Source organism: Vanellus vanellus (assembly GCF_965231255.1).
Source record: "Vanellus vanellus genome assembly, chromosome: 13".
Lineage (NCBI taxonomy): Eukaryota > Metazoa > Chordata > Aves > Charadriiformes > Charadriidae > Vanellus > Vanellus vanellus.
The window spans coordinates 19,969,363-20,091,234 of NC_138918.1; the positions used below are offsets into that span (position 1 = coordinate 19,969,363).

General features: G+C 48.9%; 2 protein-coding genes across 4 annotated transcripts in view; one reads left to right on the plus strand and one right to left on the minus strand.

The window, feature by feature from the left end:
* The window catches only part of CTNNA1 (catenin alpha 1), a 121,089-nt gene extending 117,047 nt beyond the window's left edge, over positions 1–4,042 (plus strand). For both annotated transcript variants that reach the window (XM_082489781.1, XM_082489780.1), the window contains exons 17-18: positions 250–384; positions 2,755–4,042. In XM_082489781.1, the coding sequence (XP_082345907.1) occupies positions 250–384; positions 2,755–3,042 (423 nt within the window). In that variant the 3' untranslated portion in view covers positions 3,043–4,042. The remainder of the gene's footprint in view (positions 1–249; positions 385–2,754) is intronic.
* A 5,519-nt stretch (positions 4,043–9,561) lies between these two features.
* SIL1 (SIL1 nucleotide exchange factor) lies at positions 9,562–108,440 on the minus strand. Of its 2 annotated transcripts, none has more exons than XM_082489867.1 (11): positions 108,405–108,440; positions 103,949–104,110; positions 85,519–85,633; positions 81,895–82,030; positions 56,633–56,753; positions 54,325–54,421; positions 50,920–51,111; positions 45,926–46,047; positions 14,315–14,411; positions 11,907–12,071; positions 9,562–10,008 (listed from the first exon to the last, which is right to left on the minus strand). In XM_082489867.1, the coding sequence occupies exons 3-11, from the start codon at positions 85,630–85,632 to the stop codon at positions 9,658–9,660; spliced, it is 1,395 nt and encodes a 464-aa protein (XP_082345993.1). In that variant the 5' UTR covers position 85,633; positions 103,949–104,110; positions 108,405–108,440; the 3' UTR covers positions 9,562–9,657. The 2 variants fall into 2 exon arrangements, with proteins under 2 accessions (XP_082345993.1, XP_082345994.1); XM_082489868.1 differs by lacking the exon at positions 103,949–104,110 and adding an exon at positions 89,434–89,585 and having other exon boundaries at positions 108,405–108,416.
* Positions 108,441–121,872: the final 13,432 nt, after the last annotated feature.

Here is a 121,872-nt window from a genome sequence, read left to right on the forward strand (position 1 = left end):
GGTGATTGTGTCCAGCAGCTGCCCCTGTGCTCCAACAGCCTGTCTTTATTGTTTTGGATTTTTTTATATGTATTTAGTGATGCCCGTGTATTGTTCAGTTGTCTTTTGAAAACCAAAACTCAAAAGAACGGGGAACGATCTCTGGAGCACGTTCGCTAATTCAGAACAGAGTTGTCCTGTTTCTCCTTAAATGATTTCTGTTCCAGTTTTCCTGATTGCGAAGTAAAACTTCACCTTTGTTTTTTCCAGTGCCCCGATTCTGCATGCAAGCAGGACCTCCTGGCCTACCTGCAGCGCATCGCGCTCTATTGCCATCAGCTGAATATCTGTAGCAAAGTGAAGGCTGAAGTTCAAAACCTCGGAGGGGAGCTGGTTGTGTCTGGGGTATGTACGAACGTGTCCGGTTCCTGTGGTTTTTCTTCCAGGGGTAACAATTATCCCTAGCTAAGCTTTTATGCTAAACATTATAGACAGAATATAGGCGGCAGATTTTGGAACATTCAGTCAAAGTTTTAATGTATGCAAAGTTTGTGATGCTGCCTGCGCTGCTTCACAAGTTCTGGGAGGAAACACTTACTGTTTGAAAGGGGAAAAATAAAGACTTCGCTTTTCCCCACTCAACAGCGTTTGTAGACAGATTCGCTTTTACCTTTGTGGAATCTACTGTTTTTTCCAGACTGGTTTTCACTCTTAGCGTGGTTAAAATCACTTTAATCAGCGGAGCCAAACCTACCCCGTGTCTGCGCGCAGCCTCGGTACATGCTGGGGTGCTGCACTGCTCTGGAGATGTTAATATTTCAAACCAGCTGTGCCCTGGCGAGCGCGGGGACTTTTTGCTGCTCTGTTTTATGACATCTGAAAGCTGCCGTAGGCCAACCTGCTTCCTTATTCTAGCCATTACTGTGCCGATGATTTTTTTTTTCACTGTAGTTTATGAAATGCTTCCTCCAAAGAGGGATCAATATGATGGATATTTGTGGGGAGGGAAGTGGAGCTAAATTCTTAACTCCTTCTGGCATATTCTTCCTTGCCCCGGACGGGTATGTTTGATGGCCGGTGCTTTTGCCCCTCTGTGTCACAACTGAGGCGGGAGGTTTGCAGAAGGGACAGAAAGGGCCGATAGTTCAATATTGCTATCTGAACCCTGAAAAGCAAATGGGAAAAAGCTTAACCACCTTCTGCCATTTAGCTGTTTTGAGCGCTTAAACTTCTTAGCGTATCTTTTCCCCCCTGCAAACAAGCTAGAATTGTTGAAAGAGTGCTTGGGGACAGCAGTAGCTGAGGGAGGTCCGCGGCAGCCTGCTGCAGGAGCGCCAGTGGTGACGGAGCACGCTTGGCACAAGCTCAGCACCTCCGCAGGGCAGACGGGCTCCTCTGCAGCACCTCCCGCTGCTGCCGGTCCCGCGCGCTGGGGTCACGGCGGCATGACGGGATGCAACGCAACGCGTTGCTGTGTGTCTCTGTCGCAGGCCTGATGTCCTGTTAGCTGGAAGGCTGAAGGCATCGTGCGGTCAAAGTAGACGTGTCATTCCGCAATAATACGTACTCCGGGGTTTTACTGCAGTTACTCGGTGTCTTCAGAATTTACATACCCTTCTGCCAGGGATTCGTTACGGGAACAGCCTGGCGCCTGCACTCCCATCTCCTGGGTTTATCTGCTCTCCACGCGTCTGTCCGCTGGGGCTAAATATTGCCAGGAGTCGTGTTAAACTTCTGTCAGATTATCAGATGAAGACATCTGCCAGTCCGGGGACTTCACCTGTCTAAAACTAACATTCTTCTCGGTGTTAACATCCTGCCCCATCCGTATACGGCAGAAATTCCCTGCAAGCAGAGCTATAACCACGGCAGTAAGACCTTACACCCTTAGCGATCTACCAATGCCTTTAGAAAAGTACCGCCCTGTGTTCATTGCATTTAAGATGATTCTTCCCGCTGTGAAGATTCATGGAAATGGTCAAATGCAATGAAAGGGTTTTCCAGCCTGGGGTGAGGAAAGCAGCTGACACCGGTTTGCTGGAGGGTGCGGATCTGATCTGCCGTTGCGGTACTCAAAACTGGAAAGGAAGGTACCAGCACCAGCCAGTCCCCTGCTCAGCTCAGCGTGCCGCTAGACAAGCAACGGCTTCGCGGTTTCCCCCAAAACCTTCCTTAGATGGCTACAGCACCTGCAGAAGTGCGGTCCCAGCTGAGGTCACCTCGGTGGTCCCCCCTCTGTCTTCCACCCTGCCCTGTTTTTAGCTCTTTCTCTCTGCCCCACGCACTAAAGCTTTGGCAAATGCACTTTTTTTTTGTCATTTTAGTGCTTTTGTGAATCAGGAACCACCTGGGAAAGGGCTTCAGGCCCGGCTGAAGATGCGGTTGCGTTCCTTCCTTTCCAATACAACTTAATATTCTAGGGTGATTTACATATTTATTATTGGTGATTAAGCTATTACTACGGCTTTATTAATTTCATTAGAGGATAAGCTACTGTTAAGGCTTAGTCACAAAAGCAAACAGCAGAATACGAATCTGTTTGATTGCTGTTAATACGGAAAAGGCACAGATCACGGGCAAACGTTGCGCTTATTTTTTTGGTGGCACAAGTCGGGTTTTTACCACCTCGAATTTGGAACCTCAGATTTCAAAAAAAACCCTCAGAAAAATCAAAATTTTGAGTGCTTTTACACCCCCAGGGCTGGCATGTTTTCTGGAACACTGTGTTTGTGTGGGTTTTACGGCGTGTAACTCTTGCGTGTTACCGTTTGGCAGGTGGACAGTGCCATGTCTCTCATCCAAGCGGCCAAGAACCTGATGAACGCGGTGGTGCAAACCGTGAAGGCTTCCTACGTGGCGTCGACCAAGTACCAGAAGTCCCAGGGCATGGCTTCGCTCAATCTGCCCGCCGTCTCTTGGAAGATGAAGGCTCCGGAGAAGAAACCTCTGGTCAAGAGGGAGAAACAGGACGAAACCCAAACTAAAATCAAGAGAGCGTCCCAGAAGAAACACGTGAACCCAGTGCAGGCTCTCAGTGAATTCAAGGCGATGGAGAGTATTTAAAGAGAGGTCTCTCTCTGTCTTGGTTTGTTTTTTTGTTTTTTTTTCTTTAGCCCACTACTGCTACTTCCAGAACTCTACTTTTAATATTCTAAGGATTTTTCCAAAGTTTACTATTCCTCAAAATGTATTTACTTAATATAATTTTGATAACTTTGTTTAGATTACGTTGGGGAAACACTCAAAATTTCTAAGTCCTATCAATATAGCTTCAGCCTGCGGAAGTGTGTTTGTTTAGATTGCTTTTAGGAGACAGGGGTGTATTTCTAGCGGAAAATTATTTTGTATAATCTTGCTTTAAATAAAATATTCTATAACCAAAGAGGATTTTACAGTAACACTAACGGTTAACGCTAATAGTCGAATCATGCTACTCAGAGACTGCAGTTTGCCATTGTGATCAAGAGAGGAAAATTAGATCTTTTCACTCAAAAGAAAATTAATTGAAGTATTGTATGTATTAGTGTGTTCCCGTTGTTGGGATGGAGAGGGAACAAGCTCTGTACGCTCAAAGGAGTGCAAAAATACAGCAGGCGCCAGCTGCGCTGCTGCAACAGCGTGACCACAGCTGGAAAACATCTGGAAAGACTCTATACCCTTTGCCTGGGTTGGGTTTTGCTGGGGGTCGTGTTTGGAGACGTGCGTGGTGCTGCCTGGTTCTGCGATGCCGCTTTTCCCGGGCTGCGTTAGAGCTGTTCGCCTGACGGGTCATTTCCACATGCGCCCGGCGTACGAAACACCCGGCGTAAAGAACACCCGGTGTACGGGACGTGCGGTGTAATAGGGCGTACGGGGCACCCGCGGGTTACTTTGCTGCCGGCCTTTTCGGAGGGGGTTTCACGCACGGCTCTGGGGGAGCACCCAGAGCAAATCCAGTAAAACATACAATCATGGAGGCGGCTGATTACTCCTGTAAGACACCGGACGGGAATTTTAATGCCTGGTTACAAATTACTAATGTATTTTGCTGCGGGACACTAATAAAGTTGCTTTTACCAGCTGGTGCATTGTGGTGCTGTGAATGGAGCGGGCTCCCAGCCCGCCCCTGCTCCCCCTCCCCGGCATTCACATGCAAATCGGCTTTGTACTCATTTCTCATAATTGCTCTGCATCCCGCCTTGGGCTTCCAAAGGCACCCAGCAAATAATGTTTGCTCAGGCTGCAATTTAGACTATACATTATTTGTGATAACTATAGCTACAAGGTATAATTTCGCTGTCTTATTTAAATTTTATGAATTTCAGCGTGTTTTACACTTACCAATAAAGTCCGGTATTCCAGAAGAAGCGCTTGCGCGGGTCAAAGTCGTGTTTGCCGTTTCTGTAAAGCATCCATTAGCATGGAAAGCAGCCTGGTCTGTAGTTAATGCTTTAAACTGCATCTAAATTTTACAGCCGATCCTTGGCAGTGTTATGTTATAATTTTATTTATTTTGATCAGCTTATAATTTACTTATATCAAGGTTATTGCTGTCATGGTACCAAAATGCTGATCGGAATTAAGCTAAATAGCTCTCAGGATATTTTTTGCCAAATTTATTATGTTTTCAAGCATTTTAGCCTCTGGAGTACAGATAATAAGCTGCATTATATAGTGGGTTTTGTACACCTGTAACTGCTTGGGGGGGTCAGTGACTGTGCTCCTGCTGCTGGCAGTCAAGGGTTAATGAAGCAGATCAGCTGGACAGCTTGTTTTAGATACAATTATTAACTGCTTTTATGCAATTTGTTTTTTTTTTCTCTCCCAGTATTAATATAATTGTCTGAAAGGTGACATTCCCTGGGCTGGTTAGTGGCTCTTCAAAATACACCGATTTCTGCCCCCAAAATGCAATCTGCTATAAAAAACCAACCCATATATTAAGATGTACAGCCAAATTTATATGTATTTAGCTTTTAAGTAAATGTTAATTTTATGCTACAAACTTAGAGCATCAAATCAGCAACACATTGGAATATGGTTCCACCTGATGGAAGCCGGTTTGAAAACCCGGCTGGGAAGCGGATGGCGGGGGGAGGGCAGTGGGGGCCTGGGAAGCCCAAAGCCCTAACTCGCCCATCTCTTCCTTACCCAAGAATTGCTCCTCCTCAGAGAACTGCACGGGGGTTTCTGGAGGAGCGGTGCATCGAGGTAAATCAGTAATGGCTGTAACTTGTTTAATTGCTGTGGTTAGGAATTCATCGGCGGTGGCTGGGGGAAAGCAAAACCCCATCTCCCCAAAGCAGAGGTCGTATTAAATCCCATTTCCACTTTCTGTGCTGCAGCAGGAACCCCCAGGACATGGTTATAGATACTTGTGCTTCTCGCCAGGACGAGCCTTGTCTGTGTGCGGGTGTTACAGATGCTGCCCGAGCGGAGATCTGCTCTGAAACTCGGGGCGATTCCTGTGTCGCCTCTCGGTAACAGGGCTCCGTCGGTGACGCAGGGAGCTGGGTGAAATGGGCAGCGCAGCCTGCTACAAGGGAGTTTGTATTGTGCACATCAGGGGGGACGGTGCTTCTCAAACCTGTGCGAGTAGACTAAAGCCTGATCTTGGGGGCCTGGAGGAGGGCTGGTAAGTGGCAAGTTGTTATTTCGGAGCGAGCCCAGACACCCCGGTAGCTCAGGAGCAGCCCGGCACCAGAGCAGTACTGGCTCCTGCTCGCGCTGCCCCGAGCGAAGCAGCAGTGGGGCTTGTTCAGTGCCCGACCCGAGAGCCTGTGAGCGGGTGGGATAAAACAAATGTAAATACACTGATCCTGTGTCAGATAATTTCAGTCTTAAAACCTCCTGTGTGAAAGCAGCAACGATGCGTCAGGGCAGCGGTGCTGCGCTGCGCAGAGAGGGGGGGTCCGGACGCGAGCGAAGCTGTAACTTTATTAGAGAGCCAATTGAAAAGAATTACAGTAATTACTGCTTGATGTAATTAAGCGCTGGGGAAGGGCTCTTGCAGTCAGTCTCCGCTACGGCTGCTGGAGGGGAATGTGCTACCAGGCAGGAGCGAGCGCAACTGTGTCAGGTTGTGAGAGCTGTGCGGGTGCAAGGTGGGGAAGAGCTTTTCAGCCACATTCCCCGATGGTGGGCGACGAGCAGAGCCTCTCCCTGCCTTCTCCACCACTCGGCATTGCTCTCTGCTCACCCGGGAGAAGAAATCACCGGGCCCCAGGGGCTGGGGATGGAGGGGACCCACAGCAGCTTTGGGCAGGGAAGGGCAGCTCCCCACTTGAAACACACTGAAGTATCTGTGGAACAGGAAGGATTTGGGGTTTTTTTGCGCTGCTGTGGGATGGCAGTGCCCAGTGAGGCTGTGCCTGAGCTTACCAGCCCGGCAGCTCTCCTGCCCTGGCTGCGCGGGGATGCTCAGGAAGATGAACCCGCATTATCCTCTCAAGTGTGTTAGTGAAACCACATTAAATCCCCGGGCGATAGTCTTAGTCCAAATTTCAAGTGCTCTTAATTCAATTCAGTGGTGAATCAAACCACGTTGAATTTATGCTGCTTTAATTGCGTGTGAAGGCTCCACGCTGAGGTTTAATGAATGCCTTTTCCATTTGGTGCTCTCCCTTTGCCTGGACCAGCTCTGCTGCTGCTCGGTGCTAAGCCCGGCCCCTGGCAGGGACGGCCGTGGGCTGGGGGTTCTCCCGGCCAGAAGGAGGATGCTGGTGGGTGGGACAGGATGGGTGCGGAGAGGGGAGCAAAGCACTCAGACCTGCGTTTTCTAATAGCAGGACGGGCAGCAGCAAGCCCGGACACCTGGTTCAAAACAAGTGGAGGCGGCCAAACCTCAACTACGCAATTAGGCGGGAGGGGAGAGTGGGTGGTGGAGGGGCGTGTGGGGTCAAAACCCCCCAAAAAGGGGTGGAGAAGGAAAAAAAATCCATTAAAGGGCATCAGAAGCTCCAACACTGAACACTGAGGACTTCCCTGCACTGGGATTGCTGGAGGCTGGTGAGCATCCCAGTCCAAATGGCCTCTGCTCTGAGCCCCCTCACCATGTGCTGGGATTTGGGTTTGGGGGAGCCCAGAGGTGCGTGGTCTGGTGTGCCCTGACCAGGGTCTCCATCTGCCCTGGGAACCCTCCAGCCCCGTGACCAGGACCAGGTCCAGACTTGCTCCTGACCAGGACGTGGTCCTGGTGCCAAGGAGCGGGCAGAGGAGCTGTGCCACCCCGCAGGAAGCTGCAGGAATTCGGGTCAGCGGGATGTGAGTCACCACAGTGGGACTTGCCCACGACGCCTCCTGCCTCTGCTCCGGCATGTCCCTGTCCCCATCCCTGTCCTGCCCACAGCCAAGGGAAGGGCGTGCAGCAGCCCTGTCATTACCCCGGGCTGCAGACCAGCAACACTGTTTTGGGAACAAGCCTATTATTAGTGGGGACACCAGCCTGGGCAGGCGTTTATGGATGAGGACATAGCTAAGTGCTTTCCTGCACATTTCTGTCACCCTTTGGGGACACACAGGGCCATGAACACCGGGGCAGGTTGCCTCCGTTTCAGCCTGCAGCCCCTAAGGCTGAACCATGGTAGTAGCTGCCCTTGGGCACAGCCCCCAGTGTCCCTTGAGACCCCCAGAGCTGCCATCACCTCCCCCTGCCCCGGGACAGAGCCGGGCAGCCCAGACATGGCGGCCCTTGAGACCCGCACCAGCTCTGGCCTGGGGGGATCCCTGTGTCCATCCCCTGCATGGAGCAGGGCCACCTTTAGGGCCCGTCCCCCCCAGCTCTGTTGCTCCTGCCTACGTTGTGCCCATCCCCGTGACATCCAGGAGGTGGTGGGTGCCTTTCCCTGCAGTGGAGGACTTTGGGAAAGGGGAACTGCCGCAGGTGCCAGCCCCTGCGCTGGTGGGCAAGGGTGGCCATGGGATCACGCCAAGCACGCCCTGCATCCAGCGCAGCGAGGAGGTGATAATTTACAATTCCTATTTTCACTTTCAAAACTGCTTTCTGGCAATAACAGATTTCTCAATCACCGCTACTCCTGTCTCCGGCTTTATGGGACCCGGGGGCTGCAGCACCAACGTTAGCAACACAAGTGCAGAAAAATAAATTAAAAACCAAAAAAAGCCTGGCTGGTCCCACGCCATCCCTACAGCCCTGAGCCGGGGCCGGCGCAGCTTCACAGGGCTTTGCCACCAGCAGTGATGCGCCCACACAGCACACGCCACCGCCACCAGGGCTGCTAACCTGGACAGGCACCTCCCTGTGTCAGCGTGGCCGGCACCCACTCGATCGGGCTATTTCAATGCTATTAAGCCCTTCTTAATGCTAAAATATTTCTGGCTACCATTTACAGCGTGTCGGTTGTCACTGTTAAGTACCAGGGCTAATTATAAATATTGATTTTTTTTTTGTCCTTCTCTTTTTGGGTTTCGATTCAGGCTGTTTTGCTGGGATTAAAAATTATTTTCCTTTTCCTTTTTTTCCTTTCCTTTTTCCTCTCCTCTCCTTCTCCTCTCCTCTTCTATGAGTGCCACCACCCAGCCTTTAATGCCTCATCTGAGGAAGGACAACATGGGGACACAGAATCAGTCCAACGAGGAGAGGGCAGAACATCTTCCCCAATGGCCCATCCTGTGTGAGGAGGACCTCAAAGGGGGTTGATGGGGGAAGGGGGCCTGAGCCTAGAGAAAAAAGAGCAGAAGCTGCACCACCTGGAGGAGGTGTGTGAAGGGAGATGCCCGGTCCAGCACAGAAAGGAGAGTGTGCTGTACATCATGGATTCAAAATCCTTGGCTGCCCAGCCTCAGTCCCTAGAGATCATCATCTTGGAAGCCATCTCCAAGGACAAGAAGAATGCAAGCAAGCCTCAATAGTTTGTTGTAGGGCAAAGCATGGTTCACCAGCCGGTTAGCCCCTGTGATGGCAGCAGCAGTTCCATGGCTGTACCACACTGGGGCTTAGATAGCTGTTTTGACTCCCAGACCATTGGGAGGTGGCTGGTCTCCAAGCAGGGAAGTGCTGCAGGAGAGCTGCCGTGGCGAAGCTACATGACCTACATAGAGGGTGGAGGTGGGGTCCTTGGAGGTGTTCACGTCCCCACTGACTTGACCGAGCGATAGTCCTGCTCTGAGCGAAGGCTGGATTAGAGATCTCCAGAGAGCTCCTCCAACCAACATTTCAAGGAAGCAACACTCAACGTTGCAAGGAAGCAACGTTTCAAGCAGTCCTCCTGTACAAGCACAAAAAAATCCAAAGGCAAATGGTGCTGTCCGAGTGCCGAGGCACGTTATACAGAAGCAAATAAAAGATCACAGACACCGCGGGTCATCGCCAGGCAAGAACAAAGGTGGCAGAGCTGCCTAACAAGGGCAGTCCCACATCCCTCAGCCCTTCCCACCCCAAAGAATCCTACGGATGGACTGAGAACACTCATAAGGTACTACGGTTGGAGGCAACGTAAGCTGAGACTTTACCTCGTTCCCTCTGAGGTATACATGTCTATTTTTCCAGCGGTACCCCATGCAAAAGAAAGTGGGTCCCCCCACACGTATGGTTTAATAAGGAAGCTGGTGGCCCACTCACCCAGTGGTGGGATCTCATTTAGTCCAGCAGTTTATTCAAAAGTGCATTTACATTGGTGCCATCAAAACTCACGCTGCTGCCCTGAATTACCTGGAACTGAACTGAATCTACAGCTAGTTTCATCTTAATTCCTGAATGATGGTATTTACAGAGCCAAGGAGTTCCTTGAAATAGCCGTCTTTGTCACCTTCCCTCTGCTCCTCGGCTGCCAGCTCCTCGTACTCACTGCGCAGGAGGCTGAGGGTAGTGCTGAGAGCCTGGTCCCCCCGGTAGCGCTCCTTGCAGAAGGCCATCAGCACGCCAACTGTCTTGAGGACCTTCTCCCGAGTGTCATGCTCTGGCATGGCCAGCAGGTTGGAAACGACCACGCACCAGTCCTGCTCCACCACCGCCGGGACCAGCTTGACTTGCCGGTACTGCTGGATTTTCTCTTCCATTTGATCTCCGTGCTGCGAGTCCTCAAGCAGCATCTGTGGGGAGTGGTGGAACATGGATTAATATCCCTATCAGAGAGCAACCGCTCCCAGGAGGTGACACATCATGGGAGAGTAGGATGCACATCCCATAACACCTGCCTCGGAAGATGACTTGCAACAGAAAATGAATACAAGGTTGTGTCCTGATGCCCTGGTTGCCTGCGCATGACGTTGGTCACAGGGACTGGTTGCCCACCCTTGGAAAACTCTTGGTGACCAGGAGGTTCGGTACCACACAGTCCTGAAAGGGGACTCAAGGGGAAAGAAGTTCAGCAGAAGACCTGTAATGTCTCTAGGACTGTTGCTCTGGGCTGCCGGACAGGATCCTTCAGCACCTAACGAACATCACCACTTGGCTTCATGAAGAGGCAGATGAAGGCTTCTGCGAGGGTGGGGAACCACTCCAGCCCTGGGCAAGAGAGAGGGCAGTCCAGCTCCCACCAGAAGCGATGAGACAACCCTGTCCCCAGGGGCCGTGTGGGTCCTTGGGGGCTGCTTGAGTCCCCAAGGGTGCCCGTGATATTTTCTCCAACCCGTCCATCAGCTTGGCGATGGACACCCCCTGTCCCCTGGGCAGCTGCTGCGGGGAGTCTGGTCGTGCCGTTTTATCCCACGGATTTATGGGACGCGGCAGGGACAAGGAGGGACGATGCTGAGGAGACCTCCCCTCTCCTGGTGCCCCAGGAGAGCTGCCTGCTCAACCCCACGCAGGATTGGGGGTGAAAAGAAAAGGAGGCAGCAGAAAAAGCCCTTCAGAGCACCGACAATTTGTACGTCAGTGCAGAGAGCTGCTGATGGTAGTTTCCGATTTTCAAACCAACCCATTTGACTGTCACCCAGCCCACCCCAAACCTGCCACCCCTGCATCCCGCCAGGCACCGAGGGCTCTCCCATCTCCCCCATGAAGGCACTGGGATCGATACACGGCATTCCCAGCCCGAAGGACAGCGCAAAAATCATTGTTTTAACAGAAACCCAAGAAACTGCCAGGCCTGAGGACTGTCCCTGGCCACAGCGGAGCTGGGAACAGACAGGGCTGCCGGAGGGGCGGCCGTGAATCGTGCAGCAGGGGAACGGTTCGGGTAAAATGCCCGTGTACGCTCCCTTTCCGTGTAAGCAGACAGACAGACAGACAGACAGCAGTGTCGCACGCGAGAGCCAGCACCCGATAAAATTTCAGAGCCGCAAAAAATAATTTGTGCCTTTACAAAGTCCTCTGGAAAACAACTGTTTTGACAATGCAGACGTTGCTCTGCGGTGCCTGAAAACCAAATATTACAGCAGTAATAATCCGGAGGACAAATTGGCTGTAAACGGAGTGAAAGGGGATTTAATTTCCATTCTCTGTAGTAAGAGAAACACATGGACTAAGTAACACGCGATGGCAAGGAGAGACAGGTTTTCAACTGACATTTGCAGCAGTAATCCAAGGTATTTGAAAATAAAACACTTAGCTTTGTGGGCTTGGTTCCAGCTGGGCCCCTCCGGCAGGCGGGGGCACAGCAGCGGTGGCATGTCCCCCGGCACTTGGCTGGCGGCCAGTGGCTGGACACCGCAGCCGAGCTCACCGCAGCGCGGCACCTGTGTTCCCTACTCGTGTCCTTGCCGTTTTGTCATTTAAACACCCTCGGGTGGAAACGGTGGTGGCGGTTTAATGAAAAATAAAGGTTTAAGCTGGTTCTGAGCTCTCCCCCCGGGTGCTCGTTCCCCACAGCAGCGACCTGTGGGATGGAGGGAACTCATCCCAACAGCATGGACCAGTGCCGATGCTGAATCAGCCCCTCCTCACCCTCATCCTAATGAGGATGCTCAGTGGCCCTTTGGCTCGGCGAGGGGATGAAGGCGAGCCAGGGACCTGGCCAGGTCTTGCCCCCTCCCTCCTAGCTCCTCACCTTCTCCACAATGAGGTCGTAGAGGAGCGTCACCACACGGACGTAGAGGGTCTCCATCCCCTTCTGCCTGAAGAGGCTCCTGAGGACCTGGAGGCCGCCAAGCTTGAGGAACTGCTGCTGGGCGTAGGGGAAGTGTCTCAGCATGGAGGACAGTGCAAAGAGAGCCTGGTGGGGAGAGAGGTCAATCAGCATGGAGGCCATGGCCACCACCTCTCTTCGTGGCATCCCATGGGGACAAGAGAAATGCTCCAACCCATTTGCGTGGAGCTCCCCAGCATCTGCATTCAAGCCTCTCCTCACCAACGGGCATCTCCGACAAGCCCTCTTATCTCCTGATTCCAACCCTCCCTGGCGCTGCGAGGCTGCCTAAACTTGAGTGACTTCCACCCAAACTCCCATCTGGACTGTCACCGTGTTCCCTAGAACAATAACCCAGAGGACCCTGTGGCCAGCACCTTAACAGACCCAACACCACTGCTTCTCCTCACAGTTCATACCCACTGGTCCTCAGTACAGAGCCCAGCTATGGGCTAAGGACAGGGCAAAGTTGGGGTCCAGCACTGCTCAGCAGAGCCTGATCCCCTCGAGACGATCTGGACACATGGGGAACATCCTCTCCCTGGCACCCACACGGTTGGAGGACAAGACCATGCTGTTTCCCAGGACATGGCCCCAAAACAGCATCTGTCACGGTGCAGCATCATCCACCGCCAGCGAGAGACACTGACACGCCTGCACTTGCCTCCTGGGCCTCGAGCGGCACGGGGTTAACAACGAGGAGGCAATTAGGGGCCAACCGCTGAATTTTACACTTGTCTACTTTTGAGGACGGAGGTTTGCAGAGGGGACGGGCTGACGCTGCCTGGGGCAGGGCTGCTGCCTGAGCGGGGACCGGGATGCTCATCTGGGCACCCGCCAGTGAGCTGAGCCGGCTCCTCCGCACGCCGAGGTGGACCGCACATCCCCCGCTCTCCCTGGACAGATCCGAGCTGACAGCCATGTCTTCCCCAGTCCCATTTGTTTCTATTTTCCATCTTCCGAGTTGCCGCCAGTGAATTGGAGGATGTTTCCATCTCCGTTTTTAACCATAGGCCAAAGGATGAGGGAGGGAAGAAATGCACTTTTGGCCTCGCTGCCATGCACTGCTGGGAGCGCCGGGGCAGAAAACCCACCGGAGCGGGAGTCATGGGCTGCTGCCTTGCGTGGGAACAGGCCGGGGCACCAAGCTGTCTTAGGGATCCTGGACTGGAGAGAGATGGGAGACCATACACAGTGTGGGAACTGGAAATTAAAAGCTTCTGTCCTCCTGGAAAAGAGGGTTGAACCCTCAGAGGCTCTCATAAGGTGGTGTGTAAATGCAAACAATACTGAGCTCATCCCTCTCGCTCTTCTCCAGGGGCTGCCAGTGGGAATCGCTCAGGTTTGCTGGAAAGAAGCGTCCCGCGCCCACTGCCCAGGGGTTCAAGTGATGCTGGTGACGGCCTCTGCACACCCAGTCATACCTTCCCACCCCAAAACAAGCTCCGGATTGAGCCACAGGCACTCCCAGGAGGAATTTCTGAGCGGGGAACATCCTGTGCTGCACCTCTCTGGCCAGGACCTCCTCCCACCCATGGCCAAAAGCAAAGGGGGTCCCCAGTGTCTTTCACCCACTGGAAGACTCTTACCGTGGACTAAAGGGGAACGTGTTTGTGGGAGCTTGTTAAAACACTGGCAGCACACTGCTGTTTGCACAGCACAGTGCACTGAAGATGAATGAAAGAGCCAGTGGTTCCCTCACCCCGCTGAACCCTCTTCTTGCAGGAGGTCACCGTGTTAAACTGTGGGGCTGGGCTCTCAGGAGCAGCCAGGTAATTTCACGGCCCGTAAACAGAGGTGGCATCGCACGCTAAAGCGAGGGTAATGAGATCTCATGCTCCAGGGAGTACGGCAAGGAGGGAGGGAGGGAGGCAGTGAGGAAGCCCCTACCCCGACGGACAGTCCTGCACATTTGGCCGGGGGCTCTCGGTGCTGCTTGGCTTGCTCCAAAGCCACCGCCAAAGGCAGGACACGGGGTCGGCGCCAGCAATTAGCTCCTTCCAAACGTCAGCTCCCATGTTTGTTAGCCTCTGACAGTTATGCCTGCCACGGGGACCCCCACCTTTCCTCCCAGAGGAGCTGCGGCACTGAACCCTGTCACCCGCGGCGCTGGCAGAGCTGCTGTGCGTCCACTGCTGGCAGTGGGGGCCAGACCCACAGCGCCAGGGCTGCCAGGGGAGGTCCAGCACCCTGGGGTGCACTGGAGCCCACTCACAGTGGGAAGCAGCACAGGGTCCCACACTCACGATGTCAGTGATGCCCCAAAGAGCACTTGTATCGAGTCCAGCATGAAAACGGCTTTACCTAGAGGTGCATCCCTGCCCGCTCACCTTCTTCTTGACAGCCAGGGGTTGTTCCGTAGCCAGAATAACCAGGAGCTTCTGCAGCGCGCCCCCCTCGATTGCTTCTATCTGGACTTTGGGGTTGCTGCAGGGACAAAAGCAAACAGCAGGTCACCAACAGAGTGGGGCACGGCAGGGTGGGATGGACCCCGGGTCTGTCTGGCGCAGCACCCCGCAGCGGACAGGAAAGAGGGTCAACCCAGCCTGATCCCAGAGTGAACCACCCCTGCTCCCACCAACCATGGCTTGCCATTATGGAGAAGCTGTGAGCCCTACAGGCCGCCCCAAACACAGCACACGACCAATGCAACCTGAAGCGATGGCAGCACAGCTGGGGAAGGGCACACCAGACCGTCCACATCACCCCACCCCATACCCATCATCCCCTGGCAAGGAGCCCTCTCCTGTGTTTCCCTAGCAGCTATTAATCCTCACACTTTGTATCGCATCTATTCCTTAACAGCCTTTAATTTTGACTCTCGCTCCCCCCCCCCCCTCACCTGCTCCTCACTTTCTGTTAACGTGCGCTGATTTATTTAAACACTCCTGTGCTGCAGCTCACCTGGGGGAAGCTCCTGCTTGTCCCCGGAGCCTCTGAATTACAAACTACACCTGGTCTCACCACCCACACACCTCTCACTTTGAGCTGCTTTTCTCCAAGCACTACAAATGGCTAAATCCATCCCTCCATCTGCAAGAACCAGGCTAAAATTTCACATTTGGATGTGAACAGCTGCCCCAGGTGTGGGTAGATGCAGATGAGCCTCACACCCTGTCTGCATCGCCCCCGGGTACCAGCTGCCCAGGCAGGGGCACCTCGGCCACACGGACGCTTTCCAAACCCACTTCTAAGTACATCTTTGAAGATGGCGGAGAGGTTAGATGCTCCAGGCTCCCTCTTTGGCAGGGTTTTCACAGTCGGAGCACAACACACCGGCTGTCTACATCCCGGATCCCCGGTCTCTCACGCTCCAAGGAAGAGCTCCAGCATTTCAGCCTTTGCTTGACTTTGAAGCAGCAATTGCACTGTGGCCAGACAAAGGTCAGACATCCCTGCTACAGCATAATACCCATAGCTCTTACTGCTACCAGAAAGCTGCTGGAGCAGCCAATGCCAAGCATCATCCAAGAAATAAGGGAGACAGAGGCAGACAGGGTCATAAAAAAAACAAAAACAGAAGACAAATGGACTTGGGCAGGGAGCAGCTTTGAATTAAACCCACGGCTCCAAGAAATACAGCAAAACACTAAGCTCATCTGTGTCAGCCAAAGTGCCGGGCAACCCCTCCAGCCCTTCCTGCTCCATTCAGGCTTTGCTTCCCACACCATTAGGAGTCATGCAACGGCTCAGAGGTGGCAGATCTGGTGTGCGGGTTCCTGACTGCAATTACCAGGCTGACCTCAAGGCAGGAAAAGGGAGATTGTTGAAAGCCACCTTTGATTTCCTCTTCTGCACCCACTTGCTACAGCAAACACCCAAGCAGAGCCACGGTGCAGGCACCCTGCTGAGAGAGGGACATCTGCAACTTGCCTGGACAGGGCAGGAAGGAGAAAGAACAAACCCAGGGGCTTCAGGATCCTCCTGCAGAAGAGATTTTTCACAGCGTGGTCCACACACGCACCCACAGAACCCCATGTGCCGGCACTGCAGCAGCCTCAGCACCCCTGGGAGCAAACCAGCTTCTGGTAATGCCTGGGTCGAGGTGGGACCCGATGCACGTTCCAAGATCTATTTATCCCCCATTCTCACCATGTCAACAGGTGCAGCAGAGTCTCCTCCTGCAGCAACAGGTTATTATTTCCCACCTCAACATGGTGGGAAATGACTCGTATGGCCAACCCCCTCTTCCTGCAGAGCAGCGATGGCATCTCTGATGGCCTGAGCTCTGATTTTGGAGAGTCAGGAGTCAACGCAGGCAAACAGCATCAGCCCCAAAACCTTCAACTGCCCCCAGGCAACCCCTGGACCCAAGGCAATTTCCCCCCAGATGACAACTGCTGCTCTCACCTCCAGCCATACCCGCAGTCGCACGGACAGTCACAGCCTCTCCAGCACAGGGATGGCACGGGGATGGTGCTGCAGCCCCGCAGCATCACGGCACCCTGTCCAACCTCAGCAACTTCTCCCAGGGCAAAGATGGGAAGAGTACAGTGGTGGGATGGAGACAAACAGCTCCCAGAACAGCCAGGGGTTGGCTGAAGGCTCGTCTAACTTACCCCACCAGGTGGAAATGTGCTAAGCGTGACCCTTGCCTCAAAAGATCCAGAGATAAGTAATATCTGTCTTACAGAAGTGAATGAATTCTGCACCTCCTTTTGGTCCAGATGGTTTTATAAGCCAGGCTTGTGATTAGACTCCTTTGGGAGTCCAGAGACACAACACCCAGAAGGCAGCAAAGAAATGCAGCAGTGAGAAGCAACACACGTCCCAAAGTCACTGAAGGTGCCCTTGGTAGCAAGTTAGGCACAGACGGTGCTCGAGCTGGGATGGCTGAGCATGGCCATGCTCACCACAACAGCACAAAACCTCCTCCTGCAGAGGCTGGGCAATGCGAGCAAAGCTGCTGGGGCCATGATCAGACCCCTGCGCATCTCCAAAACCCACCCAGCCACTACAGGAGATGCACAGACGTAGTCCTCCCGCTGTGACAAGCTCTGCTGCAAACCAGGCAGGAGGAGGAAGAAGAGGTTTTTTTCCAACTCTGTTTTTCCAGCGATGACAGCTTTGGTCCCTGCCTTTGTCTGTGTACTGTTGGGCTGTGCTTGGTTCTGCTTCGAGCAGAAGGGGGAAGGCACAGGACGCAGGTTCGGCTCTGCCTGGCACATCATCAGCCATGCTGTCAGGCACGTTTTCAATGCTGGGGCTCCGTCAACAGCGCGAACAAGAGGCAAAGAAACCACAGCTGTATTTCCAGACCCCAAGGAGGAGCTGGCAACTCTTGGCACTCAGAAAATGCAATTTCTGATCCAAAAACCCAACCAAATTTCACATGCAAGTCACTCTGGGCAAAGGAGACCAGAGTGAGCACAGAACAAGCTTACAGGCAGGCACTTTTCTGAGTATAACTGCATCAAAAGGGGACTCTCCTGTGCTGGAGACCTCTTAAAGCCATTCAGGGAAAACGTTAAGTTTGGGCTATCCAAGCTCTTTTGTCACATCTATCTAAAATAAATAATACAAACTCTTACAGCAAGGGACGCAACTGAAAAACTGGTGTGCCTTTTAGTGCTTGGTTGGTCACCTGGAGGATTAGATCTAATTAAAACCTCTGAACCATGGAGTTTTTGCCAAGGAGCACCTCTAGAGGTTAGGAAGCCTGGATGGTAGGCGTGCTGCTCGCTTGTCAATGTTTCTGTTGTTTAATGTCTCTACTATCAATAGTCTGGGCTTCATGCTAACAAAAAAGCTCGTTTGAGGGTTTGGAAAACTCAGCACAGATCTGTACAAATTACACTATCAAGCCCAGGGAAAAGGAGCCTGAACAAAATAAATACAATGAGACAGACTGAGGAGCGCTCGCGTGGGAAATTCAACCTGTGCTAATCTGCTACCGGATAAGGGGGTGGTGGCACCAGCAAGGAAATTCACTGCAATGAAACTCTGAGGTTGGGACAGAGACAGCCTACGACAACATCCCGTGATGCTACAGCGACGGCAGAGATTTGGGTGTGCTCAACAGATGAGATTAACCAGCCTCAGACCTGTGTAAGGAACAGCCACAAGGCTACGAGGACTCAACACAAGTGCTGTGCTCGGGTTCAAGCCACTTTCCAAGAAAGACACCTGCGTGATAAATGCAGCCCTGCTTTGTCCTTGGAGGACCCACCCTGCCTGCAGAGCCACACCGCATCCCCCTCTAGATGTGACTCTCACCACACATCTAAGGTTCTTGGGCCTCCAAGCCTCCATCACATCCATCTCTCTCCAATTCTGTTCCTGAAGAGTAGAAAACAAGGCTGGGTACAGGCTCATCCCGATTGACCCATGCAAGAAACCGCCTGGGTGCTGGAACGGACTGGGGTTAACCGGTATGCTGCTGGTGTTCACGCTGGCCAAGATGCGTTGAGCAGAGGTGAAGAGTGCGGGGAAACCGGACAGAATCCCTACTGCCTGCAGGCGCCCACGCCATCATCACTGAGGAGCTCCTTACAAAGCTCTGTCCTTCACATAGTGGGCTTTGTTCTTGGGCAGAAGTTCCTGAACTTCTTGAGACATGGGCCATCCACCCCAGATCATGAGAGAACCTCTGAACAGCTCTGGGCACGGGCCACCAGATCCTCTTGATACGGATCCTGGAGACAATACCCTCTTTCCCACAGTGGAGTCTATGGTCTACTCTCTGTGCTTTCAAACCTCAGCCCAGGCTGATCCTCCACCCAACTCCAGATGTCCCTGCTGCCTGCTCCTCCCCACCTTTCCCAGGGACCTCCGCAGACAGGCTCCCCCAGCAGTGATGGGGCTGCCACCCACACCATCACCAGCACACCACAGCATTTAAGACGCATCCCTTCTGACCACAAGACAAACAACTTTTACGTTTCCTACTGCTGCCTCCTTCCGAAGCTCCTGGAGGTGTGACTTTGCCAAGCACAAATTTAACGTGCCACTTCATCATGCTTCCCTCTCGGTGGCTGGAGGAGGGTGACCGTACCCTTCTGCAGAGAGGTGGTGGGGGGAACAAAAGTAGGGGAGGGAAAGCCACCAGAAAACCTCCATATGAGCCTGCCTGCTGCAGTTTGCAACGGCAGAAGGAAACACTCCATTTTCTGCCAGTTTATATTTCACTGCGTTGGAGTTACAACTTCCCACGAGGGGCCAGAAATTATTACAGTCAAGGCTTGTTTGCTGGAACACCGCAAGCCTCAACAGCGCACGGAGAGGGGAGCAAAAGGAATAAAAACAAGAGCTGACGCGCTGTGATCAGCGCTACCGGAGTAAAACTGAAATGAAGCTGCCGCAGCACCTCAGCAACCAGTGACAAGTCCTGCCTTGGGCGGGTGGTGAGGGCAGAGATGGGACCCAGCATCTTCCACCAGCTGCCGGGTCGGGATGTTTGCTCCCTCTTTCTTCCATTAAAGCTCTTTGGGGAAGCAGCAAGACCTCAGCACCAGGATGGCCATCTGAAGGAGCCACCCACCAGCCTGACGGAAGCTTCCTGGAGGAGATGAGGTCTCATGAGCTGAGATCAGAGTCCTCCAAACAGCCGCTCCACACGCTGCAGCTTGTAATCCCCCACACGCTGCAATTGCCCCGCACCTTGCCGTTGGGCTGTGAGGGACCCGCTCGGGGGGCGGCTGCTGTTGCTTCCTGGACATTGGTTTTGGACACGCTGAGGAGCAGCACCAGCACGGGGGACGCAGCTGCAGCTCCTGAAAATCCAGCATGGGCTTCTCTGCCATTTTGACTGGCAAACTCATTACATGGAAGCAGCTCCCATTTTGCTAAAGAAAGGATTTTTTTAAGAGTACTATCCGTCAAGGGATACCCTTACCCTATTCCTCCTGGGATGACCCCAAGTACACATGCAGAAATTCAGGAGAGACTTTTCAAAGTTTCTCCAGACTGCACACGTGAGGGGCATGGGAAGACTGAAAAGCAGCAACACAGCCCTGAGGCAACAGCGGCTCTTGAGTTAGATGGCAACTCACAAAATTAGATTTAAATTTAAAAAAAAAAAAAAAAAGGAAAGCCAAGTGGTGCGAAGGGACCTGAGGCTCCTCAGCACAGAGCAGGGCAAGCAAGCAAACACCTTTGTTTCTACCTCTCTGGCAAGGACACACATAGAATATTTATTTCTTGGCCTGCTTGTTGTACAAACCACACGAGACCCTACAAAAAAAAAAGGGTCACCTCCTTACTCTGAGCATGCAGGCAGAGAAAGACCAAAAAGAGGGGTGAATGGGGAGTGCGAGGGAGGGGATGCTCCTGCCTGGCAGGGACAGGGTGCTGAGCACAGGGCTTCTCCTGCCCCAGCTGGAACGTGTCCCGCTGCAGCGGTGGCCGCACACCCTGCTCTGGTGACCACCGGCTGCTGAGTTATGCCAGCATCCTCCCCAGGGCACAGGAGGTAAGTCTGGAGCTCATGCTTTGATGAAAGCCCAGCGCAATGGTTAAAAGGCATGATAATCACCGGGCTAGACAGGACTTAATGGGTCTCTTCTCCCGTCAGAACCAGCGGTCTGCGATGCCGCGTGGGAAATCAAAGCCGGGATCAAAGTCTGTAAGTCTGTGAAACAGCCTAAAAAATTTAGTGTAGTCTATTTAGCTTGTGCTATAACCTGAGGATCAGAAACAGGCAGCACAGCTTACCTTGCCCTCCCCCTCCACCCATCGCCCTCCCCTGTTTTCACTCCAAAATCTGTTAACGAAGAAAATGAGAGTGCGCCAATGCTTTGCTCGCAGGAGAATGAAGTGGCTCAGAACCGAAATGTGCCTACGACGGCATTACCCTGAAACACAGCTCCAAGCCTTGCCTGGCTCCTTGTGCCTCTCAAGCCGTCACGTCTGAGTAAGAATTTGAAAAGCAATGGAAAAAGGTCATTTCTGCAAGTCCTGGAAACCAAAAGCAATACAAGCAGGGTCACACGTGAAAAGGCCAATGACTTTTTCAGAGGCCTCTGTATTTGGAGGATTTCTGACAGCTCTTGTAAGGATATTCATGTTAAAATTACCTGACAAACAACAGAGAGAGAGAGAAAACTGATCATTACGATGTCAACGTTTAAAGGTTTGACTAGGATTCAGTAATTCCAGCCCGAACTATGGCTGTAAATCTCTGCGTAAGGGCAGAAAAAAGAGGCAGGATGATCAGCAGCTCATTAATACTTGCACGATTGAATTTTAGATTGTAGGTTTAAAGGAAAAAAAAAAAAAAAAGCATTAAAATAGCCCAAGTGAAAAGTGACACACGCAGAGAATACACTTTCCTAGTGCATTCAGAGCACTGGCTACAGCATGAAGTATCCCCATCGGAAATGACTGCAGAGTAGCTGCAGCGAGCCCAGCCGGCTCCGAATCCACGACTTCCCAGGTGCGTACTGGTGGGCTATGTGTTCCCTACTTTGTTCTTAAGAAGAAGATAACTGGGAAAACTCAAGGCCAACAAATTTCATCCCCCATCCCGTCCTCTGAAACAACCACCCTGGCTCTGCTGTGGGACGCCAGCAAATTATGCTTAAGTGGTGAATCTCTTACAAAAATACATATTTAACAGAGGCTTTCCATTATTGCAGAGTCTCACACCATTGAAAAGGAGATGGGATGGGACATTTGCACACGCAATATGACATATACAGGGTAATAATAAGATAACCTCAACTGCAACAAGGCTGCCTGCAACTATTCGGAGTTCAAAGGAGGAGGGATGAAGCCCAGACACCCCCAAAGCCCCCACCGAGGTCCGCATGCAGCAGAAATGGCCTAGAAAGCCTCTCCTCTGAGCATCAGCTCAAACCCGAGTTTATCACAGACAAAGGCCTTCAGAGCTACGACTTAAGGAGATTAAAAACCACCCAGAAAAATGGAGCCCAAAGTAGTTGTGCCAATCAAAATACAGCAAAGAAGAAAGTGGGGGTGAGGGGGGGGAAACCTGACAAAAGGAAAACTAGGTTTCAATAGGCAACACAATACAACAATTTCGTATGAAAGATGTGAAGCATAAAAGCGACGTTAGATGTTCAAAAGCACAGAATATAGGAGAGACATAAAAAAAAAAAAAAACTGAGAAGATGAAAATCTCCACTTCAATGCAATGCTGCCTTCTCACTTTCTACCAAGCCAGGCAGTCATCGCAGTAGCGGGGGAGCAGCAGCATCCCTGCGAGAGCAACACGGCTCAACGTGACATAATGGATTACACAGATGCAAGTATGGGTTTTAATGAGCAATTAGGTTATTGAGTATTTGTTGCTAAGAGGAGAATAGAACTGCAGAGAATAAGTTGGAGCTGAGTACGTGGTTCTGTGATTTTGATGGGCTAATGTGATACTTAAACCGAGGGAGCGTGAGTCACCCCAGAGAGGCAGAAATAGCGTGGAAGACTGCCTGGGAAAAGCTGAGGAACCTTGGCTTGCTCCCGACCACGCATCCACATCCCAGGCACCAGCAAGAGATAGTTGAGCTTCTCATGAGCCCTGCAACGTTCCTGCTGAAAGCAGGATGGCTATAACGTCCCGTTACAGATAAGCCCCGAGTTCCCCGGGGACACAGCAACATCGGGTTGAACTGGGGAAACCTCTGCTCTCAGATACGGGATGTAAGCAGGAATTACCTAACGTGAGTTTCTGGCCCTTTGCAGTCACGAGGATTTTGAGCTGGAAGCGTAGAGCAGAGCCACCTCTTGTGGCACGGCCAGAGTCGAGAGCCATCAAGAGCCCCACGGGGAGGGGACCCGGCTCGCCGAAGCCCAGAGAGGGCACGGCTGAGGCGACTAGTGTTTTGTAACGGGAAAAAAATCAGATGAGCTGCAGTGCTGTAACGTAGCATAACAGATGGATAATTAGATTTATATGAAGAGCTGTAAAAGTAAGTAATTAAATAAAAATACAGAATAGCGAATCTGCCGGAGCGAGACACCTCGCGGAGGTACAGAAAGCGCCTGCAGCCAGGACCCGATGTCCCAGCCGCAGGGGAGCAGGCGGCAGAGCCTGGGCGCCTGTTTGGGTCAACCGAAACGAGTCGTTGCCCAAATGACTGCTCCAGAGAGGAGCAATGGGAACAGAGGGACCAAGTTGAGTTGCAGCAAAAGCCCTCTTCCTTCTCACCTCTCCCCGGAGCAGAGTAGAAGAGTGACTACCAGCTCTGGACAATAAAATCTTAGGTGGCATAACAAAATCAACCACACCAGATTGTGCTGCTGAACGCACACAAACAACAAACCAACAGGCGGTATTTATAGCCGTAGAAAAAAAGGTACCGTGAAAACGGGCTGGAGATTAGCACAGGGTAACAAAGCGAGCCCAGACAGGAATCCCACTGTCCTGGTACGTGTGAGACTCCCCAGGACACCCCCCTGGAGCCCCTCTCTTCTCCTGACCCTCTGCTTCATCAGCTCTGAGCTTTATTTTGGTGCCAGCACACACCCCCAGCTATGCGAACATCAGTGCTGACAGCTGGGTGACTTGCTTTGGAGGGGGCTGTTGTGCATCTGAAGCTCCCACCGATGCCGGGGCAAGTGGAGGGGTACAGCTCCTCAAGAGCCTCAGATACCAGCTCAGCTTCAATGAGTTTAATCAAAGACCCACAAACCGTTTTATGATTAAAAAGCAAAAGTTTTTTTGATTCTCGGGGCTATCACGGTCACCCTGTCAGCACAGAGGCAGAGGAACCCGCAGAGGAAAGAGTATGAAACAGCCCCATCAAGGCTAGCCCATCTTCTCTGTTCTCCTGACGGTGAAGGATGGGCCCGTGCGGTCCACTCTGGAGGGTCTGTCAGCCCGTTGTGATTTAAGGGCTGCGCGGGGTGACTCATGCTCTGTCTGCGACAACCAAGGGAACTGCGTGAGCTCTCTTCCAGCACGTGTGGAATGACTGATCCTTCCGGGTAGGTATGAGCAAGTGCTCCACAGTGCATGGAGAAGGACATCACAGAACTCCTCCAGTGCTCTATCACCCAAACCGATGTTTTATTTCGAGGCGTAAATCAACCTTAAGGCTCTATGTGCCACGCTTACAAAACACTCCCTGTGCATTTCTGAAAGGCGGTTATTTTACCATAGGTCAAATGCGTAGCAGCGCCTAAGGATGGGGTCTATTTCATCAGCGTTAATAAAAAGTGAGCGGTTCTCTAAGAGTGCAAGCAGAACTCATTTATTTCCCTGCCATTTTAGCCATAGCCCACAAAAATTGTGTTGATTTCTTTTCAAAAATCACAACACAGCCAGGAACAAGGAACAAATACTGCAGGATTAATACCACGTCCTTGAGCTCATCCAGTGTTTTTCATCCCAGAGAATTCAAAGCACTCCCTGATTTATAGACAGGGAAACTGAAGCACTCCCCGGAGCATCGGCAGCCGTACCAGGGCTCGAGTATGAGTGCTGGGCTCCTGCCTCCCCGCTCCTCCCCTTCTTCACACTCCTTTTCTCTGCACACCTCCAGCCTCCTGGCTCCAAAACTGAACTGGCCTCAGATGGTGGCAAACACAGAGTGCCCAAGGTCTTTGCTGCTGCTGCAGGAGCCCTGAACAAGACCCTTCTGCGACAGGAACTCGCAGTGGGGCAGCTTTGCACAGAAGCATCCCTGCAAGGTCTGCCCTGTGGCACTGAGCATAATTCAAGGCATGCAAAGTTACTCAAATATTCCAACAAAACCCATTCATGTGCCTTAGGTATCATGAAAACACTGCAAAAAGCTGTCTGAAAGCTCCGCAAGAAGGAAGCCTTAGTGCTAACCGCTGGGCTCCTACCACTTCGGCTTATATTCTCGAGCGGCAGCGAGTGTCTATCTAACTCATCCCACTAATAATCTTGAGAAACGGTAAAAGGTGGCCTGAGGCTAAGACCTTCGATTGTTATTCGTTTTATTTGTTTGCCTGCTCATTTGAGCCGCTTTTTCTTTAAGACAAGTGCTAATAAGAAAGCCTTTGCCTGGCGCGTCCCTGTTGGGAATGCCAGCGGAGCGCAGGCACTCTCCAGCTCTTCCACGAGACACAAAGCGAAGTGTGAGAACAGGCACTTCACTTCTCTCTCTTCCAGCAGCATCTTTGCGATGCTCTGTCCTATTTTAACCCTGCCATCTGTTCTGCAACTCTCTGCGTTCCTCCCGTAACCGAGGAAGGCAGCACATTACATCGAGCAAATCTTTCTATCATCTCCCACCCCTTTTGCTTACGGACGTGCCCCGGAGCACCCCCGGGCACCACGACGGAAGGTATTGCTCTTAAACAACTGATCCACTCATCGCTTACGAGCCTCATCTCAAACCACCCCGCTCCTCTCCAGGCGAGGGAAGATGCTGGATCACAGGGAGAATCACACCCACTACAATGTCATGTTTTAAACTCTGGCTGTTCCTAGTCCCACTGGGTTTAACAGTGCTATTAGAATCATTTTAGACTAGAAAAGTACATTTGTTTCACTGAGTCATGATTCAAAAACGAGACTTTGCTCCATTTACAAAAGCAAATCACCATCTCGCAAATGCCAAGCGCAGATTTCAGCTCCAAAAGCGAAGCCTGGGGAACGCTTCCAGCCACAGAGAGAACGGAAAAGCTGCATCTGCAAAAGCTGGGAAACCTTTTTTTTTTTCTTTATCTGGTTTTCATAAACAGAAAGCATGACCTGTGGAACACCAACTCCTGGAGAAATCTAACTGACTCATTCTGCATCAGGCGACTTAATCACGCATTAATAGAGGGGAGAGCGACAGCAGGAGTGCCGCCATGGGACCAGGGACCACGATGCTGCAACGCAACCCACAGACGATTCAAGCCAGTTCCTGGGTGGGAAGCCCTCAAGGAAAACTTGGGAGTCACAGAAAGCACCAGCAATTCTTTCTGCTTTCTGATTCATCCCTACTCAAACACCCACATGCCACGGCAGAGGAGGCTGAAACTGCCACATTTAGGATGACATTTTAAAAATCAAGGTTGTGCTGCTGATGGTCATTAAAAATCCAACAGCATTTTTCAGAAACAAGTGGGTACCCGCACTGGTGTCCCTACCAAATATCAGCACAGCAGTAATTTTTCTAGCAGCTTCAGTTAAAAGATAAAGGAAAATTGCACCCACCTATAATTACTGTTATTACCGTTGTTGTTTTTTAAACATTCGCTAGGTAACTTTATATTTTCTAAATACAAAAATAAGACGGAAACATTTCCCCAAACCTTTCTAAGTGTCAGATTCATCTCACTTAACATTAGACACCTAAAATTAAGCCATCTGGCTCAGACGAGCTGCCTGGGCTCCCTCAGTAACATGTTCCAACCTGTGGTCTGCACACCCCTGGAGACCCAACCACCCTTTCTGTATTTCTACCAGACTTGCCCGGGCTAATCCAGAAAGGCTAGTCTACGGTCTGAGGCCTTGGATTCGCTCTAGAGGGGGCTGCATCTGTTTTGAAAAGCATCTGAGGAATTCACGGTTACCGGCAGCAAGCAGAAATGATGATTCGCCCCGTGGGAGGTGGGGCTGTCTTTCCCTCCTGTCTTACGATGGGACGATTTGACTTTTGGAGACGTCTCTCTCCGCTGGTTGGAGATGAAGCCTGGATAGGTAGCTCAGGTGGACCCTCATAAAGGTAGACTGAAGCTAGGTGATGTGGATCCCATCTTCAGAGAGAGGGTGAACGAAACACCTACGAGTGCCTGAATCAAGCTGTCAAGGAGTTCAAATGACCAAGCTAGCTAACAAAACACATTACTAATGCAAGGAATATATAAGAAACAAAGCCACAGCAGGTACCACAGCCAAACTGGATGCTCGGAAACGGCTGGAGCAAGGAGAGGAAGCATGTTCAGAAGATTCATTTTGCATAAAAGATGCAGTGGAGTAAGATAATTATGCAAGGAGAGGGAAATTTCAGCAGTGTGTCCTACATCACTGACGGATGGAGAGAATGGATACCTCGACAAAGAAAGCCGACGTGCCAATTAAGTTTTAATGACCCTAAAGGCAAAGAGAAAAAGCCCTCATCTGCTACGGTGGAGGAAGGAGCCAAGAGACAGACTTAGATTGGCAATGAAATGGTTAGGAAAAAACAGAAAGATCTTTAGATGAACATTGTCTCTGTAACGGGGAGCAGCGATAGGGGCATCAGAGGTAGGTTCTTCGAGGCAGAAGATACGGGATTAATCACCAGGGTAGAAGAAAGCTGTGAGAGTGGTTGCGGAAGACGAGATGCCTGGATTCAGAAACAGCTTGAACATGAAGGGTGAAGGAGGAAGCGGGGTGCAATTTATTCAACGCTCTGGAACTGTGGAAAGACATACGCTACGCAAATGTTAGCTGTGATGATCACTTCCCACTGCTAGACTTCGTTAAGAGAGGACGGGAAGGTGACACAACCAGAAGTTCACACATGTGCTGCGAAGGCGCAGGAGGAGAGAAGACTTGCCAGTAATTGCTGGGATGTAAAACCCCAGTCGATCGCAGCCTAGTAAACAAATCTGGGTCTGCGTTCCCACCTGCTTTGTACTGAGGAAGAGAGGGAAGCCACTGCCCAATGGGTCTGCTGAGGGCATGGTGTACACCGCTGGGTGGTCTGTCTGCCCCAGGGGTGACGGGGTGCTGTCTCTGCCTTCAGAAGCTGTAGATGCTTAAGGAAATCACTTCAAAAACTAATGGTCCTAAACTGGTGCTCTCTGCCCGGATGGCCCTTTGTGAACCCACACAGGAGCACCCTGCGCTGAGCTGCGCTGGTGTAGAACATCTCCTTGCCAACATCCATCAGCTCAGCACACAGCAGTCAGACTGATTTCAGGACGTTTACACAAAGGAGGTTGCCACGGCCTCCAGCTGAGTACACAAACTCTACGAGATGAGAAGCTCTGCGCTAATGACTAATGACACAAGTGCATCATCCTCCCATGGCCATCCCCTGGAGTGTGAAGCGCTGGCCTCCTTCCCAAGCGGAGCTGCTATTACCTCCCACAGACAATATCCACTACTGATTTGTGACAATGAGATCAGCATCCACAAACGTCCTGCCTTCTCCTGTCCTTACTTACAGCCTTCCCTCTCTGCTCCCCCCAGCAGCAAGGACACCAGCTTGCCACCAGTCTGAGGAGGCTCAGTACAGCTCTTCGTCCTCCCCCACCATCTGGGCTGGCTCTTCACCTTACCCCAGAGCTGATGGCATCAGGTGGTGCCAGCACAGCAAGGTGCAACAATCCCCAGGCTGGGCAATGCAGAGGTCAAAAGGTATTGTGGGTGACGTGACCTGTCTGAGCAGCTCTCTGGAAACAGTCACCACACAGAGAATCAGTCATCACACTGACCTACCTCCTTCCTATTCTTCTTCTGCCTATTGTGCAAAAGCAAGAAAAAAATTCTCAGTTTGATCTCAATTGATCAACTTGAAATTCAGCAATGTATGTCATCTGCTCTGCCCCAGGAGGGCACACTGGACAACAAGAGCCAGAGACAAACTGATTATCATGTTGGGAAATAGGACTTCATAGAATCACAGAATGGTTTAGGTTGGAAGGGACATTAAAGACCATCCAGTTCCACCCCCCTACCCTGGGCAGGGACACCTCCCACCAGCCCAGGTTGCTCCAAGCCCCGTCCAACCTGGCCTTGAACACCTCCAGGGATGGGGCAGCCACAGCTTCTCGGGGCAACCTGCGCCAGGAGCTCACCACCTTCACAGGGAAACATTTCTTCCTAATATCTAACTTAAATCTCCCCTCTTCCAGTTTGAAGCCAAGCCATTACTCAGATACATTTTGTTTAAGTCCATCCTGAAGAACAATGATGTTTAGTTCAAATTCTCTCTCTTTTGTGTGCCTTCTCTGTAAATTCCCCAAATGCAACACAAATCTTCTAGCACAGGATGAATCTGGGCAAGTTCCCGGTCCTCAAACGCTCATTCATGTTTATGTCCTTCACGCTGCGCTGTGACAGCACGCATCGCATAATGCCTCGGACAATCTGGGTCCACATATTTATGGCAGTGGACCTCCGTGTTTCACGGCACAAATCCGGGGACCTACAGCCGACTGAGGACACATTACTCGGTCTGAAATGTAGGCCACAAAGCTACTTTAGTTCTGCTTTTGCTTGTAAATCAGGGGCTTACATATGTAATTGGCCTAACCGTAAGAGCAAACAACAGCAGTGGTAGCACAGTGCCAGCAATTATTCATGCCTATAATAAATGCCTGTAAAATTGAAAGCCAGCCTTTAGAAATCTGGCTCCTTACCGCACACACAAAAAAAACCCCAAAAACTCATTTGCAGGGTTTGGCCGGTGGAGGTTTTCATTTGTGCAGGAGAGACTGGGGGGGGGGGTACAGTTGTTTTTTTTTTTCATTCTATAAAAGCACCACTCATGCCTATGTTTAGGTCACAGATTATTTTGGCTACATTTCAGGGTTTTGGAATAGACCCAGTGACAGGCACGGAGGACAAATCTGCCCCACGTATTAACAGAGTAGGCCTTTGGGAACAGGCGCAGCGGGAAACATGCGGGAAACAGTACATTTTTTACAGACAGCCCTTCTTCCCTGCCTCTGCTGAGCCAGAAGCGAGCCTGTGGATGAGCTGTCATCCCTGGAGATGACGTACAACCACCGGCCCTACCACTTCTGGGCAAATGACCACGTGGCGCTATTGAGTGGGAGAGCAGAGATGCTGACCCGGTGTCTTGGACAGGTCCAACTAGTTAAGGATGGCATCCGTGCTGGTAAATCACTCCTTTGGGCCGAGCCGCAAATAGCAGGCTGCCTCTCTTTGCCCTCTTCCACCAACTGTGGCCACGTCTCACCTCAACAGGGCAACGCGGCCGTCCTAGGACTTGCAGGATGAAAGGTGTGATGAGATCATTCTTTTTGCTACACGTGTTTCTCATTCACACCACCACAGCAACCCCTATAAAACTCTTTTAGCACATTGCTGAAAATCAACATGGTCTTCCTTGATGGTAAAGACCCTAATGGCAACAAAAGTCTGCCCACTGGGTGGTCCTCACAAGCCAGCAGACACCACTCTGCTGAGATACTATCAATTTTAGTCCTTGAATTGCTTCGGCAATTAGCAAGGCTGAAAGGTGTTAACACAGTGAGCAATCAGAGAGAGAATGGAGTGACTATCAGGGAGCAGACCTGCAGCCTGACGTGCTGGAAGGCACCACACAGACATGGGCGACTACCAAACACCCCTTCACACAGCAAACAGGCACGTCAGCACGCCACTGGCACAGCATTCATCCCAATGCCCTAAAAAGCAATGCATCAAGTCTTCTCCTTGGTCCCCACTGAGTGAAACACACAGGCACCTATCACAAGATCTTCCAGGTGCCCTTCCATGCGCACCTCCTCATGCACCCATCGGCCAAGGGCTTCAGGGTGCGTGGTGCAGTGGCTTTGCTGGTCTCACGTTCCTCCAGCATCACGTCAGCCCTTTGCTTCCTCAGCACTCGCTGGGCAGCAGCAGATTTCTCCCACTCCAGCAGCAACTTGGAGCATGACAGTAGCAGAGGGACCTTTGACATGCTTTGGACCTCCAAGGTCAGAAGGTCTGAGGGACCGACAGACTTCCTTAACCACGAATCAACTGTTTTATATTCTCCTTTGGCATTTCTGGTTGTTTTTCTCCTGCTTTAAGCAGTGGTTGAGCATGAATGAGAAGAGCTCCGTAAGGACCGCTGCCCCTCTCTTCTCTATGTAAAGCTTCCCTCTTCAGAAATTTTCTGTAACTACCAAGTTTTAGTATCTTCTGAAGGAAACCACATTCATCACAGTTCAGAAGGGACCTTTTGGCCCAATCCCCACTAGAAAAACTGCCAAACTGATCCTCCCATCTCACAATTAACAGTGACAGAGACTTTGCCATACCGGGCAATGCGGTGCTGCTATGACAACAGGAACGGGAGACTCGTTAAGGGACTCATCGAGAGGGATAACGAGCAATCACAGCTCTCAGAGAAGGCAGAAATCAATGAGAGCTGTTGATATTGCAACATTTTGCTGGATCGGGCCAGGTATTCGGTGAGCTTTGAGAGGTTGACTCGCATTGTTAGGGCATGGTGGCTGCGAGTACAACTTCTGAGGACAGGCAAATTCCTGGGGAGTAGAGATGAATATTCATGAAGGAACTCAGTTTGGGAAAGGAAATGAATCAAGTGTGACAAATGCCGCCTATTAGGAAAAGAGGGTGGCGTCTATTTTTAGTGGAGTTAAGCAAACATTAAAGCTCACTCTCTAAGAACTCCAAATAATACCATTCGCTGGCTCTGCCTCTCCATCGCCAGATAAGAATTTAGCGGCACGTTGCCACCAGCCAAAACCCGCTCGCCTGAACATAAGTTTTCCGATTTAGCCCCCGTATGTGTTTTATAAAAATAAAAGTTTTAATCTCTAATCTGCATAGGAAGATGTGATGGTTTCCACCAGGATTTATTTTTCCCCCTCCCCCCTCCAGAATCATAAGGCTTGAAGGAACCTTTTTAAGACGGAAGAAAACGCTGCATTCAAATCTCCTAAAAGAGCACTCACGCGGAGCTGTAATCACTTCAGATGCACAGAATTATCAGGAGGAGAAAATTCATCTCACTTAGAATCAAGACCCAATTTGAAGCAGAAAGGAAGAGGCTTGGTTTGCCGCCGTGCCAAGCACTCAGACTTTTCACTGAAGTCAAAGAAGCTCCAGCTGCTCCCAGCCATTGAAAATCATGCCCAGAATCTCTAGCGAAACTTGTTTGCCGAGATGGCAGCAGGCTGATAAGGATGTTGACTATTCCAAATAGGCCCACGTTATTTTATATTTTTAGAGATACTTAGCCTGCCTATTATTATTATTAAGCAGAGGTGGAGTATTTACTGCCTCCTTCTCGGAAATCTGTAAAAAGGCTGCCTTTCAGCAGGCTCCTCTTTTTTTCTGGTGAACATTAAAGAGTTTCCTTCTCACTTTTCAGAATTATAAAATGTCCAATTAAATAAGACAGCAGAGAGAGAACATTGCATGATAAAAATAACGTGATCCCCACAAAGCTATTTGAGTGGCCTTGATCCCATAACCTAAGGTGATCACAAGCCAAGATTCAGACCAGAGTGTTTGGAGAGGTCTTCCCAGGGTTGTCCTAACAGCCAGCATTTAGAAAACCCCTGGGCAAGGGGAGAGCACGAGCCTGGGATGAAGGACCCTCGCAACAAACTCTCCCCAGGCTCAGTCTAGGCGCCACTGGTTCCTGCACTCTCCCCTACCGTGCACCAAGGGCCAACTGTTCAAGTCAAAACGCCCCATTTCTTACCAACTCCTCCACCTGCAGCACCACGTGGCTTTGGGCACCTCTCCTGTAGAGCTTCAAACGTGGTCTTAAAAGATGGCTTAGAAAGAAGCAGCTCTGAAATTAGACGTGTCAAATATTTGTTATTGACATCTGTCTGCGGCACCAACCAGGCTGGGTGAAAATCAACAGCAGAAAGACAGCCTTTCCCAGAGCAGCCAAATCCTGGGAAATCTGTTGGCCGCACACACAGGTGGTGTCAATCTCATTTGTGACTTTGGGATCAGAGGTGGTGTCTCCTCCTGAGGTTCCCTCCCTGGCATCTCCCTCCTAATCGAGTATCCCCACAAATTCCTTGGCTTTCGGGTTATGAGCTCCCCTGTCATCTAGAGGGGAAGATGCCCATCATTAATGAAGTGTGGCTCCTTACTGGGTGCACTGGGGCACCCTTCATCCCCAGCACAGCACGCATGTGGCTGGGTCCCCACCAGGACAACAGCCAGCACGCAGAGCTCACCGTATATCACCTCCTTGGCGCATTACAGTGTTATTTGTTAGCAAAGTTGGGCCCGTTGTCCTTTAAAGAGCACATCTCCGTCCCTCAACGCGCCGGCCCTCAGCAGCTGTTGCCATGGTTATTACATTGGAGTGCTTTTCATCAAGAAGATGCTGCAACTGCTGAATTGTCTCTTGTGAGAGTTATTTAGGAATAACTAGTTAGTAAGTAGGAATAACGGGTTCAGACTGCCCACAGAAGCCAGTGATCCCAATTATTTTTGCTTTGATCCTGCCTTCTATTCTGGTCTCTGCCAGGTTCGGGTTTTAAGTGGGGGTCAGAGATAAGCAGAAGAGAAGGAACGGTTCCTCAAGGGAAACGCACTCGGTTCTGCCAGGAGATTAAAGGTCTCTTTTCATACAAAGCCTCTGCTTTTCAATCAATCATAAATAGCCTATAACAAGGCAGAGCAATCAACCAGGAGACATATATCCTCACCTGTCAGGTTCAGGAGAGAAGTGAGATGTATTTTCCAGCTCCATCATGTTAATTGTTAATCAAGATATTATGGGCACAGCCCAAAACCTGTTCATCAGTCAAGGGGAGTAACCGATGTCCCAGTGCTCTCCTCCTGCAAGGCACGGCCTGTGCCCGTCCCAGCGGGCGAGAGTGGCTCTCACAGCAGGCACCAGCCCACGGCTCTGCTGGGGGTGCCGGCAGTTCGTGTCGAGAGGCGGCCGCGTTTCAGACCCACTTTCAGCATCACAAAGTGAGGGAATAAAGCCTGCTCCAGAAAGCCAAGGCCGTTTTGTTTAGCTCTCATTTAAAGCTCTGCAGAGTGACTGGGTAATGATGGAGCTGGTTTCCCCCTGCAGATCGGGTCCCACAGCGCAGTCCTTTAGGCTTTTAACGACATAAATGCCTTTTTCTGCTCTGTGTTATCCCTGGCACAGGGTTTGGGTAGGGAGGTGCATACCGCAAGACCTGAAGAACAGTGCAGATAAAGGAGAGGCACACGGAGCCCGCTGCAGCCTGTGCATCCACCGGCACCAGCGTTTCCCTAATCCTAGCCTGTTACAGCAGAGAGGGCTGCCCAAAGCACCGGGATCCTCCCCACGGAGGGATCCAAAAGAGGGTAGAAGACCTCAGCATCATTCACAGGAACAAGTCCAGGGGCAAGAAAAACATATTAGATATAAGCCAAGCACATCTCACACCCAGAGACGAGCAAAGACGCCGTGCTGTGCCATGGAGGCACTCAGCAGAGCCGCAGCACTGGGTTTTTCAAAGGGTGTCCACCCAGTAGCAACTGGTAGGGACACCTGAGCTGGCTCAGGCACTGAAACTGGAGCCACCAGCCTGCTGCAACACCAGCTCCTCTGGGGTCGGGTTCACCTCCTTGTCCTGGCAAGGCAATGCATGGCCGGTGCAGAGCTGCACAGCGCCGACAAGCAGGTGACCGCATTGCTCTGCAACCACCCACAGATGATGAGCTCTTTCTTGCAAATAGACTTGACTTCCATAACAGTCACACGCCGAAGACAAAGAACTGAATTTGGATGATGTGACGCCCAGAGAGATCGCGATTCAGCCTTTCCCGAGTTACCAAAAGAGACCAAAGACGACTTCACTTATTCTAGCTGAAGAAGCTGGATTTAAAGAAATTAAATTTGTCGGTTCATTAGCGTGTAACATAAGAATGAAAAATGCATTTCTAATTCCTGATCCGCTAATCCACAATCCGCTGATCTGCAATCCCCAGAGTCCCCAGGGAAAGAAAAGAAAATCCACAGCAGCCTTGTACTATTTCTCTAAGATTTCCTGGCCAGGTCCTGGAGAAAGAGCTCACACTAGGGAGCTTTCCTCCCTTTACAAAACACACCTCGGCAAACATGCTGCCGCACTAAGGGGTATCAGGGGTAATAAAACCCAAATTGCACTTGTCAGAAGCAGCAGACAACGGATGTTGCGTGAGGTTCTGGGCATGATGCTTTATGTGTTTTCACAGCTCCCGATCGATCTGCAGTATCAGCTCATTTGCAGCAGCCCTCCCACTCGTTAGGACAATTAGCAAGGTCCAAGTCCTGTTCTTAACTCGGAAGTGCTGCTACTGCGCTGCAGGATAGTATGCTGGCACCTGTGAAAAGACTGTCCCGGTTGGACCTAAGAGACGTGTCCCTCTGTACCTTCTTCCCAGCTGATGTGCACCCGTGGGAGCGGCTCCTCATCCATTGTGCCTCAGGAAGATCGGGTCAACGTAGCCCTGCTGTCAGGATATGGCAAGGGTGTCACAGTCACAGGCCCCTCAGCCAGTACGTGTCCCTTAAACCACGATCTCCATGGGCAACATCAACTTTCTACACCAAATTCTTCTTTATTTTAGACCTTTCTGCCTCGTTGAGGGAGCTAAGGTGGAAGCATCCACAATCCTCTCTGGTAAGCACATCCCATGCCAGTACAACCCCGTGCACAGAGGGAAGATCAGCTGTGAGCACTGAGCTGCGGGGTGGGAAATGAGGCCATCTCCTGGGGATACCATGGCACTTAACCACTCCCTTCATACCCCCTCCAGACAGACGTGCTGACATAAACTCCATAAACGATCTGGTTTTGCCTTTGCAAAGCACCTCTGTTTTCACTTGCTGCTTCTCCCCAACTCCGTGGCTGCTCAGAAGTTGCTGCCTACGCAAGCATGGTCATGGTCTGAGCTTCTAAAGCAAGCTTGCATGGGGAGGACTTGCTCCCAAAACACGATGGACAGATCTCCCTTCTGCAACATCTTTCCTTTCTCCTTTCCAGCAGGTATGTTAGAAATGCTGTCAAGGTCTGTAACTACAGACTCCAGAAACACCCACTAATGCCAAAGGCAGTGCAGATAACACCCCCTGGTATTTCTCTACTACTCCCTTTCCAGGGGCAGATCCACCCTCCACATCTCACAAAGATGTGAAACCACAGCCCCTGAGGGAATTGCTCAGGTCAAATGTGGAGCAGAGCCTGAACTTGCTGCCCAGCTCCCCACAACACTTCCACACCTCCACATTCCCATTCCCAAGTTTTTTGGAGCATGCCTCCAAACGTCCCCCTCCTCCCAGCTCTGCTCTCCATCACGGCAGTCACACAAGAGCCATCATGCACAGCTGCGGGAAGCTCGAGGCCAGAAATAGCAGCTCATTACTAAAGCACGTCATCACACGCCAAGAACCCCGATACACCCTCCGATCCCCTCCCCGTAACCCCGACCCGCACACCGCTTTCACCGCTCCACCAGCCCGTCCTCCCCGTGCCCTCCTCCTCTTCCACCTGGAAGGGGACAAGCCAGGGCTGGCTCTACCAAGTGACATCTGTAGTTCTCCCGCTGAGCTCTCCAGCCTGTGCTCGCGGAGATTCACACCGGCTGAATTGATCTCCAGACGCTGACGGGGTAGGACCAAGTCCTGTCTCCATTCCACTCTTGAAAGTTTCAATTAATCATAAAGCCAATTCCATTTTGGGCTCCATCTGTCTTTATTCCTTCAGGGACTAATAATGCCTCACCGTGTGTTTTCACACACTAGTTGAACTGAAATTAAGACAGATTTCAATATGAAATGCCCAAGAAGAAAATGCTTTTTTTAAAAAAGAAAATTTCAGAGTTGTTGCCATTCTCAGCTTGGAAAAAGATCTTGTTAAGTAAAAGCAGTGGGGTATTAATTTGGAAAACAACTCAGCTCATTGTAAGACATGCAAACACACTAAAATCATATTTATGGGCTTTTATGACAGACTATGTATGGAAATGTAGCACAATCTGCTTCCAAAGGGAGGTGAGGAACATGCAGAGGGAGATCAGAAACACTCCTGTGTGCAGCCGCCGACCAAAGGGGTTCTGGCAGCAGACACCCCGCTGCACCAGGCACGGACTGGAATCCAGAAACCCTTCTCAACCCTCTCCGTTGCACTGACAGAAATAGACAAAAAAAACTAAGAACCCTTGAGGTTCATCACATATGGCAGGTTTTAGCTGCTTGAGGCTTAGGGAAACCACGTTTGCATGTTACCGTACCGTTACCACCTCGGGTTTTTTGTTCCTACCTCTCCAAATTCCAGCCACAGGGGCTTTCTGACCAGCCAGGCCTGCACGGCTGCTTTAATAAGGCAATTCCTATGTTGATCTGGTGGTTTATACGAAGCAACAGCCCTAATTATTGATCTTGGCAGATGGAGCTAAGGATAAACGACCTGTCCCTTGAAACAGCCACCGCAGAGCTGTGCCCATCGTCTCTCGGCTGTCGATCCAGCAGCACCAACGCGTTCACTTGCTCCTCACCCACGCAAAGATGCGGTCCCACTTGGGTGAGAGCCGAGACTGACGCAGGCAGGGATGCTCAAAGCACAGGTCAGCTCCAGGATGATTAATAGAAGGGAACGGGTATGGCTGGGCAACAGGAGAGAATAACTGAGAAAGAGTCAGGAACGTGGAGAGAAGCAGCGTGACAGGACATTTACCATGACCCACATATCACCTGGGCTGCAGCTAACAGCGTCTGACTGCGGGAAGAGACCTTTCTCTTTCCCATCCTCTATTTTCAGGGCATTTAGGATTAAAAAAAAGGAGAGAGAGTCTGGAAAGGATGGTTGCAAGAAATTATATGATGCGCTCCACGTTAAATTCATAAGAGACAAAAACAGAGAGAATCTGTGAGAACTGAATTGCGCTGGAGGTACAGCTAGACACTTCTGATGGAAGCAAAGACGCAATCCTTTGATGGTTGCCTTCTGGAACTGGCTGCAGTACCTTGGAAACTCATTAAATGCAGCAGAAAGGACAAGTGACGTACATCTATTGATGCTCTGAGCAGCAAATTAGTTTTCAAATCTATTCAGGTCTCATGCAGTGGCGTCAAGGGGCTAAGACTTGGTGGGAAGCGGCTGCAGTAGCATTTCTCCAGCTTGCATGATGACTCCAAGCCATCCTGCCGGGAGGGGGCTGCCCACTGGTCCAGCTCCCCAGAGCCAACTCGTGGGCACAGACAGCTGCCCTGACCAGCAGGGCTCAGAGGTCTGTGCAGCTTTGGACAGCCAATCCAGTGCGTCTTCCCCTTCCAAAACACGTCAGGCAGCTCCGAGGGCCTCTGATGGACATCTCATTCTAAGCAGAAATAGGATCATCTAAAACAGAGATCAAAATCCAGCTCACAAGAAGACACAGAATGTCAGCACCTGAGGGAAGAGCAAGCAGTCAACAGTGATGATGAGTTTCTTCAGAAAGAGATAATTTCCAGTAAGCTGTTGTTTTCTCTCTCCGCAGAACATCACCCCATTCAAACACCTGGAGAGCCTTGAAGGGGCTGAAGTTGGCAGCAATCTGGTGGAAGACCTGAGGAACTGTCTCCATGGCTGAATAATCAACTGTTTCAATGAATCTTAAAGCACAGGAATAGACAGAAGAGGAAAAAAACTTATCAAAACACTGTATCAGGAGAACAGGTAGGCTGGAAGATGCAAACCTAGGAACAAGGTCACTTGCTGGGACTTCATCCTTCTTCAATCAGGACAGGCAAGGGCCAGTCTTAGATGCCATAAAAGCCTGCGGCTGCTGGCTCGTGTTATTTTACCTCCTACGCAAGCTCCGGGTCCAGCAGCTCTGCCTTCCTCTCCGCTGCACAAGGGCAAGAGCAGGGGAATGACAGAGGGCCGGTGAGTAAACGTAGCTAAACCCAGAAGACAGCTCACAAGAGCTAAGGGCAGCCCCCCAGGAGCCCTCCCAAAGCCCCAAAGTGCCACTACCACTCACACCACAAACCTGGCCGCATCTGCCTTTGCATGCTCGCTGCATACAGCCTGCCAGCAATTAAATCCAACAAAAGCCGCAATCAGGAAAGGGGTAGGAGGGTGCACGCAGCAGGACCCACAAAGGAAGAGATGGGATCTGGATCCTCCTATACAAGCTCAGACAATAGCCGTAATCGTAATCGCTGGGTCAGTTCTGTCCACCCCAAACCCTGCTGGGAGCAGGTACGTAATTGAGGCTGGATCCCGCATTTCCTGCTCTCATTGTTCCCTCTTCCTCCCATTCTTCGCTGCTTTGTTCTGTTCAATGCACTTTTTCAACCTCCCTTCTGAAATACATTAACAACGGGCTGCTACAGCCTCCTGTATGTCCTGATTAAAGAGTAGACGCAGATGCCTCTTCTTTGTGGAGCGTTTCGCACCTATTACTTGGAGGGAACGCAGCAAACACGCGACACAGGAAAGTCACAGCAGGTCAGGAAAATAATGTAGGTGTTAGGCAGGAAAATCTTTGAAGCTTGTGAAGCCATTAGCCGAGTGCACAGGCTGTAGTAAAAAGGATAAACAGAGAACATGGATGATGAATAAATAGTGACTGAAGAGACAGAGGAATACATGTTGCGTCCAGCGATGAAACCAGGTTTACACTGAGAAACAGCAAGTGTGGGCTGGTTTTTTTTTGGCAGTAAGTGATTAGATAACCAGTCCGAATGCATATTTTAAATGGAAACCACCACAATAACTCAAATGCTTTAGCGGAGAGCATTTACTAAATGAGAAGAGACAGAAACAATGTGTTTTATATAATGCATGACCTGGCTGCGATGAGTTTTTCCTGCAGGTTGTGTCACCAACCTCCGGGCTGAAGAGAAGGTGCTGCTGAGCACTGCTGGAGCAGCTTCCTGGTGCTCCCAACGTATGCCATGTCCTTGGGCAGCACCGTCTCTCCTGTGGGGCTGTGTCCGCAGGGCAGGCCACCTCATGCAGGTTTTACAACAGCAAGCAGGAGACCAGCGAGACCCTACGCAGCTCTGGGAGCGGTTAGCTCCGTGTGAAGGACATGCGAGGAAGACGACCACCTGCACTGTCAAGGCTGAGCCCTGTGATAACTGATAAAACACAATGGGACCGGTGCTGCAGGGGAACCATGCAGGTTTCCTCGCTGCTGAGGTGCGGCGGAGTGTTTGGCCTCACAATTTCAGCAATCTGCATCCTCACTGCTTAACCTCTTTGTCCTCCCCCTCTCACACCACCAGCCCAACTCAGACCCCCTGGATGGAATAAGTCACTCCAGAATTCCCACGCTTTACAGAAGTGATGACGGCCTCAGCCTAAAACCAGTCCCACAGCGGGAGGCTAAGGTGTCCATCCCACCTCGTCAACCCTCCAGCAGCTGCAGACACCTGGGGAAAATATACCTGGCAGGGAACAAGCACCCGACACTCCACTGCTGCCCCTTGCCAGCTTCCAGACACCAGCATCTCCCCAGCATTTCAGTTATCAAAGCATTTATGAAAACAAAACCAGGAGCAAACCTTGGATTCTAGATTTTTCTCACAGGGTCTGCTCTCTCCATCTTCCTGAGAGCACAAGTATGGCAGTTTAGTATTTAATTGTTAATTACACTTTCTTGTTAGATTTCAGAGGCTGAAAAATGTTTAGGGATTTATTCTTCTGTGTAATTAACCATAATGATGAAACACAGTTTTATACCGCACTGCAGTTTTTGTTAAGGTTATTCATAATGGGGAAAGGCTAAATAGGTTGAGTTCATTATTGTTACAGAAAAAAAAATTGAGGTGACCCAATCAAATTAATTTGAAATTAAGTGCAGTGAGGCTGATAACTCCACACAAGTCAGGAGTTCAAATAAAAATAGAAGAGACAATCTACAAAGCAAGAAATTACAAGTGGGCAGGGAGTCGAGCTGGAATTACTGTAACTGGGAGGCGGCAAACACACAGCGTTGGCAAACAGGGCCACTGAAAAAAACACTGAAAATGGATAAAGAGATGGGCAAAGATTGTAGGATGTAAAAGGAGAAGCTGGAGAAGGAAGGGACGAACATGAAGATGGATTTGAATTAAATGGGTAGGGACAGGGCTTGTTAAGCTAACTAGATTTATTTCTCTGCCCAGAAATTCTCATGTCCTTACAAGACAGCATTGAAGCAAGGTCTTTAATTTTACTTTTCTGGGGTTTATTGCTTGGGCCTTAACGTTATTTAACAGCAGCGAGCGTCAACCAGTTTCATTGCGAAGCTGGACTTAATTCAAAATCGTTAAATCAGCTGGAAGCTTTTTCCTCTTGACAAAGACACCATGAAGAAACCGGTGCTTCTCTGACAAAACATGGAAGTCCGGCGCCCTAGGAGAATGGACACCACCAAAATACCAATGGATAGAGCAGGGACGGGAGACAGCATTGCCCCATCCCTCCTCCCAAAGAAGATGAGAAAGCAGGACCGAAAACAGCCGGACATCATGATGCTGAGCACCGTTCAGACACCCCAGCACAGCCCTGAGCAGGGAGGCAATGGAGCCCATTGCTCTGGGCTCTTCTTTTAGGCTTATCTTGAAAAGCAGATATATGTTTTACACCTCTCTTCATTTTGCCAAAATGGTGCAAGCTCTAAAGAAGCCTCAGAGCTGGGCAAGATGCATAATGGTGATTGGGATGTTCAGGATGCACATTGCCATAGTTTAAGGGGTTTAATCTCATGGGAAATGGTGAAGACAAGCAATACCCTGACGCGAGCCGTCTCTAGGATACTCCTGAGCGCTGCTACAAGGTGATGCTTGAGTTAATACCCGTGATGAGTTTCCTCCCAAGTCTTTACCAAATCCCGTAACATTTGTTTCATCACTCAGAACCAAAAGAGGGAACAGCGAGATCCCAGTAGTGCTGGGCTTGTCGGAAGAGGCTGTGCTGGGGGCTGCCCTGCATCCCGCTAAGACATACAGCAAACACAAACTCGGACCATCAGGGTGAGAACCTGTCCCCAGCTACCCAGTTTGAACAGCAAAAGGGTTTTTACAGGACCGGCCAAGATGCCACAAATCTCTCAATGCAGCGGCCAAGCAACTTTGCTGCTGGCTCCCTGCTTTGGCCGTGTCAAAATCTCACCTTCTGCCCTCTCCCCATGAAATCACACAATCACAGAATGGTTTAGGTTGGAAGGGACCTTGAAGATCATAGAGTTCCAACCCCCCTGCCATAGGCAGGGACACCTCCCACCAGCCCAGGTTGCTCCAAGCCCCGTCCAACCTGGCCTTGAACACCTCCAGGGATGGGGCAGCCACAGCTTCTTGGGGCAACCTGGGCCAGGGACTCACCGCCCTCAAAGGGAAAAAATTCTTCCTAATATCTAATCTAAATCTCCCCTCTTCCAGTTTGATGCCATTTCCCCTCGTCTTATCACTACATGCCCTTGTAAAAAGTCCCTCCCCAGCTCTCCTGGAGCCCCTTCAGATACTTGAAGGCCACAACGAGGTCTCCCTGGAGCCTTCTCTTCTCCAGGCTGAACACCCCCAACTCTCTCAGCCTGTCCTCCCAGCAGAGGGGCTCCAGCCCTTGCAGCATCTTTGTGGCCTCCTCTAGCCCCACTCCAACAGGTCCATGTCTTTCCTATGTTGGGGGCTCCAGAGCTGGACGCAGTACTCCAGGTGGGGTCTCCCCAGAGTAGAGGGGGAAAATCACCTTCCTAAAAGGCAAATGGCTTCTCTTTGCCTTGAAGGTCCCACGGCTTAGCTTCTCTCCATCCTCACCTCTAATTCACCCCTAAGCATACGGGGAGCATTTGGGATAAAGCTTCAAGAATGCATTCGACATAAATTATTATTCCCCTTTTAAACGGATTACAAAAATCCTTTTATTACAAAATATGAAAATGTTTAAATTATTGGTGTGGAAAAACGTTTCCTGGAGGTAAAGTTTTTAAAAATTGCAGTTTTAATCACAAGCATAATCCTTTCTGGCTAACATTTCCAGTCTTGTGAAACATGTAGATACAAATTGCGCAGAGGCCTGGCTGTGCGACGAACAAAGGAAGATGCTGCCTGTAAATAGCTTAGAGGACATCAGAAGACACTTCTCTCATCAGCAATCTTTTTTAGCTTAATATAGCTCCTCTTTGCATAAAACATTGACATTTTTGCAATGTTTGGACCCAATGGTGCGAATGCTGATTGTCATCCAAAGATACTAGAGTGTACCTTCAAAAATATGCAAGAACATTTTACAGACAGTAGTTTTACTCGCCTCCAAAATGCTGTATCTTAATATTTCATACTTATATATATTTAAATGTTAGTACCACCAGATAAATGCTAACATGCTTTTATGCTAATGCAATCACTGAAAATCCAGATAATGTTGTGTATTGGCATATACTGTTAGTGAATTATGGATACCTAAATGTACAATCCCACATGCCTAGCAATTATTTTTGTTAGTGCATTTAACTTTTATTTGCAATCAGAGCACTTGAGGATTGTTCAAATGAAGTTTACTTTTGCAAACTGCTGAATAGAAAACATTTTGTTAAAGGTTTAAAAACAGTAAGACTGTGTTGAGGTTTTAGAGTTGCAATAAGGGCACCGCTCAGAAAACTCTACCAGATGGAACGATGTTTGATTTGGTCACAGACTCGGCAATTAAAACCCAAATGCCGAAAATGAAGGACATATAAAAGAAACAAGAGATGAAATCTTGATGTCTTCCAAATCAGGTCACCCTCGTCCATGGCAGAAGCTCACAGAGAGGCAGATGCCGGGACGACAGCATCCCTGCAGGCAGCACCCTGGCACCCTTTGCCTTGAGGACCAAACTCTCCAGTGTTAAGGCTGCTTTTCAAGTCCAGTTTAAGCCAAATAAATAGAAGTGATATCAAGAGGGAGAAAGCCTGAGCCACCCCTGCTGTGCCTTCTCCTCCTCCTCTTTCTCCTCCCGCTGCCTTTGCTGATCCAACATCTTGGCCAGCTACCTGGTCTGTTGGCTCAAGATGCTGATCCACTTGAAAACACTTTTATCCCAAATCCGGTTTTCAGGCCAGGCAGACCTCTGAGCCAGGTCCCAGATAGACTGCGCGCAGGCAAGATCTGGGCGATGCAGCTGGGTGCTCCATCCCTTTCCCGCTTCACTACCTGATCAGAGTTAAGGACAATGCGAATCTGGAGAAGACCTGGATATTTCTTAGAGTTGAAAACTTCTGGATGTGACCCAAGCACGTCTGAGCCTGCTCAGTGTCTAGTGGTTTTCTCCTGCATAAAACAACTTGCCTACAAACAATGCCAAACTCCCTCTTCCAGCAGTTAACGGCCTCCTGGTTTGGGCTGAGGAGCTGCTACGATCATGCCTTGATTTTTCTCTGGGAAGGTTTGCCTGGCTTGAAACCACTGGCCTGAGCCAACCTGGCTGAAGCGACCTGGGAGGTGGCCACAGACCCATTTGGTGAGGAGCAGACCAGTGCTTGTTGCCCAGGCACGGCTCAGCGTCCAACGTAGGATCCAATACCAGCCCCAGGCACACAAGTACGGATCAGATCATGCCCCTACAGCCCAGTGAGCTGTGGCACCTCTGGGCGTTTACTGGAAAGTCCTACCACCTAACCGAGGCCCCTAGGAACAACCATGAGTGAAGGAAATAAACAACCACCCCTCAGAAAAACACAAGACATCAGAAAATGCTTAGTGTGAAGTACTTGAAATGCCCCTGGCAGTTTAAATGGAGCATGGAGTAAGCTGAGAAAATGTATGAACAAACAAATTAAGCAGATAGCATAAAGCAGGCAAGTTGGCATGTAGGTGTCTATTAGAAAGCTTAAGCACAGCAAGGGGAAAAAAGCAAACCCAAAAACCAGGCATAATATTCCTCACATTTTGGAACTGAGCTCTCAGACAATACATCATCCAAACCACTCAAAATTACCATCTGTCAGAATGTCCTTTAAAGAAAAAAGGTCTAAAAGTTTCCAAAGTAGTATTTTGATATTGTCATATTAGAAAAGAGATTGTTTCTGTCCAAAGAAAGGCATTTGCAATTAACTGAGGAATATTATACGAAAGCATTAGTTTTGTGGCCACTGCTACACACTCATATCATGAGACAATTAATTTCTTGAGTCTCGATCATGTCACGTTAGCTAAATCAGGAAAGAACCAATAGCCGCCGTCATTTCGCAAGTTAGCCATCAACGTTTCAAGAGCCTCTGCATGGTCTTTTCTTAATGCAACATATAATTAAGAGTCTACGTGCTATTAAGAAACCTAAGGAAACAATTACAATATTGTTTCAAACATTAAGATACACCAGAATATGAAGAGCAGATCCGTGTTTCTGATGTGAAAGAGGGTATTTCATTGTGATCAGTAAATCAAGTCCTGTTTCAGACTATAAGCTGGATTCTTTCCTGGTGTAAACCTGTGTACCTGCTGCTGTCTGTGAAGCCATGTTACTTCACACATGCTGAGGACCAACTGCATCGTACAGAATATTGACAAAGAAATGCAGATTTGTAGACTATATATTAGACTAAGTGATAAATAATTTATAATGGTGGAGAAGGTGACTGTATTTTTAGGCACAGAAATATGCAGATACAACGATCCTGACTTTCAATATTCACTCTGCACTTCTGACCTTGAAGTTTGGGTCCATCCGACACATTTCTAAAGCCTCTACACACGTGAATGTGCAACACACACACCACAAAGCCCCAAAACCCATAAACCAAACGGGGCACCGCTAAAATCCATTGAGCCCACAAGGTATCACCTGCAGCACTACACGCTACACCCTAGCACAAGGAGGACTGGGCTCCTTCTGGCAACAGCCACCGTCCAATGAACCACAAACAACCTTCAGACTAGTCTCTTCTTGATTCAGCCTGTCGACCCCACTCCTAACCCCATGTCTAATCGACACCCCTTTGGTGTCAGAGGCAAATGTCCATGGGGCTAAAACCCAAAGACCACAGGTGTTGCTATATTTCTGAGATCAGCATCTCGTTATCCTAAAGCAGCCTAGGAGAAATAAATTGGAGGGAGAAAAGTGCTCCCTGGGGCGCTCATAAGCGCACCATCCTCCAGATCTTCCCCCAGAGAGGGCTGCCAAAGGGAGAGGAGGAGAGGCAGAATTATTCCCCTCAGACTTTGTAAAAACACAGAGCCCAGGCAAATCAAGAAACAATCATAGCTTCCACACCAAATTACTTCTGGCTAAGTCTAACAAGCAGGATGAGGATGCACTGAGGAGAAGCCCTGGGTAAGTGGTGCTGCAAGGAAAGGGCTTGGCAGGAGAGAAGACAATTTCGTGTGTCACAGGATGAGAGAAGCTTTCAGCTCCCGCTATTAGAAATAAATCAAGAGAGATGAAGAGAAGCACAGAGCCCGTCTGGTCTCCTGAAGTTTTCACCCTCCCACCCAAGGTGGGACAGAGCTCACCTGGATAGCGCGGCTCCCAGGACGAAGGCGGCGTGCTCCTTCAGCGCAGCCTCAGTGCTGTTCAGGCCATCAATCACAAGCTGGAGTCCACCCATGGAGAGAAAGTCCTTAGCATTGTCCACCTAGGAGAGAGCAGGTCCCCCATCAGTACAGAACACCCACCCAGATTCCACTCAACAACCCTTTGAGAATGCCGTGCTTCAGAAAGCACAGCATCTCTTCCCTCCCAGTCTAACCAGCACTGAGTTTTAAAAGCAATTAAAAATTAAGAGGGAACGACTGGCTGGAATTTCGTACAATACTGTCTGCGAGCAGTGGATGTCATGGTTGCAGAAGCACAGTCTACTGATAGGTGGCTATTATCACATGCAGAAGGCATTGCTGAAATCTCAAATACTTTGCTTAGCTATCAAAACTATTAATAGAATCATAGAATGGTTTTAGTTGGAAGGGACCTTGAAGATCATCGAGTTCCAACCCCCTGCCATGTGCAGGGACACCTCCCACGTAGAATCACAGAATGGTTTAGGTTGGAAGGGACCTTAACACATTTCAGTAATTCAGGTGATGTCAAAAAAGCCCAGTTCTTTGCTCTCTCACCTGGGCAGGCTGTTACTGGAAACCCAGGGAATTGTGTGTTTTGCAAATACAATTAATTAATTGATGCTCTAATTGCAGCACCAGGAGTTGGGAATGTTTAAGAGCCTGTCACAGCAGCAACGGTACACGGGCAGCATCAGCTCTGCTCGCAGCTAGGCGCACGGGCGATTCTGGGTGTTTTTCATGAGTGCCGTCAACAACTTCACCCGGATGTGAGACGAAAAAGCCAGTCCCTGCTTGGAAGGGTCATCCAGGAGCTTCCCCTCGGGGCAGCCTGAGAATGATTTTTCTAAAGCAGACAATATTGGACTAACTGCCAGTAGGGAAAAGTTTAAACATTAGCGGGGATTCATCGGTCTTTGACTTTAACCAGACTTGAGGCTAAGCAGGCACAAATCACAGCGGGCATCTGTTCTCGGAGAGGAGATTAGAAAAGGGCTCAGAGTGGCCTGCAAACAAAATTTAGAGAAACAGCATAAAGTGCTTCATGTACAAAATTCAATCCAAAGTCAAATCAATGCATTTTGGTTTTCAAGGATTTTTTTTTTTTTTTTTTGCAGTCTAAAGGGGAACCTGATGAACGCTCGGAATTATGTTTGCAAAAATAATCAGTTTTAGAATGTCAACATTTCTCCTCCCTGAAAGACAGGGAGACAACAGCATGTGTTGGTAGATGGAAATATAACCTAAAAAATGAGTTATCAGCTGGACAAACCGACCTCCCCGGCTTCAGCGAGCAGACAGCACCAATGGGGTGGAACAGGACAAACAACACGAGGCGTGCAGGGTATGGCAGGCTCAGGCACTGCGATCCAGCCTGAACACTCTCTCAGTCAACAGTGACTTCATGCTCAGTGTTATTTTTATCTCAACCGTGTGCCTTCACCAAAATTGGCCGTCAGTTGGATATTTTAGGTACCCAAGAGAATAAAGAAGCTACTTAGCTTTGTGTCCTACGGGTATGTTTTTACCAAAGCAGGACCTGGGGAGCTACAGCCCGTCTCTTCTCCCCAGCGGGACAATACCCACCACTTGCTGTCCCTCTGCAAAGCCAGCAACAGAAAGCCCATCTCCGCAGGTCTGCTGGGGCTGATTCAGGATTTGCAGCAGCTTTTGTATCCTTTCAGATCCTATTTTTTTAATTGTCCCTATAAATTGGACCTGCCAGACCTCTTACTTTTCTGCAGGCCCATCTTTGTCTACAAAAAAATCTATGAAGCAACCCAATTTCAGCTACACGTGGGTCCTTTTATTGCTCAGCCTCTGTAAAAACTCCGAGCTTGTTTTAACGCTGGAATTGGACGTTGACTTCTGCTCAGGAGGGAATGCACAGGCAGGCAGAAGTTTGCATCCAGCATCAGTCGTGGTAAAACCAACTGTCGCCGTATCCTCGTCAGCACAGACGTCCTTCAGGCCAGCCCTAGCGCCAGCAAGACATCTCAGCCGCAGAATACAAAGTGTGCTATAAAGCTTGTTTTGAAGATGTATTTATTATTTTTTTTTAACTGGAGTCTGTTGCAAGAGCTCCTTCCCTCGCTCACCATTTTAAAACCAACAAAACCCCCAAACTCAACAACTTGAAGGTATTAACCTCTCTGGGGAGCAGCAGATGCTGCAAGGCAGCAGCTCGTGCCTCGCTTCAGTCCACTGAAAACAGCACGGAAGAAAGCCAAAGATCAAAAGAACTCTTGAGTAAACTACACAGGGAAGGTGGGCGAGGAGAGGGATGGGAGAAGAGCAAATATGACAGCAGTTATTCAGGGAGCAGCTTTGAATCCGAGGAGAAAGAAAATGGGAAGGGGAGGGAAGGGGAGAGAGAAAATGTTAGAAAACGAAAGTGAGGAAGAAGCGAGCAGCATGTCAGCAGTACACAACGGAGAGGAAATTAGCAGTGAGAAATGGTGTAGCATGTCAGAGGAGGGGAGAGAGGAAGATAAGGAGAGTAAATAATTGAGAGAAAGAGCCTGCAATGCATAAGAACGGGTCTTGGCTCCGCACACTGCTGTGCAAGCACCGTGAATTCTGTTTATAAATGAGTTATGCTCTGGCCTCTTCACATTTGCATTTGGTTTTTATGCGTTACAGATAACCTAGCAAGCCAAACCTTCCTGCTCTTTCTCCAAGATGGGCTCCCAAACATGCCAAGTTGAATCCTGATGGATGAGAAGCAAACCAGAGCTGGCAACCAAAAGCTGAGCAAACACAGAGCCCTTGGGCTGATTCTTGAAGAGCAGGAGAGAGCGTCTCTCCCCAGCTCGGCACCGGCCATGGCTTCCCCTCACAGCAAGCTCAGAGGTATGCGCTGCTTCACATCCCAGCGCCTCTGGGATGCCCATGACCACGCCGCAGAGCAGAGAGCATCCGTCGCTTGCAACCCCTGCAGGGCATGGTATTTTCCACTCAATGGGGTATTTTGTGCCCTGGAAACAGCAGCAGGATGGCTGGGAGTAGAACGATTACCAAAAGCCATAGCACGTTACCATTCAGACGGAGGCTGGGGGGGGGGCGGGGGGGGGAAGAAAGCAGCAGAGCTGTCCCCAGTCTCACATGTCCCACAGCCGTGGCTCACCGCAGAAGACTCCTGACAAGTTCAGCCCTTCCAGGGTTATGCGACACAAGTGTATTTGGCTGCTATTCAGTAATTACATTAAGCCAGTGCTGCTAAAGTCAGTACCAAGCAGAGATAATGCTCTGGATGCATTCAACTGGCTGGAAGAAGAAAGAGGAGGAAAAGCCATGCTGGCTTAGAGACAAGTCATATTTCTTATCAGCTTCCTGCCTGATGAGAAGGTGCTGCCCAGCCATCTGCCCCGACAGCGCGGGCACAGAGCAACGTTGTGATCGATGCACAAAGGAGCCCTCTGTGCTCCCTGCCAGCCTCCCGGCCATTATCCCCCTTTTTGACCACTTTGATGCTGGATGTGGTTCCCTTTGATGCTCCAGTCCCTGCATAGGGAGTGGGGATCGCTTCCTGGCTCATCTCACATTTCTGACATTGTTTGTCCCATCCTGAGCTGCAACCAGGCGGGATTTTATGCTGGAATAGTCCAGACCATTATTGCTGGAACCCGAAGCATCCCAGGGTGTTTGGGCATTGCTTTTTAGCATGCTGGCCTGATGCTCTGGCACCCTTAACCAGACAGAATTAGCCCTGAGTATAAATATGAAGCTCTTTGGGCACCCATTGTTCACACTTATTCTCTGAGTCAGACAGATGCCGTCAGTGAAACAAAAGCATTGAGAACAAACAGCAAGGAAGCCTCTGCATGAGTATGACAGAGATTTAGTGTGGAAAATCAAGACAAAGAGCCCTGGAAATAACACTTCTATTAGCTGGTGCACGGACTCCCTCTCTCAGCAGCGCATTCCTTCAGCTACCTTCCCTCAAAATACCACGTTTGGTTTTAAGAAGTGCCGTTCCAACAAAAGGTCTTGCGCTGGCATCTCCCAAGAGTTGTCCCGTTCACCCTCCGAAATGGTAAAGTCACAGAGAGCAACACTGAAAACTCTCCCAGTCTGCTCCTGACTCTCTCGGTCGCTGGGGGGAAGGAGAAGCCCAGTCCTTTCTCATGAGGCAGAACACAGCCTTGATGCCTGGACACCCACCCAAGCTGCTGCAGCGTGGGAAGGCACCAGGCACAAGGGAGGAGAGCAGCACACCCAGAGCCTGCAACCAACAGGAGGTAAAAATGTGCGAGCTGAAAGCAGAGCAAGAGAGATCAGAGGGAGGGGCGGGGGGGTGGAAAACGTGAGCACAAACCCGAGGAAGTGAGATTTCAGGAAATATATTCAACCTCACACAGAGCCAATTAGCACGTCTCAGCTGACGCTCAGCAACTTGCTCTTCGTCTGAGCCTCTTCAGTCATTTCTGCCATGGGCCCAGCCGTGAGGGAGGCTCTACATGCCATTTCTTACTCACGCCGAGACAAAATACAGGTTTTTGGGTGGCTGTTGTCTTCCCTGGTACAAAGACATTCTCTGCCAACTGGTGTAAGGGGACCTACCTGCGTGCTTTCCACGGAGGAAGCGAGAAAATAATTATTTTTTTAACAACCATCACTATACTTACCCAAAAATGGCATATAAAAGCCCATTTCATAACATTTAGCGTATAAAAGAAGAAAAAGAGAGGGCACAGAAAAAAGCCTGAGAACAGACAACAAATCAGGCAACACTAGCCCCTAGGAAACTGCTCGCTACTGGTACGAGAGATGATTTATTCAAACTTGGATATAAAATAAGCCTGCAGTAGCCCTCTGCTGTCTGTTATTGTCCCAGGATTATGATAATTAAGCAATTTGTATTACCTGATAGCGATAAGAAAAATAAACCCACGTTTATGACACCGTATCCCCTGGATTTTACATGGTAGTTACCAATGCATTTTCGTTACCTGGTGAACATAATATTCAAGATCATAAAGTGCTGCTACTTTTTCATCCAGCGTGGAGGCAGAGTTGTTGAATTTGCCGATTAATTTAACCATAATTTCATAATCTGTTTCCATCTTCATGTTCAGCTTTTCAAACTCCTCCTTCAGCTGCTCTATGGGCCGGAACTTCTTCCTTACTTCTTCCTCGTGGGCCTTGAAAGCATAAGGAGGAAACCAGATATGAAGAGAGGTGATAAAGAGAGCTAAGAAAGATGAAGAAAGAAACCCCAGTCCCAGATTTACAAGGGGAACCTGGCTCTCTATGCAAACAGATTTACCGCTACACATCAGAGACGCAGGGGAAGCGTTGGAGGGTCCTTCTGAGAAGCCCAGGAACCCCTTTAGCTCTAAGATACCCACCTTGGGTAACCGTAAGCAACTCCCCGAGGAGCTGAGCACGTACCTAGGGCTTTGTACACCATTTCTACATCCTATGCACTTTCCAAAACACTGTCAAGCCCAGAGGTAGGCAGCACTACTGCTCGCTTGCCTGGAAGTGGATGTTCTCAAGCCCTGACTGCAAAAAGCCTTGAGCAACCTCCACAATCTCACAACTGACCCTGCTTGGAGCCGGAGATGGGGCTGGAGACCTCCGGAGGTCCTGTCCAGCCTGAACTGCCCAGTGACATGAAGGAGATCTCCTCGGATGTGTACGAAGATGCATCCCAATCACTTAACAAATTTCAGGATGGCTTTGCCAGGGAAACGTATGCACTCACTGTCAGGGACAGAAGCTGTCAGAAAGCAAAGCAGGAGAACCGGCTGCAAGGTGGGGGCAGCTGAAGTGCCATGCCACGGGGCTCGGCCAGGAGACAGCTTGTCCTGCAGCACCACTCGTCTCGCTCATACAAACAGCACCCAAGGGCTGCGATGAACCAAGAGCTGCAGAAAGGCGTGCGGTGGGAAGGAAAAGGTTCTGCCAGAGATCTAAGAGAGCTCCAGAGCTGGCAGGAACCAATTATCCAGCATCACAGAAACACAGAATCACAGACTGGTGAGGGTTGGAAGGGCCCTCTGGAGCTCCCCCAGTCCCATCCCCTGCCAGAGCAGGGACACCTCCAGCAGTGGCACAGGATGGCGTCCAGGCGGGTTTGGAATGGCTCCAGAGTGGGAGACTCCCCCACTTATCTGGGCAGCCTGTGCCAGTGCTCTGCCACCCGCACAGGAAAGAAGTTCCTCCTCATGTTAAGATGGAATTTCCTATGCTCAAGTTTGTGCCCATTCCCTCTTGTCCTGTCACTGGGCACCACTGAAAAAAGACTGTTCCCACCCCCTGGCAGCCTCCCTTTAAGGATTTATAAGCGTTGATAAGATCCCCGCTCAGTCTTTTCTCTAGACTAAAAAGCCCCAAGTCCCTCAGCCTTGCCTCGTAAGAAAGATGCTCCAAGCATCAGCACTGGGGCAGGCAGGGGTGGAGGAAGCAGAGAGGCCAGATTGAAGATGGGCTGCCCCAAGACCAGGAGAAAGCAAGAAAGCCCCTTTTGAAAGAGATTCCGTCACAAATAAAAATACCAAAATATGTTTTTAATACAGGAGCAACGCCCAGCTCGAGGGTTTGCACGTGCAGTGCTCCCCCCTGCAAGCACTGCCCCACTCCCTCATGTGAGAACAGAAGCCATGGGCTCCAGCCATTACAGGGGAAAAAAAAAAAGAAAAAAAAAAAAAAGAGTGATGGAAGTAAAGCACTATCGATTTAATGGCAGCCGTACAGTCGGCATTAATGACTGCTGGCCTAATTACTACAGGTACCACATGGCAACACGGAACACCATCCCCACCCCAACCGCACAGAATTGCTTTTGCAGGAGCACAGACGGGAACACGCATAGTGTAACTCAATTTACTCTGACACAGTTACTTCAAGGATGAATTTGCTCCCTGCAGGAGTGATTTTAAATGGAGTACTTTAGGTCCATTAGATGTAGCTGGTTTTAGCCCAGTTGCTGGGACAATAGCTATTCTAACAGGGTTTTTTAAAATACGGCTTATTTTCACATAATAGAGTACCACTAATTTTTGCATTTAAATGACACTCATTTCAAGAAGTCCTGCTATCAGTAATGCTGGCTGCTACATAAATAATCTTATGGAAACTGAAATAATGCCCTGGTGCCAGACAAGGGGAAAAAAAGATTTTCTGCAACTCCAAGGCTCTCTAGCCTTGACTCCTAACCTCAGTTTGCCTTTGACTGAGACAAAGTCAAAGCAGCAGGAGGAGCTAGGGCTTACAGAAATATTGCCGAGCGGAAGACGGGAAAAAGGCTGTGATCCACCAGATGAGTAGTGCATCATCCCACCAGTGCCATGCCAGTGGTTGGGGACCAACTCCAAGCCTGGAGAGGGCTGAAAGCAGCACTTATATTCTATTTTACTTTGGATTGTGGGCTATTTGTAACTAAATGGGAAAATTAGAGCTAATATAGGCCTATGCTTCACCATGGCCATTTGGGTTATACTACCGAGGGCATGAAACTAGAAACCTAAACCAAGGAGGACAGTGAATGGCAAAGTAACTTCCATTACAAATACCATCATGCTGCAATCCAGTCCACTTCGGGGGCTCTGCAGACATTTTTGTGAACCAAGCGGCAGTTGAATAAATAAATCAAAACAATGGATAAAAATACATCCAAACAATGGAAAGGAAATCAGTCTGCGGGTTCACACAAGCGTTTGCAAGTAACTTTTTTGCATTAATAATTCAGATCTAATCACACTGGTATCAGAAAACTTAGGGGAGCAACATCTCACTGAAGAGCTTACTAACCATACCTGCTTTGGGTTCACAGGAAAGATCCCATAGCTTCGCTTCAGCATTGGTACACCAAGAATGGCAGTAAGAAATTCGGTGTCTGGATGGCTTGTGAGGACAGCTATGTGGACACTGTGTGCCTGGTTTGCTAGTTGAGATCTCACTCACTTGAGTAAAGCAGCAGCATCTGATGGCTGATCTGTCGCTAAACTGCTGATCCCAGCCCACTCCACCACTGCAGTCCCTCTCCCCCCGACAGCCCAGGGGATAATTATTACTAAGAAACAGCCCGAACTCTGAAAATATAGTTAAGTACTTATTAGCAGCTTGCAACACAAGGCCTTTAAGTCTGAAATGAATAAAACTGACCCGAACAAAAGTTTTCCATTCTTACAGAAAACCCAGGATTAGTACAAAAAAGGGTGAGCGTTTCCCAGGGAACTATATCACTAACAAGCTAGCAAAGGTATTTTAGGTCCACATTCACCAGAAGATTACTCTGTGCAGTATTTTCCCAAGCAATTACTTTAACTACCATATTTCTGAGACGTGCAATGTTGGGCGTTTGCATCTGTGTACTGTGCATTGCTTTAGGAACAGGGAACTGTCCTTACCTTTCTTTCTGCCTTCTCACTTTCCTTCATTTTAGCCAACGCTTTTTTGAGCTCCTGGGACGTGAATGAATTTGTGTCAACATCCACCTTGCCCAGCCTTGCAGAGGAAACAAAACAGTTTATGAGTAAACAACTGTATCTATAATATTTTCATTGCAATATATTTGCAATGGATAATGTCAGGAGGAAAGGAACTAAGAACGCTAGATTTCCATGCATGTCACTTAAAACACACAAAAAAAACCCTCCACCCTCGAGAAAAGATTAGTCTGAGCGCTGTATTTTGTGTGTGGTTTGCAGTTTGCTGATGACACTAAACTGGGAGGAGTGGCTGACACGCCAGAAGGCTGTGCTGCTTTACAGCGTGACCTGGACAGGCTGGAGAGTTGGGCAGGGAGGAACCTAATGAAATTCAACAAGGGTAAATGTAGGGTACTGCATCTGGGGAGGAATAACCCCAAGCACCAGTACAGGTTGGGGGCTGACCTCCTGGAGAGCAGCTCTGTGGAAAGGGACCTGGGAGTCCTGGTGGACAACAGGATGACTATGAGCCAGCAATGTGCCCTGGTGGCCAAGAGGGCCAATGGCATCCTGGGGTGCATCAAAAAGAGTGTGGCCAGCACGTCGAGGGAGGTCATCCTCCCCCTCTACTCTGCCCTGGTGAGGCCGCATCTGGAGTACTGCGTCCAGTTCTGGGCTCCCCAGTTCAAGAAAGACAGGGATCTGCTGGAAAGGGTCCAGCAAAGGGCTACGAAGATGATCAGGGGATTAGAACATCTTTCATATGAGGAAAGGCTGAGGAACTTGGGTCTCTTTAGTCTAGAGAAAAGACGACTGAGGGGGGATCTTATTAATGCTTTCAAATACTTAAAGGGAGGATGCCAGAGGGATGGGAGGAGTCTTTTTTCAGTGGTGCCCATTGATAGGACGAGGGGTAATGGGCACAAGCTTGAACATAGGAAGTTCCATCTTAACATGAGGAGGAACTTCTTCACTTTGAGGGTAGTGGAGCACTGGAACAGGCTGCCCAGAGAGGTTGTGGAGTCTCCCACTCTGGAGACGTTCAAAACCCGCCTGGACGCTGTCCTGTGCAACCTGTTGTAGGTGGCCCTGCTCTGGCAGGGGGGTTGGACTAGATGATCTCCAGAGGTCCCTTCCAACCCTGACTATTCTGTGATTCTGTGACAATCAAAAAAGGCTCCATAATCTGCACACCGACCCAAAATCTCAAGTGCTAACACAATAAATATAGCTGATTAATTTATGCCTCTGAATTTCATGTAGCAACGCAAAAAGCGGGAAATGTTTCACAAGAAAAACAAAAAAAGCACCACTGTGCCAACTAGATCATTGCTAAGGACTTGCAAGCTTTAACGTGGAGATTTACAGCTTAAGTTCTGATGATCGTTACACACAAAGTTAGGGCAAGGGTAAATCCAAGCAGAAATGACACAGGAACACTAAAAAACACGTCGTGTTGCTCTTTACACCTATCTCATTGGTTCAGAGAGTGTTTATCTGGGCTACAAACCCTCTTACACAGAAAAAAGAAAAGCCAACTGTCGAGGCATTATGAAGCTTAAGAGCCTCTCCATGCTCTGAACAGGAGTAACGGGGGGAGTGAGGGAAGCAGGGGTAAGCCTCATGCACTTCAGGAAAGAGCTGCCCATAACCTGTGTGAGGTTGAATATATTTCCTGAAATCTCGCTTCCTCGGGTTTGTGCTCACGTTTTCCCCCCCTGCCTTCCCTCTGCCCCTCAAAGACTAAACCTGTCTTTGTTAGGAGCGTGCCAAGGGGAAAAGTCAGCACCTGTGAAACTTTTAAAACAAATTTAAAGATGTGGAAAAGCTGTGTGATCTAAGGAGAACGTTGGCAATAAGTGATGTGTAACTGAATGCTGCAAGCCTGCCAACCGCACTGAGTTAAAAACAATGTTATCTGGCTCAGGTCAGCACCAACAGAGCCCCTCACAACTGCTCTGAGGGTTCAAGCTCAGAAAGTAGTTTCAGACAGATTGCTGCAGACATTTCAAAGGAATAAATGTCATTCGAAGAAGCCACAATGCAAATTTAGTTTCAGTGTGATGGCATGAGAAGCCACGAAGGTGTCTCTGAATATGCACTCAGGGCACTTCTATCGCCATCCCGAAGGGATCACAAAGGACAGGGCTCTGTTTTCAGCACTGCTAAATTCTTAAACCAGCAATTAAATCTTGGGAAGAGACAGCAATTGAGTGGCACCAGGGAACCTGGCCTTTAATAAAAGACACACAGCCGACCCACCCCCTAATGCTTTGCATCACCATACCTTTTTCTTCTTCTCTCTTCTCTCGTGTCACTTTTTCCATTTTCGCTATCTGGGAGCTTGGCTTCTCTGTCTCCTGTCTGCAGATTTAATCGTACGTGTGACCCTGCAGGAACAGCTTGACCTACAAACAAAGGTTGGGTGACTTTAGATACATGAGTTATTTCAAGCTTTGCGCAGGAAGGGAGAGCTGAAGGCACATGATCCTACCCGGGAGAACAAGATATAAAAGCCTCATCCCACACGGTGAACAGGAGCGGGATACCTGCCACCGCTCACTCTCCCCTCCAGCAATGTCCCTTTGATCCACATGCCAATTTGACATCGTGGAGATGCCACCCTGACCACCAAATGCATCCCCGTGCAGCCAGGCTGGCTCCGTGCTGCAGGGGCGGAGGGACCCCAAGCCCAGCAGAGCACCAGTTCCCTCCTCCCTCCTGGGCCAGCTCCTAAAAAAGCACTAAAACTCCACATCAGGAGCATATTTGGAGACGATTTGGAGAAAGGGGAATTGGTTGCTGATGGGGGTAGAGCGCATAAAACACAGCTGCCAAAATGAAATCAAAGCATACCACAGAGGACAGCCAGGTACGCTGAACATCAAGCGTACTGAGGCAAGGCTGTGTTGGTTTGGAAATATTGTATTAAAAGGAATATATGATCACTACTATCTGCCAACAAAAATACACATAATACATTAAGCTTTGGTTTTAAATGCAGAAAAGATGGGAGATTCAGGGTGTTTTTTCTTGGTCACAATTCACTGCAAACACGTCACAATAGCCAGCTGTCGCACCAGGATGGAGAGATGGCAATATTTGGTTGCTTCTTCTTGATGTCACTTCCTCTCCTTTCAATACAAGAAACCTGCCTGCTTAGGAGAGCGGTGTCGCAGCTGAATGAATACAGAGATCTCAGCTCCACACAGATGGACAGACAGACAGACAGACACACAGCCGCTCATGTTCCATTCGCTCAATGAGGCTTCCCTATTCAGCCTTTCCTTTATCTGTTTCCTTTTACCTAAAAAGACGCCTCGATAAAATAACACAGCGCGCAGGAGACAGGTAGCATCTCCTACCAAAGGGAAGCAAAGACAAGGATAATTATTTCATACAATAAATACATGCACTCAAAACCAAAATGCTGTAGTCTAGGGAACGACTGGATTGATCCTCCCTCTTCAAGACCAAAGAGACATTTCACTGATCAAAGGACCTGGTGTTTCCTACAGAAGACTGGGCTGTTTGTCACAATTCAGGCAAACATTTCAAAGCCTAAAGCCATCCAGCAGGTATAAATGCATTTAGAAAAAAAACAGGAAAATCCATTTTGGAGGATTTCCTATTAAACCAGGGTGCATTTCTGATAACTCCTCTTTCTCTCCATCATATCCTGCCCGTAGGAAGTTGTGTTGGTCAGATATGTCAGGGGACAGACCTAATTATCTTCCCATCTTAAACTATGCAAGGACAGGCCAGATATGCCTCCTCCGCGCTTAGTACACTTTCCGTCGACAGACCCAACCCTTCTTCTGCTCCTTTACTTGTGATATGTGGGAGCTTTAATCTATATGTCTGTCTAGATGAGCACCTTCCCACTTTGAAAAGGTGAGCTTTATAAAATGGCATTGCGTGCTGAACATGCGGGTGCACGCAGACAACTTCTTCCTCCACAGGCACAAACAGCACTTAGGGGAGGATGCGAGGGGACGCTCGCACTGGGAGAGCCCAGGTTACAACCACAGCACTCTCTGAAGCCACTCTTGAATTGTCAAACGCAGCCAGAAATAAATGTCCCCATTTGAAGAGTACAGTATATTCTGGCTGGCGTGCTCCCGGTGCATCTGGCCACATTAGTTCACTCAGTTGCCACGGGAGAGGAACGAGGCTGATGGGCTTTGCTTAAAAGAAACATGGAAAGGGAAAGCAAGGGAGCAGCCTCCAGAAGGGCTGAGCGACTCCCGTGTGACCAGTCCTCCCACTTTCTATTTTCAGCGAGTGGTAAATAAAAGAAAACACGAACCCTGGTGCACACAAGCTCACAAACCCAGCACAACTGAATTAAGGAGGTTGCCATCAGAGAAGGCACAAACCGCTCCTGCTTCTTCGCACTGTCCTAAGTGAGATTTGACCGAGACCATCCAAACCCCAGAGCAGAAATCTCAGCTCTGATGTATTTAAGCAGCTTTCGTTGCTACAGGGATTTCTTCTTGCCACCATGCACAGCAGGGGAGATTCACACCACAGCAGGACAAACGTACTGCTTTATTAAATAAACCAAGACAGACATCTCTGTTTTCAGCAAAAAGATTGGTGTAGTCACTTAGCACATCCCAGAAGTTTGAGCCAGGATGAGGTCTTCAGTCTTATTTAGTTTGGGGTATTTTGAAGTATTATTTATAAAGTGTGCTTGAGGGTGGGTTGACTTGAATAATGTGATTAAAATTGCCGATTTAAACAAGCAAGCTGGAAATCCTGAATTTTAATGGTTCAATATGTAGCTTCTAGACGCTTCCCTTAAAAATAGTTGATTCTCTTTGATTCCTATAATTTGATGCTATTCAACAACCGGGAGCACGCACCGGAGCGATACATATGTAAGCAATTACACAGCTTCACGTGCTGCTGATACAGAATCACACTCTTAATAGCTTTTTTCCCCTAGAGGAATTAATTTTTTACTTATTGTTTGTATTAAGTTGCATTTAGGAACTGAAACTCAATTATAAAATATAAAAACAAGTTTGTATTGAAGTGATTTTCTGACCTTTTTTCTCCTTGACACCTTAGAAAAATAAACGATGTCTATCCAAACAGGTATGCGCTTCACATCTGCGGTACTGAACGAAGCTGAACGGTCTCATTTTCCAGAGATCTCCCAGTCCCACAGCCGCTAGATCTCATCCTGTCCTACTCTCTTGCCTCTTATAAAGGGAAAGAAGAGTTTCCATTCTAATTGATTTCCCACCTCCAAATAATCTACCCAGTGAGTAGAAATAGCTGCGCAAACCTCTCCATGAACCTGCAGAAAAGGTTATAGCTGCTGGAGAAGGAAGCCAGCAAACTCTTTCCCCCACAGCCAGTTTGTAAGTTTTACTGCTTAAAACCTATCCCATACTTTGAATTTTTTAAACCACAGCTGAAATGAGTTAAATACACATTACTGCATCAGCTTGGGTTGATGGATCTAAGAGAAAGCCATAAGGTTTAAGCAGACCACCCAGCGTCCCCGACAGGAACGTACTGCCCACCTGCCCCTCAATCGCTCAACCCTTCACCTCGCAGCCAGAAAGATAGCGTCCAACAGGTAGAATACTTTCAGAGGATAACAAACGCTTGCCACTGCACGAATGACAAGCTATTTATTGGGAATAAATGTCAAAGCAAAGCAAGAGTGCTTATTTTCCAAGGAGGAGACACTGATCCTGTGGCAACGTGCTGCTAGGACAGCATCGTTCCCATTCTCTATTTAATCCCTTTATCGTTGCAGAAGCACCGGGACTGGCTTTGCTCTCCCACACAAGCTGGTGCACCACCGCTTTCTGACTTAAACCGTTCTCCGGACAAACCGTCCCCGTGCCTGGGTGCTGCCGTGTGTCCAAGCATCCGCAGCCTAAAAACACACAGTCTTCTGGAGGTCCTTCTAGTGCATCAGCATTCATCTTACTTGGATGCGTTCTGTCCATCCTGAAAGTTGCTTAAAGTGACGCCAAGGAAGAATTTAATTTATAGCCCTATTCTTTTAATCTTGGTCAGCCAGATTTTTTCAGACATCTGTTTATTTCTTCTTATAATATATTAGATGGAGTAACAGCAGCGGAGTCAGCTTCAAGGCAGCAACTCACTTGCAGGGGTTCTGCTGACATTTATAAACTGATCCTATTTCTCTCTTGTGTTTTATGTTATCAGCTAAACCTGTCGACTTAAATTATTGCCTTGAAACGAAATCACAGTTATCTATTATTCTGTTACGTGTACGTTTCTGAAGCTCTATACCTATATCAAGCTTTGCAGAGGTTGAAAACAAGACGATAAATAAATAAACAAATGGAAAACAGAACACGCTTCCGCCACGCTTACAACTAAGGCAAGAATCAGGTGTGTTATACACAGGATAAATAAAAGCAGAGGGCTGCTGTGCTGAATAGTAGTATTAATAACCAAGTAATCCCACCTCTCCTTTTCTAGACCAACCAAATGACCACCCATGTTTCCTCGCTAAACAAGAAAGGTCTCATCCTGCCCAGCTCCTTTCCAGCACATTATTCTGTGTAGTGCTGGCAACGGGTGTTTTTGCATCTCTGCATGGGGACAAGGCTGGGCCCCAACGCACTACACAGCAACAGGCAGGCATCAAATATAACCAGGGATTTTTCACATTGTACATAGACATGCAATCTCATACTGAGATCCCACAATAACTCACTATGCTCCTAGCAGCGGCTTCCCCATCCCCTCCCTTGGACCTCCAACCCATCAACCTGACCAGCAAGAGAAGCCCAAGAGGGACACAAGGCTCCAGAAACACCTTCTGCCACCACTTTGTCCCCTATGGCAGTGGAAGCCTGGGAAGGCTTCTGCAAGCTGAAAAAAGGGTGATCCAGCTCACCGAGGCAGATCCTCCGGTTTCTCCCAAAGTAAGCGTCCTCATTTGCCACGGGAAAAAAAAAAAAAAAATCTATTAATGGTGTGAAACCAAACCACAGTTGTGAGTCAGTAACTGGCTCTGCAGTTCTCAGAAATCACCTCGGTATCTGTGCAAGCGTCAGATAGCATCTACATTCTCTTTGTTTCTCTCGGCACAGGGGAGTGAGGCGAAAGGGACTTTCTTTCTAATACAGGCAACAAAAGAATCCGTGAATCAGTATGTGAATATTCCCAGCAAAACAAACCGGCAGCGCTGCGATATTAAAAATAATAAGGCTGCACAAGACTGACAGAGCATCTGCAAAAAGTTATCTGATGGCACCGTACCTTTTCCTTTAATAATATAATGACTAAAAATCAACCCAAAAGGAGACAAATCCCAGGAAACAGCAAAGCTCCCCTCTGCCGCATTGCTGGCACTGCCGCTCCAGGAGCCACCAGTGCCATGGGCGGGTAAATGGGAGAGACTGGGGCATCCCGTGCTGGTCATGCACAGGGGACACAACCGCTCTGGCACTCACTCATGCTGCCTGCTCCTGCCACGGGCTCTGCCCAGGGAGAGAACAGGATTTCACACGAGCACGGTGCTCTGGCTGCACAAAGATGCCACCTGTTTCTCACGCCGAACGCTGGGCTCAGAGGAAAATAGATGAACCAGCCCTAGTCCGAAGAGGCTCGGTGCGTGCTCTGACTCTGGACTCTCCGCTTAGCGCTGGCGAGCGAGGAAGCAGCAATGCCTGCCTTTTTTTTTTTTTTTTTCCCCTATAAGGGTGAGTCATACCACTCCTTGGATTGCTTGTTATTTCAAAACAGAACATTTTTACATACAAAAGAAAGGGAAGATGTGTAGAAGACACGGGTCAAGAAGAGATGGGTTACTGATGGGAAGAGGAAGCCCAGAGGAAGCCTGAATCTCATTTTGCTACTTCCTGCCCCTTTTTCACTCATCTATAGCCTTTTGTATTAGTTCTCTTTCTGGCACTCACAGCTCCTCCCAATTAAGTGCACCGGAAGAGGTCATTAATATGCTATATATCACCTCTTCCAGATAGCTGGCGGAGAGGTTTAACAGCGTCAGGCCTGGAAGCTTCCCCCCAGAAGCCGCCCCAGCATCCCCTGGCGTTTCCCACCGTACCTCACCCGCAGCACAGGCGGAGAGGCAGCTCAGACACCCGCATCCACATTTCACTCAGAAACTCCTACGACGCTGGCTGAAATGCTTTACAAAGCCACTTTCAGGCGCATCTCTCATTTCCATTAGTTCTGTACTTCCACTGGGAAACCACCGCTGCCAGTTGAGCGCAGCACATCCTTTGAGAAGCACCATCCTGGTCACCACCTCTGATTTCTCAGGTCCGCACCACAGACAGCAGAGGCTCTAATTACCTACTGTACTTAATTATAGAGAAAACTCTTTTATAATCACTGTACGTTTGCCATGTTCATAAACTGTTCCTTAAGCACATGCTTGCAGTACCTTCAGAGGATGGGATGCTGGATGAAGCCCTGCCATGACCCACCGTGGCTATTCCCATCAAGCCCCATCTCCCCAGGGCTAGAGGCAGCCGCGCTGCCTCTGCCCGCAAACGAAAACTCCTGGTGGTGTCAGGCTGGTTTTCCCACCGTTATTTTGTCTTATTCATTGCACCCCAATACAGACAAAGATCCTGCTGTGCAGAGGGCCAACAAAGATAAAGAGATGTCTTTCCCTTCCTGGAATTTCAGAAGAAACCATGAGAGAGGAGTTTTGTCCTTAGAGCAAGAGTAAACAACTCAAACTGCTGTTTTCTTCTGCCTCCCAGAGCACGCAGACAAATCCTGAGCAGGAAGGGCCTCATCTCCAAGCCACAGATATTCAGCTCTCAGCAGCAATTCACGCCAGTGTCTTTCAGAAATACCTGAAGATGATGAATTGTTGAGAGACCGAATGAACAGTTAAAAAAAGCTCAACAAAACCAAGGATGTTTCACATAAGACAGTTTAGTTGGTTAGTTCATCTGACAAATCTTTTATATAATACTCCAAGCTATGCTAATAAATACCCTGCAATTCGACCTGTCAAAATGGTGATGTCTAAATACAACATCTTCTCCAACACCGATTTTGCACCACGCTGCAGCAGAGCAGGGACAGAAGCCACCTGAAACGCTTTTAAGCTTGCCAAGGGTGAATCTATTCCCAGTTCAATGCCCAGCACTGCTGCCGGCAGCAAAGCCATCCCCAGGAAAACCGCAACATCGCTGCACTGATACCTCCCGACTCTAAGTGCCACCATCTCTGCTTCTTGCTCAAGGTCCTTAAGTGTCTCAAAGCAGCAGCACTGCCTTCTGCCGGTCTTGAACCCTCCTCAAACAGGGTGCAGAGAAAAGGCCATTTCCATTCCAGTTTCTCATTTAGCAAGACAGAAGCTACTTATTGGTGCTCACTGGGCTACTGGTTTCCCATGGCTAATGCCACAGAGGTTACTGTGTGGACTCAGGGCGCTAAGGGCTCTGCACAACCAGCATTACAGGGAGACATATGCCCAGAGTAAACCTTGGGAGAACCTTCTTTCTTACAGCCTATGATTTTTAATGCCAACCGCTTGCTTGCTACAGTAATGACCATGTCTTTTAAACACCATCCATCAGGCCTACAGTTCAAACATTTCTTCACCTGAAAAGGGTTTTAGAGTCACTCTTTTGTCCTAGCGCTGAGAGGTCTTCTCTGTAATTTGTTACCCTCGGCAGATACAATGAAAACATTTTTAAAACGACTCCAGAATCAAATCCCTCCTTCTGTGATTCGATCTGCAGCTAGCAGAGAACAAAGCGTCGCAAGGAAGGCGCTTTCCAGTCAGTAATACTTGGTTAGACGTGTGAAAGCATCAGTTAAATTTGGACACTCGGTTGGACAACCACTTACGAACGCCAATTTAAACCGATCCAGCGCTCTCCCACAGCACCGGTATTTATGTTCTCTCAATTGATCAGCAAGCGCCGGGGGCCACGAGCCTGGTAATTCAAACCGGCGGCACCCCGCGAGCACCGGGCTCCGGCTCCTAATGCCTCTTGCCAAACCCACCCGCTGCCTGCACTTGGCTTCGCCTCCGGCAGTGGGAGAGCAGAAGGGGAGGGAGAGGCAGGCAAACCCGGCGGCAAAAGGCGATGGACCCTGCTCGACGCTGTCAGAGTCCATTTAACTCACACCAACCATTGCCGGCAGCCAAAGAGATTATTTTGCACGTAGCCCAGCCTCGTGCAGGGGCGTGCACAGAGCCCAGCTAGCTGCCTGCCCAAAAAATATCAAACCTCAACCTTCTCGTGGCAAGATAACCACCGAGGATGAGAGAGCTGGCTGTCACACGCAGGGCAGAGCACGTACCTCCCGCGAGGTGTCTGCTGCTTTCTGGGATGCTCCGAGATAGTAAGCAATGGAAGCGCAGGCGGATGCTAGCGAGGTGCCTGGGGAGGAAGACTCTTAGGGAAGGAGCGATGGGAGAGGACATATGGTGCCTCTCTGACGGGAGTCGCTGCTGTAGCATCTGTTGATATATCTTCTGCTGCTGCCAATATAGAAAAGCTTCATATGGTGAAGGGCTCCTCGCAACAAGTGCTTCTGCCCTTCCACCTCCCTTCTCTGCACAGGTTTCTCTCTCACTTGCACTGCAACAGCAGAAAATACACCAGGAAAAAAAATAATAGCAGGGAAGGAAGAGGAAGGGTTGCCCTTTTGTAAAATTGGCAAAAACACATGTTTTCACTTTATAAGCAAAACCTTATCTCCAGTTTCAAGCCAGTCATTTCTTATGCATTACCACATACCCTTGGTTACAGCATGATGCATGTGCTTAGTGATTCAATATGAAGCACTTAATTTATTTTCTCTTTTGATATTGGGCTCGATTCTGTGAACTGCAGCAGTTTAGAGAGTTTAATCCCACAAAGGTCTGGGCAGCAGAAGAAAAGCAGGGACTGAGGGTGTCCAGCCACACTCTGATTATTTCAGCTATCAAATGGCATACGGGGCTGCACGGACACTGCCGCAACCTTTGTCTCACCATGTCGCCAAGTCAACATCTGAGAGAAACATTATTTACAAAAGCCAGTTTTAATCCCTCTCCAGCCCACTAAGTTATTTATCCCCAAGCCTAAACTACTTCATAATGTCACTGCAACCTATTAAATAATTGTCATCCCACAGGTGTATTTGTTATATTAGAAAGCCCATCTGGGACGCTGAAGGCTTATCTAGAGAAGATCAATGCAGAACGTAGGCAGAGAAGGACGAGGGGGGTGACCAGGAGAATTGAGAACCTGACAAAATGAACCGAGGATTATATTTATTCTGCTGAATTTTAGGTATCAAACACCTTTTTGAGCCAGGTGCTATTGGCAGCTTTACTATGACAGATATTAGCACCTCCGGAACATCATCAGCCACAGCTGTCTTCCACATCTGTCACCCTCAGAGAGCCCCTCTTCCTCTCTCCAGTGACTGTTGAGATGGCCACCACAGATGAACATAAGGGCAGAAAAACCACCCTCAAAGAACCCAGGAATGTGGAAGCATGGGGAGGACATAACTGCTCTCTAGTGAGGGATAATCCGTCAGGACCAACACCAGGGTGAGAATCAGGAGGTCTAAACTGGCCACGGTTAATCTGCAGCTGGTAGTGAGGAGCTGAAGCCTAAGATTGTGCTGCAGGAAGAAAAAGGGGCAAAAAGAGAAACTACTTTCAAGGGGAAGGCTGCAAAGCTTGAGAAAGGGTCTTCATGACCAGGTCTCAGTGATCTCTGTTCCTGTCCTCAGCTTCTGCATTCCTAACTCCATCAAGGCTGAAACTGAAAAGACAGGCACGTTCAACAGAGGAAAACCCTTCTCCGGCTATCTCCAGGAGCGTTTCAGGACACACTGTACTGCTGGCAAGGCGTACAGTTTATTGACTCGGATTGTATCTCTACTTCATGAGTGTCAGCTGGCTCATCGCATGCTTTCACACCGGCGGTGGCATAACATCCCGGCACCAACATTTCCCCAAGCCTAAAGCCTCCCCCTGAGCCAAGAGAGCCCAGGTCTGCAGACAGTTGGACAACACTTCCCCAGTTCAATGCTGAAAGGTGCCCGATCCGAACCATGCCTGGCTGCGAGACTAGCAGAACGTATTGGATAAACTCGTCTGCCAGCTACGCTGCCAAGTTATAGTGAGAACAAATTTGAATAATAAAAGCTGGAATAAGAAGATGCCTTGGAGAGAGCGTTGGTATAGTGCTTTCCTAAGCTTCAATTTAAAGCCTTGTTTCTATAGCTAATGCAGTCGTAGCGAACATTAGCCTAATTTTTATCAAGAGAACTTGTCAACATTGCAGTACTTAAGATAGACGCTAAGGACTTGTTTTATATTGCAGATAGATCACTAAGAAAGAAAGTAGTTGTGCCACACTTGGTTTGCAGGAAAATAAATTGATATTCTCCCTGGGCCTAATGAGGGGATGCTGTTTTATAACACCGCGTGTGTGAGCAGCCTCGCATTTTATCAGTGCACACACTGCAGCTGAGATCGGATCCAAATCCGCCGTGGGGTTAGATACAGGGACCCACAGGGAGGTGGCTTCAGATGGGCCATCGCTTGGAGATGGTCACCCAGGGACACAGATGGGACCCAGGAACATAGAGAGAGAGAAGGCACACATTCCCCTTTCAAAGATATTTGGTAAAACAATTGTCCCAACTCCTGAAGGGTTGGGTCCTTCTACTAATGGTGTTCACCAGTTGAGTCACAACTGGTGGACTACAATTTCAGAGCTAAGGGGAGAAGACTGGTGGTAGAAGCAGAGAATTGGCTTTGCCTCCTCAGGGGTTCAAGTAGGAGGTCAAAACCAATCTTGCCTAGGCTGATTTTTAGAGATGCTCCATAGGTGAGTTAGCAGAATGCAAACAAAAAGAAAGGAGGTACCCTGCATCTTTTAAAAAAAAAATAAAAAAATGTTTGCACAATCCTGCTCCCATCATACCAGCTTTAAAGAATTACCACATTCCCAAGAGCCTGGGTGTGTTAATACTGGCATGGCTTCACACTTCCCACATGCCAGCCTCAGAGCTGCATTTGCAACAAGTCCGGGATAACAACGCCAGTGCCGTGGCACAAAGGCTAGTCAGGGACTTGCAGCTTGCTCGGTGCAAAGTTAAAAATGCCCTTTTATTCGCAGTTGTCACTTGGAAGTAACAGCAGAATAACCTTGGCTTTGGAATAGAAATCAGCTTGCAGAGGAAGCCTGTGGGAGTGCGATCCCTGGGCTCAGACTCGCAGGCAGGAGGGTGGCTCGGCTCTGCTATGGATTCTGCACTTGCAGAAGAACTAAATCATTACAACGGCCAGAAATGTCCCTAGGGAAGGAAATCCTCTCAAAGATAAATCAATAACTCAGTGTAATTTTAGCATGCAGCCAGGAGAATTTACATTGCCAGGAAGGCTGAGAGCTCTGCCACGGAGACAGAGCCACAGCATCATCCAACAGCCCTGCAGCGATCCCCTGCGCAAGAGCTCAGGCTGCGGGAATTTGTTGCAATGCCAGGAGCATGGGCTCCACCATGCCGGGACCTCTACGGACCCAAAATGAAACAGGAGCAGCAGGGATGTGGTACGGCAAAACTCTCTTGCGACAAACCTACCTTTGCCGTGCTGTGGCCCAGCTGCCCTCCTCCGCAGCAGCAGCGTGGCTGCTCTCCGCAGTCGTGGCAGCGCTGGCAAATGCTCCTGGATCTTACAGGGTAAGAGGCATGCAAAGACAAAACGCGCGTTAGAACAGGCAGAGGAGTCCAGGGGGAATGCTACAGCCACAGCCTTCCCCCCTGGCCAGGGTTACAGGGGTTCCCGCCAGCTGAAGCACCCGCAAAATAAGGCGAGACAGTGATACGCCGCAGCACATGCTGTGATTAATGAGACTGCAATTTACGTAATTATATTAATGCAAAGTACACTTGGACCAGTAGGTTCAAGGAAACTAATGACACTTTACAGCGCACTTCAACACTGAGCAGTAACTCTAGTAAGAAGAAAAAAAAAAGGACCCTAATTATTCAGTAGTTCCTCTCCTCCCAGATTCTCAGGGTCAGCTTGGAGGAGAAGGTGGCCTGAATTATATTTTCGTTTCCAGAACATCAACAGAATTGCTAACTAAGTTCCAGTGGCAAGGTCAAAGCCTGCCCATAGTTATGCATGCCACCTCCCTCCTGACTGCCGGCTCCAGCGAACAGCGGCACCGCTGGACCCAGGAAGATCTCAGACTGCCTGTGTCCTCTACGAGCATGCTTAAAACACCCCGTACTCTGTGCTGCTCCTCCAGAGACACGGTACCAAGTGCCTCTGCCATCTTTTTGCTCTGCTCCCCAGCACGGATGGATAAACTACAGCAACTAATTCCTTAGAATCTAAAACTCGTCTCCATGAAGTGCAGCGTGTTTTACATGTCTAGGAGTTGAACCTTACTGAAGATAAGCCTGACAAGCAAACACCCCGATCCAGCTGGCAGCAATTTACTGTATACCCAAACCATCTACATATTGCATATCATTGCAACCAAAGCACCTGGCAGACGTGGAGCCTGTGTTGCCCATGCATGGAGGGCTTGGAGGCAGATCACCACCCTCCTTCCCAAGAGCCTGAGGCACGTGCAAACCCTCCCTACACAAAAGACGTCTGTTGCTGGTCTTTCTCCTTCGTGCTTTTAGGACTTGCCATGTGCACAATGTGCCCGGTCCTCTGTCCTCTTTGGCACGCGCCCTTCCCCTGCTGCAGCCCACCTGGAGTGATGGATGCATTTTGGAGTGCCTGTGCTGGCCACAGTCGTGTCACTCCTCACACCCTCCGTTGGTCCCAAGAAGCTCTCAAACAGATGTGCCCATGCTCCATCAACATTGACATGCTGCAAGTGCCTATATCTGCAAATCCAACTTTACAGAAGCTACAGATGTGGCCTATGTTTTCATATTATTTCATCAAGACTTGGACTTTGCACCTCTGAAATGCCAAGGTCTGTTAACAGAGCTGATCCAAGGGGCAATATCAGAGCTCATGCCGGCACCGATCCAAAGAGCTGAAGACGCATTATGACCACCCCAAACAAAACCAGGACAACCTGTTAAGCTCCTACAATGCAGAACACAAAAGTGCAAGAGAAGCCCGGGCAGAACAACTCTGCAAAGACTACACAAAAGAGGAGACCTCACAAGCATACCTCCACATCCGATATAAAACCAAAATCAAAAGCACAATTAAAAGAATAGTCACAAGTTCACTGTCTCAAGATGGCACTCACGGGCTACAAGCATGCAAAGCTGTGCTGGTAGCTTCCAGGCTCAGCGGCATCCTCCTGCAAGAGGGAACATGCAAAAAGCCAACTCAGGGATGATTGGGAAAAACACATGTGAAGCAATCCGTCACATGGCAATCTGCGCACACCCAGATGTCCTGCAACACAATTAGAAATCAATAGCAAGATGCAGAAACCGTCAACCACACAGTAAAATATAAAGAACACTTGTAATATTGATTTTAAAAGCGCCTCAGAGAAGACATTTGTGAAGGAGCTTAAGAAAGCAAAGCAAAATGCTGGAATTGAAGCCTTTTTTTCCCTCAAAAAGACATTAATAATGGATTTTCAATGCAAGAAGAAAAACCGAAACCCACACCAGATTCTCCTGGTAATAACAGCTTTCTGCAAAGCCCAACTATTAATGTAACAGAGACGTCCATCAATCAAGCACGCAGAAAGTACTTTGAGAGCTAAAAAAGGAGCAAGCAAACATCTGCTTTTGGCAACTGAAATTTTGCCCTTAAGCACCAGGAACATAATAAATTATCAGAAGATTGGGCTTGAACTCATTTTCTTCCATCCTGGAAAGCTAAATGCTGAGCTTAGGGGTAAAGGTACACAAACGTGCCATCGCTGTGATTTGTGTTTGACAAAAAATGGGAGAAATGGGCACAATTTCATTTGTAGACTGAGGAACTCTTAAAAAACACCAGTGCCGTTCTTAGCACCAAAAAGGCAGAGAGCTCTCAACAGCAAACAAGTGGCAAGACCCGCAGAGAAGTGACAGTGAACTATTTTTTGAGCCCACGACTTTAGCAACCACCTTTTTGTCATTAAGGAACGTCTCATGAACCCTTCTCCACCCTCAGCCATCCTCAGCTTGTCCACACGCTAGAGCGGTACCAGGGTGGGATGACAGGACATGCAAACTTGCTCCGAGATGACAGTCGCATCCCTCCTCACTACCGCTCTTCTCTTCCCGTTGCCGCATGCTCCCCACAGGAAGCTGTGGTGATTAAAGCAGGTCTTCAGTGCCTGTGTTTCTCGGTGCTCTCATCAAGCAATGCTTCACATTTTGGGTCCATCCACCCAGACGAGCACTGACTGGGGTGCTAGCAGCAAACCTGAGAAAATCTGGATTTACACCAAAAAACCCAGTTGCCACAGAAAGTAATTGGGGTGTCCCTATGCCTCCAATATTTTCTCCTTTTTTTTTTTTTTTTTTTTCAAACACAGTAGGTCAAAACAAGTGCTGGAGATAATGAACAGAATTTCCCGATTCAACCAGAAGAAGCTGCAGGCATCGCTGCAACTAAGTCTTAATAAATTCTGAAGAGTGACACTATAAAATGACATTATGGAAGTCTGTATTTATTGTCTCCCCGTGCTTTCCGTATCCAAGGTGCCGTGTCACACTTAATAACAGTTTTTCTCCCCAGCTGCCAGTGTTGCAAATCCTGCCTGACACCTGACAAGCTAACAGTTGGGGTTCACCCCCCTCAAACACACACGTCTCCACCCAATATAAAGCCTTGGTGGCACGAACAGGGATAACTGATTAAACCAGCACTGCCCAGGTGATGCCTGGGAGAGTACAGACTGTCTCTTCGTCTCTCAGGTGTGCTGGCTCCACAGGGCTCAGTGCGATGCAGCAGGAGGGTATTTTTGTCACTCCTCCGCTGATGAAAGTGATGCAGACAACACACAGCCGTTGTAGGAAGGTACCTTCATGCACAGCCACATTTCAGAGCAGAACCATGCCAAGAACAGCCAAGCATTGCTGCCGCGCAGTCCCTGGGAGCGCTGCTGGGCTGCACCACAGCCTGTGACGGTGGAGCAGCCCTGCCAGCGAGCTCCCACCCAGTGTCACAGCAAGCTCTATGTGAGGCATCAGGAGGTCCTCATGGAGAACCAGATGTCCTCCGGTTCCTCATGCCAGAACAGTGGGAAATCTCCCCTTCCAGAGTTCCCAGCTCAGCCACCACTGTGCAGTCCACTTCAGTGACCCCATATCTGGCTTTCAGACCATAGATACAATCTTTCTTGAGTGTGGTCTTCATCGAGTGTCTTGTTTTACCTGTTTGTGTAGTATTCATAAGACTTGAAGAAAATCACCTTTGCACTCAGGTTGTACACAGGCAGTGCCTTGGATTGTGGATGGATACTTGACAAGTACAAAGATGCTATCATCCCACCCTGTCTGCACCTTCTGCACTGCAGAGGGGACAAAAGAAGTCACATGAATCATCTCTAGTCCACTTCAGAAAAAAAAAAGAAAAAAAAGAACAAAACCTAACAAAACCCAACAAAACCCCCACACACAAATCAGATTATTGAGTACAGGAGAGAGCAAACAGTAAAAATAGCCAGTGTAGGTGGACTGACCTAACCTGAGGATCTTTGTTGGAGTGGATGAAGGAGAGCGTATACATTTCCTCCTCATAAAGCGGTTGCATTAACATCGCTAACCAACAAAGCTTCATTTGGAAGCTCTTCCTCCTCACCAGCAAGTCTGGGCTTTCCCTGCAGGTGGCAGGGTGAGGTACAAGCTCTCTTCTGTTGGCAGACTCGCTCTGCTCCTCCTTCAGGAAACATCCTTTCCATTTCAGGATGTAACGCAAATGTTTGGAGAGCACCTGAAGAGATCAAAGTGGGTAGAAAGTGGGCTCAAGCGAAAAGCCTCTTGACTTCTCCTCCCAGCAAAGGCTCTGGTCCTGTGGGGCACCTTCACTCCAGCCTCTGGATCTTGGCTCCAGCCCTGCAACTCTCCAGTACCTGGTCTCAGACATCTCTTTCTGCTGTGTCTCTTCAGAAAGGTCTTCAGCAACTCTTCCCATGTTTGCTCTGTTCAGGTTTCAGCTGATGTTAGTAAGGGGGAACAGTCAGCATCAACACCAGGATTTGCACCTTGCTGTGGAGCCCACCATGGGATCCTCTGCCTTGAAAAAGGTACTGCCATACAGTGTCACAGATGGGTCGAAGGTGGAAGGCATCTCTGGAGATCCCCCCGTCCAACACCTGTACAAGTAAGGTCACCTCGAGCAGGTTGCCCAGGACTGCGTCCAGTTGGGTTCTGAATGTCTCCTTGGACGCAGACTCCACAACCTCTCTGGTGGAGCTGACCTGCTCCGGTGTTCAATGACCCTACAGTAAAACAGATTTTTCTGTGTTTAAACAGTTTCTTCTGTTTCAGTTTTTGCTGTCGAGGTCCCTCTGAAGGGCAGCACACCCATCGGGTGCAGCAGCCGCTCCTCCCAGCTTTGTATCACATCATCTGTAAATGCCTTCACAATACCTGCAGAAGCCTTCACAATTTGCCACCTCATTACAGCTCTAGTTAATCAAAATACAGAGAGGTCTAATCATTTTTGCGTATCACCGTGTGCAGAACAGCGAGATAACCGTAATTAGTAGAAACCTGGTTAGCAGGTTAAATGATAGTATAATTAATGAAGAACAGGTGGGCTTTGTTTCAAATAAGAAAAGCAGCAGATTATATCAAAAAAGTAAATGCATCTTAAAACGCAGTCTCAATGATAACTTAAAGATGCCCTTAGAAACACCACCAAACAGAAATGGAAAGGTTTCACTTGGGCTGAATGACAAATCCTAAAAATAAAACCTGATCTGGGGTTAAAATGTAAATTGTTGATGAGATCTATTTACTCACACCCTGCAGTGATGGGAGAGACAGGCAGCTTAATGTTTCCTCTTTTACTTTGCAGGATCATAGGCACATTCCCGTTATTGCCATTGCCACTTGCAAGGTCTTTGCAACCCTGGGAGACCTCCAGCAGAAGAACAGAAGAAATACCAAGTGACAGACTGCATACATTAATTCGGTATTCAGAAAACATCCTGTTGCAAGTGAATGACCCAAGCAAAACTTCCTGCAGTCTTAAGAAGCAGGCAGAAAATCAGGAGAGGAAAAAGAATCTCGGGGCTGAAGAAAGACCTTTTGAATCAGAAATGTTATCCTTAATTAGAATTTCCAACACCACCACACTTACTCCTTCCAAAATGTAAACACATAATAAAAAATTAAACTTGCATATAGTGTTGTAAGAGTTCTTGCAATAAATGGGAATTAGTTCTACAAAACATCAACACAGATCCAGGGAGATTACATTTCTTTCCCAAGCTTATGCGGGTAAAGCAGAGCTGGAAAAACAGATATATTTTATTTTTTAACTCAGAAGCTTCCTTGAGATGCTAAAGGAAGCTGTTTCAGTAAAGCGGAGACATCTGTTTCAGTGTGCTGGATGATTTGCCTGATCCCCAGCACCCATGATGGTGCTTTGGGGGGAATTCAATGCTTTCACTGCCATGAAGCAACCTCCAGGGTTTTGTGGGGACAGAGGTCAGACCCACGGCTAGTCAAGCACACATCGCAATGCTCAGAAGGCTGGTCTCACAAAACAACATCGTGCATTTGAAGTGTAAGGGAGTTGCTCTGATTATATTTGGTCAGGCCTCCAGAACCATTTAACTGACTCTGGGAGCCAAGTCATGCTTTTTAAACAACGCTTTCCTATAGCACCTGAAAAAAATGTTGAAGCCAAGGTCCTGGTCTGGCTTGCTTGCTCTGGAAGGAAGAGGGACGATACTCAAACTGGAAATTCAAGATAACCAAGGCTGTATGCACTCCCAAAATGTTTTCCAGGAGGGAAAACATTTTTCTTCCAAAGCACTGTTACAAGCTTGAAATAAATATGCAGACTGTTGGATAAAGACAGAGATAAAAATAGGCCTGTTATTAAATACCTCTTCTTTAACAAGGTTCATCCTTCTAAACAGTCACATGAAGGCTATTAATGTTATTACAGAAAATATAGCATGCTTGCACATAAAACCATAGCAAGATATTCCTCATCACCCAGCACACATTTAACTACCTCTTAGCAGCTCACATATTCACAGCATCCCTGGTTTGGCAGAAAGAAGATAAAAGAGAGGAATGAGAGATTCCCTCTCTGGGAAATAGTCTCTCCTCTTTCAAAGCACTTTTTCCCCTCCAAACAATGTAAATTTAACCATGTGAATGATTCCCACTGCTGATGTCTACTGCTATACAGCTGATATACTTAATCTCTTTGCTGATGCTACACTTACTTTAAAACACCACCAGTCAGAGCATCGTTAAAGCTAAGTTTGAAAATATTTTGACAAATGCAGCCTAACTTCTTCCTGTTGGACAAAAAAAAGCTGCTTGCCTCTCAAACCCTCCATCCATCACCTGGTTTATAACCACTTTGTAACTAACCTGTAAAGGACTGTGGGGCACGGAGTCATACGCAGAGCTAGCAGGAGTTACAGATTGTCTCATGTGAAAATACATCATTACATCCTTGTTTTGGTTATGCCCAACATCCAAGCCCATGGCCATGTGTTAGAGAAGCTGCAAACTTTTATCTCGGCTGCTCAGAAGCGCAATTAGGTTTTGGCAGTACGTGCATCACTGTGGAAGACTTTGTATAACTGCCTTGTTTAATGAAACCAGTAACGCCACAGCCAGTAAGGGACAGCGTTCATCCTGATTCACCGAAAGTCTATTCTCAGCCCCCCTCTGCTCCTAAACCTGAGCAATCCAAGTAGTAAATTTAGAGTTTTTTCTCCCCAATGCTGGTGCTGCCAGGATACCAGCAGTTCTTGAAATGAGAGAAGACAAGAGAAGTGTTATCAGTGTTTGAACGGGGAGGAAAAAAAAATTTGCTCTCAGTTTATTTCACAAATACTAAACCTGACACCCACATGCTGGGGAAAAAAACAGCTGTAAAACTTCCCAGGTCATGGAGAAGCAGAGAGGAAACACGGGGAAACAGCCCTGTGAGCCAGACTGGTACTTGGCCACACTGAACGTGCTGCGCTGAGCCCGCCGCCCTGAGAGGTACTGCGCTGGGGGGCTGGGCACAGCCACCAACCCCCGCGATTACGCTTCAGTAAAACCTGCAAGTTAACTGTACTGACACACAACAGCCCATTTCTGCCCAGTTCCCAGGAATGATTTAGTACCAAGAGTTACGCAGTTCTAAGGTCCCACATTATTAAAATTTAAATATACATACACACTGCATTTACAACATGCTACGAAATGTATAATCAAAACTGCATTACTACACTTGTCAAATTAGAGAAGCAGAGTGTTTTTTATAATGTGGGAGTATTTTTTTTTATTAACGCGCACATTCAGTTACTAGCCTATAAAGTTCTGTTATTTGCTACAGTTTCCCATTTCTTATTGTGAATGGCAAAGGTTTTGCAGTTCTATCCTCTCCTGGAAAAGGTCAGCTTTGCGCACAAGGACACAGCCCAGTAACGTTCCTGGTTGTTTCACATGCATCTCAACTGTATGGGTCCAAAGCCACCTACACCAGCACCTCGTGGGGATGGTGGCAGCGGCTCCCAGCAGCTCACCGTGCAGGGGACAGCCAGCCCACGCCTGCCTCATAGCTGGGAAGCCCTCCTGCTCACCGTGCAGCGTGGCGCTGCCCTTGTCTGCACGCTGAAGAGACGGCTTGACAAGGACCAGGTGTGCATCCCCAGTGGGCACCCTCTGACTTCCCAGCTCAGAGAACCTGCTGGCAAAGAAAATCCAAGCGGATAATGCAAGAGCAAGGCTGAAGACAGGTAACAGCACTATCCTCATCTGCACAGCTGAGCTGGAAAGACTCGTACAGACAATATCTCCACATCCAAAAGCTGGCATCTTTCAAACACTCCCTACTCAAATAGAGGTTTCAGGTACCTCCTGTCTGCACGCTCCCCGAGCATCTCTCGAGCAGTTCCAATCCTGCCCTTTTACCAACAGGAGAAAGGGAAATACAGTTATCCCTCTTATGTGCAATAGGAGTAAGGCATGGAGAATTTATTTTGTTTTACATGTCTGCTCTCCAGTGCCCCAAACCAGAGCCAGAACCAGCAGGTGGAGCTTCAGCCCTGGCACTTCTGCCAGAAAGACCTTCAGTGTAAGGAGGAATTGAGCACAAGTCAGCGTTAGGGAAACCTTCCACCCCATAATGCAAAGGTGTGAAGTCAAGGAAAGCCCATGAGGATGGGGAAGCCAAGAGAGCAGAGCACGAAGGCACATGGTAATAAAAAGGAGGACAGGCACGAGGTACATTTAGGATATCAAAAGCCTCGTACGTGAGAAGGCAAATGGAAAACAAGCATATGGAGCGCTACCAGTGACCGTAACTCTGCCTCCAAGCACTGAACATTTGCAATCACTCTCGAGACTGCTTGGGCTTTCCTACCTGCTGTAATCACCCTGCAGCTCTCCCTGCTGCTGGCCAGAGAAGATTATAACAACTCCACAGCCAAGATTTTTTCCCCTCTGCACATCAGTAACAAGTTATTTTATTGAAAAAAAAAAAAACAAAAAAAAAACCACCACAACTGGAAAAGAAGCATTTCATCTGGTGTAAATGAGGTTTTTAAAATCCCATTATCCCATTTGCCTTCCCTCTTCATGCAAACCTGTGCTGATCTGATGAGGTTTCTATTTCCTGGATTACACATGTCCAGCTTTGCAAAAATGAGCATACCCCAGTGGTTTAACACCATGTTTCACAGCCCTCTCTTGCCTGTGCTGACATAAATATTTCAGAGACCTGCACACAAGCGTTTGAGTTAGGTCTAGGTCACCCAGAAGCCAATGGTTCGGACAGATTCATTAATTCAGCAAAGCAATTAGCAGGAGTCAGCACAGCTCAGGACATCCTGGTGAATGGCAGGAGCAAGATACGCACCGACAAGGTATAAGGAAATCCTCGCCAGCCACCACACCATCCACATAGGCTGCGGGACAGCCCCAGCACAGGGCTCCTGAGCCAAAGGGATCCCTCTTGCCAGTACCTTCTCCTCCCGGCTTTAAAAGCTCTTTTCGGGTTAGAGCAGCGCTGGCTCATTCAGCTGCTGAAACCTCTTGAAAGAAAGACCGGCAATGAAACTGGACCGACTTATTCCCCATCCTGAGTGCTGTTCTTCCCAAAACCACAGCAAGTCCTTCAAAACAGCTTCTGAAATCACTTCCGCAACATGCTTTCTTTGAGAACTGTGGTTCCATATGTGCACAGCCTTGTTTGTGCAGGAAAAGAGACAGGGGAAGACCTGAGACAAGTATGAACAGCAAAGATAGCAACCGATGGAGAAAGCAGCCCGAGGACCCTCAGAAGCTGCAGCCATGGATATTTAAATGCTAAGCAATGTGTCATCAGCTCCCCGCTGAACACAAAATGGTTTCATCTTTGCAGAAGCAGCAACAACAGCATGCTCACATCAACTTCGCTCTGGCAGTTTGATCAATAGCGGCAGTCATGGCTTCTTATTTTTTAACTGCAATATAATTAGGCACTTAGGAAAATGACTGTGAACAGTACAAATGCCATAGAGTAACTGCAGGTATCAGCACACAGCTCTGCAAGCCAGAAGTTTAACCACAGCTAAAGGTACAGGCTAGCTGAGCTCCTCTAGCACATGCTCTGCCCGGCTAGATACCAAGACATGCTATCCAAACCTGAAAGAGATCCAATGCTCCAACATTTCAATTGCCAATCCAAGATTTTGCTCCATTTCTCCAGTCTGCAGGGAGCTGCTCTGGACCTTTCTGTGCCCCAGCCTTGGCTCCTCTCAAATGGAAAGCTTGCAGAGCAGACTGTAAATATGAGGTTCTCGCTTGGTCCATCTGGATTTGGAAACTGGACACATTAATTCCCAACTTCAAACTGTCAGCTGAGAAACATGCCACCACGTTTCTGCCACGTCAGGGACCAGGAAAGCGCTGCTGCCACAGAGGTGGACAGAGCCCATCTGCAGAGGCACTGCGCAGCCCGACCTCCCCACAGCTCTGGTCACTGCTAAGGAGAAGATAATTAATCCACTTTTTCTTTCCCAGTTAAACCCTTGCCTCTTCTATTCTTTTCCTTAATCTTCACAGCAATGTCTTTGCAGAGGAGCTACTTCTGACCCTCATGTTGGGTGGATAATCTGCTGGTCAGTGACGTGACTAGATGGTCAGAGCAATCTGACTTTCAATCACTGTCAGGAATGCTAAACGGAATAGAGGGAAACAAGGTGCCCAAATAACAAAAGGAGGTAATTCCTGGGAAATAAAGCATTCATGTGCTCCAGGATGTTGAGTGGCAGATTTGAGGTCACCTACAGATGTGGAAGGAATGCTTTTATATAAAGAACCCCCAAAACTGTCAATTTGACAGAGACCACCATCAATGCCATCCAATCCTTCCATTCATCTCTGCTATCCCGAAGACTAAGGAATCAGCATTTGGTTGCCATAACCAACAGGCAAAGATCACCCTGAAAAGTGGTGGGGCGTTTCTGCGTGCTGACAGACTCACCTCCATGCATCTGGAAGAGCTTAACGTAAGCAGTAACAAAAGCAAGTCACCTATGCTACGCTTCTCCAAAGAGCTTCCAACTCACAAGGGTACCATCACCTGGTAAACGTACATCCAGAAAGGAGAGAAACATCAGAGAAAGCACAACTTCAAAAAAATACCTGCATCTGTGGAGGAACAGATACCTGACCATGAGAAGAGATCTGATCATGGGCGTGAACATCCATTCAGAGGACGCTGCAATCCCACTCGTTAGAACCCAAGTAGCCTACAAGTTCCTACCGACGCCAATCAAGAACAGAATGAAAAGCCCCACAGATGTCTTCACTGTTTCCACAGATGATACCAAAAGAAGTCAAATAATGGAAGTGCTAAAAGTCTTTCCAAGGCACACATATCCTTTCTGTCTAACCCAGCCAGGCCTGGTGCATTATTTAGTGCCGAGTGAGGAAAAAAGCAATGCCTAACAAAGTGTTAAAGGACTTTGTGAAGTTTCACCAACCTTTCCACAGCCCGTCAGCTTCCCAGCTGGCTGGCAGAAGAGACAACTGATCTCCTTGCTTCCAGATTACAGGCGGCAGAGCTCTTAGGGTAACTGTCTCTCTCCGTTTGCATCCAGCTACCTCCAGCAGCTTGAAGCGTGCTCGAAGTGCAAGAAAGGACTTGATCAAAATCCAGCTCACATTGTAGGCAGTGAGAGAAGAACTACACAAAGCAGCGTAATGTATACAGTAACAATTGAATTTTGTGGAGGGATTTGACAGGCTACAGGTTGATGACACTGCTGCAGTCTCGGCGGAAACACAGTTTGATGCAATTAGCAACAGGGAACCAGAAAAACAGCAGAACAAAATTGGAAATACATGTATAAAAGATGAGCGACTGTGGGACTGGACAGAAGCATAAAAATCTTGTGTTGAGCTCAGAACACGAACAAGATGAAACAGGAGCGCAACGGGGAGAAATGCAACTCTGAGGTCCCTTCCACTATTCAAAACTGAAGACGCAGATTTCAAACAGAAACATTTGCTTCCGCAGTAGAGACTTGGCCCCATTTGCTGGAGGGATACAACGGAAGACGGCATGGGGGTATCTTGGAGACAGGGCAGCAGAAAGTAAACTTCTGAGCACTGCACTGCAGTTCACTGTGGCCTGTACTGAGCACACACCAGCCAGGACCCTGCTCGGCTATGAGCCAGTGAAATCCCATCGGAAAACATCGGAAGATGCAGCACCACCAGATTAGACATGCTGCCAACGCGTGCGCCTCTGTTAAAGGAGAGAAAGGTACATCCCTCATGCAGCCACGCTGGCAGCTTCCCTCGTCCTGGGGGTCAACAAACCCCCCAAACACAGACCTGCGCTAGCAAGGGAGAAAACCCACCAGGTCAGAGGCAGCAGGGATGGGCTTGTGGAGGCAGCAGGCTCCCCAGCCTTGCCTCAGGTAATACACATGCTAAAACTGCGAGTCACAGTCCACGCACAGCATTTTGTTTCAGAGAAACCCACAGGAGACAAAAACCCAGGCTGGCAGGGGGAGACTAAGGAAGATTCGTCTTTCTGACATGTTTCTACCCAAATCTGCACGCACACCTGAAATGAGGATCTGTAGTGACCAGACGATGAGGCAGGTCACCATTTAAGCCTTTTACAAGAGTAATTGAAATTCTTCTCCTACAGCATGCTGTGAATGCTGACAAGCTCCCCACTTCCACAAGCCTTTCGCTGCACATGCCCAACTTGGAATTGCTACCAAAACAAAGCAGAACAAGACACCCGTGCAACGGAGAAGGTGCTTCTGAACAAAACTGGCAACAACGTTTATAATGACTGCAAGTATATACATACTCTGCTTCAACAAGGGTGGTGGGGATCTGCCAGTCTGAATACTAAGCAGGGACACCACACGCCTTCCATACATAATGGTACAAAAGTGGAATATAACTATATACTGCAGCTTTGTGAAATTTAGGGGCTTTTGCTAGACTTATATGTTATACAAAGATTTACATTTGGAAAAGTCATTCTGCTATATATGGCAGAAATTTCAAGACAAATGGATCCCATATTTATTCATTCAATGATAATACCGAGCACAGGATAAAGCTCTTTTAAATTCAGAGCACTTTATAAAAATTAATTACTACTTAGTTCACCCTTCTGAGGTGGGAAGGTATTACACCTGCATATCCACGAAGACACCAAAGCACAAGTGGATTAAATACCTTGTCCAAGACCCCAGAGGCAGGCTTACTGATCATCCTAATTGCTGAAATATGTGTGCATACATGCATCAGGGTGTGTGTTTAAAGGGGCTTATCCTCTCCAGAGCCTTTCCCAGCGTATGGGTTTTTGCAGTGAAGCCAGCCTGCCCCGTTGGTGTTTTCTCACCATATGTGTTCCATACATGTCTAATAAAAGATACCAACCCAAAAAAAGGGAAGAGATTTTTTTTGTGGGATGTATGGATAGGGATAAAAGCTGGATTTCAAACAGCCAAGGAACAGAAAACCCATTGTTAAAAAGCTGTGTAGTGTTACATTGACGATTCTTAATCGGATTGCCACTAAGCAGCATTTCACCAGCCCACACCGGAGCACAGCAGACCTGGGATACCACGTGCCAACAAACGTTATAAAATCTGTCCCTTGACAAGTGTACAAAGAGAGAACAGGCTTCTGAGCTAGTGACAGAGACACATCACCACCTGCAATGTGACTGGCAGCCCACTCGACCTGCTCCAGTGAACTGAAAGCACTTTAGCAACCGCACCCATCGCCAGCTGGTTCGGCGATGGTCTCCTCACCCTGTGTTGGGTCACTGAGTCTGTACCCCTCGGTCTGAACACCAGCAAAAGAATACATTGTCACGGGAACAAACAGGCGTTTTTAGTTTCTGCAAGGCTTCTGTCGGTGCTGTCAGGTGGTGTTTCAAAGGGATGCTATAATTAGTTATCAGCACGTTACCTGGACGGATGGTTTGCCACTGATGTGTGGGGTAAAACACTTCCAGGTCTTCAGGATCAGCATCATCTTCCGTTATCGGCTCCTTCCCGCTGTCATCTTTTATGTCGCTCTCTTCTATTTTTGTGAGGGCAAACTCCTTTTGGATAGAAGAGATTCAGCTCATTAGCAATTGCATCTGGGTAATTTAGTGCCGGCTGAGAATACAAAATTTTTTCCCTCGCCAGCAGATTTTTTTTTTTTTTTTTTTGACATCCGAGATTCTTTCCACATGGTTAAATTTAGATTTAAAGTATATTAAAGGTTAAACATGCATAACTAGCATGACATTTGTGCTGAACAAAGCAACACAGCCGATTTCTTATTCCAGTGCAGGCTGTAGGTTTAAAACAAGCTTTCGAAAAGCCTCACCTATATTAGACTCAGAGCCAGGAGCCCTGACTATTATTAGGGTTGTGTAACATTGTAAGACCCTGTTTTCCCCTGCCTAAAAATATGTCAAACTTTTAACTTTTTCAGCTGAAATTTTCCACACGAGTGGAACGCCTCAAGCGTTGTGTTTTCTGTTGTGGTTTTTTTTTTTTTTTTTCTTAAATGCACTTATTTGAGCCTTGGAGAAGATTTCAGCTAAAATAGTTCAGCTATTTCCAAAATAGGACACAGGGAAAACACACCGAACTGCCCACACAATAAGAACACGAGCATCCTTTTCTTTACCCGTTCCCAGTGTCCTCCAAGTCTTCTAAAACAATGAGGCAATGATTTAATCACCACCCACATCACAAGTGCGGCACGCGAATGGCAGAGGTGTGGTAGATCAGCTAACACGAGTGGTAAGACATTACGCAAAGGGAAAAATGAAGATGAAAAGCAGGAAAAAAAATCCTTGCTGCAAGGGAAACCTCGCTGCTCACTGGAAAGTCTCCCTAGGGAACTGGTGGGAGTCATGTAAAACCGCAACGGATAAAATTATTGAGTGTGCATAGTAAGTAATGACCTCGTACTATCTCACACTGGGCTATTAACAGGTGGGGAAGCTGGTATTTGCTATTTTGGTTTTCACAGGAACAGATAAGCTAGTCCAGGCTAATCATCCAGACAGCAGTTTCTGTTGCAGGGAGTATGATCAGCTCCTGATCTCTCCAAGAATGCCACCACTGAATAATTTTAAATAACCAGCCTATAGGGAAAGATTATTCCTAATTGTTGGCAATTAGAATAAGAGTTACAGCTCACTTCATGAAGTGTTTTGATATTAATCCTTAGAACGTTTTCACAGGGAAAGAAAGAAGTCAATTAAGAGGTTAACTGGAAATTTTAGGCCATGTTCTGCCTTCACTTCTTTCACTTCTTGGAAAAAATGCATGCATATTTTCTGGCAGAATCTGGATGCTTTGCATATAAATATCCATTATCCAGCCTAGGAGAGTGTTTCTGAGCAAGAGAAATGTCAGCCTGCACAAAACACGTACAATTAGCAGCGACAGTGGTAACACATGAAGATGGTTGACAAACCTAGAGAATGTTTTTATCTTATCTGTCAAAAGGGATTGAAATTTCAGAAATGCATGGGAAAATAGACCTTAACTCCTACTTTTGCTTAGTGCAGAGACTTGAAATTGTTAAAATTATGACAAATGGTTAAAGCTCAGCAACAATCATAAACATAAAAAGCCAGGTTTCTGCAGATGAAAATCAATGTTAATATTTTCTGAGCCAAGACTCAACAGGACTAAAATAAATGAGTCAGAGCAGTTATTACTTAGGTTATTTGCGCTGTTATATTATTATCCAAGAGGGACTTAACAATACAGGCTATTGTAAATTTACCAACAGGCCTCCAAGTGTTGTATCTGTTGAAACACATAATGGAGATAGCTGATGTTTACTGACTCTGCTTAAGAGAAGTGCCGTGGTCTAAATGTTTGGTAAGGATAAGAGGATGTGACTTGGTTCATTTAAATGTTACTGCCACTGCTTGGCCCACAACTGCTTTGCAATACCTCATTTTCATTAGTGCTTCTGGCAAAAATGGGCCAGGACAAGAGGAAATGGCCTCAAGTTGCATCAGGGGAAGTTTAGGATGGATATTAGGAAAAATTTCTTCACTGAAAGGGTTGTCAAGCATTGGAACAGGCTGCCCAGGGAAGCAGAGGTATTTAAAAGGCAGGTAGACGTGGTGCTGAGGGACACATTTAGTGGTGGACTTAGCAGTGTTAGGTTGATGGCTGGACTCAACCTCAAAGATCCCTTCCAAACTAGACGATTCTAACAACACACAAGGTATTCTTCATTTACGTAAAAATTGGGTAGAATCCTTTTCGGTTTGTTTTCATAATTAAAATAGTATAAAGATGTTTTCTAAAGAATGATGGAAATTTTCTTAAAGGTAAAAAGCCTCCTTGCTTTATCGGTCTGAAATCAGCTGCAATAAGCTGAAATACTTCAATAGGGAGGGTATGAGACAATTTGCAGTCTGTTTGCAGAAAAGGAGGGACATGGCCCATTGTAGTGGGAGTGCAGGAAAAGGTGACAGGAGAGTTAACCACCCATTGCATTAATCCCGTCTGAACCTCGGTGTCAGGCTGCCTGCCAATTCAGGCATGTATCACTGGATGTGCCAGTGCATCTCCAGCTGAGATGACTACGCTCTATCTCCAGCCTCCTCCTTTCCCTCCCTGGAATAAAGACAAATTATCTCATCATTACAGGACTCCAGGTGGGCCCACGGCACTGGCCTATAGTGCTTATACTGTAATCTGTCCCTTGTATTTGCTCTGGGTAATAGCACAGCTCCCAAACAGCTGCATCACACAACCAACAGACCACCAAGCTGCAATGCAATGGCAGGAGAGAGCGTCCAGGGACATGGCGGGGGTCAGTGGTCCCCTACGCCAGTGTTGCTAGGGGACCCCCTGTTTTAAGCCATGGCATTAATTAAACTAAAAAAACACCACTCCACTGCTACAGAGTGTGTCTCATGCAAGCTCCTCAAGGAAGTTTGCCAGATCTGCTAATCTAGGGGGGCCTGGCACCTGGGGCTCAGCAGCAGAATCCAAAACCGGGGTAGTTTTGCACATCTGTACAAGTGCAAAGGGGCACACAGAGTCCACTCACCTCGACTACAGCTTCAGAATAACACTGCAAGTACCAAAATCCACACCCATGGGATGCAAGAACCTGACAGGGTACTCTTCTAAGCCTGACTCACTTGTGGTGACTCAACAGAGGCACAGCTAGGAAGCTAATCGAGGACATCTCTTCCTCTCTTCTTGCCACTAGACCACATAATTAGCTTTGCCTCTTGCCACGGGGCGAACGTGTGGCAACTTCTAACAGAAAAAGTGACAAACATGAGCTGCCCGAGTTGCACTGTTCCCATTGCAAACCCTCCAGTTCAAGCATATTTTAGATCTCCTGGGGTGAGGAAAGCGGTCTTAAGAAAGATGTCCTTCTGACATGTTGACAGTGGGTCTTCAAGTAAAGAGAAGAGGTGATTCACCAACTGCTGCTACATTCTAATTGGCCCTACAGAGGGATCAGGTAAGGCTGTCACCCCACCAGAGACTCTGGTGGCTGGACAGCCCTTTGCAAATGTGGCTCTCGGCTGGAGCAGTCGACACTTACGGGAACTCTGTCGCTTAGGCTTGACCAGGAAAACACCGCAGAAACTACCAAGACCAGCAGATTGACTTTGGCAGTGGTGGACAGGAGACCAGCCCAGTGAGACATTGCCATCATCCTGAAATGCAAAGGAAAACAAAACCAAGAATATTTTAGTCCACGTTTTCACAGGTTTCAGCATCCTTTACATGACATTATGCAATGCAGCACGGGTTCAGGGGTGTGACACCGCAAGACACAGAACACCTCTAGGTGTCAGCGCACAGGTCTCATCAGGGACAGCTGATAGCAAGGGCTGTCAATTTTACTGCTAATGGAGTTTATGACAGGTAACGTCAAAGTACCTTATATTGACCCCACAGGGGCTTACGTATCTCCTGGAAAATATGAAGAGCCCTAACAATCTTGTTTAAAATCACTGTGTTAGTGCCATGGATGACAACGACAGGGAAAGCTAAAAATCAGTGCAATCCTGCAAAGGCCTTTTACATGTGTGCTTCATTTTAAGCAACAGAAGTAGCTGCATTAATTAAAATTAAACAAAACTACCAGCCGTCAAAGGATCAGAAGTTTATCTAAATCCATATGTAGGCTTTGCTTGAGTAAAACAACATTTTGTACCCTGTCAGGTTCTTGCATTGAACAAGGTTTACTTGGTGGTTCCTACAGTGCAAGGCTTTCCCTGCTGCTCAGAGTGCCAGCTCCTCCGGACGGTGAGCCCAGGAGCCAGCTTTGCCCACGCTTGCAGCAGACCATAAAGCAGTTCCATGGCATACAGCCACCCTGACCAATCACAGCCACCTATTGAACTAGACAGAGGGAAAAAACGAAGGGTCCTGCTCTTGTGGCTGCCAGTCCCCTTGGTAAGGAGCTCGTATCCCCACCACTACGTGTGTAACCACTCACACACACGCGTTCCCCCACTGCTTTGCAACACAAGGCTTTAAATCCACCTACAGTGCTCAGCTTGCTGCTTCTCGCACTGGGGTAGGGAATAGAGCAGCCTGCCAGCACACAGGCTAGAGAAGTATTTCCTTTGATTGGCTCTAAATTTACATGCTGCTAAATTAAACTAAATGAGGTCTTTTGAAAGAAGATGGGACTGATTAGTTCCGTTCAAACACTCCTTCATTACTCATCCCTCCATCAAGTCTGCTCCTACTCCTATCCAGGTTTTAAAGAGTTTCCTCCCATACATGCAGTCCTAAATATCTTTCTTTCTGTCTTTGTTGTCCATCAGGAAGGCACATCATATCGCAGATTTTTTTTCCTTCCTTGAAGCAACCATCTTCTATTCCACAAAGCAGAAAATATGCTCACAGGCGCACCCACCACCAACTCCTGCCACCAAAGGACCTCTGCCCCCAAAGACTTTATGGACACAGAAGGAATGAAGTCCTTTCCCTCCACCCCTTTACTGCAACCTTGTCTCCCCACTCCATTGTTACTTCTTCCTCTTCCTGCTTGTTTTTCGCTTTAGCCAAGAAAAGAAAATAAAAGGCAAAACACCACAACACACTGGTCAGTGGTGGACATCTAGAAAAGAGGAGCTGAGCAGGGAGCACAAACAGTACAAACATCTGATGCTTCCAAAGAAGCCTGACCCAGGGTCCTCCTGCACAGCAGCCTCTATCTTTGAGCTCAAATCCAGATCAACTGGATTTTTGGTTTTCCCATTAATTGCTTTTGGGACAGATCTGGACTTCTGATACCCACAGCATCCCTCAGCAATGAGTTCCCCTGCTTAATTCACACCGTGCATGAAAGTATCACCTTGCATTTCTGACCTGGTGCTTGATATCCTCCTTCAATGTCTCCTCTTTTCTAAAGGCTCAGAGAACCACCTCAAGGACCCACAAGCCCTTATTAAACTACAACCAGAGTATAAGAAAAATTCTCCATTTTCAGAAGACAGGCCAAGACTGTGGCCAAAGCCTCCATCTCTCACTTAGGGCACTGCCAAGTGCAACCCCGCTACCACCAACACCGAGGTTCCTGAGCTGAAAAACCCAGAACAGAATTCATGGGTTCAAACTCCATCTGCTCCCAGAAGATCTACATGCCGTTCTGGCCAATACCACGGTCAGGACTTCAATCTCAGACTGACCACGACACACAGTTTCCCCTTCAACTCATCTCAGAACAAACTGCTGCTTATTACATAGGAAACGGGTTTTTGGAGGTGGTTTTTTTTTTCAGTTATAAAACAAGCAGCAAAACTGGGATAATGAAAAATAGATATATCCCTAAAACTTTACCTGCAAGCCTGGAAATAAAAAGAGAAAAGAAGAAAAAGAAATTCAACAAAGCAGTGGCTGAAAGAAAACGCGCACTCCCATAAAAATAGAGCTCACGTGTACCAAGAAGGCTGGTAGCAAATGACAGCACAGCCTCTTTAAAGCCTACAACCTCATGCCTGCCTGGAAGATGACATCTGCACAACAATTAGCAGTTTGCTTAGGTCCCAGGTAGGCAGGAGGAGCTAACATGTGAAACACGGGGGTTTGAAGCTCCTGGAGAGAAGCCTGCGCAGGCTGACATCTCATTACAAGACAGACGTACGCAGAGGGTGTGAGAGGACTTCCAAACCAAATGTTATGTGGAAACAATGCATTTTTAGAAACGACCCTTGCAGCTTGCAAAGCAGAAAGGGAGGTAACTGTGACCCCCACCTGCACAGGGAGCATTTGCTCTGATTTAAGGACATCATTTCGGGATCCAGCAGCACCCATGTACAGCTGCAGCTGTCAGCATCAGAACCACTACAGGAGGACCACAAATTCCCCTTGTGCAGAGTGGGGTGTGGATTTTTTTTTTCCCCAATAATCCTCTTTTGTCAAAGAGGATCAAGTACTAGGGAAAAAGCAAAGGGTCAGACTCAAAGAAGCCTCCGTTCCTGGCAGTGGTCCTCCCGTCAGAGCAGGTAATGTTCTCAACTTCACAGTGCTGGGAGGTTCTGCTCCACAGCTCCAGAGAAACCCTGTCTGCACCAGCAGCCGCAGAAACAATAGAATTGCCATTATGTTCTCTATTAGCAGCAACATTTTAACTGATTTTACTAGCTGCACATCAGTAAGTGCTGCACAGCCCTGTGAATGCAGTTGCCATAGTCATAGGTGACAGTTCAAAGCAAGTCAGTACAAGGAACATATTTCATTAATGCCTTCGGCTGCTGGGAATGCACCGCTCTTTCATGTCCTAACTCAAAGCCCACACTGCGTATACTGTGCCACTCCAATAAATCCAGCTGAAGCCTCATCTGAATTCTGATCCACTGCTCCCAGAGAGCACATGGACATCCCGGAGAGCTCCCCAGCCCCCTCACCAGGCTCTGGTTTTACAGCCAACTGGAAGCAGTAACAATAAGCTAATTCTTGTTCTCATCTAGAGATCGAGGGCACAACATGAGAATTATATGTCTTGCAAAACTGTCTGCAAATTTACTAGTTCAGGCCGGGTATCTGTCCAGCCACCCTTCATTGAGATGGCTGGTGGTAACAAAATCACCACCAGCACATCGTTTGTCTATGAGCACAAATAATTCAGAGCTCCCCTCGCTGAGTGTAGGGCAGGACTGGAGAACAATCAAACGATGAAAGACATCGAAGAACACAGCCCAAGCACCCTTCACCTGAACCAGTGACATGAAGACCTCCAAGCACTTAGAGCCTCTTAGGCTGAAGCCAAAGTTTGATGGGCAATAACAGTTAAGGAAACAGTTTTTAAGACAGGCATGTAAATTGGGATGTCTGATTGAAGAGATGCACTCAGGACACATGCTACAATCAGCGTCAAGCCAAGATCCCCGCTCAAACACTGTCATTTTAATGACGCTGGGATCTATGGCCGAGACCAGCATGACGTGCTAAGTGATGTGTAATGCAACAGAGAAAGAGAAGGAAATTTAGCTGAGCTGACCTGAAATTTTCTTCGTCTGAGCAATAGGGTTCCCAGGTCCGTAATGAGCACCCGTTTTTGCTGACTTGCTACTGAAGTGCAGAGCAGTGTCAGTCAGATGCCTTGGGAATGTCCCGTGGCTTGCAGTCCCTCCTCCTCTGATGACTGTGCAGCTATGTCAACAGAAGAAAGGGCAGTTATAATCTGAAATTCAGCCTGTGCATAAGAGAGGGAACAGCTGGTGGACAGAGGATTACTAGGAGGCCACTGGACGTTCTGCCCTTCCCCATTCATTACAGTTGGGTCTGCACAACCCTCTGCTTTCAAACAGAGGAGCAGGACCAACCTGCAAATACAATCATCCTCTCTTCTTCCTAGAGGCACAGAGACACAAAGGCTCCTGTTAAGTACAAACCAAGCTAAGAGAAGCCAGCCTGGAAATACTCATGTTTTGGTGGACACAGGCCCAGATGATCACGTGTCTGCTTAACAGGTCTCAATCCTGAAGATCTGCCTCAGCTCTCTCCACCCTGACAGTACATGGACACTGCACCATGGCTTCTGGCATGAAGCACAGCATTTCTTGGTAATTGGAGCCATGAGAAGACAACTTGCTCATATTAAAACCCCAATGGCTCTCATAAGAGAGAGCACAGGTCCTGTCCTTCCAAACACATTTACCTGGAGATGGTTACTTGCAGCACAATTTAATGCGGAGGATCCAGCAGGAAGATGAGAGCTGACAGCAAGAACTACAATGAGCTACCAAACCCCACACAATGTGAGCATTCCCTACTGCCTTCACTAAGAACAGGACTTGTGAGTCTCTGATACCACCTTTCCCCCCTTAAAAGCCATCTTCATCTTCTTTTCATGCTTTTTCTTCGCCGAGATGAGGCCTAGCAATTAATTGCACTTGTCCTAGGTACAGTGCCCAGGTGAGCTGCTGTGGCTCTGCACTGCTGATTGACAGGGACCTGGGAAGCACCAGGGACCTCTGGCTCCCCAGATCTGTCTGAGCTCCCTCCTGCCACGAACTGGTCCTGATCAGCAACATTTCCAAAAGGAGGCAGGATTGAATTTTCCTTTTCATTAACGCCAGTATTAAAACTACAAAGATCCTGGAAGAGACCTGAATACACCTGACTGATCAAAGAACTGGATCCGAATAAAAATTAATAATAAAAACAGAATAAAATAATAATAATAATGAACCTATCTGTCACCTTATACAAAGCAGAAGAGCAGCCCTGTACGGCAAAACCAAACATAACGAGGAGCTTCCTTCAGAGACCTGTGCAATGCTGTTGATGGAGCCCCAATTTATTTGTCCTCAATTCTCCCAGGACAAACCAGGCAGGAACAGACTTCTTTGGGTACGGACCCACAACACTGGGCTGGCGCAGGCTCCATGCAGCCTTGTTCAAGGTCTGATGTTACATCTGCTTCTGCCACGTTCGGAATGCTCTCAGCAACTCTACTCCTCTATGCGTCCTGCCACTGGGAAAGCACGGTCGTGCCTCCAGCAAGTATCCCCAGCTCCACACAGGAGCTCACTGCACTGAGAGCCCCCAACCCCTGCCAGAGGGTCTCACCTAGGCACGAAGGCTTACGCGCATGGGTGAAAGACAGGACAGTGAGCACCACTTGTTTGCAAACACCCTCACGCTACCAACGCTTCAGTGGAGAGGGCGCAGCTGCAATACAGACCATCCTGTTGATGCTGCTTATGAAATTGCTTAAAAAAAAACATTTTTTCTTCTTGCTTGCTCCTCATCATTTACTCCTACCCGGACTCTGCTCTGGCGTGTTAAAAACACTCCTACACAAGGGAAAAGTTGTGGGAACACCTTCCCGTATTTGGCTGCCTACAGAGAACCCACACAGCAAGGAGGCCACGCTTTTAGGTTTATGCAAATAAAACGCGGCTCAAGCCCTGCTGGTTAGGTACAGCCTGCCCCCACACAGCAGGTCCTGCTCTGACCTGGAGCAGAAGCACCGGTCTGAACTGGGACCACTGCACAGGGAGAAATTTTGACACGGGGCGGCGGAGATGGGGAGGGAGGAGAAGGATAACCATGGCAGAAACACGTGCTTACAGAGCCCAGCATCTACTGTGCAGTCATGCAACTTTTATAACTGTCACTAACAAACAGTAACAATAAATATTAATAATGCCTACAGGCTACCTGCTTAGCCATCAGCTAACACCAGCCCCTCTAAAGGCAGCTCGGCTACAATATCACCTAAATTTCATCTTTGCTACAAGTGCTGTCGGGTACCAACGCAAGCGAGAGCAGAGCTCAGGTGTCTCCAGCAACAGGAGATGGCACAGCAGCGCCTGGGCACAGTGAGGACAGCTCTTGGCACCCAGTGGCTTTGCTGCCGCCAGCTGCAGCTCTGCACAGGGCAGAGACGTGGGTTGTGGTGGGTCATTTACAGATAAAGCCAATATCACCCCTTCTACCTGAGCACAGCAACTCTGACCCCATTGTTTATCCAAATAACTTTATGCAGTTTAACATTAAACATCATTTAGTCTCTCAATTAAATTTACTTAATGAATTCCTTCAGAAACCAGTGTTCACAGAAAACGCTGCTCTCCAGAGGGCAAGAGCACAGCTTTATTCTTCAGCAGTTTGAAGTCTGAGCAAGGCTGCCATCGTCCTCTCCGCCCACTCATTATCAGCAATGGCAGAGGGGGCCACTCTCTACCACAGCTCAGAAAGTGCACGGATGCCGGGGGCTGCAGCCAGCGTGTCTCCGGTGTTCCTCGGACCCCCTGTGTGCCAGAGAGCCCCAGGTCCAGGATGGAGGTATCTTCTGCTCTGCTCAGGATGAAGCATACAAAACCAGAATGTGCCTCAGAGATCAGAGGACTGAATTTAACATTTATTATTTATAAATAATGAATCCATCTGAATTTCTGATGGCTGCTCTCACAGGGCTCCGCGACTGTCTGCACAGGCACACAACACCCTCGATCTGCAGAGCTTCAGGGCTAGCGAGCATGTTCAAGTCTGTACAAGAGTGCGGGGGCTTATTTGCACCAATTTAGGACTTGCCTGGAGACAAGACATGCGCAGGGACCTTCAGGACAAACCTCTTTCTGAAAGCTGCCACACCGCCTGACCTCAACCAAGTAAAACTGCTCTTCCCTTCCTCATCGCCTTCCCCATCACTCCAAACCTCAGCTGAAAACGCCTCTCCTCCTGCCCATACCTGTTCTCTTGTCCTGCTCCTTGCCGCAATTTCCCAAGCATAGCATATAAAAATGAGTGATATCTTCCCCCTACATGTATCTATTATTTCCATCAGCCCCTATTTGCAAGGTGACGCCTTGGCTCACACTAACCTGGAGTCTGCCAGCGTTCAGCATGTTCTTTTTTATCCCCTCTGACTTCCCAAGCTTGGAGAATCTAACAGGAAAGAAAGCGCAGACTGCACTAGCCCAGGCACAGGGCACCCTCATGTCCCACTGCAGTTGGGCCCACGAAGAGCCAAAGATTTAATTGGCATACTCCCAGCCTCTCTGGAACCAGCTTTTTATATTTTCCAAGTTCCTGCTGTTCACTGGTGGCTCTCATATCAAATAACAACCTCCTTCCCCTCTCAGGTGCCAGCTTCCCTATAAAAAAAACTCAATTAAGAGATTACAAAAACATGCAAAATTCAGGCTCAGTATTACAGAAATCCAACGCTGAGATATCAGGCGCACAACTCCCACAGCAGCACCCGCGCCGCCTGCCCCAGTACAAGCATCTATCCCCTGCATCCATATCCTGCCAAGACCCTCGCTGCCAGCTCTGGCTTAGTCTGGAGGTTTCCCGTTGGGATTGCCATCTCTCCTGAGCTGAGGGCACCCGCTGCCGCAGCCCTGCAGAGCACTCAACAGAGAGGTGCCATGACAACAGGCAAGCGAAGGGCTTTTCCAAGAGCCCTATCGATCCGCCAGAAACGAATGAGCTGCAAAGTTTATGAAAAATGGATTTCTTCACCTCTCTACAGTGCACCAGGTGGCAGTGACAGCTCTTACTCGGCGTGACAACCCACAGGTACAGGTCACAGTAGGGAGCAGCACAGCACACGGGCAGCAAAAGTGTGGCTCACCCGCCGCGTGCTCTGGCTGTGTAGCCAGGATTAATGGGGCATCACAACCTGTGGGATTAATTGCACAGGATGTCTAGCAGGATGCTCAGCTCAGCCCTTGCAAGCAAACCAGGCTCCCCCATGCTTCCAGTTTTGTGGGAAGTTCCCAGCTGAAAAGCCACTGGGATCCACCTTGTGGGCCAAACCTACCCAGGAGCTGCCAGATCGGCCACTGGCACCAAAACCCAGAATAAAGCCCCTACAAGACAATCTCAAACCCTCCTCTGAAGGGATATAAGGAGCTCTCTGGGGAGGAACACAACCTACAGCCAAGCAGGTTCCCTCGGGACTGCTCCTGGCTTCGCCCCAACTCTCCACATAACCCAGGCAAGTCATTCCCTGTGCTGGGGCTCAGTTGCTAACACAGACGCAACAGTTATAAACAAGGGAATCGTGGGGCTCCTTTCACTACGGTCTGCAATAATATCTTCAAGTGCTTGGACGAAAGGCATTATTCAAGTTTGCTTTTTTTTTTTTTTTCACTGCTTTAGTACTTTTAAAGTGGTCTCAGAGGATGACTTTCATAAGCAATTAAAAAAGCTCTGGGACAGTAACAAGTATGAAGAGAGAATGGGAGATACTACCAGTACAATCATCTAGAAGGAACTCTCACCGTGATTTCCATTCTTCACCCAGGCATTTCCCACCAAGATTAAAAAGCCAGTCTCACTCCCCAAGCATAAGAGCCTTCCCAGTCCAAAATGAAAGCAGAACAGCCAGCCAGCAGCAGGCAGAATTCGTTCAGCAGGTTTTTTTCCCAAGGAAATTCAAAATAGCAAAGAGCTCCAAGGGCTGCAAATGCAGAAGTAGTTGCACAGACATGGGAAGCTGAAAGAGAACATAATTCCTTCCCTCTCTTGTTCTTCATCATCTGCCACCTCTACTTCGGGGAATGTTTTTTTGCCTTTCTGCTGGCGAGATGGTTACAGACTGACAAATGCTTATGCTGCACCTAGGATCAAGATGCTCCAGTCTTTGTTGGTCCTTGGGCACTGTTTTAAGCTTAATAAAATCAGGGAAGAAGCAAGAAAACTGCCTGCATACAAAGCACCATCGAATGCAAGGAGTCCACAGCTAAAAAATTCTCTCATCTCTTGTCAGATGAAGCTATTTTAGATACTACTTGTACCAACGTATGGAAAAAACAGTTTGAAATGTGACAGTGCAGCATGCTTTTTATTAAACAATCTCTCAGGCACTGCAGAATTGCTCCAGCCAAGTGCAGGCACTGGACATTGCATGCCTGCTTCCTCAGTGGTCGACACAGGCTCAAGTCCTCCAGCAGAGGAGAAGGTTTCACAGACCCCTCTTGAGGCCTGACTGCCATTATTAGATGGCCCAGATCATCCGCACAGGCTGTGACCTTCCTGCTGTCGTCCTGCCTTTTGCCTCATCAGCCTCCGCTAAGCAGAGCTTTGATCCCCCAAGTGATTCCTGGTTCAGAGACCTTCTTTCCTTTTGCTGCCTAGACATGAAGGATGCTGAGCTGGAGCTCCTGAGCATCTCTGCTTCAGACGGGCAGACTTTGATGTTGCACAGAGCGCCCGTCTCCGTGATTCGTCTGGTCTCTTCAAACAGCAGCAGAGCCACAGCTTGTGATCTGTGCAAAAGAGCATTTTCCTTGGGGAAGAAAAGTCATGCTGGCGCTCATCTCCACCTTGTCATGCCAGAACAGGCTATATTGGTGCTTCAAAGAGCTCCTCAACCTTAAATCCTTATGACACAGTGACAAATCAGGGAACCTGCCTCCGCACGTCTCACAAATCCCAGCAGAGGTTATGAAACAGCATTTCTGTGAATGCCTTAGCCACCACAGGACCCTGCGCACGCTGTCAGTCGCACCGGTCACCACACAATGACTGTGTTCATAACCTCAGCACCTTTCAGTCCCAGAAAAGACCCACTGTTTCTCATCTTGAGCTTGGACCATGAGCAGGAGACGCAGCCACTTAAAAGGAACGTGCTTTTGTTAAGAGAATACCCTATAAAGAGCCCTTTCATGGACTGGCATATCTCAGTAGCACCAGTCCATGAGGGGTCCTTTATTTGGCAGTCCTGGTTGTCACTGCATCTGCTGCCTCTGCAAACACCACACAATGCACCCAAGCAGTGAGAAACTGCAGCCAAAGGAACCAGTGATTTTCACTCTCCATTTCTTGGGCTTCGCTGTACAGCTGCTTGCAAAGCCAAGGACTCTCGAAATCTCCCTGCCTGCTCTAAGAGCTAAAAGCAGGCTGTTAGCCACTCATACTCTTTAAGCTCTGATGAAAGAGTACCTATCTCTGCTCAGAGAGCAGAACGTCCTGAGCAGCTTCCTCCATGTCCTGCTGGTACCACAGCCTCACTTTGCCACATCAGGTAGGGAGATGGCAAGTCCATCACAGGACTGCCAGGCCTCATTTCCACGGAAGAGGCTTCTCCCATGAAGACCACTCCAAGATAGACTCCAGCTGTCCCTTCCTGCGAGCAGATTTTATCACGATGGACACACTATTCCGCAGAGCTTCTACATCAGCTGCCATCTAAATAAAGGTGCCACACTAATCAAGGCTGTTTCAATGACAGCCTCCACAGTGACTTCCAGTGACCACAGACATCACACGTCGAGACAAGTTTTGGCACCGACCCTGATCCAGGGAGAGAGAAATCTCAGTGCACCCAGAACCAGGCAGGGACGGTTACTCACATGTAGAAGGGTTTGCAGATCAGGGTCAGATCACATATTTTTTCCGAGTCAAGGACCCTGTCATTTATGCATTAAATAGCACATTTATTCTGTTATTCAGGATGAAATAATAATTACAGTGGCCTCCAGTCTTCAGCTCTTTCAGTTTGTACTTTAAGAAAGAGCAAAAAAGGACCAAAGCAAACAGCGCTTCCACAAAAAAAAAAAAAAAATCTCTGAACTGGCTTTTAGTTGCTGGACAAAAGAGGGCCAGCTGATGAACTACTTCTCTTATTGTCCTGTCTAATTTTTATTTCATAACAGCAGCCAGGCACTGCAGGCAAAGCACTTCAGGAGGCACAGCACTGCTTGGGTGGCTGAGCAGACCTGACCTTCAGCCTCCTGCCTCATCCCAGTGCTCCAGGTGTGCCACCACTGCCCAGAAACATACTGCCTACAGTGCTCTCTTCTTTAATCATAGGGTAAGGAGTGCTGAGCCAGCCCGGGCATCTGGCAGGCTCTACGTGGCTAAGTGCTTTTGAACAGCGCCGGAGGAGCCAGCACATGCCGGTGGGTCCATCCAGGCTCAAGGCTACGAGATGCTCGCTCGCAAACACATTTCTAGCACACATAACTCTCCTTCTCATCAAGCAGTCAGTCCTGTTTCGGTGGAGATTTACAGAGAGTTTTTTTTTCCTCTCGGAAGCAATAATAGATGGACAGCAGGAAAGAGAAGAAATTAATGAACATAGTAATTATTCCCAAAGTTGCAAATAGGAGTGATTGCTCACCCTGAGACAACTCTGGAAAACAAGATTAAAATGCTTAGGGGACATATTCTCGAAACTGCAGGTAATAGAACAGATAAAATGTATTTACAGTATCTCACAGGGGACGTGTACTTTTTATTCTGCTGAGGAATGTAATATTCCACTCCTCATTACAGAGTTAAAAGGGTGCCCTAAAAAAAGCAACTTAACAAAGCGTCTAATGGCAACTGGGTCCAGTTCCAGAAACACAGGCTCTCCCTCTTCTGCCCCGCACACCGAAGCGCAACGAGAAACACAACGAGCATCTGCAGGAACACCCAGCACATAAGCAACATTAATAATCTATGCAAATAACACAATTTAACAACCAGTAAAAAGGAGGCTGGAATAGGAGGTGGGCTAAAGCAACGCTCCCTCCGCTGACGCTTTCTAAGAGGAGGAGGAGGGCAGGCTTGCCTTCCCCAACTTCTCCGGTGCCCGCAAAGCCACGGCTGCCAGCTAACAGACTGCGCGTGAAGTACTCGCCAGCAGAAACAATTTGTCATATGTCAGATCAAATAAACTCTTTTGAGACCACTGTACTCCCTGAAGCAGACGGCTGCCAAACTCCAAAGGAGAAATCCAAGAAACATAGCTAGCTGGTGTCAGACCCAAGTGCTTACAAAGACCAGCACACTTTTCATTTTTAAAACACATCAGTACAATGCAATCTGTTCCTGTGTAGCACACCCATACAAGGCAGCCATCAACAATATCCATTATTAAAAAGAATTCGCTGTTTAAATTATCACTCTGGGCTGAAGCTCCTCATAGTCCAGGAACTTCCCGTTCCTGATCCAGTGGCGCAGCATCTCACTCATCCTAGGGAGGCATTACGAAGGCTAATGTTTATCAAAGAGCCTTGGCATGGTACCATGCTGCGATGGATCATCATCTGTCTGAGCAAATGCTTGTCCTCTCCCAGCCAGCCTCACACTCTCTCACTAGAGGTGTATTCCCCAAAAGTTGAATTACAAATTACCTTTTTTCTTTTAAATAGTTTTATAGCCTTTTGTGGGTTTTTTTTGTTCATTCCCGAGCACTACAGCAGCTTCCCATGCCCTGGGGTCATGTCACCTCAGACGTGTCGAGGCCCCTCACAGGTCCCCCACTTGCTGCATGGTCCTGCAAGAACCATTAAACCACAGGCGCTGGGCTCCACAGCACTGGCTCAGCTGTAAGGCACGTTGTTCTCTCTCCGTTACCCTGCTGGGCAGGAGAACAAGCCCCTAAACCTGCTCTGGGCACATCTGCAAGGTTTAATCATACCAGCCAGTGCTGTGGGGAACCCAAATCACTCACCTGCTCCTGCAAAGACCAGGTTCAAGTGCTTACTGGTCTGCACAGAGGGCAAATCCCTCAACCCAGGGCTCAGCCGCTGGCTCCAGATGTTCCAGATGCCAGCATACTTCACCTGGGGTCAGCCACCTGAGCCCCACCACAGCCAGGAAAACCGCTCCTCCCATAGAAGATGAATAATGGCCCCAGAAAAAAATTGTCTGCAAGAGGCCCGATGTTCCTGGATGGGAAGCTTGACCAGCCCAGAGAGGAGGTTAGCTTACTGCAAAGCGAGAGCAAATGGGAGAAAGGCAGGACATCCAAAGGAGGGATGAGAGAAGCAGGAGACATTGCCTCAAGTCACCGAAAAAGCAACTGCCTGCCCCAAAACCCAGCAACAGAGCTTTGAGTGAGACACTACATAGCAACAAAAAGAAGAGAGAAAAGGGGAAAACCTGGCAGCCTAAAGCAAAGAACAAGGGAAGAACAAGGCAGCAGGCGCAGGGCATTCCCCTTGGTATTGGTAGTACCAGCACAAACCTCAGCTGCGTGGGGTTTTTTTTTTCCCGAATTTATTTAAAGAGCATCTAATGCCTCATGACAAGTTATATTTAGACATCATTTTATCTGTATCAGGACTCCTCTCCAGCTACAGGGACTGGCATCAAGCACAGGACACTGTCTTGCCAGCCTTATTTGGACAGGATTGTTGTTTCCTACGAGCATCTCATCCAGAGCAAAAAACACCATCAGCCAGTACGTGCACCAGGAGAGCTGTAAAGTACTCGTGGAGCTGCTTTCCAGCACGGAGCAAAACACAGGCTGTTACCGTAACGCAGGAAGTGTTAAACCGAGATCTCATGGAGGAGGAGGTTAGCAGACACAAGTCTGTCATTTACAGCAATGCTTTTCAGGCACTTACAGCTGCAGAGACGCAAGTCGAGAGCCAGGTTCCCCCAGCCTCTCCCAGGCTTTACACGCTCCAATTTCCACCCAACAGCCCCAGGTCAGCCGGTGGTGAGCAGAGCCAGCACCAAGCACAGCCAGCCCTCACCCCAGCCACCCCGCTGCACCGGCCGGGGATCCATCTGCAGGCAGGCTGAGCAGGTAAAGCTTCAGGCATCGATCCAGGACACAGCTTGAACTCACATCTCTGAACAGAGGACAGGGGGGTCCTCCTCTGAAAAATTTACCTTTTTTTCAGCTCTCTGACTTGGAGAGATTTCAGAGAGAAATCAAAGGGCTGTAGTGCTGCGGGAGTCCAGGGCACCCACACTGATTTCCTCAGCAAATTCTGGTTATGTTTTTAAACAATGGAAAAATTCCCAAACACTAAGAGAGAATAAAACCCACGCTAGCCACCAGTAACCGGCCAGAACTCAACAACGCTCCAGCCAGCAATCTCACTCTGCTCCTCAAGCAATGCTCTGCACAAACCCAAACAACTGAGCCCATTTACATCACCACTGATGAATTTCTTTACCCCTAAGAAACTTGCAAAAGTGCCACTCTTGTGAGTACCGTTATGATTTCCAACAGCCTCCCGCTGTTGGAAGAACAGACTTTCCAAGCTTCTCTGCATACATTTTGTACTTGATTACCCCACGCTTGCTGGAAGAAAAGGAACGAAATGCACTCAAGAGCCACTTGCTTATTCCCCATTTGGGTACAACAATGCCGGATGCAACAACATCATTTTTACCTCCCAGCAACCTCCCTGCGCCAGGGCTGGCACGTGCCACATCCAGCCACCGGAGACAGGCATTTCCCACTGAAGGAATGAGAACCTCACCCCCAGCCCTTCAGTTTTGTAACTCCGATGAAGACCTACCTCTACAAGCCGTAACGCATTAAGCAACAATGCAATATTCAAAACTAAGTCCAGAGCTTGCAGCAGAACTTAGGTCACTCAAGGCTCCTGCTGGAAATTCTCCATAGCATAACAGTTTATGTTGTGGGCAGGAAGAGATCAAGAAAATTAATTAAGTCAGGGAAAGAAGGAAAAACTCCACCTAAAGCGAGTAACTGCACTAAAGCAGCAGTCATGAGCAGCCCAAGTACATTTTAAGGGCTATACTTTTTCACTTCCAGAGTCTTGGAAAAGAAAATGGAGTGACTTTGTTCTGTACGCACATTGTCCACCATTTGTTATTGTCTGTCTATTGATGCTTACTTGAAAAACAAAATTTAATTAAACCCTACAGTACTGCATAGCCTGCCTTTGAAATATGCCCGCATTAGTGGATCATTACAGTAAATGAAATACAGCTTCATATCATATTTTTCAAATAACGTCCTAAAACATTTACAAATTAAATAATACTCTTGCAGAGAGAAATTAAGAGACACAGTGTTTAGCAAGGGCAAAGAGATGTTTACAGATGAAGCTTGAAATGAAACGTGGAGGCAATGAGGCAGAGAGGTGCCAGAGGGCTCTTCTAGACCTTCCCTGTACCAGAAACTAGACAAAGAAAGAGTGCACCAGTGCTAGGTGAGCAGAAAGGGCAGCGTCCCCAAACCCCATGAGCTCATTTGGGGTCTGGGGTGCGTTGGCACAGTCTGCCAAGCCGGGGAGGTGCCTGCACTCCGCAGTATGCAGGAAAGCTCAATGCACCTGTGCACCCTTTCTGTCCTTTGGAAACCCAGCCAGAACCGTACCAGTCACAGGGAAGCAAACCCTTGCAACCAACCCAGAGCAGTGAAAATCTGGACTCTCAACGGGCTGAGAAAAGGGATGCAGAAACGTGCTCTTGTGGCAGGATGAGAAATATAGTGCTAATATTTACAGGGGGGAGAGAAAACAAAGGAAGCTTTTGGTTTCTCAGGGTAAGTAAAAGCACAAGCAGGTTAGTGATTCAGCGTTGGTCATAGCAGCAATGCCTGACACTGAACAAAGCAAAGAAGCATGTTAAAAAGCAAGTGAATATTACATGAGCCTTACAGCTCAGGCTTGAAGAGATCCAAGATTTGTCTTTTCCTTAATAGCATCTGGGGCGATGCCAAGTGTTCTTTAACAAATTATTTACTCCGAGAAATCTTTTTCCCTAAACAAGTGTAGCCCATTACTGCATCCTTCTTCACGTGAGCCTGGAAAAGGCTGTGCCCTGCAGCTCTTATGGCCCCATCTCCATGGTGATGCACCAATAGAGACTCCAGCAAGAAGACAAAACTCCCCAAAGAAAAGGCTGAAAATGGCAGAGGTCTCATCGGCGTGAGCCCTGGAGAAAGGTGAGCTGCACGTGCCAAGCGTGAGCAGCGCCGGCAGGCAAGGCTTTTGTGAGAAGCAGAGCATGCTGGCCTATGAGCAGGCTGGAAATTAAGAAGAAAACCTTGCAAGGGCACCTCCGGATCCGTTTTACAGGAAGACAGTAAAAGATTCACAGCTGCTGCCCATGCCAGGGACCAGCAACTGACAGTCGAATTCCCGTAGGTCCTGCTGAGTTCTCATCAGCATGTGAATCCATTATTTAGAGGAAAAAACGTTCAGCCTGGCTTATCATCTTTGAAAGCTGTCAACTTCCAGCCTATACAGGGCTTCCTCTGCAGAAGGATCCTTCCCTGTGAATCAGGACTCCTCACAAACTTCACGTCACAAAATTAAAATGAACAGCTGCAGCAAGGGGCATCGCATTACACATCACCTTATCAGTCCTACAACAATAATGACAACCGGGTCCCCAAGATGCTACATAGCACATAGCAAGGTTTGGCAAAAGCCACCAGAATATAGAAAATGCAGCCCAGGATCCTGCCTAAGGAAAAACATGGTGGTAGAGGGGCATCGGGAGTGACATAACAGAGCTGGCACACAGAGCATCCTTTCTGCACTGGAGAGGGAGACTCCGACAAGGCTGTGCGGGTCCAAACTGTCGAAGGCAAAGCAAGCACAGCACCCTTGCACCAGCCAGGCGGCTGGCTCCTACCTGCTGACATGCCCTCCTCGCCTCCCACACCAAAGCCTCCATCGGAATCAACAACTCACGACCGCTCGCCTGCACACCCTCACACCCGCTCTCCCATCAGCAGACGGTGTGAAAGCTGCCTGGCAGCACTCAGGCAGGTTCAGGCTGGCTTTGTGCTTTCCAGGCTGTGTCGGGGAGGCTTGGCCCCTTAAAAGCAGCACAACTGGCCTGCCTAAAAGATGAAGATTGCTGAGCCTCCTGCAGACTTTCCAAGGTGAGAGCAATCTGCGCACACTGCAATCAGGCAGCAGGAGCGCACCAAAACCAGGGTGGCAAGACTGCAGTACGAGGTTAAAAATGACCGGGCTTCACATTCACACGTATTTCAAGAAACGTGCTCATCGACAGCTTACCAGCACTCTTCACCTCTGAACATACTGAGAGTGAGGTCTGAACATTTTAAACAGACCAGACTGCTAGTCCCGGTTTGCTGGAGGAAAATAAAGGGAATGGGATGTCCAATAGGAAGGAGAGAGTGCAGCTCAGACACCTCGGAAAGTGCCCTGCTTCTGCAGTTCAAGGTTAAACATCTCCTTTGCACCGATTTCTGAGTCTGCCTCTCTCAAAAGCCACGCAAGGTAATTAGAATCATTATAACTATTATTAGACCATAATATTATTATAGCATTTTTGCTACACTTGACATCTGTTGGCTGATAGATTTAACTGGTACATAAGAAATAATTGCGCGTAGATTTCTTGCAAATGAGCACCAACACGGAAGGCATTAAAGCGTTCTGCGTTGAAAAAGTTAATTTTATGGAAGCATGCTTGAAATAAAAATTCTAAAATTAACAGTTAAACCTTTAAAAACTCACATTAAAGAAACTATTTGGGTTTAAAGTAGGCAGGCATTAAAAAAATCCTGACTTTTCTTTAGACACTTAAAGGCATATACCTGGCACAGTATCTCCTTCAGATCAATATATGCATTTTCTTCCCACCTATTCCAGTGACCCAGAGGTTTCTAAATCATCTTTCCACATTCCTTTTCCTCTCTCTGCAGCAGGCTTTTGAATTATTTGGGCAAAAAGTCTGACTGCACAGAGAACCAGTATAATCAGGATTCTTACAACCTGCTCACTGAAAAATCCTATAGAATTATCAGGAAACACACATCAAGAATAAAATACAGGTTCTTGCATCCCATGAAGCCCAAAAGCTTTGCAAACTGGACTCAGGATACAATTTATCCACCACTGAGATTCAGCTGCAATCCAGAGTGGAACACAACCTTTCTGCCAGTACTTAACTACAGCACACAACCCCCCAGAGAGAAGTAAGGAAGAATCCAACAGAAACCACAGGAATGCTTTAGGGAGGATGAATTTTCTCCCCTTGAACTGAAGTTTGGTCAGGGCACCCACCATCAGCTGTGGACCAATAAAGGAGAATAAACAGGGCACAGCTCCTCCATCACGTTGATGATGTCCTTGAAGCACAGCCTGAGCGAACAGCTGAAGCCGGGTACCTCAAGTTACCAGCCTTGAGAGGCAGAAGAGATGAAAACCACAGAGGAACCCTCTGTTACCCTCAAATTCAGTGAGGCCCAAATTTCAACCCCTAGTTACACCAATGTGCAGAGACAGATGGTATAGTGGCTGGAACTGCACTTCAGAAAAGAACCAACCTCTTAAAATTCAAAAAGCTGAACACAGTAGCTCAATACTTACAGAACTCAGAGGCGGTTAGAGCTGGTTCTGTTTGGACAGTGATGTTTTCTCCACTTAAATGTATTTCAGTTAAAGCAACTCCTCTTCCATAAGCTTAGTTCACGCTGAGAAGGTGACCAGCAGAGCCCTAGTGGAACGAGCAACCGCTCCCACAGCGACACACTATTTGGGGATAAAAATGAGTGTAATTAATTTTTCCAGAGCAAGTAATTTTTTTTTTCCTAGAGCTGAGCAACCACAAAAGGAACTTCGAATTGCCTGAGGAGAAAAATGTATTTTTATCACCTTAGTCACACACAGACAAGCCTAACTCTCACTGAGGACAGACCGACAGAGAAACAAAGGAGAGCAGGACACTACAGACACAAATTGTCCCCATGCATACCCCTCTGCGAGCAAAGCAGAGACACCTGGGGAGCTCTCAGTGGAAAGCAGGGCTGAGCAACCCACAGGATTGCCTCTGAGCGATGCTAGTCCTAGCAAGTGCCAGCAAGAAGCTCCAGTTAAAAATGAGGTTCATGAAAGCTCCCGAAAGTCACCCGAGTCTTCAGAAACTGGGTACAAATCCTCCCCTACAGAGATCTGCCTACTACACCTCTGAGCAGCACAACAGCATTCAAGCAGGCTTTTCTCTATCCATCTAACACTCTCAGGCAAAGCAGAGGAACTCAGACTAGGCGAGCTCACCTTAACAAGGCACAGTGCTCATTACTAACCAAGAAAAACTAAAAACCAAAGCAACTCCCCCTCACACACACTTTAGGGGTAGCTATCAGTGATTCCCTGTCACAACAGGAGAAAAACCTCACGTACGGACCCTTGGAGCTCAGTCCAGGTCTGCTTCAACCTTTTCATTAATGGCCCAAACGATGAAAGAGAAAGTACTTTTGTAAAACCTGAAAGGATGCCCAGCAGTTAAGAGCTGGAAGCACTCTGGAGCTCATGATCAGAATTGACAAAATGAAGAAAAGTTCCAAAAGCACCCACGAATCAATAAAAAGAAAAGCAAGGAAAACAATGCAAAGAACTGCACTTGGAAATAGCAAAAAACAAAGATCAAGAGCACAAATACAGCATGAGGAAAAACTCTCTGGACAGAGGTAACACTGAAGAAAATCGGGGACTGGATGAAAAATACGACGTGTCAGCATTGTGACACCACAGCTCCAACTGCAAAGAGCTAAATATCATTCTGGGATTTAAGAATATAAAATTCCTAATTCTAGGCTGGAAGACCATACTCAGTGCCACCCTTAAGAAAGTTGCAGACAAACTGGAGGGTCCGGGCAACAAGCAGAGCAGTCAGCAGTGAAAAATATGCAGCCCCATAGCAACTGTCGAAGGGTTTCCCCATCCCTGCTCCCCCCTCCAGGGTCATTATCAGCTCTCAGTGGGCATTTAACAGCTGTTTACAAGGACAACTATCCATTGGGCTCCCCATTCTCTGAAGGTAACAGACACAGCAGTGCACTTAATTTGCTGCACAGGCAAATAATAAGAGGTATGAGGCTCTCTGAGACCGTGCTTTCATCAAGTCCCAGAGGGAACTTGCCCCTGGTCCAGATCTGCGCTAGCATCCACTGCTGTCCTGCCTGGAGCTGCGTACCTCTCACCTAGCCTCAGGAAATGGGCGCGGACAAGGAAGCTTTTCCAGCCCTGCATTTCATTTTGCATCCTCCATCCAGCCACTCCTACACCACTACCGCAGTGATATCCTAGAGCTAAATTAGCAGCCTTCTCTTCCCCAAAATACAATAGAGCTCCTCATCCTGCCCAAAGGGCACCCACACAGCAACGCAGAATGAGCATAGCTGTAACCGTTTCAACTCACATCTTCATTACCTTTCATAAACAAAGCTCTTCAGTTCAATTTGCCACTAAGCTAGTTCAGCAGTGAAGACGGCCTTCCCACGTGCTACAGGGTGAGGGATGCCCCACTGACCTCTGCGACAGGCTGTATGTAGCCCATAAGGGTTCACCACCCTACCCCAGGCAGAATCATTAGAGGCAACGATTGCTGAAAGCAATTGAAATCATTGAAACAAGGTGTTTCAAAGCAGGCAGGAGCAGCTGTGCCTGCACAGCTGATGCCATACACACACAGCTGCACCAAGCCCCGACTGAAGGCTCTGCAAGAAATCCAGCAAGGGGGCAAGATCTACAAATCTTATGCAAAAGCAAGGCTTAACTTCCAGGAACATTTAAGATTTCCCAGTGACTCAAGAGGATTTTTTTTTTTTTGAGCCAGAGCTTTAGGAGCAAGCTGCCTGGTGAACCGCAGCCAGAAGAGATTTGACAAAGCCTTCGTTAGCACGCGCCGTCTGCCTTCACAGGGCTGCTTCCCAGAAGATCCCCAGTGTTGTGTCATTTTTCACTTCAGGTGCTAAGAATATCTGTGTGTTAATAAAAAATAATAACTAGCTTTACAAGGAACTTATCAACAAAGTGCTCGACGAATCTTAATTAAAGCTGATTCACCTACTTCACGAGTGCAAGTTAAACGCTGTTTCTCAGAGGGGAAAGCTGAGTGGTAAAGGAGCTGAGGTGGGTTATAAAAGCCACAGAGGGAGTCAGTAGCAAAGAGGATTAGCACATAGAAAGGCTGACTATTATCCCTAAATTTATCCCAATAATCCACTGCCTTGTAAATTCTCAGGATATAGCTGACGTGATTTCAATCACATTTGCCCAGCTTGATCACATCTGTATTTAAAGTCTTCCATTTCTTTGCCAGAGAGAGGGTTTGGGGGTGCTTGAGAGTTTTTCAGGTGTTTTATTGCTCAGGCTAAAGAAATTCTTAATTGTAAAAAAAGCAGAAGTTGATAATGGTAGCAACAGCACTGGTCTTGTGTTGCTTTAGGACACAAGGACAGCGTTGCAGATTCAAGGGCTGGTCTGACAACTCATTAGAATATCCAGTTTCCAGCATATTTCTTTAAAAAGAACGTATTTGTGTCCTTTCAAATCTAGTAAACACATGGTCACACAGATGGCAGACCCCATGAACTTGCAGACACGGCTCTCACCTCCATTAGCTGCACTTATACATTAAAGTTTCTGGGGCAATATTTTGGATGCTTCCACCACAGAAACACCTTGGAGGCTGCTGAAAAATACCAATGCAGTCTAGGCTGGTCCTTTTAAGGCAGGGTCGGGGTAAACAAAAGAGAAAGGAAAAAAAAAAAGTCCATCCCTTAATAATGCTACTCCTGGAGCACAAATGAATTCAAAAGCATCACAGAGAGCAGAAACACTGCAGTATCCAGTTCGGTAAACGACAGGGTGTGTCATCAGCTTCTAATGCCATACAGACTTCTCTGCACTTGAAAGGTTTCCTACCATGGCTGTGTGCTGGAGCAGCCTCCTCGCGCAGTCAGCTCTACCAACAGAAATGCCTGTGCAGATTATACTACTCTGGGAAGCAAATTAAACAGTATCACTGAAGTCATACTTTCTGCCTCTAAGCCATATTCGTACTGGGTTAGTTCTATCAGCAAAACACTGTAGAATAAATAACTTGCCCCTAAGAAATTGTGTCTACAGAACTTGTTAGGGTAAACCTAGGCCATCTTGAGAGGCGGGTAGTGTTGATTATTTGTCAAAGATTACTTCTAATGCGAGTGTTAGTCAACCACTGAAGTTAAACATTTTAAGGCAATATTCCAAATAGTGTTTATATACAAAATCCCATTTGCTCAGTTTTCACTCCCTGGCTTTGTGCAACATGTAATTTCACTAGTTCTCCGGCAAGAGAGCCATATGCAAGCTTGTACCAAAATAATTAAACAGTTTTAAAATTAAGGCCTCATGTTACCAAGTGCACACCCTGAAGAAAAATCCATTTTAATGGCCCAGAGCTGCACACCAAAGGTACCAGAATGTTTTTAGTCCACAACTGCCCAGGTGCGAAAGGACCTGAAGTGACCCAGCCCACCCTCACGCTCAAGGTAGAATCCAAACTGCTCCTGCTTTGTTAAATTTGTATTTAAAACCCCTCAGTGTAAGGGATCCTGGCCTGCCCAGGCATCCCACCCCGCACTTTGTGGGTAGGTGCTCACCACAGGGCCCTGATTTTTAGTCAGTCCTACAACACCACAGCACAGGCAGCTGCCTTTACTCCCCAGCCCTCCCCTAGGCAGACCGAACCCCCCGGGTTCCGGACAAACGCCGTTACTCCACTTCAGTAGCGGCTCCCCGGGCCGTGCGCCCTCAGAGCCTGGGCCAGACCCCCCCCTCAGTGGGAAAGCACAGCCGGCGGGCAGCGCCCCCCCGCCCCGGCAAGGCCTCACCGCCGGCTCCCCTCGAACGAGGGCACCGGCAGGACACACTCCAACCCCACAGAGCCCGTGTGCGGCCCCACTGTTCCGCCACCGTGCAGCGGCCGCGGCTCGGGGCGCTGGGGAGGTGTCATGGCGGCACCCTCTCGCCTCAGCCCCCCTCCCCGCCCGCCACTCACCGCTCCGCACTGCGCACGCTCCTCTCGGGACCCGCCCCGCCCCGCCCTTGGCCCCACCCCCTGGGCCCCGCCCGCGCTCCCCGTGAGGCGGCGCCCGGCGGCGAAGGGCCGCCCCGTGTGCGTCCTGCGTCCTGTGTCCCGGGCCGGGCGGCGGCGGCGGGCTAGAAGGGCGGCAGCGGGCCTCACCGGGCGTTCGAAAGACGCCCTAGCTGTGGGCGAACGGCTCTGTCCCGGGGACTCGACACCAGCCCCGGCGAGGCGCTGCCAGGCTCTGAAGAAATCCTGTCAGGCTGAGGGAGGGACTGACTGACCAACCAACAGACTGACTGACCAACTGACCGATGGCCAACGGCTTTCCCAAATAACCCGGCTTTCTTTCGTGGTGGCCTTACACCACAGCTGTCTGCCTACAGACTCGGAGCACCGGGGCCCTCCAGGCAGTCCCGGGTGGCTCTGAGGTGGCAACAGGAGGGACACGGGGACAGCCCCGAGCCCCCCGCCATCACTGAGGCACTGTCAGGCCCCATCGGCCTTCCCGGCTCCAGCCTGTGCCAGGGCGTCTGGAGCTTCCCCCCCCGAGAGGTGGTGGGGAAGGTGGAGGTCACATTTGCAAGGTTCATGAGGTGTAGTTGGCTTTACACATCGCATCTTCCCTGCCGCCAGCTGCTTCAGCACCCTCGTTGTTTTTCACGCCTTTTGAGGGAGGTAGTGAAGTTTCAGGTAAATACAAGGGTGTTAATTCACAGCCTTGGCACCTAACGTCCCCTGGATGGTGCTGAAGAGGTGAGAAAGTCAGGCTGAAAGGCAGAGGGGCTGCCGCAGGCGTGAGCCCGCGGGTCCCTTCTGCCTCGTTAGCTCGCAGCGCTGTGCTGATTAAAATCAGGTGCCAAAGCATTTCCCACCACTCTCCTGGCCAGTGACTGAGTGAATGCATTGCAGAAATGACGGAAAAGCCACAGCCATGAGCTGTGTGACCCTCCTTCCCAGCAAGGGCTCCACCGCGCACCAGGCAGCGGCCAAAACCACCCCGCCAGCCCCAAAATTAACACTGCAATGTTTAATTATCCAGCGAAGGAGGCTCTGTGACAGCAAGTGACAACTGACAGGATGGCACGGTGTAAAGGGACTGGCAGGATGCTGGGTGCCTGCTCTGTCCCCTGGGCCAGTGTCCCCACAGCTCTGCTCGCCCATGCACGGAGCCTTGCTGGCAGCACCCACAAAGATCCTGAAGGCAGGACAGTGACTGTGAGCAAGTCCTAGCTTTCATTCCCACTAAATGAAATGTTTTCAGTTTTTCCAGGCTGGATATAAGCACCTCAAAACGGGAATACAGTAGCAAAACCCACAAAGCCTATCAGGAGCCCTCCACAGATTTATTGGGGTTTAACGGTATGATTTTTCAGGCAGCTATGTGATTTCTCGCAACATGTAACTCCTGGCCTTTGGATTCATGGAAGCACTGCTGTACTCCAGCGTCTTCCTTCTCCCTTTGGGGCTCTGGGTCCTCTTGGCTTCCAGAGCAACATTGCCACCAGCTCAGGACGGGACTCCTCCATGCATCTTTGTCCAAACCCCACCATGGTTTATCCAGTGGTGAGCTGGATCCAGCTCTTCCCCTTGTTTCTGGCAGGTGGAACAGCACTAACAGGATGATAAGCCATCTCTCTGAAGCCACGGTGAGCCTCTCTTTCAGGCACAGCAATAAAACCCCTCCATGCACCAAACCCAAGGCCAGCAGCCAGGCACAGAGAAAGGGGGGTGGGGGGGCTTCTCCCCAGTCACAGCTGTGCCTAATGGCGACGTGGCAGGGTGCCAGCACACCGGCCTCACGGTCGGGTGACAGCCCCAGGCGGTTTGGGAAGTCTTGCTGAGATGCTTGGTCCATCCTCACAGAGAGGAGCGCTGCCGCATCCTCGGGCGATACCAGTCTAATCCCGCTGTCTGAAACCGCTCGCACATCAAAGAGATTAGAAAACATGCTCTGCATGTATTATCTTTTGCATTTCAAATTCTTGTGTTTGATCTGATGGGGCGGAGGGTTTTTTCCAAAGGTATTGGAGAAGATGGGTGTGAGAGAGTAATTTAGGGCTGGGAGTAATTTTTCATCAATGTACTTAAAGACAATCACAGCACTAGGAGGGAGGCCTAATTGTGGAGTTGTGTAATTAGTTTTTATGTCACTGCAATTATTCTGTTGGCTACATATAAAGAACATGGCAAAATGCAGCACTTAATTTTAAATCAAGACTTGATTCTCTTTTAGTAGGTAATTGATGTTGATCACATCACTTAGTAGCAACTATAAAATGTGCTATTTAGATTGTAAAAGGATGGAGAAAAGGACTAAGCAGATAGGTAATTGATGGATCGCAGGCTGCATTGGTGGGAGGCAGCATTAATCCATCAGACTTCAGTTGTCTTTGTTTCCATCCACTTCTGGGCATTGTTAGTGGCCCAGAGCATTAATGAGCACAGAGCCGCTGATCCCCGCAGCATCCTGTGCTGCAGCAAACGGCTGCTCTGCCCCCAGACAGCAGCATCAACAGATGAATTTGCACTTAATGCAATTGATTCCTTGTGTTTAAATACTGTCTCTTAAGGGCAAGCTTTGCTCAAAGCGGCTCGGCTTTGAGCGCAGGATGGGATTCGGGGCTGATCTCCTTGGGCAGAGCATCCTGCCCAGGCATGCGTCGGGTCCTGCCTGCTCCCCACTCCCTGGCAGAGACCACCGGGCACCGCTGCCCATCTCCCACGGCCTGCCTGCAAGCCCAAAGCCACTGGCATCCCCAAATACCTGCCCCGGGGACCTTAGTCTTCAATAGCACTCAGCTGTTCAAAAGAGGACATCAGAAAAGCTGAGAATGCAAAAATGGGTTATTCCCTGCAAAACAGTACTGACAGCTTCCTGGCCAACAGATTCCCAAGTTTAACAGTGAACTAGGCTAAGGGGCTGGAAAAGTTGGGCCAGTGCTATACCTAAGCAGCAGTGAAACAGCAGGGAGAGCTTTGTTCCCTCATGCAGGATGACACAAAACTTGCCCTTGCTCAGCACAAACCCAAGTCAATAGTTTGACGCTGCACTGTCATGATAAAGTCAATAACCCTTTTCCTTGCCTTTGTGACTGGCCCTAATAACTTGATTTCAAGGAATATTTGCTGCTTCCCAGGCAGGAGCTGGAGGTGAGATGGTGCAATCACTGCAGGGACAGTTCTGAGGTGACTCTTGGGCCATCAGAAATTCAGATTTTCTCCAGGGAAAGTCGTGTGGGTTTGTGCCTGGGACCACCGCATGCTTGGCTGGGGCCACCTCCCCTCCTTGGGACCGTTCCACTTCTCCAGCAGCTTAGCCATGGCAGCGTGTTCACGGGGCTCCTGTGCCAAGTGGCTGTTGCTGGGAGGGTTTGAGTGCCCTTTTTCCCCTGGGAGGATGCCAGGGGAGGAGAAGCCACTTTTGCAGCCAGGGGAGCCTTTTCCAGGGCACTCCGGGTGAGCATGGGTTTGCTCCCATCCTGGGGCAGAGGATGGTGAGGGATGAAAGGTGTCATTCGCCCGGATAATAAGCAAACTCCGCAGGCTGCAGGAGACTCGTTAGGTCGAGTTTCCAGGTAGTAGGTTCAGGCTTTGCACTGCACGCTCACACCAAAATAGATGGAGTTGTGACCAGACAGTCACTGGGGGGACCACTGTTCTCTGAAATATTTTTCTTCTCTGGCCTTTCTTCCCTTCCTTCCCCTCAGCCTTTTGTGTCATGCTGTAGCTCCAAAAAATTAGATGAAATTCAGGCTCCAGCGGGTGTAATTGTTTAACAACCTGCAGCTCCGGCACCGTGCTGCGTCACCTCCCAGCCTGCCTCGCCACTGCCAGAGAGCTGGCGGCGGCCACTTTCCACGCTGAGATGATGAAACGCGTCTTTACAACCCAAGCAGTGAGTCACGACCCAGTCTGAGTTCAGAGCAGATGATTTTTGCAGTGCAGATGCATTCAGAGAGGACAGAAGCGAACCCCAGGCTTGAGATGGTGCGGCATCACAGCTACGGGGTTACCCTGCTTGCTTTTAAAATTGCTTTTTCTCACCCATTTTGCATTATGGGACCTGGGGGCTTTTGCAGGATCAGTTCTGCCATGTCAGCATCAGCCGCCCCAAATTGCCATAAGGATCAGACGAGTTCCACTTGCAGCTTCTCATCACTACCAGCCTGAATGCTATTTCATTCACAATCCAAAAAAAAACCCAAATTACTCATCTGAGGGCTTTTGCTGTCAATCCTTCGGGGGCTCTGGAGTGGTAAATGGGATGCAACGAGCCAAGGGGCCATCCCCACTTGCAAGGAGGCTCTGCCAGCAGGGCCAGGGGCCGAAGCATGAGGGTCTCCAGAGCACAGCTCGGGGTAGGGATCCCAGTGGGTGTCAGTCCCCAGCAATTCTTCTGTCTCTGGAATCCATCTGCGGGACAGCTCAGCCCTCATGGGAGCATGGCGGCTTCAGCCAGAGGAGCGAAGGCAGGCTCTGCCTTATTTCAAGAGCCCAGCAATGCCAGATGACTCCAGCATTCCTTTACAGGTTATTAACGCCGCCGTTCACCACAACCAAGTGGTTTGCCACATGCAGGCTTCCCACCGGGCTTCCCTCGCTCCTGTTTGATATCAGGTTTGGATTACCTTAGATAAGGTGGCAATGGTGATCAATTCAAAGCTGCTTTTCTAGGAAGCCATGTACAAACGATTTAGAAGCGGAGAGGAAAACAGAGCCCGTAGTGGGAGCAGAAGGACCTAGCGGGTGCTTAACTGGTATGAAGAGAACATCGGGATTTTAGTGCCACCAACTTGGCTGTGACCAGGATGGGACTGCGCAGGCAGCAGGGTCCTCAGGGACTCTTTCTAGAAGCAGTCACCTCTACTGACCCTGAGCTGGAGCCTTTCCGGGTGTCCAAGCAGGGATTTGGGTAAGAATAAAGTCATTGGCGTGGGGTGCCAGAGGGGGCCTGTGCAAGCAGTGACGGGGCAGCTCCATCCCCAGCCTCCTCCCCAGAGACACAGGGGCCCTAGGCACAGACTTGCAGTCCTGGATATGCCCCGGCACAGCAGCCCGGGCTGAGCCTCACTCTCTTGGCCCACAGGCAGACAGTCCACCCCAGGGCTGATGGTTTCAGATCCTTGGAAAGCTCCAGAGAAGCTCCCACCCCTGCCACTCCAGCTGCTGCCTCCGAGAGCCACTTCCCACACTGCCATCTCTGCTGCCTTTGAAGCATCCTCACACCGCAGCACACACGGGTTTAGGAGCAAGCGCAGGGACGATTAATAAAACACTTCCCATAAGGTGGAAACAAGGAGACCATAAATCTCAGTGGTGTCACAGACTTAAAGGAGAGGGGACAGTTATGAGCCGTTATTCCCTGAAAAAATGGGCTCTAAATCACTATCCATCAACAATGCCCAGTGCGGGATGCTCTGAAGTTGTCCAGCAAAGCCTTTGTGACTCCTTTCCACCACGGTGTGAGTGAATGAGCCCGATGCTCATTACCTGGAGATATTTATTGCTTGACAGCACCCACATTCAGCTGCTGCTCACCGTACCCGTAAGAAAACAGCCCTGTAAAACACCAACAAGACCAGACATGTTTTTTTTTTTTTTTTTTTCTCCCTTATGATCTCAGTTCCGTATCCCTGTAATGACCAGGCTGCAGTCTTTGGGAAAACAGCTGGGCACATCTGCAGCTGGGGTCACAAGATGACAGGGCACGGGGTACTCAGCGGTGAGGACCCCATCCATCCCAGCAACACAGCTGGGGAAATGAAGATGTTATCGAGCAGCAGCGTGGCGCAGTAATTGAAAGCCTTTTTGCTGCTGGAAACCCTCGGGGCTGCCAGTCTCTCCGCTGAGCTGCCTCTTACCGACACTTTTTCATTTCCTCTCTGTTTCGCCTAAACTTTCCATCAGATTCCTCATCCATCTGAACTGCAATGATAAATATGGAAATAAAGAGGCATTTACAGCCCCTCTCCTGGGTTGGGTTTATATATAAACAAGTCATGCTTGCAGCACCGTCCTCTCTGCAAGCGCTGGCCCAGGAGTGGCAGGGTCCGCTTGGGGCTTGGCAGGGTGAAGCTTTTGGGGCAACTGGGTGGCAGAGAGCAGTGGGTGTTGCCAGCCGCATCTCTGGATCATGATGGGGAGAAAACATCAGCAAAAGGGATGGGGCAAGCAAGGCCACAGGGATTTCTGTACAGAAGTAGAAAGGGAAAAAGCAACAGCTGAAGAACTGGAAGTATGAAGAAAGGCTTTAATTTTCACAAAATCCCTTAATCTATTAATCACAGGGAGACTTCTATACAGAAACCTCCCTCTCGCTTAATGCCATCTCAAGATCATCCAAGATGGTAATAATTGTTTGGCAGGGGAGTAGGAGGAGCGAGGTGGGACAGGCTGAAGCCGTGGGCTTGTCTCCAGGGAGAAGGGATCAGCCCTTAACAGCAACAAGACAACACAGGGATGAGCAGCAATGAAGAACACTGGACCTGGCAGCAGGAGAGCAGCGCTGGGCACCGGGGACACTGGTCTCGGCAAAGGAGGATGCCCCAGTGCCTGTTGGCTGCCTGCAAAGGCTGGACAAACCTGCCTGGGTGCCTAAAACAGAGGTTTTGGGGGTTTTAAGAGCAGACTCCAATATCTTCCCTTCCCCTCCACCACCATGCCCTTCCTCTACCATGGGCTAGAAGGCCCTGGCCACCTTTGGGATGCCATCTGAGAAGGCTTTGACCTGGGTTCTGGCCCCAAAAAGCCATCGGGATTCTCTGCAGCACCTTTCTGCTGGGCACCGGGGTGGTCACGAGCCTGGGAACCCTCTGGCTAACGGACAGGTTTTGCTGCGGAGGCATTGAGGCAGTGGACAATAGCAGCTTGGGCCAACGAGTCCAGAGCTGCCCAGAACAAGCCCTTACCTTGGGGGTCCAGAGCTGCTGCCTGTGCATGACAAGCAAGGGTTCCCCTCTGCCTGCTGAGGGGTCTGGTTTAAGCAGGATGCCTTTCCTGGTCTTTTTCTTGGCTGGACCATGGTCTGATCCATCCCCTGATCTTCACCTAATGCTTGTCTCAGGCTTAACCCATTCTGCTTTAAACCCACGTGCTTCGCTTTACCAGCAACGCTGGCTTCACCTCCAGCTGAGGTCTCCTCCCTCCCACCCCCACGATGGTCCCGCAGACCTCAGACTTTCCTGTCATCCAGCGGCTGAACATAATATCTACAAACCCAGCTGCCTTCCAGAACCTGTTACCTGCTTTCCTCATGGGAGAAAAATAGGAAAGATTAGTATGCGGCTTCTTCCTCAAGAAATCAATGTGATCTCAACTCACTGTGAAGTTCCCTGACTGTTAGAGATGCTGCACTGGTAAAAACTAATCCTCAGAGGACAAAGAAGGAGGGGAGGGGGGAAGGAAAAATAAATTCCAGTGACTAGAGAAGGCTAAAATGTTGCGGAGGGCTAAACTCCTGCTAGTGCTGGAGCTTGCTTGGAAGTCCCAGGGCAGAGAGGGCTGCAGAGTGGATTCAGTTCAGCTGTTTATCACCCAGCTAAGAATCAGCTGTAATTGTTAGTTCTAATTAAAGCTGTTGGGAAAAAAAAAAAAAAAAAAAACCAAACCAAAAAAACCCACACATAATCAAGAGTTTCCTTTCAAAAAAAAAAAAAAAAGACATTTCAGCTAAATTAAAAATTGGGGGGTTAGAAAAAAGGGGGGAATGTTGAAAATTTTGAAACAACCCATTTCAGCATTTTCCAGATGAAAAGGGATATATTTTTGTTGTGAAATGCATCATCAATTCAAACGTGTTTTATCTTACAGTCTGAAGAGCAGAAATAGTTTTCAAATCAAAGCAAAAAATGATATTTTTAGGCTTTCTCTTTAAAAAAGCCTATCTGGGGGTTTCTGTCCTAATTAAGAATGATTTTTTTTTTCCTTTTTTTTTTTTTTTTAAATGGAATAAGCTATTTCTAGTTAGCTCTACTCTAAAATGCTGTGCCACTGTTTTTTTTGGTGCGTCCACTCATCTTTACCCACCACCCGACCCCAGGATACCCGGGCCACGCTCACACCCCCTGCTCCCAGTGCCAGCACTGGCTAAAATCCCCTGGGGCTCGAGTCAGGCTTAACAGGACCTGACAGAATTAAACCAGCACCAGCAAAACAGCACTCAGAGTAACTGGGGTTAATTATCATAGTATGATTTAGAGTTATTAGAGGTCCAGAACAGCCCACTTGCATGCTCAGGTTGGTGCGGTGCAAGCCCACCTCCACGTACTTAACTCTGTACCTGGGCACTTGCCCCCCAGAGCTTCTTCCTTGCTGGAGAGGGACCTGGTGGACCACCAAAAGGAGGAAGGTCTGCTTTGGAGCGCCTTGCTGCATGCGTAAACTCCTGAGGTGAACCCCCAGTGGAGGTGGAAGGGCTGGTGGAGAGGAGCAAGTTGCGATGCCCATGCACGGGGGCAAGGCAGCTACTTTACCACTTGTACATTTGCAACAGAGACAGAGCCTGTGGCTTGGTGACGTGAGAGCTACCACAGATCCCAGAGGTGACTTCTGTCCTGGGGGATCCCCCTCCAGAGGATTAGCAGATCACATCAAGCTGAGAAAGTGGCACAGGATCTGTTAGATGAAGGGCGCTGAGTAACAGAGGTTTCAGTTTGCAATCTGTCTTCTGGATGGGAGCGCCGAAGGAAGGAGGGCAGAGAAAAAAAGGGGGTTGAATAGCAGCTGGAGGGGAAGGGGACACCAGGGAAAGGAGACAGCCTCAGCAGGAGGACAGGAGGGATGGGAAGGGAAGGGAGCAGAGCTCCAGGGCTCTGCCAGAGACGAAAGGGAAAAAAGAAATTGCTCTGCAGCAGTTTCAGCCAAGAACAGAGGGGAACTCACAGGCTCCTCGTGCTGCCTGAGCAGATTTTGAGCAACAAAAAGACCCAGGGCTCCGGCAGCGAGATGAAACCCAGGCAGGCCTGGAGGGAGGGCAGCTGGGGAGAGGGCAGGCAGGGCGTGCTCCTGCCCAGCCTGATGCGGAGCAGCACTGCACTTGGTGCCAGTCCATCCCCTCTCCAGCAGGCTAGTTTTTGGTTTATATAACCTTTTTTGATTACTTTTTCCTCTGGGCTAAGAGAGGCTGCTCTCTAGCTCTGTGGTGAACAGCCTGACCAGCATTTCCCAGCGCTGCCCAGAGGGACACATCCAGCTACAGCCCCAGAGTCAGCTCAGCAACAGATCTTCCCCCAGTGCCATCCCTGGGGGAGCTGTCACCCCAGGAGACAGCACGGCCACTGATCTATCAAGACAGGCAAACACTAAGCCCTGGTGGGAGGCTGCAGGGCCCTTGGCCAGGGATGGAGATGGATGCAGTTAGATCACGGCTGCTTCCTGCAGGGAGCAACTGGTGGATGAAGCCCGGAACACCCACTCATGCAAGAACAGCAAGCCCCCTGATAACCCAGCCCTGCATTTTCATCTCCTGATGCAGCCACCGAGCCACAGCTCTCTCCCACTGGGACCCAGGAAGGCCCACAGAGGAGCAGGGCTAATGTAGAGATTAACAGGTTTTGTACTTACTCTCTTGCAACAAGACGATGGCCCCAGCAGGGAGCAGGAAGGGCCAGCTGCTCCCCAAGGGCATGGGAGCCAATCTGACCCCAGCAGAGATCTCATCCTCATCCGCAGGCAGAGTCTCACTAGGTCTGAGCACAGCCAGGTGATGGTTACGGGGTCCACCAGCAGCCCCAGGAACAGCTTCAACAACCCAGGTCCAGAGCCCACCCAGGAGCAAGAGGAGATGAGCCAAGGACAGGGCTGGAGGCATGGCTACAACATGGGTCCAAAGTTCATCTAGAAAGTAGGGCCAGAGACACCGCTACAATATATGCCTGAGGGTCCACCAAGGGGCCCACCCAGGAGCAGGGCTGGAGCCACATACTCCTGCAGCATCACTCATGGCAGCAACAAAACTCCAGGGCTGAGCTTAAATGGGGCTTCTGCCCTACAGGTGTAGGGGTGTCAGGTGAGGCTGGTCAGGGCCATTAGGTGCTGGTGGTCCCTTGGGGCTGACCCAAGCAAACAGAAACTGTCCAGCAAGCAAGCATGACTATGGTAGCCCAACCTGGGCAAAGTGTTGCCTGCTTTGATGGCAGCAATGAGGGCTGAAGGGGAGCACAGCTCCATATGAGCCATGGCTGTTGCTGAAACCCTCTCCTGAGGTGGTGAGGCAGTGTGCGGGGCTGGAGCTTCCTCACCAGTGGAGCCAAGCGGAGCTGTGGCTGTTAGCTGTGGGTCATGCCATGGGTGGCCAGGCTGCATCCCCATGGGGGCAGAGGTAGCAGCGGGGATCCAGAGAGGATAACATGTTGCACTGGGGCTTTACAAACCTAAATCAAAATAATCTCTGTTTTTTAAAAAAGCGTATCTAAGAAGAATGATTTTCCTCTCTGTGTTATTATTTTAAAGCTGTAAATTATTGAAAGACTTATCATTGCTCTCCCAAATCACTCTCAGGCAAACAAAAGACAGTTCCAAATTTGACAGTGCTTCGGAACAAAACGAGCCGGGTGCGTTTCACTCCTGATTTGCCCATGGCTCCTTTCAGCCACATCTTAAACTCCTTCGCTGCTTGGTCTGATTAGCAGCATCTCCTCGGGGGCAGAGGAAGCTCTGGAAGAGCCGGAGGTGTTGCAGGTCAAGATTAAAGCGCTCTGCATGCCATTAACTGTCAAAACTATAACTAGCTTAAATCGGTGCAATTAGATGGCTCGCAGGTTACTGGAGTAACGGCCGCGACTTTTCATTCCGTGTGCCGTTGTGCTTAAAGCGCAGCCTTGATATTAAAGGGACATGATTAAAAGCAAGTGTTGGGGGCTGAGACCTGGCAGAGGAGCTCAGCAGGCAGGGTTAAGTCCACAGATGCTTCTGGGGTTGGAGGCCCCAGGGTCTGGAAGAAGGTCTCCAAGCCTTAGCAGAGGCGGCGCAGCTTTTGAGGCTGTAATGCCATCTTGTGATGAGGGCTGGGAAGTGGCAATTGCGGTGTCCCCTCTGGAGTCAGGTGAAATGCGTGGCTCTTGGTCAGACGGGCAGAAGGCCCAGAAGCACCCCAGTTTAACGTGGCAGGGGCTAAGAGAAAATTTGTCTCTAATAGGAAAGCCCCTATTCTTGCTTTGAGAAAGCAAAAATTATTCATTCAGTTAATATTTATCTCCCTAGTTCATTTATCTGGCTAAGAAAGCAATTTATTTGAGGCTGAAGAATCTGACGTGCCTCTCCTTAGGTGCTGAGGGCTAATTTTCCTGCTCAGCATGGAAGGATGCAGTGCCACCTGTGTCATGAGCTGCAGTGGAAGGACCTCTTGTTCAAAGTACCGTATCCAAGCAGTAAAGGTATTTTTCTTTCCAGACTGAAGCTGGAGAGTTAAGCAAGACCAACTTTGCTGTACGCATCCACACTGACCTCAGTGCCGAGATGCACGTGGAGGGGCATGGAGAACCAGCGAAGGAAACGCAGAATCTGTGAAGCTGGAAAAAAAATGAAATCAAGTGCCAGCTAAGGGGAACCAGAGCGCAGGTGAGCTGGTTCTCTGCTTACCCCTGATACTGCGCTTCAGACACACGAGGGAGGAAGAGCCAGCTCAGAAATGGCTGTGGGCTGCCAACAGCAAAAAGCCTGCCCTGAAACAAGCAGACTAAAGTTGTAGTCCTGCTAAGTCCCAGGCTGGGAGAGAGGCACAGCTATGCCTTCCCCAGCCTCCCTCTGACGCCTTTACGCCGGCTCAGTGCTCCGTGTACCCGTGACCAGGCACAGCAGCGTAGCTACAACCTCTCCCGCTTGTGATCCATTCAAAGGAAGTTTTTCATTGGGGCTTTTTGCTGCAGTGAGACATTTCAAGGCCATTGGGGAAATGCTGGCAATCCCTCCCCTGTGCTCCTCCTGTAGCTTAGGCTCTCAGAGCTTGGAGATGCCAAGCTGCCTCTTGCCTCAGGCAATCATCTGCTTCATCTCTGTCTTCTTCCAATGCTTCTTGGTCCTTTTTCAGCCCAAGGTGGGCAATGCCCATCCATCCTGGATGTGGGGATTCTCATGTAAGCCATGATGTGTGGGGTTGCTCCTCTCCAATGCAGCCTGCCCCTGCCTCGTCCCAGGAAGTGCTGGGCTTGTTCTACCCAGGACAACCACGGCTGCGTGCAGGGAGAGAGGCTGGTGCTGAGCAGTGGAAAGCATTAGGTGCTTTCCCAGCTAGTGAAAGACAAGTTTCCCGGCTATGCTCCAGTGCACAAGATCCAGGGCTGATGAACAGCTGCTGTGGTGGAGGGACAGGTAACAGCAAAGAGAGGGTGCTTCATGATTATGTTACTGGAGGTCTTACTGCCTGTGGCTGAGGGCACATGCCCATGGACAGGGATGGAGGATGAGCTCTGCCGAGGCCCGGAGCAGGCTGCTGTATAACTCATTAGCGCAGTGTGGAGCCCAAATTAATATGCCTCGCCTCTTATTATCAGACATTTGCAGCAGGACTGGGGAGATACTTCAAAAGCTTTCTGAATGCCAAATACCAGAACCCAGCGACTCTCCACGCCAGGACCAGCCTCTTGCTTCACAGCATTGATTTCCCTGCGTTCCTGTGCAGCTTTCTGTCCTGGTTTGAGCAACACAGGACTAATTTCTCTTCTAGTGCTAGGAGAAACTGCACTTTTAGAAGACTCTAGTGTCTGAATTGGTGAAAATATTTACTTTATAGCCAGCTATAGTGTGCAGGAAGCTAAATACATCCCCCTTCTCTCCTGCAAGTGCAGTGTTGGGGACTGAAGGGAAGGAGACGCTTTGTTTCAAGCCAGATTAGAGGTACAAGTTACCGCAAACCAAAAGCACAGCCAGCTTCTCTAGTCTACACACAGCCTCCCTTGAACTTCTCACACCCCAACACAGTTTGTGTTCAAAGCAACTCAACAGGCTCCAGAAGCCGGTTTAACCCCTGTCAAGTAAATACTCAGCTACAGCATAAAGGAGGGATCACATCCGAGAGATTTTGCTCCCATAAATTCACGGGCTGGGTTAAATCAGGACATGAACACGCGTCTGCTGGCACAGCGCATCCGCTCGAGGGACTTGCAGTAGCGTGGAGCTGTAATGCTTCAAAACGATGCCTGCTACAAGCTTAGGATGGGACACACCACACTGCAACCAACATCTGGAGCTCCTGCATCAGCAAGGAGGTGTTATCCTTTGCTGTTTTACTGTTATTCCCCAGCTCCAAAACCACCCGTACCCGGGGACTCGCTGCTGGCCCCAGGTCACCTGCTCTCCTCCAGCCCAGGCATGGCAGGACGGGTACCATGATCCTTCTGTACCTGTCGGACCATGGCACAACAGCATCTGTGCTGCACAGTCCTGGAGTTCCTGGAGCAAAAGAAAGAGCAAAGCTGTGGGAAGGGGAAGAAAATTCAGTAAA

Bases quoted from the DNA above. Each gene is read 5' to 3' on its own strand.
- SIL1 (XM_082489867.1), bottom strand. From the start codon at position 85,632: ATGATGGCAATGTCTCACTGGGCTGGTCTCCTGTCCACCACTGCCAAA. The intron at 54,422-56,632 runs GTATGGTGATGC...TTCCTCTGCAAG, and splicing joins GAAGAGAGAAGAAGAAAAAG to GCTGGGCAAGGTGGATGTTG. The intron at 51,112-54,324 runs GTAAGGACAGTT...TATGCTTTCAAG, and splicing joins GTGAGAAGGCAGAAAGAAAG to GCCCACGAGGAAGAAGTAAG.